Source organism: Urtica dioica, chromosome 6, assembly GCF_054948205.1.
Source record: "Urtica dioica subsp. dioica isolate 48M chromosome 6, U.dioica_male_clone48M_v1_H2, whole genome shotgun sequence".
In the NCBI taxonomy this organism is placed as follows: Eukaryota; Viridiplantae; Streptophyta; class Magnoliopsida; order Rosales; family Urticaceae; genus Urtica; species Urtica dioica.
The window spans coordinates 39,078,159-39,218,806 of NC_142761.1; the positions used below are offsets into that span (position 1 = coordinate 39,078,159).

Sequence of the window (140,648 nt, forward strand, 5' to 3'; positions counted from 1 at the left end):
TTTATAAGAGTCGTTTGTACTCGTTTTTTGAATTTTTACAAACCGGATTTGGATTTTAGAAACTGGATATCCATTTTATAAAACTGGATATTAAACTGGATCTGAAATTTTACAAACTGGATAACCGAATTTTAAAAATTGGATACTGAACTGAATACTGGATTTAAGAAACCAGATAACCGAATATTCGGATAACCGAATTTCGGTTTTAGACTAAATTGGACCGGATACTGGACCGAGTTTTTAAAAACCGAAAATTCGGATTCGGATACTAAAAATGTCAAAAACCGAACCGAACTGATCCAGTTTCACCCCTATAGTGCATTATAGCCACTTATAATGTAAAAAAAAAAATACTAATATACCCTTAATTATTTTAAAAATACTTAATTTAAGTGTTCAAAATTATAATGCACTGCACTTTTGGTATATACTAAATAGGTTCAAAAATTTTAATCATGCCTTCAAATTCCCTTAATTATTTTCAAAATACTTAATCTCGGCAACAAATGTTTGAAGACTCGTCATATGCAATGAGAAAGCAATGAAGTGTCAAAAAATTTAATCTTGCTTTATTTTTTAATCTACTCTTCGCTGAACCAGAAAAAAAAAAAGAAAAAAAAAAGAAGAAGATGAAGACGTTGATGGTGGTACGTGGTGATGACGATCGATGATGATATTGAGCACATAAATCGACGACAACGATCTAGAGACCATCAAGCAGTGGTAGACCCAGACTTTAGAAAAGAGAAAGGGCCAAAAAATAATTTAGGCTGCAAAAAAGTAGGCTAAAATTTTTTCAGCCCCAAAATTGGGCTTTGGGGGGGCCCATGCATCTTGAAGCTTCCACCTGGGTCCGCCCCTGCCGCCAACCCATAGCCCAGTCACGGCGATTTCGGCGAAATATTAGAGTTGCGCGTCGGAGAAGAAGATGAAGCACGAAGCTTCTGTCGAATGATGAGAAGGTCGGAGGAGTCACGTTCGACGGCGGCGAAGACTCTGGCGATGGAGGAGACGAGACCGAGGTAATGCTTCTTTGTTTGGTTACTGATTATTCGGTTTTTGAGCTCGCGGAGAGCTTTGAGCTTCACATCGCAGTCGGCAGGGCGAGGCGAGGAAGAAGGTCGCAGTGGCGGTGAACGACAGAGATACTCGCAGGAGAAACCAAGGGAGAAGTTGAGGTCGGCATAGCAGTCTCAGTGGAGCCAAAATCAATGGATTGTTGTCATGTGAAGAAGAAGAAGTAGAGAAAACTTCGCGCAATGGTATTTTTAGGGGTTTTAAAATTTTGGTTATTTTGCATCAATTGTATAAAGTTGAGCTATTTTACCAAACTCAAACTTAAAATGGCTAAAGAGCCGCAATATCCCCGATAAATATTCATAATTGTATCTTGGCAAACCGTATAAATAATAAGACATACATTATAAAATCATGGAAACCTAATGAATGTTGGTGATATTGGATTATATTGATGATAAGTGGTGGTGGATCGGATGACATGGATGAGTCCCTCGGGTCCTTGATAATTTAGAGCTAAAGCATTATGAAAACTACAAAAAAAAAAAAAAAAAAAAAAAAAAAAAAAAAAAAAAAAAAAACACACACACTAGTTGTTCGGTCTCTTCTCTTATTTGTTTGTTAAATTATTTTTTATTATTCATCCACTGACCATGAGACTCATATTTGTTTTCTCATTAAAATTTCTTCGTGCATAAAGAGATACGCTTAACTCTCTCTTGAATCTCAAGTTCAAGGCTTTTGTCTTTGATCTAGCTCGCTTAAGTTTGGACAGAAGAAGGATTAATGTGGAAAGGTCATAGACTTGCTATAATTATTCGGAAGGATTAATGTGGAAAGGTCATGGACATGCTATGGTTCTTTGGAAGGATTAACGTCGGTTTTAATGTGGAAAAATACCATTGCACTACACAACATGTGTTTTCCTGATTGTCTACTCCGTATCTCTTCTGTGGAACCTCAAGAAAAAATATTTCTACTTAATATCCACACTAAGTCTTCAGCTATGATTAGTTTCATTGATCTCAAAATTTGAATTGAAGTCATTTTAAAAAAGAAAACCACTCATGAAAAAAAAAAATGAGTGTGAACCCAAATTCACAATTATATTATTTATGTTTTCAATTTCTTTTTGTGTCGTAGAAATTTTCAAATACATGAAACAGTGCAGCAGTTAGTCTCTCCATTGTCTAATGAACAGTTTGATGTACTTCAAATATTATGTAAATTTGCCGTAAAAAAACCCCTAACACGCGGTTGTTTATTAGAAGATAAATAAAATGCCCAAGATCACATACACCAATCAACTTACAACAAGGAGAGTTAAGAGCTTAAGTCTTTAAAGATTCGGTACTAGAATCAGATTATAGCGCAACGTATGTTGGCTTAAAACTTCCGAGTGACGAAAGATGATGAGATACAATAAATAAATTAAGAGCAACTCAGAGACATGGTACAAAATTCCTCAAAGATTGATGGAGCAATCCAATCGACTAAGACTATTCACCTTGAGTAAGGACACCTAAGTACCTATACAGCAAAAATCATAAAAGATGAAACCCACAATTGTCTTGAGACGCTAACAGAGGCGACCACCGGTAAAACTAGACATTACCCCGAGATCTAACACAACATTCAAGATGGAGACACCTTGGTCCTTGTTGCGAATAACTCACACACGCAAGCGCACGTGTCACTCAAGTAATATAGTGTACACGAAATACGAGTATCGATTTATTTTAACAAATTATTTAGCTGGAAGCGAATTGATTTCAAGGTGAATCATAGATGGATTTAAACAACTAATGAAAAATTAATTGTAATAAATATAGCAACAAATAACATGAGTTTAAATCAAAGAAAAAATCAAGGCCACGATTTCCCCACGAACCGACTACGTTGACTATCTCTATATTGTTTATTGTTGCCTCGTTCCTATGTTACCAATCTCACTCTTTCTAACGTATTCACTAACCTTTCTCGAATGCTCTAGCAAGCCTATGCAATTGGGGGATTATTATCATCTCGTCCTTTAATTCTATTGAAACAATCACACGCATAAAGAACAAGAATTCAAATGATTGCACTATCGCCTAGGATTTTCTACTAACCTATGTCGATCATGACGATTAAAGCAAAAGCATGATAAATTCACTCTCTCTCGAGTAACAAAACGAATCCTATATAATAATTCAAAGGTAGCTAATCAATGAGCTAATATAAAGCATGCCTAATAATCAAGCAAACAAAAATAGAACGAGCAATAGACAAATATTAGAGCATCATCAATTTGATAATATCGGTTCGGGCTACATCGTAGTCTCATAAAAATCTAGTTGTTAAACGAATGCATAATCAAAGCTAAGCATAAAATAATAATCAAAAGCAATAAAATAAACATTGAAAATAAAAACGAATTAATATCAAATCAAAAGGCAAGGTTCAACAATAATCTAAAGAATTAACATAAATAAAAGAAAGGAAGAAAGAAGAACGAATTGATTTGAGTTCAAGAGACTCGTCGGAGGAGTCGATTCCAACGAAGAACACTTTTTCTCTGTTCAAAAAGCTCTCGAAAGTAGACAAACAAAAAATAAAAGCTCAAAACAAAGGCAAAGATGTGTTTTTGAGGTTACGAGGTCGAATATATAGGTTTAGGGGTGATTGCCTTTGGAAGAGGTCCAATGGCCCAAAAACATTAAAAAAAAAAACGGAAATAAAATCCGTCAATAATCGAGTAACCCCGCGGCGTGTAAGTGGAGGGTGTGCGGCGCGCGCTGGAGGTCTCGTGAGCCGTGCTGCGCACAGATGTCGCTGGATGCGCGCATTGTTTTTGAATTGGTCATATTTTCCTTCTTCGATGTCCGATTTTTGCAAATAAATATGCGTTGTAAAGCCAAGAGAAATGTCTATCCAATGGTGAAAAGAATTTATCCAGAATTGTCACTTTGAAATCTCAAATCATACAGAAGAAGACACATTTTTTCTTGATTAGCTCTGACTTGTCCGAAAAATCTTCAAAGCATCTCAAAATTGCTCCATTGCTCTAAAAGACATTTTTAGCTCATAAAATATCAAAAACTAAGAACTCGCTTCGATTCAAGCCTGCGAACGAGCGATTTGTACATATAAAACACGCTCATCAGTCATCACCCGCTAAAGTGACACCGCAGACACGAAACGGTAACTTGGTAAAAAAAAAATACAAATGAAGTTTTGAGGTTGAGGTTTGTCTATTGCGGAATCAGAATAAGGCATAAAGCGAAGAGGATGAAGAAAAACTAGGATTTTGATAAATTAGCAAGATGCTCGATAGTCAAAACGATTTTGTGCTCGTCGTTACTAGTGATGTTGTTATTTTTTATTTGCCATCTAGATATCTCATTTAGGTATTCCACCAATAGGTGAGTGGTGAGATTGATTCTTTTTTTGTTTTTATTTAATTGATGATGCTGAACCCAATGGAGATTACTTTAGTATATTCACTAATCATTATATTGATTACTGGAAGGTTTATTAGCGCCTACTGGTCTCTTGATTTTTTACTTTCGACTATAGAATTTCCCACGTTAAAGGTGGTTATGTTCATTTTGCTGGGATTTTTATTTTTTATTTTATTGCATTGGCTTATTTAGTCTGCGTTATATTAGATCTAATATCCGAAAATATGTAGACCACGTAACTTTAATTGTTTTGTTAAAACTTGAAGTTTTGACTGTTTTATCAATCAAATGATATTAAATTGTAATTTTATATAATTATTTTCAAAAGACAATGTGCTCGTATCTTATTGAAACAACCTATTGGTTATTATTATTATCATTTCTATACATTTTCAGTTCAATAATACTGATAATATCTCATCAACGATTTGTTTACATGCCATCCCATGATGTCATATACTAGTTGATCGTTCTAAAAAAAATATTATTATCGTCACATGACAAGATCATTTGTAATTGATCGTTTTAAATATATGTATATAATATATATATATATATATGTGTGTGTGTGTGTGTGTGTGTGTGTGTGTGTACACATATATAACGTGGATTGTGTCACAACTCACAAGTGCTCGATCCACGATCGATCGATTACGCATGGAATTTGTTAAGATTTTCGGATTAATAATATGATATCTAATGAAAGCTTGTTATAAATAATAATAAAAAAAACTAATAATACAGTTGTTGAGAACATTTTTTTTCGATGATGATCAACAACATATATATGAAGATCCACCTATCTGAAATTATTATTCATACGATCCAAGAAAAAAGATCCCAATTTTAACAATCTATCAAAATGATAAACATTTGTGTGTATTAGACTTTTCTTAAACACATTCATACCCTACCAAAGTCTATAAAACATTAGATTGACTAACGATCATGTGTGTCTCGCGTTTGTCCATTTCTTTGACTGCACTCTCACATTATTTCATCATTTTATTTAAGCTCAAATCTTAAATAATTGCTCCTACCATTTTAAGCGGGTATTTTTTCTTTTTAATAATTAATTTGCTTTAGGCATATGACAACAAAACTTTCCATAGTAGTTTTTTCCACCGACGCTAAGGATGGCAATTTGACCCGTTATCGGCGTTCCGGCCCGTTACCCGATTTAAACGGATAAACGAGTAATACCCGTTAAGGTTTTAACGGGTCCGGGTACGGGTAACAGAATAATCATCCAGTACTCGGTTACCCGGGACCCGACCCGTGAGCTTTTAAATATTTAAAAAGATAATAAATTTTTATATGTTGCAATGAATATGATAGCGTTGCAATAAAGATGACCAAATTTACAATGAAAGATGATCAATTTGCAATGAAGACTTCTTTTGTATTTTTTATTTATTTATTTTGAATTTTAATGTTCTTTATATTGTAGTAGTACTTTGATATTTTTCACCTAAATTTTATTATTTTTAAACTTTACATTGTTGATGGATTTTTATTTTATAAACGGGTCTACCCGACCCGCTACCTTTTTTTAAACCGGGTAACGGGTCCAATAATTTTAACCCGCTTACCCGACGGGTATCCCCGTTACCCGGCCTGTCTCAAAATCCGGGTAAACGAGTTCGGGTAACGGGTAACAAAATTATAGCGGGTACGAGTAACGGAATAGGTGTACCCGAATTTACCCGTACCCGTTGCCATTCCGACTCAACACTATATGCCTTGAATGTATATCCCTATAGTTAACTATTTTAATCAATCTAAGCTTCAATACTAATTTAAACAAAACAAAGCAATATTAGGAAGTCCTACATCGACTGGAGATGTATCATTTGTGTTCTTTATAAAGGTCATGGATTACTTCTTCTATTGCCAATTGATTTTAAGATGAAACCACATGATACTTTAATATGCTATCAGAGCGGGGCCCAATTTCGATTGTGAGACCACCCGTGATTGTTCATTCTCACAAATTTCACGCTCTAGTTGTCCATCCTGGACGTGAGGGAGGTGTATTAGAATGTCCCACATCGATTGGGTACTTGAGCAATGTGCTCATTATAAGTGTTTAATATCACTTCACTCTTGAGCTAGTTTTTTAGTGTGAGTTAGGCCCACACTTCTAATAATGTATAAGAGTCAAACTCATTCTCGATGGGGATGTATCATTTGTGCTCCTTATAAAAGTCATGATTTACTCCTCCTATTATCAATTAGTTTTAAGATGGAACTTCATGATACTTTAACAAGCAAACACCTAGAGTCGCTTTTTATGTACACGGAGACTCAACATTTAAGTCTAAACTAGTGGATCACTCTTGACTTAAAAATGCTATATTTTTTACTCTCTAAGTTTTCATTGATTTTTTGCCGAGTTTATTGGCAGTGAGAGATTATTGCTCCTCGCAATTGTTGTCAAGAGCTCATAGTCCTCTTCATTGGAGGTTTTGTTTTCTCATGTTTCACGTTTCAATAACCTAGTTATGTTTTTGTTCCATCGGATCTATGATCTGTGTAATTCTAGATCCATTTTTTATATATGAATTTAATATTAGAGTAATGATTTATTTTATTTTTATATGGATGTGGAACATAGTTAGAGAATGTCCCCAAAAGAAATATAATTTACAGCAGGTGAAAGTGTGTTACTTGAAAATTGATAAGACACAATTTTTGTTGTAATTATGACTTTTTTGTGATCTAATTTTCATCTTTTTTTTAATTTTATTTTGTATTTTAAATTTATTTGATTTTTATCGATATATTTTTGTTTGATGACTCAAAAGTCATTTATTACAACAAATGTATACCCCTATAGTTTATAGTAGAACTTTTGATGATAATTATACATATGATTTATAATTTCGGTTTTACCAAATCTTTAGATTCGGTTCTAAGTATTATTCTTTCCTTCCCTTGCACTAGTAAGAATGAAATTACGAGGAAAACAACGAATTCTTAATAATGTCCACAATTTCAATAAATTAAATATATATATATATATATATATATATATATATATATATATATATATATATATATATATATATATAGCCATAACTTAGACCGCATGTTGTGGAGGAATCCAAGGGTCTATTCAATCAATGCTTCCCAGCCTTTGGCAGCGTATTATGGAAAACATATGAATCTAATATATATTATTAGCTGACTCTGAAATTGACCCTAAAGTTTGTTGAGATACGTGAAGACTTCTGTTCAAATAAAGTAATAAACTATGCTCGTATAATTTTTATAAAATTATATTTTTTAATTTTACTTGAGAAATTATATCAATGTCAACTTCTTTGTGGTCGGTGGTGATTACTTGTTAGAGATTATATATATATATATATATAATAAGTATTTAATAGGTGGCTATGTGATGTAAAGGAGATGTATATAAAGTTATGAATATATGATATCCACGTAAGAAAATTGCAAGTGATTATTCTTATTCTCTAACGTTGAGCTAAAATGTGAAATGTCAATTCGTGTACATATTTGCTATACATGTTTAGTCATATTTGTCTCTCTTTTTTTATTATTATTATTTTGATAACCAGCATTATTCCTTCTCTTTGGTTGGGTTGGGATTGGGATCACAGTACAGAACTGTTGTTCTTCTAAGACTTTTTGCCCATATGAAATGAAAATGTATTAATCAAAATAAAACACGGGGTAAAAAGTTAAAAATAATTTACAATGTGGTGTCAGGAATGTGAAGTTTATTACACGAGCCATATTCGCTGTATTCCAGCTTGTTATAAGATAGTTCCAAACATATTGCATTATTAATTTATTATTGGGTTTGAGTTTGAAACTTTGAATTTAGATTCTAATACCGACATTTGTGTAGATATGTCAAACCATACACAATTGGTGATGAAATTTTTGTCAGTAAAGTGGAAATAGTGAACCTTATCATTTTTTTTATCACTGACATTAATTTTAAAAAATTATGGCCAGACTTGTAACAATTTATTCCCCTCTAATTATGTCCCTCCGGTGATTTTTAGACCAAATTTATATTTACTTTTGTTAATCAAGCTGGAGCCGGAGTAGTTTTAAGGGCATGGGAGGATCGGACAATGGATAGGCAACCGGGTAGAATAAATCAAGGGATTAAATCATTCCATCATAAGCTTTAATGCTTCTTTTTTTTATAAAAAATCATAAGTATATAAATGCATTTTTTTCAACCCAAGTATTTTTATATTTAAAATATTTGTTCATCATTTTTCTACATAAGGTTTTCTATCAAAATAAAGGTAAATAATAAGTTTTGGTGAAAAAAATTTATTTGATAAAAGAATACTAAAAATTAAAAAGATTAAAATAATAATCATATTAGACCTATGATTAATAATAATATTTTAAAAAAAAAAACTATACTAATTAGTCAAATACCTATCTTCCATTAAAATTATAGCGAAACTATTTAAATGATTAAAAAAATAGTTCAATTAATGTTTATGTCTTCATTATATGATGCATGCGTCATATTTTAGTTTTGTCTATATGTGGTAACTGTTTTTTTTTCTACTGGAAATTTTAAAAGTTCAACGATTATTGTTAATCAGTTCGTATGACTATTTTATATAATTTTTGTTAAAAAAAAGTAAAAACAACCTAAAAACACACCTAAACGCAGCCTATCTGCGATTAAAGTCAACTAAATCGGACAGAGTGTGTTTGACTTTTGTGAATGTCCAACATGAGCAAATTGCTAAAATTTTATTGATTTATGTGAATGACAGATGACGGAATCCTGACATTTTGTAGGTCTATAAGCAATATATTGACGCATATATTCAAATATTTTTTCACTTAAAATTTTGGACTGTGTACAATACACATCTCAATATGTACTTTGTTAGTCACTTAGATGAAAAAGGGGATCTTCTCCATCAAAAGTGGCTACCGTGTCGCTATGGAGATTGCCTCGACCATTTCGGCTTCTTGTTCTAGGCCCCAGGCAGTCGATGGCCGGCCTTATGGAAGATTAAGGTCTCCCTGAAGATCAAGATCTTCCTTTGGCGAGCTTGCAAAAACGTAATCCCCTCAAGGAGAAATCTAGAGAGACGCCATATTCCGGTGGATCCCAACTGTGCGTTCTGTGATCCACGACTCATAGGCTCATCTTTTGCCCACTCGTTGAGAAGGCTTGGCGAAACACCCCGTTCGAAGCCATCTTAGACCAAGATCAGTACTGCGACCTGTGGGACGCAATCAACAGGTTCAGGGCCCCTCCGTCCCTCTACAACATGTGGTTGATTGCTATCATGTTATGGGAGATTTGGTCATGTCGGAACAAATTGGTCCATGAGAAAAAGAATCTCGAATTCGCTTCCATCTTCAACAAGGTGGTCTCGCTCTTCGACGACTATGAGCTCTTCAACTCTTCTTCGCAGCGGCCCCCAGCCCCAACCGACCCCGCTACATGGTCCACGCCAACGATGAAGCCATGGAAAATTAATGTCGACACGGCCTTCAAACCCGACTCCATCTCCAGCGGTATTAGCGGGTGCATTCGTGACCCGGAAGGAGACTTTCAGTTTGCTTACTGCAAGCCGATCCCTCGGTCGTCCTCGGTGTTAGCGGCCGAGCTCCTCGCTATCCGGGAAGGCATCATTATGGCGGGCAGATATGGCTTCTCACCCTGCGAGTTGGAATTGGACTCGTTAAATGCGATTCACTTGCTGCAAAATCATACCAAAAACACCAAGGAAGAAGGGCTGATAGTTGAAGATATTTTTCACTTGAATTCATGTTGTAACTTCTCCTTCCATTTTTTCCGTAGGACTAGTAACTGTGTGGCTGATCGTCTAGCTTCGATGGGTTTAAATTCAGGTTTCTCTATAACCAGGATTGATATCCCTTCCCCTTGTATTTCAGATCCCCTGATTGCCGATTTGGCCTCTACTCTATAAGAGCTAATGAATCCAGTTTTTTCCTAAAAAAATGTATTCATTAAAGATCAAGTTTTGAAAGTTCAAAGTTGAATTCAGCTTAATTTTTATAAGATGGGACCCTAGAAATAAGAGAGACAAGTCAATAATGCGATAATATATGTATATATAATAAAAATAAAAATGAACTAATTATAAATTATAAAGAACTTAGAATTTCCCACTATATTAAATCAATTGGAGTGATTGCATAAAGTATCGCCTAAGGCTAACCGAGATCTAAGCGCAAAATTGAGCCTAATCGAAATTTGTCAAATGCATCTTTATATCTAGAAACCAAAGACAAATTCATAGTTAATATTTATGTAAGATTGAGCCTACATAAACATTAACTAATGATTGATTAAGTTTGCAATATTTTTTATATATAAAAGTAGCACAAGACTTTCTAATAAATAACGGATATAAAATTTAATATAACAAACATTTTACATCTCCTAACAAAGTAGAGTCAGACCTCAAGACAACAGTGATTCAAAACTAACTATAATGGGATGAAACCGCATTGTGTGGGAACTTCCTACCAACGGAATAAATACCACATTAAAATTCGAGCAACTCATCATTGACTTTTTTTAAAAAAATCTTCAAAACAGAATAGTTGAACCAAAGTATTCGAAGACTACCTAACATGCAGAAAAATGTTTGAGTGTTTACACCGTAAAAGCTAAACAAAAATCTCAAACTTAGAACCTGATAAATAACTAAGTCATCTTCGAAACACAAAAACCACGACCATACTATAGTGGATAAATAAATAAAGCTTAAACAAACTAAATCCAATATATAATTTAAGCTAGCTAAAACCCTTAACACAAATGGTAAAACACACAACTTCAATAAACAACAATTATTTCTAATCCTAAAACTAACATCCCCTCTAAAAAAAAGTCCATCGCTAACAACAAACATCATCAATGCACTAAAGATGAGGGTCGCAGAGGAATGGGCCACATAGGCGGGGAAGAGGATGACTCTGACAACGCCGCAAATATGGTCAGAGAGGGAGAAGTCGAAGGTGAGACCGGATTCGAGTGAGTGACCATCCAAAAGAGGCGGAGAGACTAGGGATCCACCATTAGAGCAAAGATTCGTCGCGGGATAGAGGAGGCAGGATCTGAAGGGATGAGAGTGGAAAAATCCAGCGAGGGTGACGTAAAATTCTCCACTAGCGTTGGTCTAGAGATGATGAAGAAAACACTCATCTCTAATGATAAAAATGGATAGGGTCTGAGTAGGACCGGGTCTTACAAAATTAGACCCTAGTCGCGAAGGAAATTTAAAATCATATCCCACTCAGTTAATGGGTCTCGGTAAATCGTAAAGGGTTCATGGTAAATTCATGGTTATTTTTTTATCCATTAAATATTGATTTGTTTTTTGTGAAACAAACAAATAAATCTTAAAAAATCTTAATTTAATAAAAACGTACGCCAAAAACTTTGATGATATATATTTAAAAATTTATAAATGTATAATTACTTTAAGATAGGCAGGATAAGATAAGATAATTAAAAATCATACTTTACATGTATCTATATAAATTTTAACAGATAATACTCATATTCTGCTTATAACCCATTTATTCAGACAATATTCTACTCATAACGAGTGGGTATAAATATACGGGTAAAATTATCTATCTTTTCCTCATTTTCCCCTATGTCATAGAGCAATGAGTAGCGGTGTAGAGAAGAACGATCGGTGAGAACCAAAAGAAACTTTCATAAAATTTGTAGAGAATAAAAACTAGAAGACGAGAGAGAAAAATAATATCAAGTTTATGTTTTAATTAGACTATAATTAGTTACAGAACCCTAAAAATGGCGCAATCAATATTCAATACGTAGCTAGGTATTTAATGACACAATGGATAATTCAATAAACGACAAAAAAAAGTACAACTAAACAGACACACATTCAATATGACAATATCCAAAAAAAAAAAAAAGGTTCCCCTAAAAAAAATGTATATCCAAAAAAAGGGAGTACAATTTCTTACCCTTGTTCCAATGAAATAAAAGAGAGCAAAAGAAAAGAGAAGAGATAATATCAAAAGAATTGGTCGTTAGTCATTTCACTATAACTAAAAGTGACAAATATGCAAAGCGACGAGGGACGCTAATTCAGAGGAAAATGACATTTTTTTCTTTTCATCTTCATCTTTTTCTTGCTTGTTTAATTATGAAGGAATATAGAAATGGACACTCTTTGTGGGACAAAGACTTAGCACCCACCATGTTCATTCAGAGCACCCACCACTATGAACATAGCTTTTTGGCCTTGTTGGGTCTCTCTCTCTCTCTCTCTGACCCCACAATCCAAAATAGTCATAGGCTATAACTAGACACTTGTTTTTCCTATTTGGGTTTCTATTGATTGGATATATTGGTACTCTTGTCTTACTACTACTACTTGGCCAATTAGAGGATATTATTATATCCATTCCTACTGATCACCGACACTAATTTTGTGAGATTAAAGAAAATAATTATAATTAAAGTGAAAAAGGAAAACATAGGATTTGCTTGACTTGGGGAGTGTGATCAACACGACCCTAGATTTCAAGCGGGATGTTGATATGTGTAAGCTAATAGATGTCACTTCTTAATTTCCATTTGTATTATTCAAATGATTATGATAATGTTTCCTAAAGTGTTTTCCACTGTTTGTATGTGATCTAGGTATCTCTTTTTGTGCGGGTACCGACTTCGTCTTTAATTTCTTAAATTTAATTATCAAATTTCATTTTTTATAAATAATTTTTTATTATATACTTTTAAAAATTATTGATCATATTGTAGTAGTTTTAGAACAAAATCAAACAGGCTAGCTAAGTTTTCAAGCACCGTATAAGTTTTCAATGTTGGTACCAAGTTTGTAAGAGTCATAGCAGTGTTTTGCGTGGTATTTTAAGAATTTATTTTGAACTAAGTAATCATCGCAAGCTTACAAAATTGTAAAGTAAACAATGTGTTTGTCTTCACTAATCTAGCTCTAATACATCTTTTCAATAGCCACCAATGTTTTTGGGAAGTTAATTAACCAATTGTTATGGGTAGTTTTCCCTTTGCAAGAAATGTGACGGCCCAATCCAAGAAGAGATGTACACAAAGCCCAGCCCAATGTGAATCCGGACAAGTCAAGACGCTACGTCATCAGTAGTGACTCATAGCTATGTCTCATGACCCATGAGTAAGTCTCATCAAACGGCCACGTCATCAGTATGTCTCATGACTCATGGGTACGCCTGATGACCCCTCAGCAGGTCCCGCGACTCGTGGATACGCCTCATAACCTATTAGCAAATCTCACGACTCATGGGTATGCAGCAGGTCTCGCAACTCATAGGTACGCATCTTGACCTGTTAGCAAGTCTCGCGACCCATGGATACGCCTCATGACCCATCAACAAGTCTCGTGACTCATGGGTACGCCCCATGACCCATCAGCAAGTCTTATGACTCATGGCAGGTCACGTGACTCGTGGGTATGTCACATGACCCATCGGTAGATCTCGTCCGTCCCTCCAACAAGACCGTCTAACAAACAAGACCGCCCCTCCAGCGACCACTTAAGGACGGGACTACCCCCGACTCTCATCACTTCACTCTAAGTACCTCACTCTCACAAAGGTGAAGTAAGTTTCTCTCAAATTAACAAAACTCCGCCTCTCTCTCACATCAAACATTCTCTCTCTAGAATTCTTAAGGGAGAACAAACGCCCCCCCCCCCCCCCCCCCCCGCCTCACATAACACTCAGACTAATGTTGAACATTGGAGTGCGTGTCGGAGGAACCCCCTATGTGCCCGTCTAGCTCATGTTTCTCTCTTTTTAAGGTGACAAGCCACCAGAAATTTTTTTCTGGCACGGCGGAGGCGTCAAATTTGGAGATATCTTCCCCGTTCGACCACCGCGAAGTCATAGGGTCCGGTCCTAGACCGAACCGCAGCTGGTTCAAGTGTTGATCCATCTTTTGACATTTACACCAATTATCATGCCGATGAAGCTTCAATGACTAAGGATATTTTGAAAGAGTAAGATATGTGCTCAATTTTTAGTGTCTACGTTTCTTCCTCTCGTTGGAAATATGCACAGAATAGTCGATTACTTGTACTTAATGTTGGATCTCGTTGTGCCTTGTATTTAGATACTCTACATTTATATTCGATGGATTTCTTCCATCTACCTAATAGAATGCTTCGTGTTTTTATTGGTGGAGCTTCATGCACGATGTACCTCCTTAAATCTATAAATTGATTCCTAAAATGTCTACCAAAAACTTGGAGAAGATTATTGGCATGATGTACTTGATCAATCGTCTTATTCCAATAATGCAGCTTTTACTTTTTTTCTGTTCTTTTATTTATCATCAAATGGCCACTAATGTGGAACTAGAACACACATTTGTTATTCTTTGCATTCTCTATAGCTAAAGGCAAATTGTTCATTCGATCACAAATCCATCAGTTTGTGCGGTACATGTTTTTTTTATTGGAATCCTATTTCTGAACATTGTAAAGTAAACCAAACAACCGAAAATGGCTTACTTTACAATAGTCAATTCTTGAATACTTTGAAAAAAAAAAAAAAATAAAAAAAAAACCCTACTAGGTCGTAATTTTCTACGCCGCACTGAATTATGAATAGAAATTGACTAATGAATTATCTGCGAGAATTTTTCTCCAAAACCTACTTCAAATCATTGAGCACACAAAATGGCTTAATTCTAATGCCACAACCACGTTCCTTCAAAGCTTTGACTGAACTGAGATCAAATAGGATTTAGCGAGCTGACTAAAACATATAAAATCACTAAATTAATTATTAGCTGACATGTATAATCTTCTCAACAGTTGAATGGATGAACATGGGCTGAAACACCGTTCCGACAAAAGCAGTGCTCAAGTTAATTCTCTTCTCAAATGTAAATCTCTAGCAACAGAGCGTTTAGAAGCTGGCAAACTTTACGCTGAGGTATCGCGAATCTACTATCTGAAAATGAGCAACAGTCACAATTACCACATAATTGTTAATAATAAAAAAAAGTAAAAGTTACTACTCTAGAAGATTGACTATGGCATATTCAAACCCGTGATTGTAAGTACCATGGGATTCTATCTCAAACCAATTGGGAATGATATTAGCAACTCTTGACCTTACATTTATTTTTAAAGTCTCTAAATGAAGGATCCTTAACATGTTACATAGTTATCAAGATAGCGGCTCCTTGAGCTCACTTAACTCGGCTCGGATCGGTGAGTCCCATTATTTTATAAGCTCACTCATCTCGGGTCACAACATTATTTTATGACCAATGATCGTTTGAACTTTGAGGGAGTGTTTGGAACCTGGAAAATACGAGGGAAAGGAAAATGGAATCCCTCTTATTTTCCTTGAGTTGTTTGGATTGAGGGAAAATGTATAAATAAAGAGGGGATTCCATTTCCATGGAAAATCAAGTGGGAAAGTAAAAACCATCTACATTTCTAGATAAGGGGCCCAACCCTTCTATTTCCCTCATATTATCTATTACGTCCAATAAAAACATAGAATTACGATTTTTCCTATCATTTTCCTTTACCCTAATATTTTCACTCTCCCTTTTTTATTAGGGTTCCAAACGGAACCTAAGGGCTCTTATATCATATTAAGTATCATGTGGTTTCATCTCAAATACACTTGGCAACGAGAGAATAAATCATGACCTTATATGTCTTGCAACCTTTACCCTAAATATATATATATATATTTTTTTTCCTTTTACCATTGACAAATATATTTTTCTACGCAAAAGTACATTCTCACCTGACCATCCATGCCAGACACCGCAGCACTAGCCGAACTTAAGTTGCTAAAGATAACAAAACCAAAGTTTCGCGGGACCCCAGTGTTTCTATCAACTGCAACCGACGCTGAAGACCAAGAAAACTCACATCAAAACAATTTGATGAACCATTAAAACCCAATTTCAATTAACCACGTGGTATTCGCAGAAAATCAAGAGATAAAACACGAAAGAGCAAAATATTAAAATACGAGCATGGAACGTTTCAAAGTTTTTATATTTAGTAAAGGATCATGCTCCAATTACTAAATGAAGATTTCATTGCCTGTCGCAAAAGTGCCTTCTGTTCTGATCACAATAAGTGAGGCACGATTGCATAACAAAATTAACACGGCGAGTTTGATTTATTAACATGTTGCACTTATTCACAAAGAAGCTAAAATAAACACAGATCTGAAGATACAAACCAGGTAACCTTTAGTAATTAGTATAACTGACATCCATTATTTATGAAACGTTAAACAGCTCAAAGAAGACACGAGTCAAATCTGGTTTCTTCGATTATTAGCAGATGAAGATTTGATGTAGCACGATTGCATATAAACTAATGTCCGATATCGTGATCTATACATAGATATGTTGTACAACACGCCCGTAAACTTACACACCAAAATTGAAAAGCTATATTGTTTACCAGTGAAATTTTATTTACTGAGAAAACACTTTGTATGAAGTTTTGATTACCAACTAAATTGAATCCTAAGTAATCAAAGTAAGAGAGTCGACAAGAAAACCAAAGCCAATTAATCACATAAAAAATTCAAAGATAATATATTTCTAAACGTAAAATTGAAGCTATTTTGCAAGCTTACCCTCTACAATATCGCCAAACTCGGAAAACAGGTTTCTGAGAACTTCGTCGGTATGGTGATCTTGAATCCCTAAAAATCCAAGGCAAACAATATATTTACATGTAAAGCGTATATATTTATACAAATAAAGCTCAATGTTTTCACTTTATGACTAATCATGACAAGAAATCAACCATACCTGCCACAAAAATCTTCGCCGGCGACGATCGGAAAATGGAACGAAGCCTATCTGTCTCCGATGGCGATTTCACGTTTCTCAGAAAATACGGCAACAGTCTGCGTGTCGCCATGGATTGAGCTCTCGTGAAACCCTAGAAAGAAGTTAATTTAATCACAAAATAGAAATCAATACCAGGTCGGAGATTCGCCGCAGCTAAAAAGCACGAACTCGAATAAACATAAAAAAAAGTTTGGAGAAAAACAAATTCCGATTCCGGTAACCTCTGTGAGAGAGAGAGAGAGAACTGACCTTTCCGAGGCTGGGAGAGCAAAGTCACGGCTTCGTCTGGGAGAGAGTCTGAGGGGCTTTAAAACACAGCTAGAGGCTTCCAATTTTTTTTTTTCTCACACTATACTATTTTATGGTTTTTTTTACTTACACTATATTATTGAGAGATTTGCACCAAAATTGCTTCTTATTAACAAAATTGCATCTATGTCAGCACAAAAAAACGTGTTACAAGTAAGTCACTCTTATTTAGTATTAGACTAAAATACTATTAAAGTATAATCATAGTTAAATATTTACAAAACAAAAATAGACTAGAAGAAGAATGTAGAACCATAGTTAAATATTTACACAACAAAAGTATACTAGAAGAAGAAAGTAGAACCATAGTTAAATATTTACAAAACAAAAGTAGACTAGAAGGTTGAATCTGTGATTCCGACGAGAGCTCCGGCGAGGATTACGGCGGCGGTGGCCTCGTCGGAGCGGCGATCGGCGCGGTAGTCGGAGCTTAAGCTAGAGAGATTAGGATTTGGGAGTGAATTTGATGAGAGATTAGGGTTTGGGTGTGGATATGAATTCTTGTCGAATATAAAGTAGAAGGGTAATTAAGACATTGTATAGGTGACAAATATGCAAAAAAAAAAAAAAAAAAAAAAAAACACGAATGCAATTTAGACTCATTTGTGATACAAATGAAATAATGTGATGTTGTTGTGACTTCAACAGTAAATTCCACTATATTATTTTATGTTATGTCCCCCCTATATCAAAATAGCAAAAGTTTTTTTTTTATAAAAAAAAATAAAAAAAAAAAAGAGCCAAAGTTTTACGTTGATTGAAATTAATAGATTTAAAAATAGTTCAAATTTATCTAGAAAATTCAAAATTTATAAAAATCTTCAAATAATAGCTATTAATCATTTGTTTAACATTGTGATCAAATTTTTTTTGAAGTATTAAATTATTAGTGCATAGCGTGTCTATACAAATTTAAGATAGTATAACTTTGATTATTTTGCTAAAATTTTAAAATATTGACTATTCAAGTGATTATTTTATTTGTATAGTTTTTCTTTTGATATACAAATTTATATATAAAGTAGCCGATGTTGACCTAATATTACTAAATAGTCATTAACTAATATAAACGGTCTATAAACGACAATTATGTCTTTACAATTAATAGTCTGGTAACTGATAAGCGCGTTATAAACGTGTTTGTTTGTACTTTCGGAAGTGAAAAGAAGTTAGTTCGAGAGCATTTTCATGTGTTTTGGAGTGTTTTTCTTATTTTTCAGAGTTTGGAAGTTCAAAATGACAAATAGAGCATCCGAGGACGACGGGGCAATCGCAAGGAGTTCAGAACATCTTTCTGATCTCAATTCCGACACCCGGAGCTCAAGATAGGTGGTTCAAGGTGAATCAAGCAATGCACAAACTTTCAGAGTCTTGTGCGTTTGTCCTGTGCGGCCCCTGTGCGGTGCACAGCCCTGTGCGTTGGGTGTGCGGTGCACAGGCTGTCCAGAAGACCTGTGCGGTGCACAGGAAGAGGTGTGCGGTGCACAAGCCCCGATTCCCACTTTTTTTTGTCACGTGTTTTAATTGTAATTCAAGCCGTTGGATGCGATCCGATGGCCTATATGAGCTCCGAAAAACCTAGGAAACCTACAAAAAAAACTTTAGTTTATTTAGAAATACATCTTTGCTTTTGCTTTTAGTTTTGTTTTCTCATTCGACCGTAAAAAATCCCGGGAGAGAAGAAGCATTCATAGAGGATCATCGTCGCCACAATCTCGTTTTCACCATTCACAGTTTTTATCTCTATTCTCCGAATCTTTGGAACTCCCGTTTTTATTAATATAATTCAGTTTTTAGTCATGATTGTTTTATATTCATCTCCGTTTATTTTCCGTTCAATCATGCACTAAATTCATTAAGGGCTATGGTGTAGCGAGTTAGGAATATGGTCATGGATTCAATCATGTCAAATTAATATTCATATGCTCTATCATGGTTGTTTATTTTAATTCCGTGTGTAATGCTTGAATTCGATTAGCTACCGTGTTCATGATATTAGGATTGCTTAATGCTCGGAATAGATTATGTTAGTCGTGCACAAGGATTAATTTACAGGGATACATTCCTAGGCTAGACATAGCTAGGCTGTTTCGGAGTCGTGTGAACGTTCTTGTTTTTAATGCTAACCGTTATTTTTAGGGGTTGAGATCGAGAGAAGATATCCCGGTATAGGTTTAGATTCTTAGATGTTCGAGAGAAATCTTAGATTACCATTATCGTGAGTGTGATTAGCAAACATAAGAGTGTGTGTTTTGTGCTTAATTTCCGAATCCAAACCATATGAATAACTTGTGAAGCCATAGTTCTTGCTTTCTCATTATCGTAATCTATCGTTTTTTAATTGTTTTTAATTTTCGTTCGTTTTGACAATCATCAAATCATTGGGTTCAATTCGTGCTAGTAATCTTGTCAATTTAATTAAACATTTTTCTCGTGGGATCGACTCATACGAACTTTACTACTTGAGCGACTACGTGCACTTGCGTACGAAAAAATCGCAACAGTAACCAATATAAATAAATCAATAAGAAAACAAATTCAATAGTTAACGTCTCCAAAAAAAAAATTGTTGTAACTATTTAAATGGCTACCTTCAATTAAAATTATAGTCTAATTATTTAAATATAAAATTGTCAAACTCATACCTACGTCTTCATAATATGATGTATGCGTCTTGCTTGAATTTGAGCTATTTTCTTAATTTTTAGAAACTTCGGCTTAAAATTTAACATAAGAGTTTAAATAGGTTATATGCCTAATTCTCCCTAACGTTTCTATCATTACTTTAAGTGCATTATTTCAAAAACTAATAACAAGTTCTCTATTTGTTTTTTTTTTAAATTACATTTGATTTTATTTTACTATTAATTCTATTAATTTGTTGTTTTTTTTTACTCGTGTACTCTTTTTCTTCTCATATTTTTCTTCAAAACATCATATTAATAAAAAACTAGAATAATTTTCTCTTTTATATGTTAATAATTATTTATAACAATTAAAATCAATATAAATCACCATGTAAATGAAAAAGAATCACTTAAAAAATTCAAACTCATGCGACTTAAATGAGGATATTTTGTTTTAAATTCAATAACTAACTAATGATTTTAAGGAGGAGAAAAAAAAACTATTTTGAAAATTTTCGATTATTTAACTTTTAACATAAGTTATGTAATTGCCACTTATATAATCTTGACTATTTATTTAAAATCAACACAAAATATATGAGTCTAGAAAAATTAATGTACCTGGCAGAATTACTAAAATAAAAAAAATAAAAAATAAAAAAACTATTATATTTATCAAACACATTCGATGAAAGGAAAACATGCAAGTTATGATCATACATTAATCAAAGCTTAAAATATCGCTTACAAATAATTCTATTTAACAGAAATGTCGACACTCTCTGAGCATATTGACATAAATTTTTAACATTTGTTTTAAAATTTTCACTAGGAATTTCTAAAATTTCGTCAGCTTGCCGAAAAAATATCATTACTTAGAATAAATAATTGTTAGAATTTTAAAATTTTCAGCCTATTCAATTTTTTATCAATCATGAACGATTTATTGCACATTTAGTAACAAAAATATCAACCATAAATCGCCAAAATTTTACTCAACACTGCCATAAATGGAGCAGAAAACAGTAAGTAATTGGAAATATTAGATGATTCATCCATAACATAGATAATAAGTATCTACTCTCCTCAAACTTTTATCCACACACTGTCACGTGGCAATCCTTTGCCCACATCCTTGAGCGCCACGTGGCGAAATTTTTTTTACTCTCTTCGTGAATCTCTTAGTGACACGTGGTCATCTTCTCAGCTTGATTTTCTTCTTGTCTTCTCCCCTTCTTCGCCCAAAACGTCCATGGTTCTTCAAAAAAAAAAAAAAAAAAACCGAAGGAAATTAAGAGGGTTGCGGCAAAGAGAAAGCTTCAAATCACACTCTGGTCATCTTCTCAGCTTGATTTTCTTCTCCTGTCTTCTCCCCTTCTTCGACCTAACGTTCATGGTTCTTTAAAAAAAATGAACCTAACGTATTTTGTTCACCTTCTGGCTGTTGGCTTTTGCTTCGCTGTTATTTATTGACAAAAGCTTCTTTTTGGGTTCATTCTCCGAGAAGAACGAGTCGTTTGTGCCATGTTTACTCTGCGTCCACCACATGTTCGATAAAATGGCTCTCTGAAATTATCAAACCAAAGACCTGAATTCCCTCAAGCTTGTAAGTTTTTCTTCTACTTTTCGTCATAAGCAATCCAATTACCGTGTTGTTCGATGTAAGATTTGAGCTTGGTGTCTTCTTCAGGTGACCATGGTCCTCTCTTCACGTTGGCTTTGTCACAACAAGGTGCTCTTCCCATGGCTGAAATTCTGTACACCCTAGAACATACATGTCAAGTTGATCAACTAACATCTTTATATGTGATATATAAACAGACTAACATCTTTATCGCTTTTAATTAAATGATTTCATTCCTAAACTCCCTTTTTATGGTCAACGTTCCTAAAAACATGTATGTCAGCCAATTTGATCAACCACATCACTTCTCTGTGACGTTCGTCTCAACTAAAAAAAAGGCTGAAAATTTTAGCACTAGAAAATATGGCACTGGGAACTTGGTACGAAGATTTAAGGTGTGAGTATGAACTTAATGACTAGAAAGTTATTATTTAAAGTTACAAGCTAGCTAGATTTCAGGGAAGGTATAAAACTATCAGTATTTTGTTGTAGCTATTAAAAAGCATACCGTTATATAGCACCAGCTGTTTTAAGCTGCAAAATATTTGTTCCACAAATTCACATATAAACACAAAATGAGTGGCCAAATACTTTTGACTTGTAAATATTCATGTCATATATATATATATATATATATATATATTAATATAGATTAACACTCATGTTAAAAGCCCTCTCCTAGGTGAGTTTTTTTTTTTTTTTTGTTATTCATGAGTATAGATAATAAGAGAACCCGGTTCTTAATCGACGGTAATTTTTTCATTACAATTTCCTCGTAGGACTCCGACGAACGAAGCACCGACGCAACTCCCAGTCTGGTACTTCTTTTCTTTTCCATTATATATATATATATATATATATATATATATATATATATTTATATTAAATAGTTGCTGTTAATTTATAGATATCGATGCTATATGCCTCTATCAATTACCGACCACATGTTTGTTGAATTAACTCTGAAAGTTTGGAATGCTATTGAGATTAAGATAGTAAAAAACACGAGAATGTCATTTGTCTGCTGTGTATTTGTTGAATTGATTGTGAGGAGTTTTGATTTTGGGCTTGCTGTTGTTATCGACCATATGTTGGTTGAATTAACTCTGAAAGTTTGGAATGCTATTGAGATTAAGATAGTAAAAAAACATGAATATCATTTGCCTGCCGTGTGTTTGTTGAATTGATTGTGAGGAGTTTTGATTTTAGGCTTGCTGTTGTTTCACTATGGTATGGACTATGATATGGATCATTGATGTTTTCTTTGATCCCTATATCGATTTTGTGGTCATCACAAAGGCAATAAATTTTTTGTTATGAAATTAAGTGATATGACATTAGTGTGAGAAGTATCCGAATCTTGGCAACCCATTTAGTAATCTGCTAAAAAAAATTTACGAGATCTTTGCATTGCTTGTTGTTCTTGTTGGTTTATATGTGAGGTGGTATTCTCTCTTTTTAACTCATTTATTGCCGATGTTTCTTATTCTTTTGTGCAGATAATCCTGTTGGCCTTGGATTTCATTCAAAATCACTGAAATTCAACAACTCTTTGCGCTGGAATGTGGTAGATGAGATATCTTATGTTTACAGTGTTTGACGTTACTTCTTCCCTTTTTTCCCGCACACTTTAAGCTAAATGTAGAAGAATTCAGGCTGTCTGAGGATGCACGGAAAATGAAGACAAAAAGTGGATCGAAAGATCATTCAATTATTAATGCTTGTGCTATTCCAATTGTTACTACGTCTACTACATATAACATTAATACTACATGTCCTACCACTGAAATGATTGGTTGTCGTGACTTACCTTATTCAGCCGACGGGGTTTCGCAAAAACCTGGAAAAGGTGGTCATGCCGCTGCCGCACGGCATGCAAGGGCGTTGTTATTACGTGAAAAGAGAAATAGAAAACGTCAGCTTGACTTACATCGTCCGTCTGACTCGGGTATGGTTATCTAATACATCATTTATTTACTGATCCATATTAAAATCTATTACATATAACATTAATACTACATGTCCTACCACTGAAATGATTGGCTATCGTGACTTATTATCTTCTATAAGGATTTGCATTAGCCTAGGATGTGAATGATTTTATAAAACTGTAGTGGAGGAACTTTTTTTTTTTTTTAGAAGAAACAGAAATTTACATATAAAACCTGAGCCCTCCAGAAAGGAAGGACAACAGAAACAACGCCCCTACACCCCAAAGCCAAGACCAAACGCCATAAGAGCATGCGAGCCTGTAAAACCTAAGAAATGGGCGAACTAGAACATTACAGAAAATAAAAGAAATAGGAAAAAACCAGGCCTACAAATAATGTTTTATGGTGGTGCATATAAAGAACTGGTATGACATTAGTACCTTGTGCCATTCTCTGAGCTTGAAGTTCAACCAAAAGCCTGCAAAGTTAAATTGAAGAAATGTCGGCTTTCTTCTTCTATACTTGGGGTTAAAAAGCCTAAAAACACGATTCAGCTCTTAAATTGACTGCAAAAAAATAGTCTAGACACAGCTTTTGACATGGATTCCAAACTTGGTTATTGATCTTTGGATATTGTTTGACTTGGTAATATTAATTTCCTTTCTCTGTTTTTTATGAATGGGAATTTTAAATTGACAGATCACACCGTTAACGACACTCGCTATGGTTCTACTTGGTTTATCTCCATGTCTTATAAAAACTTGGAGGAATCCACAGCCGAGGATGATCAGCAGATGGGTAGCGTATGCTTACATGTGTGGGTTCTTATTTGGATGGCATGTACACGAAAAGGCATCGCTTCATTTTGTTATCCCACTTGCCATCGTTGCAGTGCAGAGCATAGACGATGCCAGGCATTTCTTCATCATATCTATAGGTACTGTGGAGAAATATTAGGGTTTTTTTTTTTTTACTTCCAAGAACACACTGTTGGAATTGATCTAGGGTTTAAGAAAAAGATTAAACGCTTCGGGAAGCGGCGGAATTTTAAAAAAGTTTCTTTTCAAGTAAAAACAGTTTTTACTAACCTAGACAAAGAGCAAGCACATGTAAATAAAAACTATTATGAGCATAGAAGTTTACTAACCTTTCTTGAAGCTTGAACTTTGAGAAGCTTTTAGAAAGTTGCAACGCTCGTCTCCCTCGCAGCACGTCTCTCTTCCTTTCCTCGGCACCTCGAGCAACCACGAAAGTTTCTATCACTAAATCACTCGAAATAAAAGGAATTAGTGAGTGGGCACTTTTAAACACGACGACTCGAGAACAAGTCTCAGAGTCGAAGAGCTAAAACCACTAGGTCAAATGAGGACCTAGGTGCCAAAACAAAAACCGAAAATAACTAGAGGGAGAGAGAGAGGATCGGCCACAAGGTCTAGAGAGAGAAGCTATCAATCTCTAACTTATGTGGGATGACTAGAATGAGAGGAATGAGGCCTCTATTTATAGGGGAGGCATGAGCAAATCTTATTTCCTCTTTTCTACCCATGTTGGACGTTCATGACATGCCATGCAAGTCCTTGGATTTGTTTCCTCATTTGTTCTGTCTTAGTTGGCCGAAAATGCACTTTCCTTCTAAAGGAAATTTGTTTCCTCTTTTTCTTTTGGCAAGTATCTTCATACATCAATGCACAAAATAAACTCTCTTTTCCACTATGGCATGAACGAAATTCAGCCTTATTTTCCTTGGGTTGGACGAAATTTGAGCTTCTAGAAGGAGCTTCTAGATGTTTCTTCAATTGTTCATGACAACATAAGAAAATCCCATTAAGAATTTTCAAGTAAAATTCTATGAAACGAAATTAATCCTCAAGGCCTAATTACACTAATATGGCTGAGTAATATTTATTTCATTTGTCATCATATGACAATGTCAAAAATAATTTATTGACATTCATTTCGTCCTATGTCCAAAAGGACTAAAATACCCTTTTGACAATTTTCGTAAAACTTGTCTCGTTTTTGTTTTGACTTAGCTTCTAGTTTAACTATTCCTACTCGATGTGATTCGTGACAGTGACCTCATGGATCCAAATGAACAAAGCTTGAGCTAAACACTTGGACTCAAAAGTTCACAAACCTTTTCCAAGTTTAGCTTAATGCCAACTGACTCCACTAAAGAGTTGACACTGAAAATCTCTCGGTTCAAATGAATTTATTTTCTACTCAAGAATTCAACCAAATTATGATGAGCTGATCCACTGAATATTATCTATGTTTACCCTTCATGAATGTCATCAGCTAGTCGGGATTTACTAAATTACCATTTTACCCTTCTAGCTGTTATTTCCTCAACTCCTTTGTCGCTTGTGAATAAGTTAGAAACAATGTATTGACGAGGAGCTAACAAGTCACATTGTTTCATCCAAAAGAGTCAGGACTCAATTTGGACACTGGCCAGTTCATTTATTCACACTCCAAGGAACAAAGCATGAGGTGACATACATTGCATTTCAGCAATCTTGTACATGAATTCCATATCTATGAGAACTTCACAAAGTTACTCATGACAGACTCACAACTTAGTACTTCACCAATAGGCCTTGTTCGGAATCACATAGTGAGTCCGAACTTTGACTTTCTCAAATGAGAATACTAAGGTGTGAAATGGCATGTCTCATTTCAGGATTAAGGTAAGCATGATGCAATTCATACATAGTGACTTCGAGACATAAGAGGTTAAATGGTTTGTTCTTATATTGTCTCTAGAAGTGCACTGGTCAATTCAGTACCTTCGGAAGATACCTAGAAGAACTATAGAGTCTCCAACTCTCAATGCCTCATAACCAGACATCATAGATTCTTCTAACAATCATACTGAGGTCAATATTCCTTTGACCCTTAGATTGCGAATATATCGTTTTAAGCAAACTACGAAGAGTTTGTTCATGCAAATCTACATTTGTCTCTTCGTAAGTTGTTAAGTTTGTTTATGGACTAAAAGACTAAGGTTTTATCATAAAGCTTCAAACAAAGAAAGAATGAATGAACGTTTCAACTTTATTAATGAATAGATAGGCAATTACAAGCAAGAGTCTTCATGAGACTTTATTACATCAAATGTACAAAATAAAGACTACAACTCTTCTTGTGGGCACCATTGACAACACACACAATTAGAGAAAAACCATCATTGTTACTTGATTCATATGATTAAGTGAAAAATGTTTATAATAAAATGCCCATGCTGGTGAACAATTCTGTGATGTTTTCATAGCACATTATCAATATGCTTATCACTCTCTGTATCTTACCGAACCAAAGAAATTGTAGACGAACTTGGCTTCTAATGAACTAATTAAATTTAAATTTAAATTTAGTCTCATCACAGTTCATTTCATTTGAATAAAGTGTATCTGAAAATTGATTCCGTGGAATTTTCGATTAGGCGGAAAAGTGAATGAAGTTCCAGTTATACGGATCTACGGTTCCACTGTGGCTGGTCCGAAGTTCAATTATTTATGAATTGTCGAGCAAAAAAAATAATAATAATTGATGAATTGAAGTTCATTTGATTTTTTTTCATATTTTTCCATCTCATTTTTAGTCGTCGTTGAACTTCTCAGCTTTGGTGTATGGTATGTAGCATCCTACAGATTTCAGTGTCCATTGTGTTACAAGAGTTTGGTTGTTGTTCTCTTTTGGGTTAATTTAAGGCTGATTATTGACTTTATTTTTTGGGGTATAGGTTTTACCGTATTTGTGCGTGCCATGTGCTGATCTACCTATTCAATCTCAATACAAAGATATAGGTTCGGTGGAATACGTTTGGATTAGTGATATATATATATATATATATATATATATATATATATATATATATATTTAAAACTTTTTTCTAAATATATGTTTTTTCCCTGTGATTGCCAACTATTTTGATGAATATTAACTCAATTTCTCAAGTAGTATTTTATTTCATACTGCTTTGTTTCTCAGGCGATGCATACACACACAAGATATCTCTAGCTGTAGAGAAAGCCTTACAGGTAATGCTAAAGGCTATCAATTTGTGTTCTCTGCTAGAGACTTGTATCTTTCTATCGATTTCTCACACGTGTTGTACTGGGTGTTTGTATACTATGTTCAATACATTCCATCATAAAAGTAAAGCCTCATCAAAGCGGCAGTATCTTCATCGTTGCATCCTTGTCCGGGGAAAAAATTTTTACGGTTATCATTCGTCAGAGGAACTATTTGTGCAGATATATCTGTATCCTTTTTTTTTGTTGTTATTTTTTCTTGCCCATGGCAATGGTTTAGTGGCAAGGAAATGGAACTAATGTGGTTTCAATTAGGAAATAGGTTTTCTGGTCCATTTTTTAAGATATCAAGTTAGTTTAAAATATTTTAGTTGCAAGTCAACTTGATTAATAATCATGTCAGCTTAATCTTATCTCATGTCACTTCATCAATTAAAATAAGAAGAGACACCTAATAGAATACCAACAGCCAGCCTCTACAACTTTTGCTATGGTGTGGACTATAAATTAGTGTACCTTAATCTGAGTACTTCATATATGTCACCTAAAATACTATATTTTCTTTTGCTCTCTCGGCTCTCTACGTGATGGCTTCAAGGTTAGTTTACATGGTGTTAGAAAAGTATCCCTTTTTCTCCAGATTTTTTTTTACATTCTATTCAATCTTCTTTGTGATTGTACGTGTGTCAACAGTTCTGAGATTACCTCAAACAAATATAAGTTGATACCTGAAATACAAAAAGATGAACTGGGCTGGACATCGAAAGTCGTTATTGCTTAAAAGACAACACCCCGTTCTTCAACTCGAAGCCCTGTCAAATACCAATCGTTGATCTTAGTAGACTCGGAGGTTTTTCATCTTTCTTAAGAAATGTTATCAACGAATATTCTCTGCTATATTTACCTTTGTTGTTGATTTTGTCACAGGGAAACAAAATACGGGCAGTGATGTTTGATTCAGCGATTACAGCTTTCCAAAACAAACTCCAACCGACTAAAACATATCTCATCTCAAATGCATCTGTTAAGGAAGCAAAGGCAGAGTACAAATAGCGCCATGACGAACTGTAATGGACTCTAAATTCGCGAACAACGATTCAAGAAGTAGAAGAAAACCATGCAACCTTATTGGAATCGACTTACAGCTTCACGCCTTTCTCAGATCTTCAACTTCATATGGACAAAATGTCACACATTAGTAATACATGCTTACAACATGTGGTTCTTTTCTTGTTCACTTTCTAAAATCTGTGTCACTACAACATAATTGACAAAATACATGTGCAGATATCCTCGCTGCTGCTATAGACATACGTCCAAAGAGGAAAATCCAGACGAGATCCTCTACTGCAAGCTTAAACTTGATAAATGAGTTAAAATATATTTATTTTCATTAAATAAAACTTTAGTATGATTCTTAATTATAGAGGTATTAAAGGGGGTCTGTTTTAAAAAAATTCATCTTGGTTCACCATTTGTAGTCGATTCAACAAATCCAAGCCACAAAATAGAGCATCTATTCGATTCCTCTAACTAAGTCAGCACCTGTTATTATTCTGTGACAATATCAATAAATTAACAAGATAGGAAAGGCATTTTTCATATTCAATTCTGCACGTAAAATCTGCTATCTATTTAATAGCATATATTATTTTATATATCAACTTTTTTTTCATAAAAAGTTTCTTAATATTATTCCTTATTTTATGCCTGGTATTGATTCATACTCCAGAATATTTGTTTCTATTTACAATGATGACATGACTCTTTTGCTATTTCATTACCGAAGGTTTCAAACCATGACGTTAACGATGTGGGATTCTTCCACTACAAATGAATGCGAAACACTCTCAAACATTATTCATAGAAGGCCAATTATTGCTGCCATTCAATTACAAGTTGTTTCTCACAATGGTTAGTTCACCAACAATAACATCCTTATTTGTATGTATCTAAAATAGAAATGCGAAATTTACAATGTTTATATGTGTTTTTTTATTTTATTTTCAGGAGCTGTTAGTGTTCAGACGAAACCTACGACATGCTTCGTCATTGAACCTGAATTCGACACCGCAAAGCAACTTCGCGGATGGTCTAATTTCTTACACAACACACATGCCAAAAATTTTAAATCTATTTTTTCTTTAAGTTCATGTTCTGTTTATTATTTTTATCTCATCTCTTCCCATTGACTTTTAACAGGATCATCGACAACTCTAAAAAAATTGCTGATCTGATCGACGACAAAAGCTATGAAGCTTTATCCATTCCACTTCGTCCTCCTCCTGGTGATCAAATTATTCCAATCAGCCATGTGCATGATATGGCTCTGATGGTATGAATGCTTAGACATGTTTGTCATATCTTTTTTTATTTACATTTACATATATTAGACATGTTTCCCTTTATCTACAGAGATCGGCATTTTGGGTGAAGGGCAAGTTGAAAGTCACAGACTTTAAACAACCATTTTGGTACGTTTCTTGCGGAAGATGTCACAGAGCAACTGGATCAGTTTTACAAACCGTGTTCGAATGTCTTTTCTGTGATACTCCACAAGCAAGAGCTATTCCCTGGTTCGACCAACTAACTTTCGTATTTCCTGTATACAAATAACGAACACTTCTTGACTCTCTACGGTAGTAAACAAATAACAAATTATTCTACCATGTTCTAGGCCTAGAATTGAAGTGGATATAGAAGACTCAACAGGGCTCATATCAGCTACTCTCTTTGGAAAAACTGCTGAAAACATATTCTCATGTCTAGCAACGGACATCGTTGATGCAACATCGATGGTAAGTTACAAAGTTGATCAAACTTCATATTCTTTTACTACAGCTTTACGACTTATTCATGTTCGTATTTCGTAATTAGGCTCCTAATCAAGCGCCTCCACAGTCCTTTTTTGAGCTGTCACACAAGAACAACTTCCTTGTGTTATCAAAGCTCCAAAAAATGATATGCCTACTGCCATGAGAACAAAGTTCACGGTTGTTTTTGCTGCTGAAGAAACTAAAGACATTGGACATGACACTCTACCCAATATCTCAACATATGTTGCACTCATCGAACATGAGTCTGAAAAGCAAGATGACCCAGTCATTATTCCAACTCAGACAAAAGACATAGAATCGAATGAACTTTCGGTTCAAAAATCCGTTGAGAAATATAAACTCATATCTACACCATCCCAACCCGAGGCACAACAAAGTGACGGTCACTCCTCTAAGGTCAGCGCTTCTAACCGTGAAGATCTCAACACCAAGCTCAAGAAGAAGCCAAAAATCGAAAAAAAAAAACAAAACAAAACAAAACAAAACAAACTAAAGTGTTACTTTTGTTGAAATCAAACTATGGTTTTTGATGACTTGCCCTTGAATCACTCTTTGCGATTGTAGCTATATTATGTGGGCTGTTTTTGAAGTTTTTTTTATTGGATATTGTATTATCTGAATGTTTCTCTTATCAATCTAAATTTTCCAGCCATGTCAAAATCAACTGTTGCATGTATTTTGAACAACATTTTCAACTTCAAAATGACAAGTATATATTTATCTTATGATTCCAGGTATTTAAAGTCTCATTTACTTTATTGTTTCTCACTTATATATAAGTACAATTTTGTTCAATTAACTGGTAAATGCATACTTTTACCAAAATTTTCATCAACGATTTGAATTTCTTCGAACTTGCTTGTTTTCGTTTTACGATCATTCGCGCGTAGCGCGTACCCATTACTAGTTTTAATAAGAAACAATGTTGCTTACAGCGCTATCAACGTAGTGTTGACGTGAGTGATGTACTAAAATATATATGGACCCCACGAAACACATAACTAAAATATAAAGGTGACACATCATCGTTGATAACGCTGTTGCGTTTATGAAAATCAATTATCTTCGAAACTAATCACACAATTTATATCCTCAAATTGGTAACACACGTAAACACAAATGTCGAGAAACTAGACAAGTAAATCAAAATTAGGCCATTAATAGTACATATGACATTTCAAATCTCAATCATATTTATATTTAGTTATTGAGAAACACCTCGTTTCATCTCCCTCAAACCCCATATCAACTAAAACTATATATATTTAAAAAAAAAAAAAAAAAAAACATCGGGACTTTATTCAACGCGGCAAAGCCGAAATACAAAAATAATAGAGTTCAGAAAGCCAAAACGAAAACATAAACTCGGATGCAACAATTACAAACTAAAACTTGATATATTTAAGAAAGGATCGATTAAGTATTTAGCCAACTTAAACGTTTGTTTTTGCACAATAGCCAACGTTTCGTAAATCTTAGATAAATAGCTACTGTATTTTATTTACGCTTATTTATTACAAGCGTATATTTATAAAAATACCCTTAAATACCCAAAAAAAAATTGAACTTATTTATGAGTATTTTTGTAAAAATACACTTGTAAATAAAATGCAGTGGTTATTTACCTAAAATTTACGAAACGCTTGCTATTTTGCTAATTTTTTGTTTAAGAAAGGGGTCGTTGAAATTACGAGTACACAACAAAATTGTATCCGAGCAAATCTCAATAGTCTCTGCCATAATTACCACCACTAACACTGGTACGAGGAGCACGTTGCGTGGCATAACTCACCCGCACAGTTCGCCCTTGCAATTCCTGAGAGAGTTGTCAGGCGTAAAAGGCCGAAATTGTAATATGTCCGGTTCTATATTACCTCACAAGATAAAACAATTACAAATACACTCTTTTAGCTTCGAATTCGTACCTTTCCATCCATGGCAGACATTGCGGAGCTAGCAGATTCCTCGTCCGTGTAGTTGATGAAACCGAAGCCCCTCGACCTCCCGGTATCTTTGTCAACTATCCCCCTAGTTGAATATTTGATACATTATGTGACGTGGGATTAAAGCAAGAAAAGAAAAATATCAATGGAGTAATTCAAATTTGAGAGCAGCAATGGGGAATTATTTTATTGAAAACTGTAAATTTTACCCCAAAATATTCTCAATTTTATATTTTTAGCCTAAAATTATGATTTTTTTTTTTTACTCAGCCAGACTGCAATTCCTAGCACCACTAATGGTTGTAGAATTAACTTTCTATGTTATGATGAAACCGGAGTCAGAACAGTTTTACAGAATCCATAGGCCATATCAGAACCCCAACACACAAGAAAATTCAATAAATTACAGCCACGCTAAAAAGATCAGATTTGATTCAGAAACCCCACACACTAAAAAGATTAAACTCAAAATTATAGCGACCTTAAACGTAAATTATGGCAGTGTATAATATAATATAACACATATTTTTTAGTCGCGGGTCTTAAGTGTCACCTAAATGCTAGCTCATAGGTGAAGGATTTCCAATCACTTACAAAAAGCACATTTGCCTCGATATCAAACCAATGTCGGAAGTTCTAATACATCTAAAAGATGGACTGAGTCCATATAGAGACGATCTTAAAAAAAAAACTCACATTCAACCACTTCGCCGAAGCCGGAAAATGCGTCTTTAAGGGAATTATCGTCGGCAGTGACGGAGCCAGGTGGGGGCCAGGGTGGGCCAATCCCCCCCTCAATTTTTGAAAATTATTTTTTTAATCCCAAATTTTTATACTTTTTTTATAATTTTACCCCTAAATTTTACTAATAATTATGTTTTTGACCCAAATTTGTAAGTTTTTTTTCAATAATGCCCCTCCTAAAAAATATTTCTCAAATTTGCCCCCCTTGATTGAAATCCTGGCTCCGTCACTGATCGTCGGTTCCAAATGAGAGGCCTTAAGAATCCACCGGTAACACTATTAATGAGTAAATATAACAAAAAAAGTGTTTTCCGTATCGACTTTTGTTTATGATAAATACCTCCAACAAAAATCTTGTTTGAGGACATGGTGCGAATAGAATTGAGCATCGACGTCATCGGTGTCTGAACACTCCGAGGAGAAACGCTCTGTCTCAAGGCTCCGCCGAGTTTACTACAAAATGACATCTTTGTGCTAGGTTATGGATAATCTGAAAGTCTTCAGATAAAAATGAAAAACAAAAAACACATTACGTTCCACCACTTCGAAGTCAATAAGAGTACAAAATTCTTTGAATATTATTAGCAATTTAATTTAATTTTTTTCCCTTCTTGCAAAGTGATATACAAATACACACAAAGCGTTTCTCGATTCACATTTTAAGTTTACAAATCATAAAATTATAAATACAGAATAGAAGTTGTCTACTAATTAAATTGCTAAAGAACTGGAAATTGTACAAAAAAAAACACGGTTTTATAGAAATGAAATCCCAACGGAGTATTTCCAAACTGTTTCGCGGTGCCAAAAACTGAGTATAATAGAAGAACACTGGTCATTTTAGAATATAAAGTAAAATAACGATATTAAACACCAAAGTATAAAAACATGGGATCCTCAATCGAAAAAAACATAGCATCACTGTTTAACTTGAGAAACTAAGACTAGGGTTTCGAATTTGGAGAAAGAAGAAGACTAGGGTTTATGTGTTTATCGAAAATATCTTGGGGGTTTGAGCGAGTCTGCAAGAAAAATAAAACGGTTATGACATGAATGCAAGTGTTTTTTTTTATTATTATTATTATTAAAATGGTATATATACTATATAATCCGATAAGGAAACAAAAATCTTAAATTACCAAAAATATCATTCTCATGAAAACATATAATGTGTGTTACTCCCAAAATTCGCACTAGGTATCTAGCTATGCCTAAGGTACCCAATTAAATCTGAAGTACAGAGCTACTAGTACCGAAAACATTATGAATTCAGCAATAAACCCGAGTCAAATAGACCCGAGAAACATATAAAATAAGGAGCCACCCGTTTTAAGGTAAGAACGAACCCAATCGAACAAAACTTCGAAGAAAAGAGAAGTTGATAGGTTAAAGATTAGTCAAACTAAGAAAACAGGTGATCACATCATAGTTCAAATAATAACTGTCCGAGAACACGTGCTCAGCGGTTACCTCAATAAAAATAACTAATGAACGGTTATGCGAAATAACCACCCACTCGCATGAAATAATGAGAAGTTACAAAGTAACTACCACATCATGGGTCTGATCACCCCATGATCTCCGTATTCACAAGAACACACTAGAAGTCTCAGCTATCACGAAGCACCCTCAATTTATTTTCTCTTTTATATTAGATTTGTCTATATTTATAGACAATCCTACATGGAAATTTTTATGTGCTCGGCACCTTGTAGCTCGGTGCCTAATGCTCTTCGCAGGACAATTGTTGTAACATTTTTGCATGTCAACAATGTGTATCATACAAACACAATTACAAGAGATTGTTTAGTTACAAGTTTCTCTTTTCTTTTCATGTAACACAAATTTCCTAAAAAAAAAAAACTTGTACATTCACCGATTGCACTTTACATTTTTAGGGGCTTTTGTTCTCGGGGTCTATCCGCATGAGATCCACTGTTGTATAAAACAAATCATTATTAAAACCTAAAGATTAAAAATAAAATCACACGGATCAAAGAACCAACGTGTTATGTCGTCATTTTTCTTGCTAAAAAATGACTCCTACTAAAAAACGACATCAAAAACTCAAAACGTGGAAAAAAAAATGCCCGAACTCAAAATCCCCGTGCCACGCTCACCCGTGCCAGACCCTCTCGCGCCAAGTCCTCGTGAAGCACGCTTGCTCGAGGCCTCGCGCCCAACAGTTGGGTGGGAAGGCTTCATTTGCATACCTTGTGATTAGGCGGGCAAGCCCCCCTCAAACGCCTGACGCCCAAGCGAGAAAGTTCCCTCGTGCCCAACGTCCGAGCGGGAAGGTCTCCTCGTGCCTATTGTACAGGCAAGCCTGCCTCCTCGCCCTTGAGCATATCTCTTCGCCCAAGGCATCTCCAGACTCACTTTAATCCCTCCAAAACTCTATAAATATTGAATGGGTTCTCTCTATATATAGCCATATGAAAACTCACGTTTTGCCATATAGACAATATTCGGTAAATTTTAAATAAATACCCACGAGATTTTACTAATAATGCAAAAAATACATTAATAGTTGTAAATAGTTGTTAATAATTGTAAATAACCATCGAACTCCAAGGGCATAAATGAAATGCTAAAAACGTCCAAACAATGCTGCATCACTGTAATGACTATTTACTTAAAATTACAAAAAGTTGGCTATTTGGCGATTCTCCAAATTTCGGTGGCTTAGTTACTCAATTAATTAATTGATATCAAATAACTCATCCACCTAAGAGGAAAGTTAAGTCATTCTTCACAAGGCAAATGAGTGTTGCTGCAGATGTGGCAAAGTCTGACTCGAGGCTTGCCCGGCAATGGAAACAGCGTTGCAGAGCCTGTGGCTACAATGTTGGCCAAGTTTAGAAATTGCATACGAGTCATTATAGAGGGTAATAACATGAGCATTATGGATAGTTTGAGATGTGCAAAGGAGTGTCCATCTTGGCCTCTGTTACCCTTGTTAAGAGTCCATTTTAGCTGCTTTTGATAATCGGATGACTTCAGTGGCGGTCTCATCGGTGTCGCTTTTAGTCGCTTCATTTTTGTATGTGAAACTGAAAATCACTCGCCAACATAAAAAAAATAAAAATAAAAATAAACTTTTATGCTATTTTAAATTTTAAATTATATTAGCCCCCACCCACAGCCTTGATCCAAATGATTTACTGAGCTGGTTTGGGTAAAAATGATTTACTCGTAGAGACGAAATTTCAAACCATGACTGCTCCATTTAGTCGGAGGTCCCCACTTAATTGCGCATTAAAAATTGAACGCCGTGTTTTGGAATTTGATGCACAAAATTAATTACTCATCATCTCAAGTCTCAACTGAAAAAAACTACGATGACCAACCTCAATTTCCATGACGTCATCCGATCAAAATTACTACAAAACAACGAAAAAAAAAAAAGAAAAGAAAAGGAACTAGACTTAAAAACAGGGTGGTTTGACTTTTACTATTTCACTCGGCTGTGCAGGAGATGAATATCTCCAAAATAGAAACTCACGGCACATGTCAGAGCAACAAGCAAACTAGCGGATTACACATGAAAAATGGAGCTAAAAGCTTTGAACTTTTTCTTCTTAAAATAAAAAAATAAAACGTCTAATTAAGCAAATGAATTCCAAGCTGGGCTTAGAAATCATCGCCGCCGCGGCCACCGCCTCCATAACCACCACCGCCGCCTCCGTAACCACCACCACCGCCACCGTAACCACCACCACCGCCTCCGTATCCGCCGCTACGAGGAACACGCTCGGTAGCATAGCTCACTCGGACCATTCGTCCGTGCAAATCCTGAGATTTAGAGTACCAGAATTTCATCAATATTTCAGGAATGCAATTATTTGGGAAAATAACTACAATCCCGTTATACCTTTCCATCCATGGCTGACATTGCAGAGCCAGCAGCTTCCTCGTCAGTATAGCTCACGAAACCGAAACCCCTGGACCTCCCAGTCTCTCTGTCAACTATGACCCTAGCTGAAAATCAGAAACACATTATTGTAAAAATAGTTTGAAGCAAAGAAACCAGAGCCAGAAGGAGCGTAAGTCTTTTTTATTAACCCCTCTTTAAAACAATGAAACCAGATCCAAAAGGAAAGGAGCATAACAATTTAAAAATGAACACCATTTACATCATCCAAATATTAAACCACATGCGTATCAACGGATAATTTTACAAACAGATCCAGAAGCTTAATACCCATTTCCTAATGAAATGTGCAACACTTAATAGCGAAGAAATAGCACATGAGCATCATTTTGAAAACGAACACCTTTTACATCATCCACTATTAATCGCTCCGAGCATATAACAGATCAGTTTAGACTATCATGAACAGAACCGCAAACCTAATACCATTTGCTAATCAACCTGAGAAAAAGTACCCACCATCACATACAACTGATCACATGTCTCCACAAAACTACTGCAGTAAATAGGCAAAAAAATGTTCATACTAAATTCATTACAAATATGTACGAAATCTTAAAAAAACAAATATGTTAACTCACATTCAACCACTTCACCAAAGCCGGAGAAAGCGTCTTTAAGAGAATTGTCATCAGTGTCAAACGAGAGACCTACACATCCAAAGTTCAAAGTTAGTATATATTGAATTAAGATCAGTGAAGACATTGATTTGGGATAGTCTTTCTTTAATACCTCCAATGAAAAGCTTCGAAGATGACATGGAGCGAATCGAATTGAGCATAGATGTCATGGGTGATTGCACACTCCGAGAAAGGCTCTGTTTCAAGGCTCCACCAAGTTTACTGCAGAACGCCATCTTTGTGGTGGATTACCTTTAAAAATCTACAATAAAAAATAATCAGTAAAATTAGATTCTACAAGAACAAGATAACTCAAATAATACAGAGTACTAAACGGCAACTAAATGAATTCTGTTAAATCAAATAAGTTTTCTTCTCTACCAAAATCTCAAACATCCTCTGTTTCTTATTTTTACTTCACTCTATTACGGACTTGAAACGATAATATATCTCCTACCTAAATCACTCAGAATATAGTATCCACTGAAATATAACCTTAAACCACTCAGACAAAACCTAAAACCAAGTTTTCACAAATTCTAAAACCAAAATCATTTCTAGGTCTTCCAAGTAAATAACAAACAAAGAAAATAGAACGAAACCCGTTTTTTCCACAGAATTTCATTTTCAAAAAATAAAAATAAATTAAAAAAAACTACAAAATCGCATGTCTATATCCATTTCTTCCAAGCTAAATCCGTAACATGATCAATCGTATACGAGGACAAAAAAAACCTCTAATTCAAAATAAAAATTGAAAAATGATTACGAACGCCGAAATGAAAGCATGAGATCGTTAATCAGAAAACATAACCAACTACGTATGTGTAACTTGAGAAGCTAAAACTAGGATCTTGAGCTAGGGAAAAACAAAAACTAGGGTTTCATAAGGGGTTTACCTGAAGAACGCAGAGAGAAGAGAGAGAAATGGTTGGAAATGAAGAGAAAGATTTAGGGTTTATGTATTTATAGTGGTATAGTCGTGGCAGTATCGAAAATATCTAGGGTCGAGAGTGTTCTTCCACGGAGAGGTCTATTGTACAAGCGTGTGATCTCTCACGTGTTTGGCCTTTAATTTTTTTTTTTTCAAGCCAATATTTGGAGTGTGATTGTCTGCTTGGAAACGAACTCGCTACTTTGTTTGTAGATTATTTAACTCTCATGCTCATCTAAAACATATATTTACAAAAAAAAAAGTTAATGACAACAAGTACCTAAAATTTTATGTTTGATACACTTAACTACTCATTCTTTTTTTCAGCAGGTAAAATATCCAATGTTAATTTTTAATTCCACCATTACTACTTGATTCAAATCAACGGCTCATATTTAACAGTTATTTTTATTTTATTTTTTTTCTGATACATAAATAGATAAAATAAAAAATAGAAAATGACTTTCTCTCTTGGCCAAACTCTGACCATGCTCCATGGCCATAACCCTTGGCCATAATCACTTCGCCGTCGTGACAACTCTTCACTGCAATCATAGATACTCTCTCTCTCTCTCTCTCTCTCTCTCTCTCTCTCTCTCTCTATGTTTATCAGCTTCTCCGGCGCTCTCTGCCTCGTCGGTCCGCCGTTGAGCCTTCGCCGCACCTCCGGAGTCCTGGCCAAAGCTGCACTTCACGGCCACCCTCGTCCTGTTGTGGATATCTGAGAGCAAAATTATCAGCCCCGACCGAGATTCGACACTAGAGATTCGTTGATTGTCTGTTCCGTGACTCGACTGTTTGGGTTCCGTCCTCTGAAAACCGCCACCAACTGTCCCAGCTCGACTGTTACGCTGACCCTTCCTCGCGATTTTTTGGTGTTGACAATAGAAGTGAATTTCTCAGGGGTTCTAATTCGGTTTTGATATTTGATATGCTTTTTTATTTTTGATTTCTTATATAGTCTGGAGTTTGTTTGTGTTTTAGTATATACGTGTGTTTGGGTATATGTGTGCGCGCACGTTTATGTGTTGTATTTTTTTCATTTTAAAATGTATTTTTTATTATTTAATTTATTCAATATTTTTTTTAAATCAGATAATCACAAGATTGCGACACGTGGATTTTTGTTAAACATAACGGTCAAAATAGTAACGGTGCAACAAAAAACTAACATTAGGTATTTTATCCGCCGAAAAAAAAAGAATGAGTAGTTAATTGTATCAAATATAAAACTTTGGGTATTTTTGTCGCCATTAACTCTTAAAAAATATAAATTTCAAGGTGTGCATGTGATAATATAGTAAATCTTGTTTCTTTTGTGCAAAATTGAAAATATTCTAAAATTATGCGCAATTTTCATCGTATTATTTTAAAAACTAATACAAATCTCATCTCACTCCTTGAAAAAAAAAAAAAAAAAAAACCAACAACAACAACAACACTACACGAAGTATCATTTGTGTATTGAGGTGTCATCATGATTTTTTTTTTAATTATTTTATGGATAACTTTGTAAAAAAAAAAAAAAAAAAATTGAGGATATGTAACCTTTATAGCACCCAATTTGACATATTATTATAAACATATATTGAAATTTCCATTACAAAAGCATAGCATTAAGATAAAGCTACATTTATCAAACAAGGATCAGGTCGAACCGAGGTTAGGCTTAGGGCATAAGCTCTCGGGGGTGTTCATACGATAGACTCTATACACCATGAGGTAGTCATAGACTTATATATATTATATATATATATATATATATATATATATATATATCATAGTATTAGGCTCTTTGAATTACTAATTAACAACTAATCGGACTTAAATATTTATGATTGGGAGTTCAAAATAGGATCATTGCATAATGTGATTAACGTATATGAGATACAATTCTCCTAAAAGATATTCAATCTTTGCCTATCTAATAGTTGATAACATAATCGATATACTGCACGCAGTTTTGTAATATGATGCTGAAAGAATGTTTTGTTGGGGAATCTATTTTATCAGGGCTTATACATGACCGGAAGAGTATGACGGAAAAATACACTCATATCTTCATTGAGAAACCTTAGGAATTGTGAACACAACCTCCTCACCAAGGCACGTCAAACCTTAGGTTTGCTCAAAATAAAATACAGTGTCCAACTAATAGACATGAGTGACCATCAACTGCGATAACACTTTGATTGGTGCAGCAAGAAAATCCGCACTGCAACTTTATGCTCCTACAATAGCCGGCTCTTAAATGTCAATGAGACAAAAAAAAAATCCATATTCCACATACACATGATCAGATGAGCACCGTAAAACACAAATAAGTGAAGTTGATAACATCATGCTTTGTTTTTAATTATACAAGTAGGCAGGGACGAAGCCAGGATTTTCATTTAGCGGGGGCTAATTTGTAAAAAAAAATTCAGGGGGGGCTAATTTGTAAATTTATGGGTAAAAAATTGTAAAAAAAAATGAAAAGTGGGTAAAAAATGCAAAAAAAAAAAAATTTGAGAGGGGGCTAAAACCCCTCCCCCCCCCCCCCCCCCCCCCCCCCCCTCAATTAGAGCTGGCTTCGTGCCTGCAAGTAGGTATATCGAAAAAATAGAAAAATTCAACTACACATTTATTCAAATTAGAATTAAAAATGCACATGACCAAAGGTCGTAGTAGTAATTGTTTATAGTAGCCGTTTTTTGTATTTTATCACAAGAATTGCGTGCTTAAAGTTTTTCCTACGAAAATAGCATTTTTAAGTTGTAGATAGTCATTTTTCTTGATGTTTATATTTTTTAAATTTGTTTTACTATTTTGAGCTCTATTTAATTTTAGTTACGATAAACAATTTCATTTATAAGAAAAATAATTGTTTACGATTTGATAAAACTCAACGTTTTAAAAGATTTAATTAGACGTTATTTTGAAAAATGCTATACCCTAGAAGCGCTATTTTCGTAATTGTATACTTATCATCGATACAAAATATTGAACAATTACAATTATTGCGTAGATTATAAAAATAAAAAAGCCATCAATAATCCAAACTAAATATACCAAAATCCTCAATGAAATCTTTACCCAAAATCAATCAGAAAACTAAGAATACGAATTTCAACCAAAAATTTATTGTGAAACTTGAAGATAAAACCTAACGATTTAGTAAAGATGATTTAAGGCTCTCGTACCACATATTAATCCTCAATGAAATTAATAAAATACTCAATGAAATCTTCACCCAAAATTAATCAGAAAACTAGAGTACGGAGTACGAATTTCAACCAAAATTTTTATTGTGAAACTTGAAGATAAAACCTAATTATTTAATAAAGATGATTTAAGGTTCTCGTACCACATATTAGATTGAATAAAAGATCAAAATATCAAGAGAAGATGACATATATATATATATATATATATATAGTAGGGGTAGAGTTCGACCCTTTATAATAAAACAACATTGGCCCGTTAAACCCGATAATAAGAAGAAGCCCATTCTACAAAGCGACACATAATTTTTGTCGTTTGTTATTCATTGACGCAAAGATTTATAGAAATATTTGGGACTGGCCCAAATCCTCTTATGAACTCGGAGTACCTTCCTGAAGTATCACAAAAAGTCGAAGTCGGCGCATGAGACGCGATCTCGCCTTGAAACCCGGAGAGTTGACGACTTCTATTGAGCCAATTCAAATAAAGAAGAGACGTGGCAGAAAGAGAGGCAATGAAGGACGAAGTCTCCAGCACGTATCTCCAGAGATAGTGCATCTTGTCGTATTATAATTTCTCTCTATTCTGAGAATATTTGTACGTTCTTTTTCCCTATTATCGCTCATATATTTTTTTTTCTCTTTCTCCCAATTGTATTTATGAGTTTGTCAGTTGTATTCATATTGATTGAGCTTGACCCGTGTAGTTGAGATCGGATATATTATTATTTAATTTTTGCATATATTATTACAAGCTAGCAGCATTCATTTCTATACGACGTCCTTTTAAGATCCACATGAAATAAATAAACATAATCAAACACTTTTTAACCCTTTTATTTTCTTCGTGATTGTAAGGCTCGGAAACGACATCAACATGTACTGCGAATTTAAGTAATGATGCGTTTATACATTTGATTTTTCAGAATGTCGTGTTTGTACCTTCAGTTTTATAAAAATGAAGAAATTATACCATTGCCTCAACTATTTAATATTTTAAAGAAAGATTAAAAGGAAAAATTTAAAAGAAAAACGAAAATCTCTCTCTCTCTCTCTCTCTCTCTGCCTCTGCCGAGGCCTCAAAGACCGCCACTTATAAAATCTGCCACATTTCCTTCTTCACTCAGCCATGAGAGGTTTCGTATGTGGAGGAGCTTTTCATATTTGAGAAGCATGGCCAAAAGGTTTTGAAGCGGGAACGTCTACGTTGTTGGGTGTTCTCTCGGACATGGACTCGGTCGCGTAAAAAGTCTACACCACGGACACTCACATATTCGCGGGGTCAATAGACCTCTTTGTTGATCGCATTACAAGATACCTATCACATTACAAAAATTATAGATTAAACCTAGGTTCATCGCATCAAGCGTGAGCGGCAGGGGCGACCCATGTGTAACCCTCAATGGGCAAAGCGTCCAAATTTTTGGGCTATTTTTTTCAGCTTAAATTATTTGTTGGCCCCCTCTTCTAAACTCTGGGTCCGCCACTGGACTGAGCGGATGCATATTGACTAATGATACCATGTCTTCCTCAACCGCATCTCCCTAAATCGAATGTGTTCTCTTATATAGGATTTAAAATGACTACTTTTTTATGTTGTATACTAGGGACTATAATTGTTTTATACTTTTGACCAAAATATGTCAAAGTATAGTTTTGGACACTTCTAGTAGTAAATCTAATGTGCAATATCAATTTTACCCTTAAATTTATTTTTTTTCTTTTTTTTTCTTTTTTCCCTCAATTTTTTTCTTTTTTCTTTTTTCTTTTCTCTCTTTGTTCTCTTTCCCTCTCTTCTCTCGTCTTCGATCCCACCTCCCTCAGCCTCCTCTTTTTTTTCCATTTAAATTTTTTTCTCTTTAAGATGTTTCATATGAGAATGATTTTTTTATACTTGAATTGAATGAATTTTTTTTCCAGCTCGTATTATCAATCGTATGTCTACAATTTTATGTTATTGTAGACATGTATTATAAATTTCAAAAATTTGTAGACATATAAGATTAAAATATTACCGAGTTTTAAAAAAAATTCTAGACGATTATGTCTACAGTTTCGATAATTATAGACATGTATATCTATAATTTCTGTAACGATATTCATATTAGGAATTTGTAGATATATATGGCTATAATTTTCGCAATTATAAACGTAGGTGTCTACAATTATCGACATTGTAGTTGTACATGTCTACAATTATCGAAATTACAGACAAAAAACCATAACAAGAGCAGGATAGTAATGCTTCATGCCGTACGAAATTCCAAGATGAACCAAATCAGGGTATTAGTCTTCGAGAAAATCAAGCTCAATAAAGTTGATTTCAAATTACTCAATAAGAGGTAACATAACCAGCAATATCGCAAACAAGGAACAAAAACTTGAAAGTAATAATAAGCATTCTATGCAAAACACAAAAGCTATTAAGAAAGCCAAGCAATACAATGCCAAGCAAGCCAACTTCGACAATTTATTAGTCGTCAACAACTCAGCTGCAAGGATAAATCAAATGATAAATACTCCAGCATAGCATTTTCTCCTCCACTAAATGCAAGCAAATACGAAATGGATATAATGCAAATGCATATTACAATTATCGTTCTTGCCCCTTCACTTTCTCATATTACAAATAAACTTACCTAACTGATGTATATTATACTTTTAAGCAAGCAACCCCAAACCATCCTTACTTTGTTGTTCTTCAAACTTAGATATTCATAGCCATAATATACATGTCTACATTGCCTTAAAGCCTAGTGCTCAGACTTGTAAATGCAAATAGACCATCAAAGTTATCCATTTTTTGCTATCTATGGTCATATTGAACTCGTCAATTGCCTTTCACTGAACATTAAAAAATCATCAACATGGCTAAAACGAACAACTAATCTCACCAATGCTCTTGTTCCCCAAATTTTTTTTTGGCATCACAACAAGCCAATTCGGCACAGAGAAGGCAACATCACCGACCTACAAAACTAGAAACAATTTTCCTAAAATCAAAATCATAAATTTTATAAAGAAAATGACAAAAAAGAGTAAAAACTACCTCAAGATCTTCGCTCGCTGCAACACAGAGAATCAATCGTTGATTCTCGTCGTACGAAGGGCTTTCCATGAGCATGACCTTACACGGAGGCAATGTATGCAAGTCCTCGAACTCGTCGTCGCTCTTCTTTTCGGCGATGCCATTGGACTTCACGACCAAGGTCTCCGAGCTTGATGCGGCGCAGATGTGCGTCCGACGAAGCGGCATCGGACGATTCGTGGCGGCGAGGCTGTGAGTCCTCTGGTAGAAAGACAGAGCGCTAGGACAAGGCGAGAGAGATCGAATCGGCAACCAAACTCAAACGGTCGTGAAGATGACCGACGACTTCCATGGATGGAGTGACAATGGTTGAGGAATAAGAGGCGTTGAGCGACAACAGAGGAAATGGAGCCAAATGAGGAGGTCATTGTTGTCAATGGTGCCCACAAGAAGAGTTGTAGTCTTTATTTTGTACATTTGATATAATAAAATCTCATGAAGACTCTTGCTTGTAATTGCTTATTCATTAATAAAAGTTGAAACGTTCATTCATTCTTCCTTGTCTGTTTGAAGCTTTATGATAAAACATTAGTCTTTAGTCCATAAACAAACTTAACAACTTACGAAGAGACAAATGTAGATTTGCATGAACAAACTCTTCGTAGTTTGCTTAAAACGATATATTCGCAATCTAAAGGTCAAAGGACTATTGACCTCAGTACGATTGTTAGGAGAATGTCTGGTTATGGGGCATTGAGAGTTGGTGACTCTATAGTTCTTCTAGGTATCTTCCGAAGGTACTGAATTGACCAGTGCACTTCTAGAGACAAAATAAGAACAAACCATTTAACCTCTTATGTCTCGAAGTCATTACGTATGAATTGCATCGTGCTTACCTTAATCCTAAAATGAGACATGCCATTTCACAGCTTCTGTATTCTCATTTGAGAAAGTCAGAGTTCGGACTCACTATGTGATTCCGAACAGGACCTATTAGTGAAGTACTAAGTTATGAAGATGTCATGAGTAACTTTGTGAAGTTCTCATAGATATGGAATTCATGTACAAGATTGCTGAAATGCAATGTATATCACCTCATGCTTTGTTCCTTGGAGTGTGAATAAATGAACTGGCCAGTGTCCAAATTGAGTCTCGACTCTTTTGGATGAAACAATGTGACTTGTTAGCTCCTCGTCAATACATTGTTTTTAACTTATTCACAAGCGACAAAGGAGTTGAGGAAATAACAGCTAGAAGGGTAAAATGGTAATTTTGTAAATCCTGACTAGCTGATGATATTCATGAAGGGTAGACATAGATAATATTCAGTGGATCAGCTCATCATAATTTGGTTGAATTCTTGAGTAGAAAATAAATTCATTTGAACCGAGAGATTTTCAGTGTCAACTCTTTAGTGGAGTCAGTTGACATTAAGCTAAACTTGGAAAAAGGTTTGTGAACTTTTGAGTCCAAGTGTTTAGCTCAAGCTTTGTTCATTTGGATCCATGAGGTCACTGTCACAAATCACATCGAGTAGGAATAGTTAAACTAGAAGCTAAGTCAAAACAAGAACGAGACGATTTTTATGTAAATTGTCAAAAGGGTAATTTTGTCTTTTTGGACATAGGATGAAATGAATGTCAATAAATTTTTTGACAATGTCATTTGATGACTCAATATCACTCGGCCAAGTTGGTTTAATTGGGCCTTGTGGATTAATTTCATTTCATACGAATTTTATTGAAAATTCTTAATGGGCCTTTTTCATGTTGTCATGAACATATGAAGAAGCTTCTTTTTCATGTTGTCATGAACATATGAAGAAGCTTCTTGAAGCTCCTTCTAGAGATACCTTGGGCGCCCAACCCTAAGCAAGAAAGAGAGAATATTTTGTGCATAAATGTATCAAGATACTTTCCAAAAGAAAAAGAGGAAACAAATTTCCTATGCATGCCATAAGGAAATTCGGCCAAGGCATAAGAGAAGCAAAAAAGGAAACAAATCCAAGGCTTCTAGAAGCCTTGTTGGCCGCCCAAATGAAAGAAGAAATAAGGCAATATTTGCTCATGAATATGTGATATTCTGTAGAAGAGGAAACTACCTTATTGAAGGTAAAGTCTCTCCTATAAATAGGAGCCCCATTCTTCACTTTTGATTCATCCCAAGTTTTAGAGATTTGAGAGCTTCTCTCTCTAGCTTGGCCGACTCCCCTTTCTCTATCTCTCTAGTCAATTTCGTTTTTTTTGTTTTGGCACCTAGGTCCACATTTGACCTGGTGTTTTAGCTCTTCGACTCTAAGACTTGTTCTTGAGTCGTCGTGTTTAAAAGTGCCCACATACTAATTCCTTTTTCTCTCGAGTGATTTAGTGATAGAAACTTTCGTGGTTGCTCGAGTTGCCGAGGAAGGAAGAGAGACGTGCTGCGAGGGGAGACGAACGTTGAAACCTTTTTCCAAAAGCTTCTCAACGTTCAAGCTTCTAAAAAGGTTAGTAATCTTTAATGCTCATATGAGTTTTTATTTACATGTGCTTGCTCTTTGTCTAGGTTAGTAAAAACGTTTTACTTATCAAAAGAAAATTTTTAAAATTCCGCCTCTTACCGAAGCGTTAAACTTTTTCTTAAACCCTAGATCAATTCCAACAGTCATGGCGGTCCGGCGGGAAATCTCGCGGCGACACCCATTTTGGCTGTGGTCAAGGTGGTTCTGAGAGAGAGAGAGAGAGAGAGAGAGAGAGAGAGAGAGAGAGAGAGAGAGAGAGAGAATTTATGAGCAGATTAAAGTAATGAGGAAAGGAGAAAAAAAACACAAGGGTAAGAAAGACAATTTATGTTGGTTGTGCTACTAAAAATGTCCAAAATTATACTTTGATTTATTTTGGTCAAAAGTACCGAACTTACTACTACTTAAGGCCATTTTCCTTGCTCCAAATCGGGTGCCCATATAATTCTAAAAGGCCCGATAAGAAAGGTTTATACATATTTGACTCATATTCCATTTAGTAGTCTATATGATTTAGAATGACTAGTTTTAAGATTGTATACTAGAGACTATAACTGTTTTATACATTGATCCAAATCGGGTGCCCATATAATTCTAAAAGTCCCATTAAGAAAGGTTTCTACATATTTGACTAATCTTCCATTCAATAGTCAATTTGTGCTATAAAATAAGATCACCTAATTTGACCCATTAATTATAAACTAATATAATTAGAATTAAGAATATTAAATCCATAATTAATTATTAAAATTTTGCATATTTAATTCCAACATCGAGGCTCTCAAAATCCGCTCTTACAGATTTTTAAAAAATCGACAATTAGTGGTGGACAATTTTATACCTTGTTTGAAGATGTTAATTCCCTAAGTTTGTTGAATTTTCAAATATTTAATAGGGTAAATGGTGACAAAATACTCAATGTTTAAACAAAACACTTATTTATATACTCATTCTTTTTTTTCTTGGGCAAAAATACTCAAAGTTTAAAATTTAGTTACATGTAAATACTTTGCCGTTAAAATTTCTGTTTGAACTTAAGAGTCCGAGTAGTAACGGACCCAGTATAACGTAACATATGATATTTTTGCCAAAGAAAAAAACTTTGAGTATATAATTAGTATTTTGACCAAACATTGAGTATTATTGCCACTATTTCTCCTATTTAATAAATACCTCAATTTTTTTTTTTATAATTTTAAGAAGATTTCGCCATCATTCTAAATGAAATTGTAAAATCAAAGAAAAAGTTAATTATTTTTCTTCGTAAACAGTAAAAAAAAAATTCAAATAAATCTTAAACAACAATGAAAAAAATATAAAAAAAAGTATTCTCAAAATAAAAAATGAAGTAACGTCTTTTTTATTAATAAAAAAATTACGTAGCTCGGATAATTTATAGGGTCGGTTAGGTATCTAGCCCAAATTAGTCACCTCTTTTAAAATTCTAGCCAAACTATTACTTAAATTAGGTAACTAGCCCAATCCACTACCAAACAATATTATATTCCTATCTTACCCCTCATCAAATACACACCAAAATTTTCGCATTCGACTCCAAATCCTTCAATCTTCCGATATTGCCTCCGAACTCTCCGTCGATTTTGAATCCTTCAATCCTTTGATATTGTGTCCGACCTTATTTTCCGTCACCAATTTTCTGATTTCGCTACTTCCGAAGCCGACGAAGTGTCTCCGTTTTCAAACTTGGAAAAAATGGTAAGTAAATATGATTTCCAATTCGATTAACCCATAGAACACCATAATCGAAACCCTACCCCGCATCTCCGATCAATTATGTGTTAGATTAACTATAAAATATGGTTAATAATATTTCCAATTCGATTAACCCATAGAACACCATAACCGAAACTCTAGAACTTTAATGGTAAATAATATTTACAGTCGGGTCATTCGATAGTAAATATTATTTACCATTCGAAAAAGCAAAATATTTGTTTCCGATTTGGCGAACGATTCCATGATTCAAATCTGATGATGAATAACTGGAAAATTTTTTGGAATTGACAAACAAATAAGAACGAAGTTTTAGGAAACCAAAGAACCTAAACACCTACACTAGACAAACATAAACTAAGAATGATTAAATGACTAACCTAGACGAACATATAATATAAGAACTATAGAAGAACATCTACGAAATCGACGATCCTAAGCATCTATTCCAAATGTGTCGTCGAATATCCTGGTTGCAAATCTAGGATAATTTTAATGGTAAATAATATTTACTGTCGGACCATTCGATAGTAAATATTATTTACCATTCGAAAAAACAAAATACATGTCTCCGATTTGACAAACGATTCCATGATTCAAATTCGATGATGAATAATTGAAAAAAATCTGGAATTAACAAACACATAAGAACGAAATTTTATGAAACCAAGGGCAATTTTAGAAGTATGAGAAATATAAGTTATTTCCTTAAATAAATAGATAGTTAAGCTATAATTTATAAGTCCCCTCTATAAGTAGGCTAGTTGTTTATAAATATCTAATTTATACTCTAAAATTCTTTTGATTTAAGAAAAAAAACTCTAAATTAAGATATCCCCCAAAATGCTTCTTGAAATTCCCTTTCTTTCACTTTTGCACTTTACCATACACTTTAATGTAGAGGCTCGGGTGATTGCAGCTCCTCAAATAATATCGGGCATATAATAACATCTATTTATTCTTCCCATATCAATAGATTCTTTAACGTAGATACTTCCTCATAGCGCATAGTTACTTGATGGGGAATTAAAAAAGAAAAGAAAAATCTAACTTAATCAATTCCCATAAATTTTGGTGACACACAAACAATATATCCATTAATAATAACGATCATTTACTTGACGTAGAAAGATCAATCAAATTTAACCAAAAATAGAACACGATGCAGAAAGAAAGAAAAAAAGAAAAGAAAAAAAAGAAAGAGAATTTCACTACAAAACCATGTGGTCGAGAGAGTATTTGTAACAAGACGGCTATCAAGTGCGTGGCACTTATATCTCTCTCCTCTTACCTCATCATCACTATATATATCTAAATAATTAATAACAGTTAATAAAATCCTTATTATGTCGATTTTGTTTTTATTTTATTTCCATTCTCGCGTCTTAGGCTATAGCTTCCGAACCCAAACATCCCTAAATAAAATAATAAGAATAATAATTTAATAAGGGAGAAAAGAGAAAAAAGAGAAGAGGTTTCATTCATTTCATTCTCTTCTCACTTTTCTTCTCATTTCATTTCATTTCATTTGGAAATTACTAGGACAAACAAACTGAGAGACTCTCTCACAGAAACCACATAGACCAATCAATCAACAAACAAACCCTTCAAAATCCAAATTAAAAACCTACAAATTCACTTCAGCGACAACAACACAACTCAGTAGCTTCTTCGAGATTGCCATTTTTTTTTTGTTCCTTTCCATTAATTTATATGATTTGGCTCTCTTTTTTGTCGTTGTTGCTTATGAAGAAATAGAGATCTCTCTTGTCCTTCTACAATGCCCTCTTTGTAGCGGACAAGGTAAATTATCTCTCTCAATTTCGATACTTGAGCTTATACCGATCGATTCTTCGGAATGGATAACGAATTGAAGTGATAATGAAATCGAGTAGTTTTGATTTTCGATTTTATTTTTGGAGAACTAGCTGAGTTTGTGATTTTCTGTGTGTTGGTGATTCTTCTAGGGTTTCGGCGGATCATTAGTTCTTCGACTTTTGGGTTTCGGCGAATTTTTTTTTCGCGATTTCGGAACAGTTAGGGTTTCGATCGAAGTTGGGAGAAACAATCATCAGCTTTGAATGGGCATGAGGTTTCGATCTCTCTTTTCAGGCTTGCGGATTTCGACATTGCTTGTGTCTCTGCTCTCTCTAAGCTCTCGAGCTTGATCGTGATTTGCTTATTAAAGATAACGGAAAGTGGAGATTGGATTAAAAAAGTGTGATCGTCAATAAATTAAAAAGGAAAACAATAAAGGTTTTCTCTTTGGGTTCCAAAGGGAATGAATTTAGTGTTGCTGGTTGGTTATAGGGAAGAACTGAATCTGATGATTATGAGTTGGACGAGAAGGCGAGACTGGGGATCGGATTGAGGGACACCATTTTTGTTTCTGAAAAAGCCGTTTGGGTTTATATAATCGATCATACACAGAGAGTTCTTGGTGTGTTAAGTTTAGTCTCGGTAACTTAGTATTGTTGCTCAAGTGGGTTTAGCCTTAGTGTTTAAAAATAGTATTTTTGATAGAGTGGTGTTGCTTTCGTGTGTGTTCTTTCTTTAAAGTAGTCGAAGTGAATTTTAGTGGTATTCCATTCCTGCCTGTGTGCAGAGTTTTCTAGGAGTTAGTGGGAACGAGGGTGGTTTAGCTCCAAAGTGTTTGGTGTCGGTCTGGGATCGCTCATGGAGATTTATTGATGCTGGAAATGAGCTCGGGGACATGGTGCATGGACAGGAGCATAGTTTTTGGTTCGTTCCCGTTCCGGAACTGAGATCGGAATTTTCTTCTGTGGAAGGGACTCGTGTTGTTTTTCGCGGGATTCTGTGCAATGTCTCGCTGCTTTCCGTTCCCGCCACCAGGATATGAAAGGAAGGCAAGGAACGATGACGGGGATTTGCTAGAGAAGGTTAAACTCTACTTCCCTTGTGTGTTGACTTATGTTTTTCATGCTGTTGTATAAAAACAAAAATGAAAAAGAAAAACTAGTGCTTTCCATGCTTGGCATCATCAAATTCACTGAACATGTCTGTGCCTTATTTGTTATTGGAAATATTTTATTTTCTGTTAAAATTCTTATTGAGTGTTACCATTAAAAAAGTTCTACCAGTTTATGGTGTCAGTTAGCTCTCTGGAAAGTAAATAATTTTGACCATCAAGTGTAGGTCTTTGGAGGATGATAGTGAGTGACAAAAGGTTTTAGTGATTTTTTTACTCTGAGTACCGATTTTGTGTTTGATTTGGACTACTTTTGCCTAGAATTGATCATCATGTAGTTTTTTTTATAGTTAGGTGACAGAAGTTGGTACTAACTGTTGTCCTAGTTTGGAAGCAGTTAATGATGCCAATTTGTGTCAGACACTGAGAGTTTTGTGTTAGGTTGAACTGTACTTGTCTATCATGTTCAATATGTTCAAAATTTTGCTTCTTAGATTTAGAGAAAACGAGGGAACAAATAGATAGCAAAATGGTGTAGTTTTCTACTTTGGATATTAATTGATGGTACTGGTTTGTAACTGACATTGTGTCTCGCATTGATTGCGACACTGAAACTTTTGATTTGAATTTCACAACTTGTACTCAGCTTGTATGTTGTCCTTTTCGTTCTGTGTTGAAACATAAAATTGATTAGCAGGAGAGATTTGACTAAAAATGTTGTTAAAATTTGTAGGAGAGAGTATTATATCTTGCTTTTCGACATGAATTTTTGGGACTCCACTATTTATATTTAGAATTAAATTATTTTTTATAAATGAAAAGGCTTACATCAGATTGATACATAGCAAATTGATATTTCTAGTCTGTTAGATACTATAGATGGTTAAATAATTAAACTGAGCAATAGCTGTTGCTGAAAATGTTGTATGTTTCTGAAGAAACTTTCTAAGAAAACTGTTTTGTGGGTCAAGTTTACTTTCTAGATAAGAAACAGGCAATTACTACTCTACGTCAAATATCTATCTCTTAGTTGGATTTCTTCTGCTTGACACCAGCTCAAACGACTGATGTAGACTACACAATTTGATTATTCATCGGCCATCAGTTGGTTATTGCATTTCACCCTGGTACTTGTAATTATTATATTTAGGTTTTTTTTTTTTTTTTTTTTTTTTTCGGGGGGGGGGGGGTTTGATAGTTTGGTAATCTCAAAACTCTGCTGAATACTGGGAATCGGTGTCTCTAGGGCAAGTTCATTATTTGATTCTAATAAACTTGTTTATTCTTGTGCCAAGATTTGTTAAATTAGGGTTAATTTGTTAATAAAGTAGAAGGTAAGTCTGCCTCTATTAAGGTTTAAAAGACATAATGGCCATTTTAAAACTGTGTTTTACTTGTAATGGGTTCTGTGATATATAACCAAGGGCTTAAGAGTATTAGTTAGGTTCACTGGATATTAACTTAATCGGTAATAATACATGTATCAGAATAAGCAGGTTCTAGTTAGATCCTTGCAACCGTCCTCTTCATCTTTTTACCAGTCTTCTCGTTCGATCTTCTTGTGTATGCTTTACTTGTTAAGCTTCTTTCAGCAAATCGTAATGTAAGATCAGTTAACCTCAGCCTTTTCACTTCCAATAGTTCGCGAATTAATGATTGGAGTTGCACAAACGTTTACCATCTTAATATGTTTAGGCTTTGGTAAAGCTAGAACTTACTTTTCAGTTTCTTTATATACAGAGAGATCTTTCATATCGGACAAATAAGTACCTTGAATTGGACGTAAATATCTCATTTTTAGATGGTTTTTTCCATGCGGGTGCATTAAATTTGGAGAAACTAGAGTTAAAACAATACAATTTGGGGTGTGTGTCGTAACTTCAGTTTTACCTTAGTGCCACGAGCTTTATAAATTGCATTTATTGAAGCTACTTCACCGCCCACGTCCCATTAAAAAATCTATCTTTGTATACAACCTTGAAAATTTCAGTGTAAAGCAATGCTTCTGTTTTGCTTTGACTCAAATCCCCTTTCCTCAATTTTAGCAATGTCTTCAGTTATCACAGGTTTAGGTTCATTAGATACTGATATCCAAACATCACAAAAGGGGATAGACTTGTAAGGCTCACTCTTTAGAGGCTTAAGATTTTGAGAGGCTAATTGACCCTCGTTATTTGTTCTCTAGCTTGGTATGGGTCTTGTTCTTGCATATCTTTATTATCAAGTTAAGATTTTGAGATGTTAATTGACCCTCGTTATTGATTCACTCCGGTTTGAGACCTGCTGCTAACTGCTCAGTTCTACTTGCATGTTCGGGAAAAGTCTGAGAGTGTATTTGTTGCTTGCTATATGGTCTCGTGTCTATTATCTGATAGCTTAAGTCTACTTTTTTGGTTTGATTTATATTCTTTATTTTTTTTTGTCTCTAATTCTTCAAGTATTATGGTTAGGGATATGGATTTTGAGGATTGGCCAAGATGGATGTCATTTTTGTTTCGGTCCACATGCTTTTCAGCATTGTTATCCGAATATCTGTTACAGAGTGGCTAGTATGTATAGTTCTAGTGTAAACTAAACTAGCAGCAGTGATACTGATACATAAAGCATATGCTGGTTAAGTTTTCAATCATATAGTTAATTATGCTCCTTGAAAGGAAAAAAAGCATCCTTGATTGCTATAGTTGGCCTTTTGAGTGGTCACAATGATAATTTAGATTTCTGTATTTTATCATCTTTTTGTTTATTTTATTTTAGTTTTTGGTAACCTTAAAGAGAAGAAACTACATCATTCAATCTTTGATACAAGGACTCGAATTATAATATTGTGTATCATTGCTTTTTGTTTCTTTGTATCATTTTCCTGTTGAATTTATTTGGGTTACTGGAATTAGTTTGTGGAGCTGTTTTTATTTTATTTATTTAATTATTTATGGTAATTGAAAACTTATCTTATTTGCTCGCTATATTGGTTTCATGCAATGGTGTTTGAGTAGTCCATTTGGAAGCTTCGGAATAAATGTATTTTTGAAGAAGCTATTGTTTGCTTCGACAGTTTTTGGGACCATCTTTTCCGGTCTATAGGTTTTTGGCTCGCGACACTGGACCCCGAATTTAGCTCTTTTAGCCTCTCTGATCTTTCCAGAGATCGGCCTAGCGTTTTCTAGTTTGTATTTTGCTTCTTCGTAGTAGAAACTTTCTTTTTCCTCTTTTTTTTGTTTTTTTTTTATTTCTTTTCGAGTTTCTTTAAAAAAAAAAATATATCTTGCTATAAGTTATAGTGAACTGCTTTCTTTCCATTCATAATTGAGATAGAAATGACTATGCTAAGATAATTGTTATGAAATCTTTTGTGACGCGAGGATGAGGAAAAATATTAAAAAAATGCAAAGGCTGATTGCATAATGTGTTTTGGCTGGATTATTTATAAACTTTGGCTGCATACAGTTAATGTACTGATTCAAGCAAAATTGTGAAGCTTCTCAAGGCAAGAGGGTCATCCTCTCTGCTCCAAAATCTGTCTCTAAACCTGTTGGTTAATTGTGAAAAATCCCATATAAGACCAAATTTGGTATTCAATTTGCTGGAATATAAAATCGAATATTCTGTTGGTGTTTATGGCTCACCATATTCTGGATTATCATTTTCAGATAAAGTTTACTAATTTTTTCTTTGACAAAATGACTTCATAAAGTGATATTTTGAACTGTATGCATACACAATTTACGTATTCGTGCATCATGTAGTTCTTAATTTTACATATTGCGTTGGAAGTTGTTATGAAAAGCTGTTTGGCATGTATGTTGCTTAATATACAGGAGAAGCACCGAGATAAGAAGCCAAAGAAGGATAAGAAGGACAAAGATAAAAGAGAAGGTAAGGAAAAAAGAGACAAGGACAGAAGTGATGGAAAACATAGAGAAAAGAAAGACAAAAAGGAAAAGCACAGAGACAAAGACAGGGACAAAGATAAAGACAGAGACAAGAAGAGAGATAAGGAGAAGGAAGCTGATAAGGCCAGAGATAAAAGCAAAGCCCCTGATGAGAAGAGACTCCCGGGGCTACCCGAACCACTTGGTGGAGAGAAACTTGGTCAGAAAGAAAGCAGGGAAAAGAGTAACAGTGTTGACAAGAAAGTTCCTGGGCAATTTGGAGGTCATAAAGTGGAGAAGCTCAGTCAGAACAGTAATCTGGTTGACGAGTCTAAATTTGTCAAGGATTTCGGTAGGAGGATCAAAGATGATGCGGCAAGTACTGGGAACCATGTGGATAGTTTCTCTCATGTGGACCGAAGAAAAGATGAAGGGTTGCTCCGGTTGGTGTCCAAGAATACTACCACTTTTGCTGCTATCAAAGAGACAGACAAGAGAGCTGAGATTAAGCCAACAGAATGGAAAAATACCACCAGGGACGGCACTAGACCCGGAGGCAATGCTATGGTCCAGAGCACCGCTGGAACGATTCAAACTAAATTCGAAGGGCTTCCCAGATTGTTGGATAAGAGTGTCGAGAGGAAGATGGAGGGAAACGAAATCCCGAAAGACAAAGACAATGACGATAAACGAGGGGTTAAAAGCCAAGAGAAAGACAAAGAGAAGAAGAGATTTGGGAAGGATAAGGATAGGGATAGAGAGAAGAAAAAAGAGGACAGGGATAAGAAAAAGGAGGATCGGGAGAAGAGGAAGGCGGATAAGCAGAAGAAGAAAGACGAGAAGCAGAGGAAGAAGGAAGATAAAGAGAGGAAAAGGGAAGCGAAGGAGAAGGAGAAAAGTCAAGTTCAGAACGCTGAGCTGAATAAAGTAAAAGGAAGCAACCAACATGACACGGATAACCACGCAGTCAAACCCACCGAGGCAAATCCGAAGAAGAGGAAGGACTTCGAGACCAATGGAACTGTACATGGTGAGTCTCGCATGTAACTTATGCAACAAGTTTATTTAAACCAAGTTCCGCTTTTTGACATGGTTTTACATGCTTGTACAGTACTTAAAAAAATAGGGTTATCTTTGGATACATATTTGTTATACATGATACACAAACTAGCTTGTTTAACGTTGCCTATTTTTCTTTCTTCTCGAGATCTTACAGCCCAAGATGTGCTGCCTAATAAGTTGCCGAGGCCGTCCACATCATCTTCTCACCCTCCTCCATTAGAAAACGGAAGAGTATTGGAACACTCCCAAACTTCTGTCCCGACACCAGAGAAAAAGGTGGTTCCCAACAACACGAAGACGGAGAACAAGGAACGCAAGGTAAACGGCGTATCCGAAGCTCAGCCTCTGTCGGTCTCGCCCATGAAAGCCAAGCCCGCGACCGATCAAACGCCTAAACCCTCGGTGAGACCGCCTCATCCCGATGCTAAGTACCTCAGCCAGATCTACTCAGTCCCGAAAATCGAGGATTTCCTCGGTTACGAAGACGACAACGAAGAAGATTGGCTGTTCGGCTGCGTTTCAAAGAAGCCGAAGGTTGAGCTGTCGAAATCCGAGGAGGAGATGCCTCTGGTGTGGGCCGAGGCTCGCCAGATTGAGTCGGCTGATATTTTTGCTTTGCCGTACGTTGTTCCTTATTGATTCCTTTTTTTGGTCCGGCCCGAATGAGAAGACGGGCCTATAACTCATTCGAGGGAGGATCGGGCTGACCCTCCTCCGTGTAGGCCCCGCTCGAAAGGAAAGGTATCGATTCATGCACAACGAGGCCCTTGGAGATGGATTTGCTGATTTCTATGTGCTTTCTTTTTTGTTCAACCACTCTGTCTCAGCGAGCACAGTTTGGTTGATCGGTCGGTTATCGAGGCGTATTTTTTTACGAGGAAAAAGAAAAAAAAGAAAGAAAGAAATCAACATTTGGATCTCACGTCACGGGAGCTAAGGATCTGGGTCGGAAGGTGGGTTCTCGGCGAGTGGTATTTTTGCCTCTAATTCATTCAACATGGGAAAGAAAATTCATAAAAGGCCAAGGCAGCTGATTGAGAGTTGCTTGGGCGAGCAATAAGAGGGAGAGATGGATAAAGCGTTGTACAATTTTTATTTGATTTACATAAGAGCTTTTTTGGGCTCTTCCTAATTGAGAAGATATATATGTGAGACTAGATGTGGTATTTGCAACTCCACCACAAATTTTGATTTGTAACATAGAACACTCTTATTTATAAGGAATGTTAGATAGGGGGCGCTAAAAAGAAGTAAAGCAGTCTGCATTCATTTATTCATGGTTTTTTTTTTTTTTTTTTTTTTTGGGGGTCCAAAATTCCATTAGAAAAGCAAGTCATGATGATAATAACTATTGTAGTGTAATTATTACTAGATTATTGTAAAACTCTATTATAAGTTTTCTGGGATAGTTGGATAGGAGGCGTTTGGTTTTGTTCCTTGTAACTTAGTTTTCAGTTCTTACTGTTGGGACAGTTGGATAAGGTTATTAATTGGCTTTAGTTAGTTTATTTATTTTTATTTTTATTTTTTTCCTGGTATCAAGTATCGATTCATATTTTTACTCCACACTCTTGTAAAGAAAAATAATTAATTGAGACTTGGTTTTGTGAGAAAGAAACCCATAAAATGTACTCTATTACATTCTATTTGTGATATCGGCAATTCAATATGGAGACAATGATTAGTGGTTACTCTATAATACAGTTTCATAAATATTCACCAATGTTCTTTTTTATTATATATATATATATATATTTTTTTTTTTCATATTCACCAATGTTCTATTTTAGCCTCTCAAGACTTTTCATGCCAATGAAAACGAACCGCCAAATTTATATACACATGGACATGGTGTTATCCGTTTAAACTTTAAAGAATAATCTCTCTCTTTCTCTCTGTGCCACTATGGCTTCAAGTCTTTCCTTGAGCAGCTTAACCAAAGTTTCCTCTGCGCAACAAGGTCTCTTTCTCTTCTTCTTCTTTGCTATATTTCTTGTGTTATTATCAAGTCTAATTATACGCCATGGTTTCGTTGCAGTGAATCTTCAAAGAGTGAAGAGCCTCATCAAAACCATGGGAATCCCTTCAAACGCTTCTTCTCCTCTCAATTCCCTTCAAAATGGCAACTGGGTCAAGCTCATCTGCGGTGCAAGCTTCGAGGTTTCCTTTTTTTTTTTTTTTCATAATTAACCATACTTTTTATTTTATTTTATTAGAAGTCACATACTTGACCACCAGTGCTTTTCCACATGTGCCATTTCTCTAGGATTTGGCTGATATCAGAAACCTCTCTCTTGTTTACACTCTCGCTGGAGGTAATTGATGAATATGGGTATTCTAGCTAATTACTTTATTGAATTTGCAAAATACCCAAGTTTTCTTTTTTTTTTTCACTTTTTTTTTTCCTTCTCTATGAAGTGTTTTGTTAATTTATTTATACAGTGGTAATGTGGTTGTTGCAGTGGATTGCATAGACTGTGCAGCTGAAGCTTCAGTGGTGAGTGCTGTGAATGAGGGAATTGAAGCAGCCAGAGATATTTACTCTCTTCCAAGGCCTTGGGTCATGATCAGTGTCAACGATGATCAAGATCTTCACTTTCGCAAAGCTGGTATGTAAATTATATACACTATTCCTTTACCATCATAAAACAAAGGAAAATGATGTTCATCAGCGCGGTGATGAATAAAAATGCTCTAAAACAAAAGGGTTTCGGTTAAAAAGAAAAAACAAGGTAAAAAGATATAAGCTTTGTGTGATTTTAGAAAGAAATCATCTAAACAGAATTCGACCCGGAGGAATGTCCGATCGACTGTTCAAAGCCGTGTCAGGCGATTTGTCCTGCAAATGCCATATCGCTGGATGATAGAAGATCAACATCACAACCATCCCGCGAACCCAACGGAATCGGTGGATTCGAGGTCATTTGTCTTTTTGTGTCATTACCATAAAAACAATATTAGAATCTGTCACATTTCATCGATTTTTTTTTTATATATTAAAATTTCGATTGACAAATTTCAGGGTGGTGTTCTCACCGAACGCTGCTACGGATGTGGCCGTTGCTCTCCGATTTGCCCGTACGATAAAATAAGTTAGTATTGCGCAACGAATTCACACCCCTTCACAAGTTTCTTCTCTTCTTTTTCACATTGTTACTATTTTCATTCTTTTTTTATTTTTTATTCAGACATGGTCACATACATAAGAGACACTGCGGCGACAGCCGAGCTTATTAGAAGAGATGACGTCGATGCTCTAGAGATACATACAAGTGGAAGGTAAGGGTGGCAAATTTGATAAAAGATAATTATTTTTAAATTTTGTGTAAGAAAAATCAAAATGATCTCGGAGGACATGTATGAGAAAATTAAAAAAATTTAGGCTAAAAATGCAAAAAATTGGTAAACATATGTCCACCACTACGGTGTCCATGATCACAAGTTTCCGATTATGAAATTATATGACTATATCATCCATATATATAAATATAAGTATAACCACTGTGTTCAGGGAAACTTCTGCTTTCAAAGAACTGTGGGATGGTTTGCAAGGTTCAGTAAGACATCTCAAACTATTGGCTGTAAGTTTCGAAACGTTGCCACTTTCGAGTAAATGTCTCACCGGTGTGATTGATTAGTGAAGCTCGTGTTTTTTTTCAGGTAAGCTTACCTGATATCGGAGGCAAAACAATTGATTCGATGAATTTGATGCACTCTATTATGGAACCTCATCTACAATATTGCTTAAATCTGTGGCAGGTGTTATCTTTTATTTTTAATTTATTTTAATTTATAAATGATGATCCTAATTTAGATTAATGGTTGAAGCTTAGTTGGATGGGCGTCCGATGAGTGGAGATATCGGCCGAGGTGCCACGAGGGCATCGATCGCATTTGCTTTACGCTTAGCCGCGACTCGACAAAGGCCCAACGGTGACATTTTCTATATAGATCTTCTCTTTTATGTATTCATTTTTATTTATATATTTAAATCTTTTTGGCATTGCAGGATTTCTTCAATTGGCTGGTGGGACCAACGCTCACACGGTTGACGGATTGAAAAAAGTGGGCCTTTTTCAGAACCCATCGCTCGTCACTCCTTTGCATGCTTCGATCGCCGGTGTCGCTTATGGCGGCTATGCACGGAAGGTGATTTTCTCTCTTGAGAGTTTTTTATTTATCTATATTTATATGAAAAATAAAAACAGTTTGGCAAACTTTGTTTCAGATTGTTGGAAGGGTTTTAAGTAGAATGCAGAGTCGGCAAGGCAGCGCTGCTCGGATTGAAGAACACTCGGAGGATCTTCTTCAAGCTCTTAGAGAAGCTCTTGGCTTAGTGGGAACAATCAAGTGTTATGATCAATCTCTATTACGACTTCAATGATTTCGTCATGGGGGGATAATCCTTTCATGTATATTTGAAGAAAGATGTTCATGAGATTGATTTGGGGACAGGTTTTTTCATACTAATTGTGTTGTAAATTGAATAGTGCTATCGATGAATTACATGAAAGTTACGGATCGACCATGATGATTTAGAGCATCTCCAACCGAAAAAATCAATTTTTAGTACACCATTCAAGAGTAAATTTTAACTCATCTCCAACCGAACTCTATTTTTAACTTTTGCTTTCAATAGGAATATTCTAGACATATCATTTTTATCGCTTATTTATATTCAAGCACCACATATTTATTTATTTCACAATTACATCACTCATAATTATTTTTTCACATATTTCTTTTGATATGTTGTTGTCTTTTAAATTATTTAAAATAGTTTGAGTAAATAAATTAACATATAAACTTTTAAATTTTTTTAAAAAAAAGTTAAAACAATTTTTTGAGGGCAAATATTGAATTATTTTAATGTAAATGGCAAATTATGTAATATGGAAAATTTTAAAAGACCAAAATGCATCACTTGTCATCAACTCCTCAAAACGTTATTTAGCTTGAATTTTAGAGTTAATGTACTTTGATTTTATGTGTGAAACATCTTTAGTTGATGCATGGTTTGTAGTGTTTTGACTACACATAAAAATATGTTTTTATTAATTTATCTCATGCTATGTTCTATCAGCATGTCAATTTTGTTCTTATTAATTAATATTATAATTTATGTAAACTTTTCTTTATTTTTAAAATTTTTTGTCTTGAAAAAACTTACATTTACATTACACACGCTTTTTTCTTGTTTGTTTTTCTTCTCTTTTTGATAACATACATACAAAATTTACACGTATAATCTTAAATTTAAAATTTATTGTCGTGATTCTAATTTTATTTTGTTTCTTGTGTTTTTTTTTATTAGAGCACGATGATTCTGAAGACAAAGTTTTCATAAAAATCGAAGACTAGTTTGAAATTATAATAATTTATTAATTAAAGAATTAAAGGATCCCAACATTTAATTAGAAATGTAAAAATTGACATGTTTCATTGTCAATTTTTTTTTTTGAAAGCTGCAAATTAGGTTTTAAATTTGGTTGGAGATGATCTTGTGCTGACTAGAAGCCTCAATTTATAATTTTATATAACCATTGTCTGGTTCTGTTAATGTTATTCGGCTATGTGGGACAGCTATTATTATTAGAATAAATGTTACTTTTGCCCCCTGAATTATGGTGGTTCTGAAATTTTCCCCCCCTAAACTTTTAAAACTCGATTTTTTCCCCTTAATATGTGTGATTCAATTTCATTTAGTGTCCTTCCGTCAAATATTTTGTGAGTTATGGGTAATATTCCGTCAAATTTAATAATAATAATAATAATAATGAAAAACAGTATTTTTTTTTTAATTTCTATTGCCTCCTCAGTTTCCGCTCTGTATTCAGTTCTCACTTCTCACACACCGCCATGGAAGCTCGAAAGAAAACCATCCTCAACAACCAAAGACGCACGTGACTCATCCGTTTCAGATTGAGTTTCTTCGCTGTCGCCGACAACCACAACCTCGAAAATCGGTCGGGTGTCTGAGCTCGACGACGACCTACAGCTGAAGTAGAACACTGCGCTCATCATCGAATCGATGAGAACGAGAAACGAGTTCATCAGGACAAGAAGCGGTCCTTCCCAAAGTCTCGACGAGCCATCGCCGTAGCTCAGAGTCTTGACCCTGTGCTGAAACAAGCCCTCCACGAACGCAGTCCCGATCGTGGACCCCAAGAAGATGAGCAGTCCCATGTGAGTCTGCCCACAGATGATCACCCCCGACCTCACCATCGCCTCAGGCCCCGAAACCTCTTCCAGAAGCCGAGATCGCCCCGAAACCTCTTCCAGAACCGAGATCGCCCCGAAACCCCACGTGAGTCTGCCCACGGATGATCACCCCGAGGGAAGCCATGGCGTTGGTTATGACGGCCAAAGCTAGGAAGAACAGTGTCAGAACGCCTACGATCACCATTGAGGAACAGAGATAGGTTGACAAGACTCTCTTCCAGATCTTGGTTGCCATGGCGGAGAATTTGGAGGAGTCGAATTGCTTTCTTGAGTAGCTGCAATCGACGGCGTGGACCACGGCGGACTTGGCGACGAGAGAGAGCGTTGCGTAGAGAGGGAAACACATCGCCGACGAAATCGACATCTCCGCGAATCGCTGGCAGGATTGTCTGACGTAGGGGATTAGAGGAAGTCCGATCGATCTCGCGATCAGAGACAGTCGAATCGATAGTCTTCGGATGAGAGATTGATCGACGAGGACGTTTGAAAGTACCACCGCGGAGACTGGACAGATCAGGAGTGCCGTGACAGCCATGAACGCCGTCGCGTTGTAGCGGAGGATTCGGACCGTCTCTCTCAGGATCTCAAGAGCGCTCATCGAGCGAAACTCCTTGCTTCTCGTACCGCCGTGTGTGTGATCGTAAGGCTCGAGCTCGAACCCTAGCCCCTCTCTCCTCAGGTGATCAAGCCTCAACATTCTCGTGGAATCCGTATCTGATGTCTCCATTTTTTTTTCTTCGTTCAATCGGTTATTATTATTATTATTAAATTTGACGGAATATTACCCATAACTCACAGAATATTTGACGGAAAGACACTAAATGAAATTGAATCACACATTAAGGGAAAAAAATCGAGTTTTAAAAGTTTGGGGGGGGGGGGGGGGGGGGGAGAATTTCAGGACCACCATAATTCAGAGGGCAAAAGTAACATTTATTCTTATTATTACTTCTCTCTTTCTTTCTGATAAAATAAAAATAAATAAATATATGCTATATTATTTTATTATTCAACACTCTTTTCGTTCCTCTCAATTAATATGAGTAATAATAATAATAATACTAATAATAATAATGATGAGGGTATAGAGCTCAATGTAGTGGATTTAAGTCTAACCAACTATAATTATAAGTGCTGGTGGGTCATAGAGAGTCCATACAACAAGCAATTTATATATCAGGACCGTCATTTAAAAGCAGACAGCTAAGAAGATGGGCATTTATCTACTCACTCATATCGCGTCAAACCTTAAATAGATTTACAATTACATGAAGCAACCACGTGTCACCTAAATTATCATATCACCAGGTATTATACATCATTGATAATTTGTAATTTTTTTTTTTTTTTTTTAGTAGAGGCACTATCGGCCAGGATTATATATTAACAGTGCAAAGCGCAGGTGGCACTATCGGCCAAAATTACATAGTAGGTGACACTATTGGCCAAGATTACATAACTTTTAGAATAAATCATAGGGGACATGCATTTCTGCATCCCATGAGGGCTTGAACCCATGACCTCTCCGTCGAGGTGTGTGTGGGATTACCGCTAGACCAAGCTAGCTACCACGATAATTTGTAATTTGTTTGTTTGTTTGTTTGTTTTTAATTCATCGCAAGAGTAGCGAGTTTAAGTTATAAATAATTTTTTTTTTATATTTATAGATTTCAAATTTATTTATTGTTATAGGCTCTATTTAATTTTATTTAATGCTTACAATTTCATTTATATAAAAAAAATTATTGTTACCGTGTGAAAAACTCTATTTTGTAAATATTATACTCTAAGAATGATGTTTTCGTAATTTTTCCATTCATAATTGAATTGTAAATGCCAAGCGAGCTTGTAGCCTTTTATTTAGATCAGCTAACTAAGAGAAAAATAATTAATAAAATAATAAAAGACTACAAGGAAAGTAACAAAAATTCAATTAAATAACCAAGTACAAAAAAAAAAAAAAAAAAAAAAAAATTTCCCTTTTGTTGGTTGATGCTGATTTTGGGTGGTGGAGTTTTTAATGCCAATCTGGATTTTCTAAACCGCTTTTTTCCACTCAATCAATAAATGAAAACCACACACGTAGTTTGTTTTCATTTATATCTCCCACCTGCCCCAAAAACACTCTTATGTTTCCTCTATATATATAATCTAAACCAACACATCATTTAGTGAATTACAACTATACACCCACAAAAAAAAAAAAGAAAAAAAAACTTTACACACAAAACTATAATACTATATTGTTTTACAATGGTTGCTAGTGAAGAAGGAGATTTGGTCTATGACGTAAGACTCTCGTCCGTTGGGCCGGGTCGGGCCACGGGGAACGACTCGGCCCATTTCCCGGGCGGAGTTGACTTGGCGATGAAGTTACATTACCTTAGAGGGGTCTATTTCCTTGGTGGCCAAGCAATCGAAGGGATGAGCAACATGAAGGTGAAAGAGTCAATGTTCTATTGGCTCATCGAGTATTTCCACACTTGTGGGCGGTTCAGGCGGTCCGAATCGGGCCGGGCCCACATAAAGTGCAATGACTGTGGGGTCCGCTTCATCGAGGCCAGGTGTCGCAAGACCGTCGCGGAGTGGTTGGAGATGGACGGTTGGGATTCGCTTCAGGATTTGCTTCTTCCGGACCAAGTCATTGGACCTGAGCTCTCTTACTCTCCTCTTGTTCTCGTACAAGTATGTTTTTTTTTCTGTTTATACACAACCTTTTCATATAATTGTGAGAATATATACATTAGATAAGCTAGTGATCTGAGCATTGTTAGTAGATTGATGATTTAGTAGCTGCATTGATGAATTTGACGTTAGATTTGGTTTTTATTAAATTATGTAGAAGCTTACAAATTTTACTACTTATTTAAATGCCATAAAAGATTCCAATACATCTGGAATTTGGACTAATTTGTTAAAGAAGATGGGATCTCTGCTACTATCATGATGGATGATAATCGTTATCTCACGTGTAAACCGTGAAATGAGAATAAATCGACGAGTATTCAGGAAAAAAATACCAAGTAAGATTTAATATATATGAAATTACAATTAAAGATATATCATATATTACTTGAAGAATTGTTTTTGTGCACACAGATACATATACTAGATCTTCTACATATTAATTGGCCCATTACGAAAATAGTTAAATTAAACGCTTGACATTACTAAATAACCAATGTTTGATAAATCTTATATAAATAGCCATTTTCATACGTAAATTTTATTTAAATAGCCACTTTTAAACGTAAATTTTGGTAAATAGTCACTTTTCATATATCAAACGTTGATTTACTTTAGATTTACGTCTGAAAATGGCTATCTACTTGAGGATTTACCAAACGTTGACTATTTAGCAATATCAAACGTTTAAATTGACTATTTTCCTAATTTTTTGTTAAATATTGGTATAACTTTTTTATTTATGTGTACAAATATATTTGTGATTATAATTCCGTACAAAGTTTATTTTTTTCCATACAGATTTGGCAATTAATGCTATTTTGTACAAGGTTGTTTTTGTCATATATAATATCATGTGCTCATCTTTTGTTTTGTTTTATCTTATTTATTCTCGAATACAATATAATTAAATAGCATAATGATAATAATTTCCAAAATCAAAATCTGGCAAGAATGTTATTAGAGGACATATATTGAATAATAATTAAGAAGTCTCAATATTTGACCCCAACTACTAATTTAGAAAATGTGCTCACAAGGCTAATATTCCCGACAAATTTCTAGACTCTTACAAAAAATATTATTTATATGCTTATGTCACATAATTTTTTTTTTAATTGAAATGCGTTTTATTTGTATCAGTTTTTTTTTTTTTTTTGGTGCGTGAACACGTATTTTTTTTTTTTTAATCTAGAGCTCGCTATAGTGTTTGGACGAAAAATTTAAATTGAGATCTTATGGTTATATTATAGAAGGATAACTTTAGGTTAGGATATTATCAAGGCCGGTCTTGACCTAAAGCATGCAAGGCTTGTGCCTTGAGCCCCCAATTGGATTGGGCCCAAAAAAAATTTATTTTACACTTTTTACTTATTTTTAAGAAGATTTACATTTTTTACTCTAAAAATTTACCCTTTTGACCTATTTTCTAATAAATTTATATTTTTTACCCTGAAAATTTAAATTTTTATTAGTATTATAGGACCCCAAAATATTGAATCGCCTAAAGTACCCGGTGAGTTTGGGCCAGCCCTGGATATTATATATCATATTAGTTATATATAATCATAATTAGCTATAATAATATACTTTTAGAATAATATTTTAATTTATTTAAGATTTTCAATGAAGTCCATGAGATTATTTGCGGTGTATAGCGATAGTTTGCGATTATCAACAACTATTTGCGATCATAAGTAACATTGTTATAATTAAATTTTTCTAGATTAATTATTACAGTTTTAAATATGCTTCAAGCGGTTTAAGTTCGAAAATCTTATTTTGAAAATAAGCTGATGATTATTTAAGTATTATACGCCAAAAAGTCTAAACTATATATCTACCACGCATTTTTTTTTTCCTTCCTTAAAAACAATTTTTATCAGGTAATTTAACTTGTGGAATAATAAAACGATTCAAATTGTATCACTCTCATGAGGTAATTTTTGTCATCCATGTTTTTTCTAATGAGGTCCCCCCTAAATAATAGTTGCCAGTTGTTCAGTGTACTTGTCCATAAATTCACAACAGTATTATTTAGTCTCCCATTTATTTAAACATCATCACAATCCACTTCACTAGTAATTAACACAGTACTTATAATTCTATAAATAATATTTTACGTGTCTGCATGGTCTGACCTATTTGAACAAGAGACCGCAAAGCAAACCATCTCACCCACGGTCTCAAATCGATCTCTAGCTCGATTAATGGTTTAAACAATTTCAAAAAAAAAAAAATGGATTAAACAAAAAAAATTGAAGTAGGACTAAATTATTTTAGACCAATTTAAAGTATTTTAGAGCAAACTATTTTCAGTTCAAAATATAAAGTCTAAATGCACAAGTAAAAAAATCTAAAATAAAAGTTTAGAATTTATATGGTTTGTTCTAAATTGTCGTTTCAATATTTGAAATTGTATCGGATAATTTTAGAATGATTTTAAAAAAAATCAGACTCGACCAAACTAAAAAACAGAATTGTTTTAAGTTGAATAAACGATTTAAATAAACATATCATCTGATTGGTCATATGGAACCTAGGAAATGGGATCCTCTGATCCCGTCACATATTTTGCGAGAAATGAAACTCCCGAAATCGTAAAAATGGTACCGCAAAATCCCGAAACCATTTTTCATGGTACCGGAAATTCACGGTGCCATATTTCGCGGTTCTGAGATTCTCAAATTTCTCATATTTATTTTTTTTTCATTTTATTTTAATCATGAATGCAATTAAAAAAAAAATTCCTACATTTTCAATTAAAAAATACAATAATTAAAAATATGGTACTCAATGATCGTTCTGGGACAAAAGTCCCGGTATCACATTTCATAATACGGTTTTTTTTTCGTTTATCTTATGGTATCATTTTATTTTAATCATGAATGCATTTTTAAAAAAAAAATTCCTACATTTTCAACTAAAAAATACAATAATTAAAAATATGGTACTCAATGATCGTTCTGGGGCAAAAGTCCCGATATCACATTTCATAATACGGTTTTTTTTTCGTTTATCTTAGAGTCTCGCGGGATCCCATATGACCAACTTTAATTCTGATTCAGTGTACGATTTTTTTTTTTTTTTTTTTTTTTACACCAATGCTTAATTAGTGCCTCCATGTGAGCATATTAATGAAGCAATAGATGTATTGTATAAACAATTCAAAGTTATCTTCTTGTTGTGGCCATGTGGTCCGACAATTAAATCTTATTCAATATCCAGTTAATCTATTGACTAGCTGTTTCTTGATTGAGAATGGACATGGAACATAAATATTTATTGAGGCTACGTATTGGGAGGTTCCAATTTACAGCTCCAAAATATTTATTCAGGGTTATATGATCTGTTTTTTTCGTTCAAGTGAAACTCTTCGCTTATACAATCCCTACTATAACCGGTTTAAATGTAACACGTGTATCGGTTTAAATGTAACACGTGTATAAACATTTACTTTGAACTTCGAAGTTCGAACCCAATAAAAAAAGAAAAAAAGAAAAAAAAAAGGTCTAATCCTAAAATTTAATAAATGTAATAAACGCTACTAGACCAAATGAGAAAAAAAGAAAGAAAGAAAAAACACTTCAAATATCATCCGCAAATTGATTTGAACTATTGCGCTTTAAAGCTGTTACTACAAAATTGGCTCTTTTAGTCAATGCTCATTTAATTTTAATTTGTTTGCTTATGATAATTATTAAAGTAAGCTGAATACGGGTATGACTTGTGAGTTTCTTTTATTCATTATGTATAGTTAAATCGGTTTGTGTGTCTTTTATTGATACATTTTTTCTTCTAGATAACACACTTCAAATGTGGAGGAATTTCATTGGGCTTCAGTTTGGCCCATATACTTGGAGACGCATTTTCAGTTGCGGATTACATAAATAGATGGGCCCAAATTGCAACAGCCATTCAGTCCAATGGGCCACCAGAGGTAAAACCTATAGTTCCAAACGCTATCAAGGATTCCCAAAATCTTGAAGTTCCACAACCACTTCCCAAACTACCTCATTCCTTAAAACGGGTCGACCCGGTTGGTGACCATTGGATATCCACCACCAAGACCCAAATGGGAATATTTTCATTCCAAATCACACCTTCCCAAATTGCCCACTTGAAGAATAAGACGTTGGGACCGATTTTCGAGTCCCTATGTGCCATAATTTGGCAATCCATAGCCAAAGTGAGACAAGAACGTGAGCCCAAAATTGTGTCCCTTTTGAAGATAAATCCAAAGAGAACCAAAGGGACGATGGCTAATAGCCAAATCATAAGCACAATTGAAGCAGACTTGTCGCCGAAGGAATCGGATCCACAAACCCTGGCTTCATTACTTGCAGAACAAGCAAGAGATGAAACAGACGAAATTGAGGAAGCGGTATTGAGCGATCAAGAGGAGTCGGATTTCATAGTGTACGGAGCGAATTTGACCTTTGTGGATTGGCAAGAGGGAAATTTCTACGGGTTCGAGTTGCAAGGACAAAAACCAAACTTCGTGTGGTTTAGTGTTCAAGGCGTTGGAGACAATGGCGTTGTTTTTGTTCTTCCGGGCTCCAAGGACTTTGGTAAGCCCAAAAAAAGAGGAAGATGGGTGAGTGTGATCACGCCTTTAAGTGAGATTAGTGAGCTCAAGTGTGAACTAAAAAAGAATGAGTTATTGTTTGAGAGTAGTATTGAGTGATCAGGGCGAGGGTCATTAGCAGTTCTACTATGTCTTTGTTTATGGACCTAGTAATTTAACAGTTTTTTAGTTATTTCAATATGTGTTTGAATATTTCATTTCAAGTCATAATATAAATGGGGTGTAACTCCTAAAGAGTGTACTTAGGGACATGAGTTACAATAAAGTGAGTGGTAATTGAGGTGTGTGACTAGTCATTCAAAATTATAAATACTTAAAACCTCTGAGATTGCAAAATAAAAAATGTTTGATTTTTCTAGCAAATAGCCAATCTGTATTACGTAACAATTAAATCAATTTTTCAATCTTGTTTTAAACCTTGCCATGTATTTACTTCTAGTTTTTTTTTAATTTTTTTTTATAACTTTATATCCATGCTTATCTCTTTGTTTCTCTCTTCATTTACACTTTCTTTTTCACTTTTAGATTCCACGACTCTCTCTCTCTCTCTCTCTCTCTCTCTCTCTCTCTCTCTCTTAAAAATCCAACATCTATTTTCAGCAAGGATTGAAATCTCGCGTGAGATAATTATATGATATTTCGCGCGAGTTCTTGTTTCCCGTAGAGGCACGGGAGTGAGATGTTTATAACTTATGGTTTGTCTTACTTCTCGCGACGTTTCCCACGAGGCTTGATTTATGTTCGAAAACCCTAAAAAATCACAGTTTACCCGCAAATCTTGACTAGAACTTTGCCTGCTCAGATCCTACTTCTACCTTGCTTCGTGTTAAAAAATTAGTTTTTTTTTCTTCTAATTTTAACTATTAGCCATTAAAGTATGTAAAATCTCAAAACGAGTGAGATGGTGAAGAAGAAGAGTATGACCCACTTTTGAAGTAGGTATTGTCAGAATGTTTTGAAAGAAAAATATATTATTAGAAATAAATTTATTCATGTATTTGTATGGGAAAGCAGGAGTCCCATCTATTATAAAAACAAACAAATGTCCAAATAAACCAAATATACATTCTGTTTATATATAATATAATGTAATATACCCCAATAATTTATTTATTCAATTTATTTATTTTTATCATCTATCATTCCATGATACAAAAAAATTGTATATTATATATAGTAAAAATAAAATTGAAAGAAAGAAAAAAAAGTGATGGTTTACATATATATATATATATATATATATATTTGTATATATACATTATTTTGCCACATTAATTTCAATACTTTGTTTTGGATGCATAAAAATTGAAATATAGTTTATTTATATTTATTTATTGTTGAATTACTCCAAAAGGTACCTTTTTTTTTTACGGTATACCTTACGAAATGCGGTTTAACACACAATACGAAATACCTCGAACGTTTGTCAAATACGCGAAATACTTTGGTATAAACCTGGGCAACCGAAATGGCAGAAGACCGGATTTCCGGTCCCTTCTGGTCGCGAGAGAGCCGCGGAAGGCTTCCTTCCGGTCGTGATGCCCCGCGGAAGGAAATGCTTCTGTCGCTGCTGTGGAAGACGATGGAAGCGCACAGAATGGCTTCCTTCCGGTGCTTCCGTCGTTTTCAAATGTTCTCTGTTTTTTTTTTTAATTTTTGGCCGTTGGATTTTTGGCCGTTGCAAATCCAACGGCCAGAAATGAGTCAGACGAAATGAGAGACTTTTGTAAACGTTATACAGTGTAAATGTGTAGTGTAACGTTAAGAAATTGTAACGTTGGTTTAGTTTTTTTTATTTTATTTAATTTTTAACCCCTCTTTTTCATTCTCCTATAAATATCACCCTCATTCATAACATTTTTTCACACATCACAATACAATCTTCTCATACTCTCTTCTACTACTCAAAATCTTATAAAATCTTCTCAAATATTTATAGTATATATTTTTCACATGTATTTCTCATAAATATTTTTCATATGTATTTTTCTTAATATATAGTTTTAATTTGAAAAAAAATGTCCGAATCTCATTGAGCAAGTTCTTCTCGTCGAAGTTCCTCACGAGCAAGTTCTTCAAATACACAACCCCCTCCGAAGATCCACAACCAACTCACGAGTCTCCCGTGAATCAATTTCAATACCCTCAAAATTGGCTCGGTTTATCACAATTTCCGAATTACGAAAACACCGAGTACAACCCAACCCAGGTACCATCAACTTCTTACATACCTCCAAGTTACCATCAAACCGAAAGTCAGTTCGACCCAATATCTCCATATGTTCCGAATAATCCACCACCATATTATCCATTTACCTATTATACACAACCTCACCATCCACCTCAACCTCAACCTTATTATCCACAACAACAATCTTTTCATTCTGAACACCGACCACAATATCAAGATGCATACCAAGTGTACCAAGAGCAATTACAAAATTATGAAAATCAAATCGACGAAGATGAGGTGGAGGAGGAGGAACACTCACCACCACCACCACCACCACCACCGCCGCCGCCACCACTACCACCATCACCAACGCCACCACAACATGAAGAGGAAGAAGACCTACCTCCTCAACATGAAGGAGGCCCGCCACCCCCCCCAAAAAAAAAGATCGAGATCTAAGATGTGGAAATACTTTGAAGAAATTGGTGACGGGGAGGATAAAATCGGGAAATGTGGAAAATTAGTGAAAGCTGGCAACAACAAACACGGGACGTCATCATTAATACACCACTACAAAAAGTGCATTTCATCCGAAGTTCACCAGGTAACTTCTCACGACCCCGTCGAGTTTAGGAGAGAACTTGTTAATTACATTGTTTCTACAGACCAATCATTTAGTCATGTAGAATCCGAGGAATTTCTTAGATTCATATATTATTTAGTCCATGGTATTCAAATGATTAAGAGGACTCAATTACGAAGAGACATACTTAAATTTTTTCGTGAAGAAACTAAAAAAATGAAAGCCATATTTATGTTGGGAACATTTAGTGTAGCTTTAACCTCAGACATATGGCCGGGCAATAGTAAGATGGATTTCATGAGTGTGGTAGTTCACAACATAGACGACTCGTGGAATTTATGCAAAAGAATCATAGCTTTAAGGAGAATTGAGGGAGGCCACACGGCCGATAGCATTCTACAAATCCTACTTCGAGTGATGGAAGAATGGCGTATACGTGATAGAATAATATCCATAACTTTAGACAATGCCACAAGTAACAACGCCATGGTTAGGGTCTTAAGACGAGAGATACCTTGTGAGGACAACCTTCTACATCAAAGGTGTGCAACCCATATTATAAACCTCATAGTCAAAGCCGGTTCCGAAACCTATGACTCGTGCATTGCCAAAATTAGGGACGCCATTGCCTGGGTCAATAATTCAAACCCTAGAGTAGATGAGTTGAAGAGACGTTTTTTTACTAAATGGCCTAAATGAGAGGACTTTCCATCTTGACAATAGAATTAGATGGAATTCAACGTACTTTAAGGAACTTTTTCTCTCCGGGTTATTACGAGATCATAGTACAATTTGTGAACCATACGGGTAATGCAAACATAACCGAGGACGACATTGCTATGGCTAAAGTTTTTTTGTGAGTTCCTTCACCTTTTCTATGATGAAACTTGTGCATTATCTGTTGTGTATACACCTACTTCACATTTAGCAATTCATAGCATAACAAAAATAGCACAACATCTTCATGATGTAAACCATTTTCCACTTTTTCAACCAATGCATTAGAGCAATGAAAGAAAAGTATAACAAATATTGGGGTCCAGGCAAAATTCCTTTTCTATACGGGTTTGGGTGCATTTTAGACCCACGAATCAAATTTGAAAGATATAGGGACTTTTTGCAATATTTAGTGGATATGACTGGTGAAAATTACATTTTAAGCGATCATGCCAGAGTCGTGGAAGGTTTTTATTCTCTGTCCAGGACCTATCAAACTAGGACTGGACCACAACCCGAGCCGAGTCCACCACGCAACCAATCCACAAGCACAGACATGTTTCAACAACTATATCAACATGTACGAGGTGCTCATAGATCTCCAAGTCCATTGCCATCTTCCTCAAGAACATCTCAAGATTCGGCCAGCAACGAGGAGATCGCACTATACAACACGTCGCGATTTGTTTCCATGCAACAAGATACACTTGACGTCCTAGCGTGGTGAAGGCAACGCGAAAACATGTTTCCCATCTTGTCAAGAATAGCTCGTGATGTACTCTCGATACCTGTCTTGACTGTTTCATCCGAGGCCGCATTCAGTAGCTCCGGTCGCATTATCGATGATAGAAGATATAGTCTAGCTCTCGAAATGGTTGAAGCATCAACTATTGGAAAAGATTGGCTTCTACATGATAGACGAGCTCAAGAGACTTTTGTTAACTTCGATCTCGTGGATGATTTCGATTTCGATCTTTCAAGTTTGAATATTGATGATTAGATTTATATTTGTAACTTTAAATAATTATGAATATAAATAAAGGTACTCTTTCCTCTACCGACCCTCGGAGAGGTTTTAAGGATGCCGTTTTCAATACATTTTTTTAATCACTTTAACATTTTAGTCTTTATTTTTAAAAATACTACATTTTAATCCTTTGAAATTGTATTGATTTTAATTATGTTTTTTAAATGTATGGAAGTGGAAATTTCCGGGTATGAAATGAAAATTTCCGTACCACTACCAGTGGAATTCCAATCAACACTGGAAGGAATAATTCCTTCCAGTCAAAACTGGAATTCCGTGCCCAGTGGTAGTGGATTTCCACTTACTTTCGGTTGCCCAGATTTACTTTGGTACGAGACGATATACCTCAAAATCAGAAAGTGTGGTAGATTTTGAAAGTGTGGTAGGATTGCTAGACGAGATTTTAATTATTGATTCTATATACATGTCAGAGATCTCCTGGATATATATATATATATATATATATATATATATATATATATATATATATATATATATATATATATATATATAACGTATGGATAGGTGAGAGTATGTGGCGATACGTAAGAAATGTGATCTTGGAGTGGATAAGATTCCTGAGAAAGAACCTGTAGACAAATAAGAGTAGAGTCACGACTCCAAAAGATCATTCATTGATTTTTTCATATATAAATAATTTAAAAAATTATTTTTACATACAGAGACAATGAATGTGTCAATTAAAGGTACTTAAAGTTAAAATCATTTTTTTAACTGATTCCAAATAAATCTCCATAGATTTCATTAAAAAAAAATTGGTAAAAAATTAGCAAGGTTGCATTTGATAAGAAAAAAAATCTTAACTAAAATTAACCAAAAGATATACATACATATAGATCAAGGTTTGAAATTCCGGAAAAACCGGACGGAAGAAACCGTTTTGTTCAAAGTTCTGGTACCGGTATGTACAAAACTGAAATTTTTCTTAGATTCCGAGAAAACTGTTTCGGTTTCCGGTGTTTTTCGGGGGATCCGTACACTTTTCAGTTGTCTTTAGGCAAATTTTCACGCATTCCGACAGAAACTTACCGGTAAGTGGTCAAATACCGACAATTCTTAAAATCTGATGATATTTAGTGTTCTTCACGAAATTTATCGTTAGTTTTTTATGATTTAGTTCAAATTCTTAGCTTCTAACTCTATAATTGTATTTAATTGGTGTTTGTATCCAATTTTTTTTATTACATTAAAAAAATAGGGTTTAGATTTATATGTGTTTTTTACTTTTTTTTTTTTTGTTAAATTAGTTGTAGAATATGAAATTTTATGTATAATTAGTTGATTTTTAACATGAATATCATCATTATTTTGATTTTATACTTTGTATTGAACTATGTCATTAAGTTTGCGTTGGATTTTGGTTGAACTATTATTGTAGATTTTTTTTTTCATTTTTATCTTATATTATATATGAATTTTTTAAAAATATTTATTCACTACATTCCTCTCTGTAAGTACGGTATTTGATGGTATTCCTCGACGGTAATGGTATTATAATCGGTACAGTTTTCTTTTCTTTTTAAAATTTTTTTTTTCTCATGAATTTCACGGTATTCCTCTGGCTTATCTTCGGATATCAGTAAAATCCGAGTCCCAGAACGGTAACGATATTTCAATCATTGATATAGATACATATTTTTTTCACTTTCTTGAAAATTTTGCTATAAAATAAATCCTGTTACTGTCAAAGAACAAAATATCTAAGAGACCTGTCTTGTATCTATAGTCCATACAGAAGTTCAAGGGCCTACAACAAGAAAGAGAAACACCTAAGCCTAGCTCAATACCTAAGAACAAACATCACCGAATAACATTAAAAATAAATCCATTGGAGAAGCTGATAATCATAGAGACCACTCAAGATTAAAATAAACTGCGGTCGCTAAAGAAATTTAACTGGTCGAAAACACGAACTTAATTCTTACCATTTTGTAACCATAATGACCGATGCTCACACACTAACAAAAAAAAAAAAAAAAAAAAAAATCTTGCCATGAACAACCTTCACAATAATTCATCTTTAGCAGATCTTAATATATTTTTAGTGAAAGTTCAATCTAAGTCTACGAAGTTCATTAAGTTCTGCAATAAATAATTGTTATAACTAACATTTTATTTTATTTTTTTTAATCAAAAGCCTCAGCTAATATGTACCAAAAATTTACGATTAAAAGGTTTTAGTAACTAAAATTAACATTTTCCCTACTTCTAAGTGTCCTAAGCAATTCTGGTCATAATTCACTATGATGAAAAGAAAAGAAAAAAAAAAGATTAAACTGCGAGATAAATCTAGACTTGGTTAAATATGTGCATTTTTACCACTTAAATTAACTGATCGGTTAATTTAATCGGTGTTTTCTATTAAAATTAACCAAATGGTTAATTTTAACATACATCCAAAAGTTAACCAATTTAACCTTTCACCGTTCAAATGGTTAGCCGTTAACCAGCTAATCATTTTGCCCACAATTACCCTTGGCCATCCAAATCACATGTTAGTATCTTAGCACAATGATTTGATATGAGATTGAATCCAATTTTCGCTTGAAGCACATTCCTAAGCTATAAGGTATACCTTTTACTCTATATCTTAAATATAAGATTATAGAGCATCAAAGTTAGTCTAATCATGATTAATAATAATAAAAAAGAATTTAATCAACATCAACTCAAACTATTTTCGTACTGATTAATTATGATTAACCTATTGATCAATCTTTAAAATATATATATTGTTATGCCGTCATTTTCACAAGATAAAAATGATACCCCGAGAACAAAAACGACAGGAATCGGCAAAGGGAAGAATCCTTGAACTATCGGCGGCCATACCATTGGCAAAGTTCGAGATCAAACTATCGGCGACATAAAGCTTTTGGAAAAGCAAGACTATCGGCGAAGTTCAAGACCAAACTATCGGCGTCCTAAAATCTTCGGCAAAGTAAGACTATCGGCAAAGACAAGAATCTTTGAACTATCGGTGGAAAACACTATCGAAACAAAACAATCGGCGTTAGACCATCGGCGAACTTCATGGCCGAGACTTTCGGCATAAAACTATCGGCGACCTTCATGGCCGAGACTATCGGCATGAAACTATCGGCGAGCTTCATGGCCGAGACTATCGGCATGAAACTATCGGCATAGAACTATCGGCGTGGAACTATCGGCATCCAAGGAACACCACGGCCAAAAACGACCTCCAAGGCTCAATTGCCTCCAAAACCAACTCAAACTCCAATATGAAAAACTATAAATACCCCCCTCTTCATCCACTCTCAAGGTAAGTCTTTCTCGACTTAGAAAATCTCTGTTTCACTCCCGACTCACTATATTTTTCTCTCTCGACACTTGAGACGAAAGATAAGCCCCCAACCTCAACTAATGTTGAGCGTCGGAGCGCGCGCCAGGGAAAACCCCTCCGCGTCTCTCTAGTTCACGTTTCTTGTCTTTTCAGGCGAAGAACACGAAGAACCCGAAGAATGCGAAGAACCCGAAGAACACGACTAACTAGAAGGACTCGTCGAATCCGAAGAACGTGAAGAACCCGACGAACACGAAGGTGAACTAATCACGGAGTGACGGGAAACCGGAAACCTCTTTCTGGTCCGGCAAAGACGACGAGAAGAGAAGAGTTCATCACACCCAACCTACGTGCGGTTATAGGGTCCGGTCCTAGACCGAACCACGGACGGTTCTAAGTGTTGACCCAAAAACGCGGTTAACATTTTGGCGCTAGAAGGAGGGGGTACTCGAAAACAACCACGAGTGCCCACCGGCAGATTCACTTCCTTCTTGGAAGATCACAAAACTCACGAACGACAAATGGCTAGGCACCTAGCCATCTCTGAGGGCGGCGCACCTCCGGCAGGAAGTATCGCACTCCACACTCGGGCCCGAGCCCGCCAAGCTCAAGAGAACAACGCCCCTCGAGATGAGGCTCAACCCATGCCCATTCGTGACGACCGAGATGCACGAATGGAGCGAATTGAGACAAGCCTCTTTCAACTTGCTGACATTGTTGGAAGGATCGGGGGCCGGAACACTATCGTTGAAGACATCTTCAACGATCAAGACGAGCGAGACGCGTCGGAGTATATCCCACTGGGACCTGAGATACAAGATTCAGAGCAAGGTCCCAACGACAACCCCAATCCTGAAGACGAAGACCTCAAGCTCCGCCAAGAGGTTAGCGATGACGCTCCTGATCCGAGTATTCGTGACATCAGGCGCATTATTCCCGATGTGGCGAGAGAGAACCGTGAACGTCACCAACGTCACGAGGCTCGCCGAGCAGTGGTTGATCCAAGGCCATGAAATCGCCAAGCAACCTCGCGAAGCTCCCACTATTTATCCGAGGCGAGAACGGGACGTTCACGTCCATCCGCCTTCGATCGCATAAGCCACGAAGAAGACATGGCAGATAGCGGCGATGCTCGGAGATTCACGCCACCTAGGCGTGTCCTCAATCCGACATCCGCTCCATTCCATGATGAAGACTTGAGACAACAACTGAATGCACGTTGGGAGATTCCACGAAATCTCCTACCTCCTGAACCAGAAAACCCCCAAGCAGGGACGGGGCTGATCCCGGCTAACCCAACTCCACCACACATCGCACCCCTCGATCAAGCATCGAACGAGATGGGGCGCACGACAAGACTTGCCCCTACAACAACTCCCGCTGACAACGCGGACATGATGACCCTTTTCCAAGAATTGATGGACGAAGTGCGAGGTCTACGAGCTGCCCAGATCTTGACGCCAGACATCCGCAACATGATGGAGGACGTCGCCTCACCTTTCACTACAGAAATCCTAGCAGAAGACTTCGCGCGTGACTTTCGCCTCCCGACCACATCAACATATGATGGGAAGACCGATCCCTTTTCTCACATCCAGCATTACCAGATGTGGATGAAGGTGGGAAGACACTCGCAGGCGATCATGTGCTAGGCATTCTACCTCACTCTGAGCGGCCCCGCCTATCAATGGTTTCTCAAGCTGAGGCCCGGCACCATTCACTCATTCGAAGAGCTACAACAAAGCTTCCTTTCCCGTTTCAGCGGCTCCAGAGAACGGAAGCTGGGAAAGAATCATCTCCGCACAATCAAGCAGAGAAAGAATGAGTCTCTGCATGAATACCTGTCGTGATTCACAGAGGAATCAAACAAGGTTGACAGATTTGAGGATGGCGACGCCATCTCGGCGATACTCGATGGACTCCAACTTGGAGGGTTCCTTGACTCTATTATAAAAAAAAGAGCCAAGTACAATGACTGAACTTGCCGTTCGGGCCGGAAAGTACATAGCCCTCGAGGAATTTGTCCATGAACGGAGAGTCAACGACCAAACGAGCCGAAGAAGGGATGAGGATGAATTCGATAAGCTACGAAGGAAGAAGGCAAGATCCGACACCAGTGGTCGCCCCCCGACGGACCAAAAGCGCAGTTTAGTGAACAAGTTCCAAGAACAGGTCAACTTCATCCCGCTAAACACTAGACCCGAGAGAATCTTGGCCCTAGCTCGTGAATTTCAACGCTCCTGAGCCAATGAGATGCGAGTCGGAAAGGCAGAACAAAACAAAGTATTATGAATTTCACAAAGACCATGGACACCTGACCTCTGAATGCTACCAGCTGAAAAGACAAATCGAGGCTCTCATCCAAGGCGGAGACCTGAAGGAGTTTGTTCTTGCGATGATCAACAACACCGGAGCCTCGACAAGCAGACAAACTACCGCCACCAACAGAGAAGCCCGCGGCAACGAAACCCGAGGAAACACTCATCTTTGCATCGTAGAATAGAGGGCCGCCCCGTAAGTTGGAGATCCGTGCGATAGACCGGACACCCAAGACTAAGACACGTATCCCCATTTTGCGATCTACCTGTTGTAATCCACCACGTGGAATATTTTATTTTTATTTCCTTTTTGTAAATCCGTTAGAGGGATTGACTTTTGTAACTCGCTTTCGTGAAAACTCTGAATTAATGAAAGAATTCTCCTTTTTTGCTCTACTTAGAATATTAGTAAAGCATTAAATAACAAAATCTTCCAAGGCTCTTGCCTTCCTAGGCACGATCTTCCGAGATTGAAGTCTTTCGAGACTCGTGCCTTCCGAGGCAAGATCTTTCGAGATCGAAGTCTTCCGAGACTCGCGCCTTCCGAGGCAAGATCGTCCGAGATCAAAGTCTTCCGAGACTCGCACCTTCCGAGGGAAGATCTTCCGAGATCGAAGTCTTTTGAGACTCGTGCCTTCCGAGGTACGATCTTCCGAGATCAAAGTCTTCCGAGACTCTTGCCTTCATAGGCACAATCTTCCGAGATCGAAGTCTTCCGAGACTCGCCCCTTCCTAGGTACGATCTTCCGAGATCAAAGTCTTCCGAGACTCTTGCCTTCATAGGCACGATCTTCCGAGATCGAAGTCTTCCGAGACTCGCGCCTTCCTAGGTATGATCTTCCGAGACTCACGCATTTCGAGGCACAATCTTTCGAGATCAAAGTCTTCCGAGACCCACGCCTTCCGAGGCACGATCTTCCGAGATCAAAGTCTTCCGAGACTCACGCCTGAGATCAAAGTCTTCCGAGACTCACGTCTTTCGAGGCACGATCTTCCGATAACAAAGTCTTCCGAGACTCATGCCTTCTGAGGCACGACTTTATGAGATCAAAGTCTTTCGTGACTTACTTATTACGATACCCAACCCCGTGGGGTCAATATTTTACATATCCGCACCCCACCCCACGAGGCGCGCCAGTATGAGATATGTCTCCAAGTCACAAGATCAAAAGACGTCGACAACAAAGCTCTCAAGGAACACAAGACAAGTTTCTCGCACGACAAATCGCACAAGAAACTGGGGGGTTAATGTTATGCCGTCATTTTCACAAGATAAAAATGATACCCCGAGAGCAAAAACGACAGGAATCGGCAAAGGGAAGAATCCTTGAACTATCGGCGGCCATACCATCGGCAAAGTTCGAGATCAAACTATCGGCGACATAAAGCTTTTGGAAAAGCAAGACTATCGGCGAAGTTCAAGACCAAACTATCGGCGAAGTTCAAGACCAAACTATCGGCGTCCTAAAATCTTCGGCAAAGTAAGACTATCGGCAAAGACAACAATCTTTGAACTATCATCGAAAAAGACTATCGAAACAAAACAATCGGCGTTAGACCATCGGCGAACTTCATGGCCGAGACTTTCGGCTTAAAATTATCGGCGACCTTCATGGCCGAGACTATCGGCATGAAACTATCGGCATAGAACTATCGGCGTGGAACTATCGGCATCCAAGGAACACCACGGCCAAAAACGACCTCCAAGGCTCAATTGCCTCCAAAACCAACTCAAACTCCAATATGAAAAACTATAAATACCCCATCATCATCCACTCTCGACTTAGAAAATCTCTGTTTCACTCCCGACTCACTATATTTTTCTCTCTCGACACTTGAGACGAAAGATAAGCCCCCCACCTCAACTAATGTTGAGCGTCGGAGCGCGCGCCAGGGAAAACCCCTCCGCGTCCCTCTAGTTCACGTTTCTTGTCTTTTCAGGCGAAGAACACGAAGAACCCGAAGAATGCGAAGAACCCGAAGAACACGACTAACTAGAAGGACTCGTCGAATCCGAAGAACGTGAAGAACCCGACGAACACGAAGGTGAACTAATCACAGAGTGACGGGAAACCGGAAACCTCTTTCTGGTCCGGCAAAGACGACGAGAAGAGAAGAGTTCATCACACCCAACCTACGTGCGGTTATAGGGTCCGGTCCTAGACCGAACCACAGACGGTTCTAAGTGTTGACCCAAAAACGCGGTTAACATATACATATATATATATGTGTCGTTATATATATATAACGACATAAAAAAACCTATGTGTTACACACGAAGGCAATAAATCAAATTGATTTTTCTAAAAAAAAAAATCAAATTGACTAATAAAGAATCTCGAAAAGTTATTAAAAGTTGCAAATTTATGTATTACCAATGTGAGAACCGGCTTCTATGTAGGGGTGACAATTCGAGTTACGTGTCGTATTCGTGTCGTGTCTTATTCGTTTTTATGTATTTTTTTTACAGACTCAGACACGACCCATTTATTAATCGTGTCTAGGAGCAAAATCCAAACACGACCCACTATTTTTTTTGTCAAACCCAGACCCAACTCACTAAGACCCATTTATTAATCGTCTCTCAATGGACCATGTAACCCACAAACTCACTTAGACCCACAAACCCATTTAGACCACTAAACCCATTTGAACACGCGAATCAGTTTAGGCCCTTAGACATGTTTACTTCAAAATATTGAAATTCTCTAAATTAAATTAAATAACAAATTAGTCATAATAAGTAATTAATAAAAATACTCCATATAATCAACTAAGCCACCAACATAATATTTTTACTACAATAGAGAAGTTCAAACACAATCCATTGGGTCATTACGGGTCTTTATCGTGTTTACCCATTAACAACCCATTTAATATTCGTGTCTAATTGAGTCCCAATGGGTTGTCGTGTTCGTGTCGTGTTCACCCGTTATTTAACCGTGTTATTCGTGTCCGACACGGATGGACCCAGATCCATTTTAGGCCGACTGAAACCCATTTACACCGTGTCGTGTCTCGTGTACGGCCCCAAATTGCCACCCCTACTTGTATGTATCGAATATTAAGCGCCTAAGCATAATGATGACATCCCAAGAATCCAAAGGGAAGTGGAAAGACCAATGGTCTAATTTTAGTTATTTTTATTGTTGTTGTCTTTTGGGTTGTTTTTTATTTATTAAAGTATGCACGTGTGTGTAACCTCATGCCTAGTAGCCATTTACTTTGGGGGGTTTGATAATTTGAGGATTTATGTTCTTTAATTTTTGGTTATGGGTTTTATTATTTCAATTTGGTGTTATGACAATTGAATTGAAACATGTATGAGTTGTTTTAACTAAGGTTATCTTCACTATATATATATATATATATATATATATATATATATATATATAATATAATAAGTCAGAATGATAAGTTTACTATTCATAGACTATTCATTTTGTTTTAACCCAATCATAATTCGACACGTCATATCTTCCTCTCTCTCTTCCGTTTTTATTCTCTCTTACTACCTTCCTTCTTCTTCGCCGCTCCTCATCTTCCTCTCTCTCTCTTCCGTTTTTTTCCCCTGAGTCTCTTCCGTTTTTATTCTCTCTTACTACCTTCCTTCTTCTTCGCCGCTCCTCATCTTCCTCTCTCTCTGTCTTCCGTTTTTCCCCTGAGTCTCTTACTATCTTTCAAACGAAAATAGAAGAAGGTAAAGAAAGTAAAATAAAAAGACAACGCAAACATCTCCGAGTCCTAATTGTGCGACCAGATCTGAAGCGAAAATGGCCATGGCAGCTCTAAAACGCGAAGGGAAGCGATGCTTCTGTCCATTCCCGTCTCTCCGATCATCTCTCGTAGCCGAGTATGGAACTCCTCTCCGCTTCAATTTGAGTATATAAAACAAATTTAGTGTGGTCATTCAATTTGAAAATAAAAACATTTAGGCTTACATTTAGGTTTTCAGATCGCATCTTGCATATCCTTTGAAATCGTTCACCGTCGCCATCGGTGAGCTCTTCATCGGCATAGCCTCTCGGATCGTCAAGACCACGTCGCTCGTCCCTAAATTTTGAACTTTGCATATGAGATTAGGGATTCTTTATAATTATAGGGTTTGTTGTTTATTGATGGAATTCGTTTAAAAAAAAGGTTTCCTTTCAATTTTGTTTGGGTAAGAAAAATTGTGATTTGGGAGGGAGTTCCAGTAAACAATTCAAGCCCGCCAACCGCGTACGCCACCGTCCAAGTTCGCCGAGGTATGCCTCATCTTTTTTCTCTCTATAATTTCCAGCTTCGCTTAGAAAAAGTTATGTTTTTTTTTAATAAGACAGGCGACCTAATCGATTGGCTGGTAGGTGTTTGAAGAAAGTCCTCTCAGAGAAAATCCTCTTATTTGTGTAATTTTTTTTTCCTTAAGTCATCTTTTCTTTTGTTCTTTTTATATGTTGGCGGGTGTGCACGATCAGTCCAACGACGAGCGGGTTTGAGGAGCTGGACGCGTCGACGGATGAACATAAAGAGGATCAACATGTGCCACAGCGACATGAAGGTAATAGTTTTTTTTTATGACTGTCACCTGTTTGGTGAATTTCCTGAACGAACTTCTTAATTTTTTTGGTTATGCTGTATGATTATTTGGTTGGGACTTTTGCTTCAGGCAGTTTGGGTTTTGATTATGCTTCACGCTATGAAACATATCAAAGTCCATCCTTGTAAACAACTTAAACCACAAAATAACCCCTCATTTCCCTTCCTTTTTCGAGACATAACCATTTAGAGTTGCACTGAGATGAGTAAATTTACAAATATGTTTTGCTACTGTTATATTGCCTTTTATTTACCACAAGTTTATATTATGATATTTCTTTATTTATACATTGGGATTAATTTAATTCCAGTATTTTTTTTTTGTTGCCCTGGTTATTGTTTTTGTTTTTTTTACCAAATTGATATGATGTGACTGATTTTGATCATAATTTCATTTCTCATACATAGTTTCCAATCATATTAGGTAACTGGTCTTTTTTTTTCAAGGTTTTCTATTCGGCCTGATTGAAATTTGGTTATTTTTTTAGGAATATGACCACAATATCCGTTGTGTGGTCCAAAGTTTGGGACTTGGAAATTTCTGCCGCGAATCACTTATGAGCAGTCGATCAGTCTTTCCGGCTCCGCAGTGAAGATGAAGCCATCCGTGAGACCAAGATTTAGCTCCTCTATTTCTCTGTAATTTCTTAAGGCAAGTCTCACTTTTTATCTGTGTATGTATGAATATGTGTATATTTGGTTTTTTTCTCTTTTCATTTTTTGTTGTGCTCAATAAATTGAACTCTCATCTTCTTCAATCACATTTTTGCCTCGGAATGTGTCGGATAATCCCAACGTTTTGTATATAGTATATAATCTAATTATTATTTTTTGAATTTTAGCCTTTTTATTTGGGAGTTCTGACTCTGAGTTTGAATAATTTGTCTCAACTTTGAACGTTACGTATTGAAACGCAGATGGGGCGAGGAGGAGGAGAAGACGATTCAGAGCAAGAGGAGTACTTGTTCAAGATCACGCTTTTCTTCATTAGTTCCATTTATCTATATTTTCAGTTCATTCTATTAATTGTGAAGCTGAATGTTTTTGTGATTATTGTGAATATTTGTTGCTGATACTGAGTCATATCTATTGAAATTTTCTATGGCTCGGTCATCATTTGGTATGTGTTTCTTTCGCTACCCTATTTTTAGAGTTTTTTTAATTTTTTTTTAATTTTTTATATAAGCTTGTGATCTAGATTAAGTTTATTCTCAAATTTATAACCTTAAGAAGTGGTTCGTCGATTACATTTGTTGGTTTCAGCGGCCAAAGGCAAAGCGTTGACGACACATGGTTTGTTCTTCATGGAAACCTCGGCTCTCAATTCGTCCAACGTGGCAGTGGCATTGAGACAAAAAATTTGGGGCTTGCTCAAACGCACAAAAATTGTACTCTCCTTCCCACTTCTGCGATCGACATCTCGCTACAATTCTAAGGTAAGCTCTTTTCTGATCAAATATCCTTCATATCTTATATTTGATGGCAATTTTGTCGCAGGCTCAGACATGACATGATTACCGTTCTGTCTCTTTTGGATCTTGTGAATGTCGTACTGCAATTGCTAATACATGTGCTCTCCCTGAAATAATTGATTCTCGTTCCTTGACTTCGTTTACTATAGGGTGTGCATTAGATTTAGAAAGAAGCTGCGGAAAAAAACAGCCTTGGCTGTTGAATGAAAAAAAGACCAAACGTATTTTCCGTACGGTTTTTTTAATTCGTTTTTTTTTGTTCTTGCTTCTGTTTAACTTCTGCAGCCCTCATTGGCAACTTAAGAGATTTCCCCTCGAGTCTTTCTACAAATTCTCAGAATGGTACTAATCGTTTACTTATATTTTTTCAGAGTATATAATATTACAAATTCTTTTATATATGTATTTTATTATTAAAACTTGGCTTGCTATATTGCTGCTAGAGTGCCCTTAACAAACTATTTAGCTTACCCTTGAGTTCCCTTCTTTTTCTTGCTATATTTCTTCATCTTATGTTGTAGATACAATCAATGATGATACCAATTGCAGAGTTGTCGCTTATGGGTTCATGCAGATTCATCTAATGGAAACAATGTTCATTATGTTCTTGTTTCGACTCGTACTAAGAAAAATTATAGAATATATTATTTTTTTAGATGGTATGATCCTCTTAAGTATACTTTAGTGTAGAACCGAGGCTTGAGTAAAGCTCAACGAAGGAGGAACTGAACCAACGACGCTCATTTACCTCTCACTCGTGTGAATGAATGGATTCAATTGACGAGCTAATAATGAATGAGACAACATGTATAATTTATAATTATATATATATATATATATATATATATATATATATATATTTGCATATTCAACTTTTCCAACTTGCGCTCAACAATATTGATTCAAAATGCCCACAAATATGGTCTCCGAAGATAAAAATCAAGAGAAAAATAATATCTACCGTGAAGTCTAACTTTTGGCATTTTTAATCTATCTGTATTATTCAGTATAATTAGCTCTAAATAATTTTTTTTCTTCTTTGTTTGCCAATGCGCATATATTTAAATAATATTTCTCAAGAACAATGTCTCATAAAAATAAAATGAATGTATGTCTTCTATTTTTTGTTGAAATAATCTAATTTACAAAGTCTCCACAATTATTTTTCTGTTTGATTTGAATTTTTTGTTCCACAACACAGTAATTTATATTAGCCAAATGATCTTTATTAATTTAAATTGTACATTCTAAGAAGCCTTATTAACCACATCCAAATCTAATGCTTGTTATTTTTCTCCATATAATACATCCTTGGATTCTCAGGATTTATCGTAATGTGACACGTTATTATCTTATCTTAGAACGATGAAAATGAACCTATTATTTGATAGCATTCATGTACTATAATAAAGAGCAACTATTCTCCTGCTTGTGATCTTCCCATTTCTGTCGTTTAAATTTTCTAAAAAAAATCAAGGGATAACAATTTTATCGTAATGTGATCCACATCCCTTCGATTTGAATGTGACAAAGGTCAGAGAATGCTGGCATAAAAATATGGAACTTTTGGCTTTTTATTTAATTACGTCAATTTTTTTTTAAAGTATGTCATTGACTATAGATTTCCTTGAAATGTTTGCAATTATTATGAGAGTCTCTCAAAAATTAAACTGTCTAAGTATTATGTATGGTTGAAATATATTCATATTTGATATCTTAATATTCATTTATAACTTCATGCTTTGAAGAAAAACTTGGTAAATTAAATTATACATATTTTAATTATTTACTGATTACAACTACAAATATCACGTGCGAAGCACGTGTTTCAGACTAGTATATATATATATATATATATATATATATATATATATATATATATATATATATATATAGTGAAGATAACCTTAGTTAAAACAACTCATACATATATGTTTGTAAGCTCTAGTTTTTTGGCAGATTTAAAAGAAATAAAAAGTGTGTATGTTTGTGCGCTTAGAGAGGATTCTCTTAGCTCTAGAACTTAATCAACAATTTATGCTCGAAATTCTTGCGACGTTCGTCTGATTCATCTTAATTCGAAGGCTTCGAGCTCGAAAAGTTCGTCTATATTCTAACTTTCCGATAGACGGTCTGTCCAAAATTGAACTCCGACGAACTCTTTCCGACGAGTTCAAATCACTTGGGGTTTTTTTTTCCTACACTGCGGCCGAGCTTGCCAAAAGTTAACTCACGATGTGAGTGATTGTGGAAAGTAAATAGTAGATGTGGCTAGAGCTATAGGAGAACTTCCGGTTCATGGATTCAAATTGGCTCCCCTCTATTTGGTTTTACATTATTCAGTGGTATTGGACACAGATAAACTATACATATATACAAGGACCTATATATATATATATATATATATATATAAAATATATAAGTGTTAAGTTTATTCCTAAATTTCATCGGCTTCCTCGTCCCTCCGGCGGCGCATCCTTGCTCCCCATGAATTGTTGCCATTCTTGTTCATGCCTCGCCTTTTCAGCTCCGATAGCTGAGATTGCCATTGGCTTCTCCACTCACGCTTCTCTTCCATTCCCTGAGCCAAAAAAAAAAAAAAAAAGTGAATAACTTTTGCTGTCTAAGAACTGAAATTCAGTCTTCAAGCTTTAGACAAACAAAAAAGAAAAAAAGAAAGTAAAAGGCACTATATATATTGGTAACATGAATTCAAAGATAGACACTTTTAACACTTCGTTTCTATTTATCCCAAAGCTAGATGCTTAGGTGTTAATAGTTGCTTGTGAGGTCTCCTATGGGTTCAATCACTAGAAATTACGAGCTGTCTTCATTATTTGAAGTTTAAAGAATTTATTTATAATCGGAGCTTAAAAATATCTCATATAAATATGTGAAATTGTGAATGTATGAATGAAAAATAGTTAAAACTTTGTTTCTATTTTTCAATGGCTTAATCTGAGTGGCAATTTGAGAGTTCAAACCTCATGTACAGACACCATAAGAAAAAAAACATTGTAATAAAGTATTATCCACTATATGGGAACATATGAACAAAAAAATAGTAAAAAAAAAACACTTTGTTTCTATTTTCAATGGCTTAATCTGAGTGGCAATATGAGAGTTCAAACCTCATGTACTACAAAGAACCATAAAAAAAACTATTTTGGACGACTCATGACAATAATTTAGTGCAAAGATATAAAAGGAAACAAAACCAGATATTTCTTCGTGGCACAATTAATCCCTTTTAAGCGTGTTTTACTTTCCGACACATTCAAGATAGACAACTGAAGATAAAAAGAGCTTTATATAAACCAGGATTTGACTTGTTCCCTCCTATTAGATTTTTGTCCTCGGTTTTAAAAAGTAAGCCAACTAATCAGAAATTTACTGTGACTTCTAATAAATATTTGTGAAAAGACCCACCACCACCACCTATATATATATACAAAGCTATTGGTTTTAGAAGTCGGGATAATTATTAAATAGAAAGAAAAGATATACAAGGAAACTGAGTCTGAAACCCATTTGATCTCAAAGAGAAGACAAAATAGCCACATGTTTCTTGAATAATATAAAATTAAAATTAAAATTAAAAGCGAATTGCAACGACAAACAATTTATGCCGAACCATCAAACTTTTTTTTGTTTCAGCCAAGTTTTTCGAGAAAAGTGTAATTATTTATTTTGATAAAACAAGAGAAAAAAAAAAGTCCGGATATAGGATATCTTTCTCTTTTTTTTTTTTTTTTTTTTTTTTTTTTTTGGCTCTGAAAGAAAGAAACGGATATCTTTCCGAACCTGAAGAATATCTCACCAAACTTCGCATAGAAATCTAACCGTCCATTAATAAATAAAAACATACTCACTCACACATCAAAGGATATAACAAAATAAGTTTATACGAACTCGATTCCAATAAACCCATAAGCCGGAATATTTAATCTCTTCAATAAAAGTGAGAAATTAAAACAGAAGCCATGAGTCATGAGTCATGACCCACAAAGCACAGAGATTGAAATAACTTGATATTAATATCTCTCACAAAAACTAAAACGACTCTGTACTTATATAAGAATTTACAACATTTTATTATTATTATTATTATTAGTATTATATAAAATATGTTAATATCAACTCGTTTCCGATTAAACCAAACAAAAAATTTAATCTTATCAATAAAGCTGAAAAAAAAAAATGAAAACCATAACGCACAAAGAAAACAGAGACAAGGAAAATAAATAATTAAATAAAAAGAGAAACGCGATATCAATCAAACACCAGTTTCTAATAAATTTACATTAAAAAAATCCAAAAAAAAAATTAAAAATTTACCTGGTCATGATTGTATCGCCTTCTTGCGGAGAAAGCTAAGTGAAGTCCTTTAGCCATATCTCGATCGTAGAGCTCTCTCATCGTCGGATCGGACAAGGTCTCGTACGCCTCTTGGACCCGAATAAACCTCTGTGTGTATTCATCGACCCTTCCCGGCGGCGAAACATCCGGATGGTACTTCCTCGCGAGCTGTTTGTACGCTTGCTTTATCTCCACAGTCGAACCAGACTCCGAGATCCCCAGAAGCTCGTAGAAGCTCATCTCCGACGCGGCGGTGGAGATTTCCCCGGCGTCTACCGCGGCGGCTCTCGGCCGGAGCCGGGACCGGATCCGGGATCGGAAGCCGTGGCGTGTGAAAGAGACGGACGAGCTAGGGTTAGGGTTTGGGTTTGAAGGGAATAAGAGGAACCGTGAAGCTTCGGTTCCTGAGATTGTTGATGTTATTCCGTTGCATTGCATTTTTTTTTTTTTTACTCTTGAGATTTTTGCTTTTTCCTTTCTCTAAATATAGACCTTTCTTTTTTAATTTTGGTATATTATTTTTCGTGGTTTTAAATATGGAAAGGGAAATTCAGGAGAAGAAGGAGATGGAAAGGAGGGAGAGAGTGAGTGATGATGGAATTTGAGGTGGTTTCGGAATTGGTTGGAGATAGATATTGAAGAAAAAATTGATGATTGTGTTATATATAGGGACGTTTTTGTTTTCTATATATGTGTTTTTAATTCATTTTATTTATTTGGTGATTGGGCTTCCAGATGGCTGGAGGCTCATGGTTTTGTATTGTGGCATTATAGTAATTTGAATTGGTAAGAATGTGTTGATTAAAATGGACTTTGACTAATGTTTGACGAATATGGTTTCAATTTATTTGTATTACTTTTTTTATTTTTAAGAATTAAGAAATATTTACAAAACCCAAAGAGTTTTGCTTGTTTTGCCGGAACGCGAAACTCCACGGAGTATCAAAACCGTGTTGGCATCAACATTCAATTTAGTACTCAGCCGCGTTGTTCCGCTTGTTAATCATATCGGGTGGGTTGAACTTGTTTTCGTAAGTTTTGAACTCGTGTATGAGATTTTTTGACAATGTTATTTAGAAATCCTCCTTTTTTCACTACTCACTTTTTCGTATCCGATTATTCTCGTCTCATACGAGCCAACAAATTAGCGCAAAAAGCTCTATGTGGGAGTACATTTGGATGGAAAAAACACACTTTAACAAAATGGTTGGTAACAAATTTTTTCACCAAATAATGATGATGAAAGATGTCTCAAAAGACTTTGAGCTCTTTACATTCAAATAACGTGTGTGAGGTTAGTTCAACCAACTACATTTTTTGTCCATCGTCAAACTGTGTGGACCATGTACATCTTTGATGAAAAAGCTTTGTGAAATGCTTACCGCGCGTAAATATATTTTCATTTTGTTGGGATGTCGAAGAACCAAAGTTGCTTTCAACAAGAGTACTTACTAAAGTTGTTTGTTGTGTGAGCTTGGCTTCCTCAAAAACGATTTGATAAATAGATTTCAATGAAAAAAAAGACATGATACGTTAAAAGATCAAACATGTATTTTGGTTTGGTGTCACACTAAGAGGAATTTTAATTGTTTTGGCAACGTCAAAATAAAGAGCAACGATTAAGGCGTTGGCCGTCCCAATGCCATTTTTGAGGATGAAGTCCTCAACAATCCAGTTGTATGTTCAATGGCGTGGTTGCGAGGATTGATTTGAAGCTCAATGGTGGTTGCAATGTCCTAAGGGTCGTGAATTGATTTTATTTTGTAGTCGTTTCCTACTCACCGTCGGATTTATATTACCTTTTTCAGATATTTGAGAAATTTTGTTGAATCGACGCTTCCAATAAAGAGAGGTTGCAAAAAAAAAAAAAAAAAAACTTGCCACGCAAGACCCTACTAAACAAAAACTCTAAATTTATTTTTGTGGATTTTCCATCTTTGTTTGGTGACCATAACTTGATTGAAACACCGGAAGTTGTAGAAACCCAAACCAGATTTTTATTTGGGTAGTAGATATAGAGGGTGTCCTATATTATGAAATGAACTATTATGAGTGATCTTAATTAACAATTGCTCTAAAGAAAATGAATGATTTTTTAGGAGTATTGCTTAAAGAAATGTATTATGGCGACCTTTCAGAGTCTTATCTATAAAATAAATTGATATTTTTTTTGAAAGATAGTTTTGTTGTCGGTGGGCAATGGGCATTGAACCCACAACCGCCACTTTGGAGATGGTGTGAAATTATCAAGGTACCACAATAAGTTGAAATTCAATAGATACGTCATTTCAAAGCAAGATATAGTAATATTCTATGTACTCTTAGCCCTATTTAGTAACTAGATTAGGTATTTTTGACATTTCAGGCGTGGTTGCTAGGTTGGAGGCCTGAATTATGTCGTCAATATTAAATAATAGGTATATAAATATATAAACACAAAAAACATTAGGTATTTATACTGTCATTTTCTCTTTTTTTATATAAAATTATAATTTTTTTAATTTTATGTTAAATCTGAGCCATCTGTTCTTTTCAAAGTTAACGATATTACAGTTACGATGCAATTAAAAGTTGACATTTAGTATATATACATGCATATATATAATTACGAAAAATTAAAATATTTATGCCCTCATTACATCTTTATTTTGTGATTATTTAGGGTGATTTTCGTTGTCCACCTTTGAAATTAAATTATATTCATTTTAAAAAAGGAACAAAAACTGTTTTGGGCCACTTTCTCTTGTTCGTTTAGCCTCGTGTAAATATGCGTAAATTGATCTCAAAAGTCGACGAATTTCACAAGATATCAAATGTATCACGTATGGCATATGTTACATTTACAAACAGCTTAAAATACATGCACCAAATCATGTTGGTTGGACACTGGCTTTACTCAAAATAAATAAACAAACTTAGTATATTAGCCTCGTGTTAAGCACCTAAACGTTTATTCTTTTTTAACACAGCACCAAACTTAGTTTTTTGCCATTAATACACTTCGTGTCAGGACTAAAGTAATCTCAGAACTCAGAAGTCTAAAATATTCACAACAAGACATCGAATAAAGCATGTATGGCATATTTAAAATTTACACGGATCTTTAAATCAAAATGGAACATTTTCTTTATTCAAAAGAAGTTCAAAAAACCAAAACAATTAACCTATTTCCCCATCACTTTAAGTTTAACCAGCTACTTGAATTTCCATTTAACAAAGCACGTACTACTTTTAAGCTTTAACAACGCATTTCCTGATTTGAAGTATTCATTCAATAGGGTCTGTGGTGACGTCATTAGAGAATGAATCCAAGGCACAAAAATAGTCTTTTTTTTAGTTAGTTTGTCTATGGAAAAAAATTGTACAGTTGAATGCTTACTCGGATTATAATTATTCAAATATTAAGAACTAACTCAACTTGTGCTTATATCTTACATAGTATAGTATGATCAGTGGCGGAATTAGAATTTGTAGTGAGGGGGGCGAATTTGATTAAACTTTTTTTTTTCCTTCTAAATTCTCAAAAGGGCGTGTAAAGAAAAAAAAATTCAAGAGGGGTAAATATGAAAAATTATATAATTTTAGACTAAAAATACAAAAGTTTGGGGTAAAAGTTTTAAATTTATAAAGAGCGTGTAAAAAAAAAAAATATATTCAACAGGCACAAATATAAAAAAAAAATTATATAGTTTTGGATTAAAATTATATAATACTAAGGCAACAAATTTAGGAGTAAAAATTTAAATTTTAAAAGTTTGATGGGGCACTGACCCATTTTAGACCTAAACTGCCTCCGTGCTCGGTATATATTTTTAGAGTGATCATATTCTTAACCCTCCCTAAATATTGTGAAGCTAATTCATAGTTATTAGTTTATACAATATTTATAAGCACAACTTAAATATAAAAAATTTGTTGATGCAACTAGCTTTAAATAAACGAATTTCCTCTTGTAAATTCGTATCCCATCCATGTATTCGAAACACAAATGTCGAATGACACTATTGGTTATTAGTGATATAAAAGTATATATTTTAGTTAACATTCATGATTTCTTTTAATCCATAGGAAAATAACACATATATACTTTGTGTTGTGGTTTAGTGAAATGTCGAGTTTAATCTTTGTTTTTTTTTTTTTTTTAAATATCGAGTTCATAACTTCTGTTTAACTAAAATAACGAAATTATACTCTGAAATGGATAACAGTGTCACAAATCTCATTTCATTGATATTAACTTTTATATAAGAAAAATCAAATCAAATCCAAACCAGTACCCCAACTTCCAAATTCTCAATTTTGGAAAAAAATATCATTACGTTGAAATTAAATAATAAAACTCATATCTCCCAAGAGATGACTTCAATCCGTGTTCGAATTGAAACTCTGAATCTTAGATTCTCTATTCGAATCTATGATTTTGATTACTATCAACTGTCGATTTTTACCCCTTTGTCTCTTTCTGTGTTATTCCGATTTAGAGACCGTTGTTTATTTTCTAATTTTTAAATAAATTACAGATATGGCGCAAATGAATAAAGATAATTGGTGTTTACATATAAATATTATAACCAACGTCAATGAAAAGTCAATAAAAATCCAATAAAAAGAAGATTTGTAGCACTGTTGTCTATTTCATGGTATAATTTCGTCATTTTAGTTAAACAGATGGTATAAACTCGACAATTTACTAAACGACAATATATATGTGTCATTTTTCCTTAATCAGCAAATTTTTTATTATTTTCTCTCACAATAATTCAAGTATCAATACCACAAAAATCAAATGAAGAACAAGCTACGTGATATCAAAATTGGTAACAAAAAGGACAAAATCCCATGTTAATCGATTTTCCCATATACTAAATCAAACAACTTAAAAGGAAATTGAGGGTCTGCTTCCCAAGTAAAGTGAAATTCAGAGCCACCTCATTTAAAAAAAAAAATTTGGCTAGAGAATACCTCTTTTTGAATGGTGATCATATGTCAATTTTATTTTAAAGATACAACATTTCACAAAACTAATGTAATCAAGAGAGCTATTTCCCCCAAATAAAAATTGAGTTGGTTTACAGCTTCATTTTAAAAATTATCATTTAAATTCTTTGAAAATTTGAGCCAAAATTCATCATCTTCAAAAGAGATATCTTCAAGCGAGATATCTATGAAATTTCCCCCAAATAAACCAACTCAATTTTCGAACAATTGTCTCATCATCTTCAAACGAGATATCTTCAAGCGATGTATGTATGAAACCAACTCAATTTGAAATAACAACGTTTCGTTAATTTTTTGTAATTAGCCATGTAAATCTAACAACGCTATTAAAATAACAAAAAACGCAAAGTAAATTTTTAGTAAATATGGATACGAGCGAAACATCTACAATTTTCTTTTACTATTTACGAAAAATTTATAAAATGTTAGTTAAAACGCAAACCGCTTATGTTTATGTGATTTGCATCGCTAAATTTTTGTTACAAAAATCATATTGAGAGAGAGAGAGGGAGAGAGAGGAAAAATTCAAACACATCTAGATTGACCTTGAAACTGCGAATCAAATTGAACAAGACCGTCTAGATAGCTTCATGTTAGATATATCATATAGCCTCTAGATCTCGGGCCTAGTGAAAATATGAACTACAAATTTGTAATTCCTACGCGATGATTGTCGGCAAAGATCTCGACCACCCTTGCTTCAACTTTGTGTCCTCCCTCTACACAACAAAAGCCCTGCCAGACCACACCCACGCCGAAGCTCATGACGTGGCAGGAGTGTGGGAAATCCATCGAAATCGGCATGGTCTTGTGTGGTTCTTGTTCTTGAAGCTGAGTGAGGTTTGAGAGGGAAGGTAATTTTTTTCTTTAGAAGCTTTTTAAAAAAACAGGGTAGTCCCATTTTCCCAGTAGAGAGAGAGAGAGAGAGAGAGAGAGAGAGAGAGAGAGAGAGAGAGAGAGAGTTCTGATTTTTCATTTTGAAGAGTTTTTGCAAGTCAACACACAAGACCAACAAATTGTCAATAAAGGGATCAATATTAAACAATTAGTACAACATTATGTTAATTTTAACAAAAAAATAAAATAGTAAACTGTTGGGATGTACAATCGACCTCTTACTCGTACAAGTGCTCTCGTTAATATTCAGCAATACACAGATTTATGTATGTATTAATCATCTTTTTAGTGACAAATAGCAAAATGAGATTAGCCAGATTAAATTAATCAATATAGAACCATCGTACATTTCATACCTTCGTCCAAGACTAAAAAAATAAACATAAATCTAAGCTTTTGTTCAAAATAAAAGATGTCTATTCTATTCAATCGTACATAAAACGAAATCAACCTCCGCATTGGACGCCAAACCAACTCTGACTTGATATATTATAACTGCACAAAACTATGCCCTAAATGCACATCTAGACTACCAAAACTCTCTAAAAAACGCCGCTTCATTAGAGGAAGGAATGAAGTGAACTTAAAATGCAATGGCACGAATGGAAGTTGGGAAGAAAAAAATAATTCACCAAGTGAAATACCCGACTGCATAAAAACCGCATCTTTCAACTTTTCATTCAACACCCTATAAAGAAAATCAAACGCATGTATAAAAAAATAAAAAATAAAAACCCAGCAAGGAAAAAAGAAGGAAATTTGTAACCAAGAAGCATGATTTGAATTTACCAAACAGAATACCAGACAACCTTTTTATTTTCCCCTTGTCCTCCTGAACTATTTATAGACTAACTTTAAGTCAGCATGTCTCTTAGGTCTTAGCTATAAAGAAGTTTTCATTAGATAAAAGAATTGGAGAGATTGATTTTTTTTTTTCCATATGGAAAATGACCAGGCAATCATTCATGTCACAAAAGGAACTAAGCTAACCAAATTACCTGTTTGAAATCTATTCAACCGGTATTCAAGAAAAAGAACAAAAATGTGCTTCACTGTGTCCGCTCAAACTCATCATGCTGGAATTCCAATGCACTCCTTCCAAGCAAAACCCGACATTAACCTGACCAACGCAGGTCTTTTGGCAAGGAAAAAAGGGAAAAAAAGAAAAAGAAAAAAAAACTTGGAACAAAAAACCCAAAGAAAAAAAGGGGTAAAAGAGAGAAAAGATGGGGCTTGTAAGGCAACAATCTATGATGTACAAAGATATTGCAACCTCCCAACTCCCGCAATTCTTTTATGTCATTGATATAAAGGAATTTTGATATTCAACCTCCGATTAAAACTACTACTGTGTACCTTCTTTCGTATCACAAAAAAAATCAAGTCTGCCAAAATGAACATCACAAAGCTCCAAAGTAATCACCGTGTATAGAACCTGCATGTGGTCGGGGCAGAACTGACCCAACACTCCAATAAAGAGAAAAGGAGAGAGGAAAAAAAAAGGAAAAAAAAAAAGAAGAAAAAAAGAAAGAAAAAAAAAGAGAGGACCAAATATCAACAATTTTAAAGAAAGGGCTATAGTAACATCAGATGGCTATAGTAACATCAGATATTATTGAGCAAAAAAAAGGTAACATCAGATATTCACCCCAAAACAAATAGATGCCATATGGAAAACGAAACAAACAAAACAGTAGATACGCAATAACAAAATTATAAGGGGGTGAAAATAAGACCTACATCCATGTTCATGCTTAAACCCTAAGTTTGGTTATTTAAAAATTTCACCATCAACTTGCTTATAAACTAGAAGAAGAAGAAGATGTTCATCCACGAAAAAAGTCTTAAAAAAAATTCATTAAATCCATGTCATAATAATTAAGGTGGTAGTCAAACATACATCACAGAATGATGAGTACAAACAATGCATTGGGTTGTGGCAGGTGAAAGCAGAACACCCTTCAATTACATAAACCATATCCAGCTCAGAGACACTAATCCAGTGTGTTCCTCAAGGTCCTGCAAAAGATAAAACAAAAAGAAAGCAATTTCATGAAGAGTGCGGACCAATAGACAAATTAAGAAGTCTTCCAAGGAAACCGCCGTTCTTTAGTTAGAATGGTCATTTCATATCTCGAATTCTTGACGATCTCTCAACATTCTGTTATGCATTATTCAGAATGGAAATCTTGAACTCAAGCAACCCATCTTCCAGATTCATTCATTCTTCTTCACTGCGGTCAGCAGAATGATCTGCATCATCATCACGATGCCTCGTCTTTTCCAAGCCGTTCTGATCTTCTGCTTCTGTAAAACCACAAAAACATTAAAATTCAAAAACTCAAAATCAGGTTTTCCTTTCCTATAGTCAGAGGAGAGATGTAACGGGTATGTTAGGCTTACCAGCTTTTCCGAGATCCGTTTCATCTTCTATTGATGCTTTACTTTTGCTTCTTTCCCCTGCATTGTAGAAAAATCGATTAGTGTGCACCAAAATAAATTTTCCGCTATTTTTTCCCCACACACGCATCATATTAAATCTTATTTATATTTCAGCCACTATATTCCTTGAAATATTTATAAATTTCTCTAATACTTTCACCAGACGCATTTCTGTGGAACCTGGGTCCATGGTGTCTTTCTCTCTCTTTTCTTTTCTTCTCAATCAGGTATTTTCGTAAAGATGTGTACCTCCAGAATCTGACTTTGACTTTTTATTTCTTGACTCGCTATCATCTGAATCACTATGGAATCTATCTCCTTGGAGTTCTGTTGAGTTCGACCTGGACCTTCTTCGAATTTTTGACTTTACCACCTTTCTTTCAGTTATTTCGGAGTAGTCTCTTCCCTCAGCAGACTTAGACCTGGAACGCCTTCTATCTTTCGGTTTGTTTTCATCACGACTTCTCGAGGATAATCCACTTCCTCTGTGATGCTTAGCCTCAACAGAAACCGACCTGGATCGGCGTCTATCACGGTGCTTTGGTTTCTTATCCCTGCTATCTTTCTCTTTTAAATAACTCGTGCTGTCAGAAGACCTGGACCTAGAACGCCTCCTACCATGATGTTTTGATTTCTCTTCTCTTTCCTCTTCCATGTTATCTTCAGACTGAATCTTATCATCCAAAGATTCTGACCTAGCCCGCCTTCTGTCATCAGGGATAGTATCATCAGTTACGGCTTCCTTGACTTTATCATCTGAGACATGCTTGCTTTCTAAAGATCTCGACCTGCCGCGCCTTCTCTCACGATGCTTTGATTTTTCATCTTTCTTAACATCCTTCTCACCAGACCGGCGCTTACCTTCTGCAGATTTAGAACGAGACCGCCGCCTATGCTTAGATTTTTTTTCATCCAGAGTTCTTGGGGAAGACCTTCTACGATGCTTATCATCTGCAGAAGCCGATCTGGACCGCCTTCTTTCACGGTGCTTTGACCTTTCGCGGCGGGTTTCGTCTCGTCTGCTATCAGGAGATTTTGAGCGCTTTCTGTGTTTTAGCTTGTGTTCATCATCAACTCTTGGAGATGACGACCTTGAATCGGCTCGCCCTTCTCTGCGTGAAGATCTTTCTTGGTTGCGTTTCGGTGAGACAGAACTAGCTCGGTGTGATCTTCTTGCTCTAGGACTAACACTTCGACTCCGATTCTTTCTCGAATAAGAGGAATGCTGATCCCGAGATCTACCCGAATCCCTTCTTCTATATCCATCATCATTATCCCTAATGTCCCTATATTTTCGTCGCTCACTCTCATAACTTGAATAATGGCGAGATCTCAATGGTGATCTGGATCTCCGATCTCTGAGACGGCGGGGTGGAGGGGAGTAGGTAGGAGACCTTCGCCTTCTCTGATAGCTGATTGGTGATCTAGACTTCGACCTTGATTTCTGGCGAGAAGGTGAAGGTGACCTGTACATAGCTCGTATTAGTTTGGGTACCAATGTCTCAGAGCCTTAATACAGTGATGAAGTAGCTACTTATAGTCCACCTTATCATGTATTAGCAAACAACTACTATATTGGTAACTACATAAATCAATTCAGTCATTAATTACTAGATACAAGAGCTACAAATATCTACACTAAACACGTTAGCAAAGGCAAGATGTACAGAATAGTTCACATAATTAAAGTATCAAGTAATAGTTAGATATCATACATGAAAACAAAAATGGTAATAGACATTATTTCTAGGCAAGTTTCATCGAAGGGCTTTGAGTATGTTGTGTTTCCTTCCTTTTTAAACAAATTAGTACAAGAAAGGTAAATCAAAGCTGATTTCACATCTAAAATTCGAAATTCTCCCATGTCATATACTATTTTCCAGGTAACTAACAAGATTAAACAACAATACTTAATTGATATACACTGCCTTTGAGTCAAAATGGATATCAATGTTTAAGGGTTAAGAGAGCAATTCATACAAACAAATGGGTAATCTAATTGGAAATCGTCTACTTAATCATTCTGCACTGGTTACACTACACATGTGTGTGTGTGTGTGTGTGTGTGTGTGTGTATATATATATATATATATATATATAGAGAGAGAGAGAGAGAGAGAGAGAGAGTGATATATATGTACCTAAGTTTGTGCTTTGCTTCCTTATCTTCTTTCTCTTCCTTTTCTTCACTTACAAAACCATCAGCCTTCAACTTCCTACTTATTTCTGCAGCTCTTGCTGCAGCCAATTCTGTTGCAGACTTCATTGTCGCAGCTCGATTAGCTGCTTGCTGTGCAGTCAAAGTCTGCTGCATAAGCAAAGCCTGTTGGAATTGCATCTGTTGCATTGCAACAGCTTGTTGCATCATCAAAGGTAGAGAAGAAGAAGCCATCTGGGAATTGGAAGAAGATGGCTTCTGGGGCAACGATTTCGCCATTTCAACGTTCATAGGCCGTCCCCCAACATCCATATTATTCAATGCCAAAGCAGCTTTTGCTTCATCGGGTTTGGAGTATTCAATATAAGCAAAATGCTTTGAATCGGTGATCGTACATTCAACAACTGTTCCGCAGAAGCTAAAAAGTTGTTTCAGTTGCTCTACCGTGAGAAGCGGACTAAGGTTGCTAACTTGAAGCGTTTTCTTCAGTGCATCAGCCTTCCCAGCAATGTCTAAAGAATCTGATTACAACAGCAAATCCAATCAAATCAGGGCCACCAAAACAAGGAAAGCATTCAAATTTATAAATCACTAAAAAAAGGGCTTCTCTAGATTTATAGCCATATGAAAACTAAAGTTTTTCCATATAGCCAACCTTGGGTAAATTTTAAGTAAATAGCCACGAGATTTTATTAACAAAGCCAAAAAGACATTAATAGCTGTAAATAGTCGTTAATAATTGTAAATAACCATCAGACTCCAAGGGGCATAAATGGAATGAAAAAAAACGTCCAAACAATGCCACATCATCTATTTACTTAAAATTTACAAAATGTTGGCTATTTAACAGATCTTTAAATTTTGGTGGCTTAGTTGCTCAATTAATTGTTTAAAAAAAGCTTTAGGACTAAAAGCAATGAAGTGAGAGGTGGTGACAAGGTACGAAATATTTACAATAGTTTTTGGCTATTTACGAAAAATTTACAACATGTTGGCTAAAACGCAAACGCTGATGTCTATGTGGCTTATATCGCTAAATTTTTGTAAATTAATACCTGTCGAGTCTTTCACAAATTGAGCTTGTGCTTGAAACTGTGCAGCATGGGCTTGAAGTGCTTGTGCGGCAACAATGGCCTGAGCAGCAGCCATTGCAGCGGCAGAAGGAGCCATGGGAACTTGGCTTACAGTGCCCATGCTTGTGGTCGCAGCCAATGCGGTCATTAGAAGGTTGTGAGGCGGGTGGTTCAACTTGCAATCGGTCTTGGCACAGCGACCATTCAGGTACTCTCGACAGACTTCGCCAAGAGATGCTCCGATTCCAGGAAGAATAGCCCCGCCCAAAGACCCGGTAGTAATGCCAGGAATCATACCCAGTAACCCAGGAAACGCCGCGGAAACAGAGCCTGTATAATTTGGCATGTTGGGCATCGTTTGGTTGACTAGATGCGGGAACGAAGATGTTGGACCTAGGCCTAGAAGCCCGCCATTAGTATTAGTTGCGGGTGTAGTTGACCCTGATGAACAAAAAAGATCAATATAATCAAATTACCATCGTTGATATTAGGCTAGCCATCTTTAATGTAACAATTTAAAAGAAGATAGACTACATAGATCACAACATTATTACATATAAAAATAGTACATTTCCAGATACAAAATTAGCGCATTTGGCATTGGCAGCGTAAACAACAACATTAGTCTCCAATACGTTAATCAAAACAGCAAGTAATATGTTAATCAAACAATTATTATAATAAAGCCATCGACACGCAATTATGCTTAAGAGTTCACTGGTTCCAACTTTCGCAATCAGAAATCGAATGCGCGGCCATAAATCACTACCTCCATGTGCCGAAACAAATCAAAACTAACACGAAACTGTATTAGATTGTTCACTATAACACAGAAAAAAGACATCATAACCCATACATGCCTGCATCAAACAATACATTGGTATATTCAACAGATTGTTCACTATATGTTCATCGTAGAACAATGCCATATATTCAACAGATTGTTCACTATATGTTCATCGTAGAACAATGCCACACAACACACAAGAAAGCTATATAACATAAAAAAATAAAAAAAATCAATACCTGCACTGAAGAACACAGGGAAAGGACTGCCCATCATAGTCTTCCCATTAATTTCAATACTGACCATATAATTCCCTCTCTTCGGCACAACATAGGTCACCGTATAAGTCCCATCTCCCATATCCTTAACAATCCCTTCCTGCTCCGAACCCCCAACCCCGACCCCGGGCGCAACCTTCACCGTAATTTCCGCTCCGCCGCCGGGGCATTTCCGTCCGTCGGAGTCTTTCGCCGTCAAAACGAACGACGACGGCGCGCACGCCGTGCCTCCGGCGATTCCGGCACCCGCAGCCGTGCACTTGGCCGGGTCCGGCGGTCCGACTGGCTTCTTCGCGAGGTTCTCCTCCTCGTCGTCTTCGTCACTGTCGCTCGCCGGATCCGCCGCCTCCGTCTCCGTCGCCGCCGTCAGCGCCAGCTGGCTGTCCACACCCTTGAAAGTGGCCTCGAAGGCGGCTTTCGCGGCGGCGGTCTTCTCGGCCTCGCTCTTAATCTTCGCTTCCTCGGCCTGCTTCATCCATATCGGCTTCGCCACGGCGGAGCCACGATCGGCCATGGATACCGAAACCCTAGCTTGCTTTCTCTCTGCTAAAACGCCGAACCCTAAATCCACTCTCTATAGAGAAAGCGGAAAAGATAAAATTGAGGTTGATTTGTAGGAATTAATTACTTAGTCGGTTGTTTCTTTCTTGAAACGAATATTGTTTTGAGAGGAAGTGAGGACAATCTTCTTCTAAAAAAAAGTTTTGTCGAACAAGGGAATAAAATGCTTTTTTTTTTCCCTGAGAAAGATGAAATGCTATTTTTATCATACAAAATATTAAATAGAAAAATGTCCCAAAATTGTAGGCTATTTTTTTTCTTGAAATTTTTATTACAAAATGGTTAATGACACAAAAAGGGATACGAATAACAATCTTATTGAGGCACAATACAAAATCTATATGATATTAAATTACGTAGTTTGTTCAATTTATTATTATTATTATTATTATTATTATTATTATTATTATTATTATTACTGCACATGTTATCGTAACTAAAGAATAGAATATTAACATCAATCTTTCAAAAGAGAAAAAACAAATTATATCAATAGAAGTAATAACAGTCCGACGAAAATATCATTTATGGATCGTAATATTACGACCAATAATTTAGAGAAATGTGAAGTGGTGTTCGATTAGAAAAATACTACCAGGGTTAGATTCTCTTTTATAGTAGTCAACACAATTTGGACGATTTTTATAACCATATACACGTATGAAATATTTAGAGATGATTGAGACTATGAGATCTTAATCTTTTGTGGTGAAAAACTTGAGATTGGCGAGATCGAAAACGTGCAGGTTGTCGAAATGGAAGCGCATTTGACGAGCAAGAAATGGATCGATGAGCTGTGTTTAGTTTGCATCTTCGTACAAGGGATTGAACAAACTCGAAATAAAAAAATTGATACACGAAAAGCGTCCGTATTGGATAACGCAACGTTCCTTTGTCAACATGGCTGAGATGTCTCTCTACAGTCTCATAAATTTTCTCGGTTAACCTGCGGTGGCTTTGAACACAAATTACTATCATTCTCGATTACACTACTCTACTACTAGTAACGAAAATAAAACAATAAACTCGACAACTCTTCTCATAAACCAAATGACTAGTTATAATCACTTATTCATTACCAAAACATAATTAAAATAAACTACTAAATCACCATTTAGGATCTAACATTATGTTACCAATTAAACTAGTTAAAATCAAGAATAAGAAACACATGGGTCACATTGAGAGAGATTTATTAAGAGGCCCTTAATTGCAAATCTCCGAAGGGCTTAATCGTCACAAAATAGCTGACCTCCGAGCACTTCACATATTCACGAGCTCCGTTCTCCTGCGGACCCCGCGAGCTCAGATGAAGTGCCACGTCACGTCCTCCGAGCCGCTGTCCAAAGCCGAGCAACTCAACGAGCCCATCATCGTCTCATCCTCGATATCTCACCGAGATCGATCATTGCCAACTTGTTTTTGAAGTATTATTGGCTTCCTCGCTCGTTTTTTTTCTTTTTTTCTTTTTCCTCTTATTATATACATGTCAAACTGTACATGTACATGTACATGATGATTCTCCTCAAGCTTCATCCCTATCCTCTTGAAGGAACTCCAAAGCAAAATCTTCGTTGTTTTTCGCAAGCATGTCTTTCAGAGTAAAGTCTATGTTTCTTTGCTTAAGGATCAAGTATCTCGGCTTTATCTTTCCCTCTAACGAATAGCTGAGGAATCTCGGATAGTCCACAACGTCTCTGATCGGCTTCTCCATCGTGTGAACAAGAAACTCGAGCTTCGGTCTGAGAACCTCGTCGATGCTGTACCCAAGTAACGGAGAGAATCTTCGGATCATGAACGCGATTTCTGTCCTCGACAGCCCCGATTTCATCAAGTACTTGATCCTGAGTTTACGGATTTCAAATCCCATGTCAGTTTTTTTTAATTTTTTTATTTATTTTAACAATTTACGTATGACTGCAGAAATAGGACTTACCGGGGAAGAATAGTTGTGTCGACATCGGATACGAGGAGCTCTGGATATTTTTTAATGACCCGAGGAAGGTGAGATTTCGAAATGCCAATGGAAGCGAGGAATTTTAACTTTCGGTCGAGAGTCTTTTCGATATTTGTCGCGAACATTTCGGGGCAGCGACAGAGAAGCTTTCCAACTGTTTCTTCGTCGAATCCTATGCCTTTGAAAAATGAAACCATCTGGGCAATATTGCCTTACCCTAAATTAGTAATGAAGTTTGTACGGAATAAAATAAACACGAATGGATATCCATTAAATAAATGTTGAAAACTTCGATGTTACTCTCACTCTTTTTCGTAGAACATAATGTAGAGCAATTCAGTTCATCGGATTCCAGACATAGTTATGCATAACCTCTACTATTTATATGTTAGGGTCTCAAGTAGATGATTAGAGGTTAAAGTATAGAATAAATTGAAATTATATTAGTCTATAAATAAGAGGGATTATGAGAGATGTGAGGGATGAAAATTGTATGAGAGGAAGGAAGAGATTTCACAGACCTTCCATAACTACTATTGTTAATTTTTTTTTTCCTTTTACAATTTCTCTTCAAATACAATTTTTTAGTCTGTATCATTATACCATGTGACTCTGTATTTCATCAGGTCCAAGACCATAAACCTACTCAAAATACGCAATAATGTAAAAAAAAAAAAAAATTAATAATAATAAAAATTCAACACACATAATTGCAAGAAAAATATATCATTAGCCTAACATAAGGAAGAAAAAAAAAAGAACTAATTATCGTAATTAACATAAAAGAACCTACTATATTGGCCTTTATGTGGTTATATATAAATTTTAGTGTAACATCCAAATTTATATATGCACCATTACTAGTTTTGACAACAAAAGAGAACTAACTAATCACATTTTCTTATTGATTTTTAGTTTGAATAACACAAATATGATTTTTAAAAATAAAGTATTTCAAACCCACCTTGGCAAAGTCTTGAGGTTTCTGCAGTAGAATTTGAGGGCTCTTGCGTATAACTTGACCCAACTTTTTGTTTCTAACGCCAAGCTTCGCAATCTCTTCAACAATCAACCTAATTTTGCTGCTTGAACAACCCAATAAATGAGGCCAGCTTTTGATTGCATCGTCAACGTTTTCTTTCGGCACCTGCGGTCACAACTAGTCTTGTAAAAGTTTCCCTATAAAAATTAATCATCATTTTTTTTTGAAGGCAGCTTTGCTGCAGTGAGGATTGAACCCACGACCTCCACACAGGAGGTGGTGTGGAATTACCACTAGGCTATCCTAGGTACCACTATAAAAATCAATCATCATTCCGTAAGGTCTTTTAAAAAAAAAAAATTAAAAAAAAAAAATCAATACATATAAATGCAAGAAGATATCATCAGGCTATGAAGGTTTTTTTAATGAATTATTTTTTCCATATGCTTTTACAAGTAGTCAAGTAAAAGCTTCCCTACAATTTAGTCATCATTCTGTAGAGTCTTCAATGTAAAAAAAATCAAGACACATAAATGCAAGAACAAGATATCATCAGGCTAACATAAGAAAACATTTTCACATATGAAGATTCCCTATAAATTTAGTCGTCCTTTTGTAACGTCTTTTGATGAAAGTGAAACGGGGAAAGGCTGCGAATTGGGTTTAACAAAATACCTTGACTGTATCAAAGAAAAATAGAATCCCTTTATAATTATGTTGAATAGCCGTGGAAAGCACCCACGGATATTTCACAAGCAACTTTCCGATGTCCTTTTCCTCTACGCCGAGCTGAAAAGTGAATATTTAATATCAGGAGACTTGCATCTCAGAATCACCTATGTATGAATTTATTTAATATACAAAAAAAAAAAAAAATGGTACGTAAAAAATCGACAAACCTCCTTAAAAAACCGAGTTCTTGTTTTGATGACCTCGATATCATAAAACATAATAGGCGGGAACAGAAGAAGTATGTTCCTCATCGATCCCCCTGATACTCCAATTTGTTCGAGAAATTCCCTGAGTGTGTTCATTCGAGATTCCATGGGCAACAAAAGAATACGAGGGAAAGATTCCACAAGATAAACGAAAGATGTATCTTTGGAGCCCAACATGTCCAAACCCCCGCGTTTTGCTTCAATCTATATTATAAAGTCACAAGAAAAGTGTCAATGAACACAGACAAGCTTTTTTTTTTTTGTGCATGAAAGAACTAACAGCAAGAAATTCTAGACCTTTTCGAAAAACGACAAGATCTTCTGAACATCTTCATCGACTTGAATCGACAAGTTCATAGTCATACGCCGAGCGTTTTTCCCGATGATTCGTTCATCATCGCTGCCAGAGAAGAATATTTCCTTCATGTACTTCACCTATATAATAATAACCAAACGCCACGATTAGCAGAGAGATTCTACAACACCATGAGAGATATAACCCCTTTCATATTCCTTGACACGAAAAAACTACATACAACGTTGCTATAAAGATACTTGATAACAAAACTTCATACGCTAATAACCTGACATTTTATCTTTGCTCAGAACTTCCGTTGAGAAAAAAGACTCGCTGTTTTTTTGGGTGATCGATTGTCAAACTCACGGGAAATGAGTAGCAAATTTTCAGGTTATTCAGTGTACAATGCCAGATGAAATCCTAATTCTCCAACTATATACATGAGTATGTTTTGGAACCTGCAAAATCCAAGGGAAAAAAAAAAGAAAGAGAATCCATTGTCTTTTTTTCCCTCTCAAAATTTCATCAACTTCCAAACAAAAATAGAGAATTTTGATGTTCCCTCCAATTTTCCTTCAAAACTCCAGTTTCCTTCAAATTTCCACTATCCATAGCTAAATTGGGGTTCCCAAAATCAGTATATACATATATATATATATATATATATATAGAGAGAGAGAGAGAGAGAGAGAGAGAGAGTTGTAGGAGTGACCTTAGCAATGAGACTGGGAACGTGCTCGGAGGAGAGATACCTAGCGACGTTCATGGCGGAGGAGAGAGTCAATCCGACGAAGCTCTCCAAGAAGGCGAGCTTTCCATGGTCACCTTTCTCCTTGGCCATGAGAACAACCTTGTCCTTGAACCCCTTCGAATCCCCTTCTTCTTCCTCGTCCTCTTCCCACAGCCCAGCCTCGTCCAGCTCTCTCACCCCCTCCGCCACCATGCGCACGTACCGGGGCGACCCCGCCGATATCGCCGCCGCGTCCTCCGCCGACACCCCCAGCTCCTCCCGGAGGTGCTCCGACAAGGCCTCCCGGGCTTGCCCCAGAAGCTCCTCCGCCGAGTCTCCGCCGCCGCCGCGAGAGGCCGCGAGAAGGAGAGCTCGGCGGCGGTGGGGTTTGAGAGGAAGAAGCCGGTTTTTGGTGGGGTTTGGGAAGAGATTGTTTGGTCGGAGAGTGAAGAGTATTGTTGGTATTGTTGTTGTTCTTGTCATTGTCATTGTTGGCGACTCATTCTCTCTCTCTCTCTCTCTCTCTCTCTCTCTCTATGCTCTTGTGTTGCTTGGTTGTTCTGTGTCTTCTTTTCTCTGTGCTGTGCTTGCTCGACAAACCCTTTCGGACATTTTGGAATGGAGGTTTTTGCTAAGCTAAAGAGAGTAAAACCCTCTAAAACCCCCCATATCTTACGAGGGTAGTGATGGAAGAACTTATTGGGACTTTTGTAGTGATGGAATAACTTTCTGGGACTTTGCCGCTTTTTGGACCTAAAAGGGTATAGATGGAAATTACTCTTATCGATTAGAAACCTGAGTTTTTCAGGTTGTTAATTTTAAAAAAATATTATATAAAATTGTCCATTAAAAGCAGTTAATTACCGAAATAGATATTTCAAGACTGTTAGCAAATGCCCAAAGTTTTTTTTAAAATCAAATCAAGTAAAATAACTAAAGTTGACATCGTCAATAACGATATTAACACATGTACATAAGGTATTTAGCGAGAAATAAGCATAAAAATTAAAAAATGGGAAATTGCCTCATCTACTACCAAATCACTAATTTTTTCCAATTTCCCACTAAAGTCATAATTTGGCCACAAATGTCACTAACTCAAATGTACAACTACCATTTTACCCTCCACTTAAATTTTTCTTACAACCCACACCAACTCTCTATATCCCGCTCATATCTCACATTAATCCTTGACTCTCTCTCTCTCTCTCTCTCTCTCTCTCTCTCTCTCTCTCTCTCTCTCTCTCTCTAAAACCCTCGGCGTCTCTACACCCACGACACCCAAAAGTTCGTGGTTCAAAAAGTTCAAGTTCTAGTATGAAATCGTGGTTCAAATTTCTTCAAAAAGGCCAGCTTGCACACAAGGTTTGTCTCGCATTTCTTCATTTCCCATAAATTTCGTGGTTCAAAAAGTTCAAGTTCTATGTCGTTTTGATAGTTTAAAGAGATTCAAATGTTCTGTTTGGTCTGGGTATGTTCACCTGTTAGTATGAAATCGTCAACAGAGTTCATCAATTGTTGACTTCAGATGTCAACAGTGGACGTCAATTGTTGACATCTTAAGTCAACAAATAATGATTTTGTTGACTTCAGATGTCAACAATGGACGTCAACTGTTGACATCTGAAGTCAAAAAATAATTAATAACTCTGCCTATGCTTTTTGTACGCAGTGATGACGGCTATTTATTTATTATTCAAGCACAGTGAAACTTGGGTTGAACCTGGTTGTTATCATGAGAATGGATCTTTCGGAATCATGGTGTTGCATACGTGATGGCTGGTGCCATGGAACCTATTGAGATAACCAACGACGCTACGTTAGAAGGTTATTTATATTTGAGGAAGAGGAGAGAAGATGACACGGAGAAATTACACTTGATATTGGAAATAAATGAAATTCCATCCGGGCTCGATTCTCCAGGGGTTGGATCCACTCACAATAGCCGTGATAGTGGTTGCATTGGAAACCCGCCTAGAAGAGTTTCCGACATGCCATCCATACCCGAGGAAGGGTGTGGTTCGGTTCCAACTCCTGATTCGGTAATTCGTGGTACATTCGGATTGGATGACATTAGGTTGTCAGACTATGAGACACAACGACAACGACAATGCTCTCCACCACGAAACTCCCCTCCACCTATAAATTCTCGATCCCCTCCTCCACCACGAAACTCTCCTCCTCCACCACGCAACTCCCCTCCGTCACCACGATCCCCTCCACCACGCAACTCCCCTCCGTCGCCACGATCCCCTCCACCACGCAACTCCCCTCATCCATCACGATCCCCTCCTCCACCCTCACAAAACTCCCGTCCTTCATCACCGTCTCCACCGAATTCACAGAGCGTCCCAAGTTCATCTACTAGGAAAGGCGCAAACATGGATGAGACTATTATTTTAGATGGTCATTCCCCCGTACTTATTGAGCGACATGCATTATACAAGGATAAAAAGACTTTACAGAAACACTTGATGTTGTTCGCCATAAACAACAACTTCACGTATAAGACAAAGAACTCGGACAAAAACACATTGCATGTTGTTTGTCTGGGAGAGCATTGTAATTAGGCTGTCCGGGCCGTGAGAAAGGCTAACACGCCCATTTTCCAAATTAGAAGGTAAACTCTCTTTGTTGAATTATATATGAAATTGAAATAGTGTGATTAGATCTCTGTTTTTTGACATCTACTGTCAATTGTTGACATTAGATGTCAGTTGTTGACATCTGATGTCAATTGTTGACATCTGGTGTCAATTGTTGACATTTGATGTCAACAATTGACATTAATGTTGAAACTAAGTTTGTTGTAATTTTCATGTTTTAGGTTCGACAACGACCACAGTTGTGCCCTGAACGTAAGACAAGGACGTCACCCGCAAGCAACGAGTACTTTAATAGGAGAGGTTGTGAAGCATAAGTGTATTGATCCAAGCGTGGGTATGTGCAAACCGAAAGAGATAATGAACTACATGCAAATAGATTACGGTTTGTCTATGTCTTACAAAAAAGCTTGGCGTTTCAGAGAGCAGGCTCTAAAGTCCCTCTACGGCAATTCCATAGAGTCGTACGCATTCATACCTAAGCTAAGGTACATGATCGAGACTAAGAATCCAGGTTCTTTATTTGACCTCGTCACTGGTGAGGGCGGCGTATTTATTAGTTTTTTCATATCAGTCGGCCCATGGAGAACGGGGTAGAAGTACGTAAGACCCGTGATTATCGTCGATGGTACTCATTTGAAGAACTATTACAAAGGAACGTTGTATATGGCGTATGGGATGGACGGAAACAAACAAATTTTTCCACTAGCCTACTGTATTGGTCCTTCAGAGTCTAACGAAACTTGGATTTACTTCTTCGCCAAATTGAAGGATGCAATTGGGGAATGAGAAGAGCAAGTATTTGTATTTGATAGGCACGCTGGCATAATCAATGGCATCAAGATGGTATTTTCGAACTGTGATCATGGTTTTTGCATGTACCATCTTCACGGTAATTTGAAGACTACTTTCAAGGGGATTACGAAGAAAGTGAAGTGGAAATTTTATGGTGCCTCGAAGGCATACACTCATCGGGAATTTGAAAGTTTCATGGTCATGTTGGACGCTGAAAATCCTGAAATACGACGATACTTAGCTAATGATGTCGGGTATCAAAGGTGGGCACGATGCATGTTCAGGAGAAAGAGGTACGGTATCACGACCAACAACAACGCGGAAGCATTGAATGCATTAAATGTAAAAGTCAGACAATTTCCAGTTTCGAAGTTGATGGATTGGCTGAGAGAGAGAAGTATGAAATGGTTTTATGAACGTCGAGACGCTGCGGCAAAAACAAACACGCTCCTGACAAAAGTATACCAAGCCAAAACAGACAAGTACATTGCATACGCTGTTCGAATAGAGGTAAATGGTTTCCGACTTGTTTATTTCATACGCTAATTGTGATTTCAGACTTGTATTGACATGTATTGTTGCACAGCGTATGGTCAACAACAGATATCAACAGTTGACGAGTTTTGTTGACTTCAGATGTCAACAATTGACATCTATTGTTGACATGTAAAGTCTACAATTGTTGTATGTTTCATGTTTTGTACAAGATTTTGATGAAATTATGTTTTCTACTAGGTGAGGCCATCTTCAGTCGACGAGTTTGAGGTCGTAGACAGAGAGGGGATTGTATATGCTGTTAATTTAGAAGAGAGGACATGCTCATGTCGGCGATGACAGGATCATAATTTTATTTGTCCACACGTAATCGCATCACGTCGAGTACGTAACCGTCAAGTTGAGAACTACATTTTTGAGTTCTACTCTACGGAGTATTTGCGGGCAACCTACGCAGGTGTGCATCATCCTCATGGTGACATTTCGAGTTGGAATATTCCCCCAGAGGTGGAGAATATCAAAGTTCTTCCGCCTCAACACAAAGCACGTGCTGCCGGTAGGCCCAAAAAGAGAAGAATATCCCCCCCAAGGTGAGGGCATTATTAGGCGCAAGTGTACGCGTTGCGGGCAAATTGGCCACAATCGTCAAACATGCAATAGTGCTACTCCTTTGTCCATGCAATAATTTCAGACTTCTTTGTGATTTCCACCATTTCAGTAGTGACTCTTGTTGATTTCTTAGTTTATTGAGAAATTTATTTGTAATCTCCGGCTTGTATGCAGATTTTAGACATCTAAAGTCAACAATTGACGGTAACTGTTGACATCAGATGTCAACAATTGTTTGTGATTTCTTATTGTTCTCCATTAGTTGTGAGGGAACTAAACAATTGATGTCAATTGTTGACATTAGATGTCAACGTTGACATCTAGTGGATGAATTTAAATTTAGTTCTTCACTTAGGCATGCAATTCACAACATTACACATATATATAACATAGTGTAAATAGACATATTAAGCAGTTTCAAGCATTCAAGTCATACAAAAACCCATACACAAATATAAATATTACAAAGTTTAGACCAATGATGTGGGGAATTCGTCGTCAGAGTCATTTCTTGTTGATCCTCATCCTCCTATAGTAGATGAGTTACTCTCTCTGGATTTTCAGCATAAACAATCGCGTCCCCTTGGGCACGACTTCCATAAAATCTTCTTTTTTCTTCAACTGAGTCTCCCAGTCGTCTCCGAAGATTTCTTTCATAACACTTTCGAGACACATGATCGGACCCGATTCAGTCTCACTACAAAAAGTATCCAAGTACCATATGTACTCAGCCTTGCCTCATTTGAAACTCCGTGAGTTGTGCATCACCGAGTTCCGATCCGCTTGCCTTATTAAAATCAATTGACTACAATTTTAGTAATTGTCTACAATTATAGGTATGAATGTCTACAATCATAAAAAATAATAACCAAAAATCAGCTTTGCTTGGCATCAAAATGTACCTCATTTTTAGAACATTTTCTCTTTTGGGGCTCGAAGTCGTCATAGCTTGTCACCGGAGATTCAATGGAGTGTTTTTCTAACATTTCTGCATTTTTTTTTACAATATTAGAGTCAACAACGTTCATCAGTTGTTGACATTAGATGTCAACAATGGAAGTCAACTGTTGACATTTGATGTCAACAACTGAGGAGAGAAATTGACTTCTAAACTCTACAGAGTTCATTAGTTGTTGACATTAGATGTCAACAATTGACGTCCATTGTTGACATCTAATGTCAACAACTGATGAACTATGTAGAGTTTGGAGGTCAATTTCTCTCCTCAGTTGTTGACATCAGATGTCAACAGTTGACGTCCATTGTTGACATCTAATGTCAACAACTGATGAACTCTGTAAAGTTTAGATGTCAATTTCTCTCATAAGTTGTTGACATTAGATGTCAACAATTGACGTCCATTGTTGACATCTAATGTCAACAACTGATGAACTCTGTAGAGTTTCGAAGTCAATTTCTCTCATCAGTTGTTGACATTAGATGTCAACAGTTGACGTCCATTGTTGACATCTAATGTCAACAACTGATGAACTCTGAAGTTTCTTAACATACCCAAACAATATCCTAAAATTTTAACCACAAAATTTAGGGAAAAAGCGAAACAAATGCCTATAAAAATCAAATCTAAATAAAATAGCTAAAGTTGACATCGTCAATAACGATATTAACACATGTACATAAGGTATTTGGGCAAGAAGCAAGCATAAAAATTTTTAAAAAAAATTGGTGAGATTTCGGATGGAATGATAGTAACACATGTACATCACGAAGAATGGTATCACAACTTAATTGAACAGATTTAATAACAGTGGCAAGAGAACGATAATGATTGTTGAACCGATTTCTCGACCCAACAATCTACACTGGATTATTTCGAGTTATCTAGTATATTTATTTATATAAATAGAGGGTCTCAGAATCCGTTTATGAAGACTGAACTAGAATCCGAAAGAAATTAATAAACGATATAAATAAAAGTATAAATAGGGCGAAATGATGTTCCTTTTTTATTGATAATCGAATAAAGCTCTATAAGAATAAGAAAAATTTGAATGGAAATGAACAGAAAATAAGCTTCAGAAAATAATATCACAATCTCTCTCTTCCTCCCAAAATTCGTCCTTCTGAACGAGGATGGAATGAGCTTTTATAGTCACTTTGCTGATTTTCCTTCGTCTTCAGATCGATGCACATGTACGTGCAGAACTGGTCTTCGATCCTTTATTCTTGCGCACATCTCCACTCTTCTAGGCGATTTGACCGTTTCTTTGATGACTTCGAACTTCAAATTCCTCGGCGGGACCGTCTAGGAACATCTACGGGCCTGGGTCGAGCTTAGACTTCTTCGAAATAATGTTTTGGACCGCTCTTGCGCGTACCCAGGTTTATCAGGTTGAACTGGGCTTTGGGTCTTTCTGACGATCATCCTCTTTTGGGCCGAACTCGCTGTGGGCCCGGCCGATCCGATTCGCTAGATGGAGGGGGGAGATATTTACTCCCACAATCAGTCCCCCAGTATCATCTATATTATAAGATAATATATAGAATATACTTTGGCGAACCGAGATTTTTCGGAATCCGGTTGAAATTTAACGAAATATTCGGGTATTTCTACCTCTTGGTTGCTTTTAAACAGACGCCAGGGACACGTGTCGCCACGGCCATGTCTCGATAACTCAAAGATTTTTTTTTATCATGACGATCTTCTCAGGATTCTCAACCGTCGATTTGACGCTTAAATAAAGCCGCGACCCTTCGATTTTTATCGTTAATATCAGTTCATTCGCATCCCAGAGGTAAAAATCGTAACTTTCCCTTCTTCTTCTTTCTTTTTTGCGTTTCTTGAATTCCTTTATTTCTGCCATTTTTTGCTGTGACAATTTTAGAAATCCCTTCTGTTATATTAGCCGGTGTCGGGCTTTCTAGGTTTAGTCGATTCCAAGTCCTTGCCTTTTCTTTTTCGGAACCAGTCTTTGAGAAAAATGTCGGCACCCGACAAGAAGGGCGATGATCCTAATCGTGAGTTGTCGTCGCCGTCGTTGCTGACGAAGCACGACCTTAACGATATGGAGGAGCGATACAACTTCCCCGATGGGCTCCGGGTGAAGTTAGGAGGCAGGTCCGCCGATCGAATCATCCCTGGATATGTTTGTGCCTACCAGGTATTTTTCGAGGAGTGCGGACTTCGTTTTCCTATTCCCCGTCTGCTCATCGAGTTCTGTGACCGCTTGGGACTTCAATTCGCCCAAATGTGTCCGAATTTCGTTCGCCAGGTGATGGCTTTGTTGCTATTGTCTAAAGAGGCCGAGGTTTTTTTAGACGTCAATGATCTCGGCCGTCTGTTGGTTGCGAAGTGTAATTCTAAGCACCATCCGGTGTGCTTTTATTTGGCGAACCGACCTCACCAAGGTATAGTTACCGACCTCACTGGTAAGGACAAGAACTGGGGTTCGAAATACTTCTATTTCGAAATCTGCGAGAAGATGTTCGAGGTGGTGAAGGATTGTTTGTCCGTTTCGTGGAAGACGGACTGTGGTAATGGGGGGGGATTTTCGGGCGATCTGCGAGCTAGTTGTTACATGCCTGGAGCGAACTGACGTTTTGTTGTCTTCGTCTTTGCAGAGAAGCTCGTTGTGTTTCCGTCGGACATGTTCGATCTATAAGTCCAGAAGCTGCGCGCTTGCGAAGTCTCCTGGAAATCTTTTTCCGAAGCTCGGTTCGTAGCAGCCGATCTTTGGCCCGCTGCTTCTTTAGGTCGGTCTTTATTTCCGAATCCTTATTTTGCTTCGTTGCTTTATTATTTTTATTTATTTTCACGTATTTTCCTAGACGATACTTCAGACGACCTCTCTTCCTCGCCCGAGATGAACGACGAGGACGTCGACTGGCGGGCTAAGAGGCGGGCTAAGAAGAAGGCCCTCAGAGCGGCCAGTGAGTCCGGAACCTCTTCCGGATCGACTGAGAAAACCATCCCGCCCGCTTCGGCGGCACCCATCTCCACTCCTGGCTTTGAGGAGCTTTCGGTTTTGGTGCCTCCGGCCACGCTGCTCATCGAGCTCGACGGTGAGCCCGAGACCGCAGAGACCGTCCAGGCTGCCAAAGCCGCCGAGGCTATTTCTGCCAAGGCTACGTCCGCCGAGGTTGCGAAGGCCTTGGCAACCGCGGCCAAATTCTCATCGGCTCTGTCTTCTCAAGCTAAGAGGAAAGAGGTAGAAGGTGTTTAGCCGGGCGACTCGAAGAGGGGACGAACTGAGGACCGAGGAAAGGCCGTGAAGGGCTCTGGTCAGCCGCAGGGATCTCAGCCGGGCTCCTACAAGCTGGCGTTTAACTACAATCTCGACAAGCCGATCTGCGACGATCCGGCGGCGGCGGCGTGCCTCATGCGCCAATTTAACTACCCCGAGTATCGGCTCCCAGTGGTTTCGAGGATGCACGGGGCGACATTTTATCGCTCGATTAGCGCGGCGGGCTCTCGGGTAGGTTCTTGATTTCTGTTTAGTTTATGTTATTCCTGAGGCTAACTTTTAGTTCTTGCAGTTCATGGCCGAGCTGAACAAGGGCATCCTTGATTATGAGGTGATGTACGACCGCATAAACCAAGAGATGCGAGCTAAGTTGAAGGCCTCTGAAGACGAGCTCGTGAAGTGTCAGGGCTCTCTTGGTCAAATGGACCATCTCATCGCCGAGGCGAATGAGTACGCCCGTCGCGTGAAGGATCTCGAAGATCGTCTTCAAGACTCTGAGATGACGCGGGTTACTATGAAGAAGGAGCTCGACCTGGCTGAGGCCTCGCATCGTAACCTTGGGTCCGAGCTGGACCGGGTGAAGGCCGAGCTGGCGAAGGAGAATGTGGGGTATCGTTCCTTGTATCGAGCCTACCGTTCGGCTAAGGACGACGACATTCATTCGGGAAGGAAGGCCGCTGGGACGAAGTATAGAGGGGCGCTGGTGGCTTATCGTCAATTCGTCGCGGCTGGGAAGAAGATGACGACCATCCTGCGGAACCTCGACCAAGCCAAGGCGGCGTCGTCGATCTTCCACGAGGTCGTCAACAAGGAGATTGCCGATGCTCCCGCTGAGCTACAGGAGGCCAAGGACGAGCCGGCGAAGCTTCAAGCTGAGCTCGATAGCGTTCCCCTTCCCTCTCTTGCCGGGGCCGAAGATCTCGAGTTCACCCCTTACGATGATCGATCGCCTCCCGATGCGCCTGCGCTTGGGACTTCCGAGGTCGCGAATCAGTTCGGCTCGATGCTTGACAGCTCGGGGGCCTTGCTCGCGTCGATTGATGAGACCGGGGAGAGCTCGAAGGACGCCAAGCTCGCCAAGGACACGCCGGCCTAGACCTGCCTCGTCTCTCCCATTTTCTTTCTAGCTCGTCTGAATAATTAATTTGTTTTCTTGGGCCCCTGCGTGGGCATATTTCATTTTGGGCCCGATGTCTGGGAAAGGTTGTTGAACTTCTTTATTATCGTTATTTTCTTTTATTTTTATTTGTGTCGAACATATTTCATGAATTTTGTTAAATGTTATTTATTTCGTATTTTTCCTCCGTTTTTATTCCAATGATGGTCTTGACCGACAATGCATAGTTGTCCTTGTATTTGAACGAACGCACTAATTGACTACGTCGTTTATTTGTTAACTTATTTGCATGATGTATGTCGGCCATCGTCAGTCGAACCCCTAGTTGTGTCGAGATTACGTATACGGCACGTCACCAGGTCATGCCTTATACGTGATTTGTCTTTCCCGAACTCAAACTCTAAGTCTTTCTTTGCTCTCGAGTTAGGTTTGTAGTAATTTATCGTACACTACGCATGAACGGAGCCTTAGGCACGTTCATTTGCGGGTGTAGGTCAAATTCGTCGCGTTTGGCGAATTGATCTGAATCGAACTTGTTTGTTTCAAGTTTCTCTCGTTTATGTGAGGTGGGGGCTGAACCTTGTCTCAAGGCTGCCTACGTACCCATGTTTGGGATCAAGCCTTACGTAGTTCGATTGTTATGATATTACTTTTTAACAGTAATATTTCTTTAGGTTCATGATATTCCAATATCTGAGTACTGGGATACCGTCGAGCGTTTCAAGCTTGTAGACGCCCGTTCGTGGGATTTTTGAGATTCGGTACGGTCCTTCCCAGTTTTCTCCCAATTTTCCTTCATTTTCTTCGGCCCTGTTTTGATACACTTTCCTCAATACGAGATCTCCAGTATGAAATTCTCGGAAATTGACTCTTTTATTGTAGTATCGAGCGATTGATCGTTGGTACAAATTCATGCGCGTTAGGGCTCGATTTCTTCTTTCGTCTGTCAAATCGAGGGAGTCGCATAGCATTTTATTGTTAGTTTCCTCGTGATCGTTCGCGTACATGGTGCGAATTGTTTGGACTTCGTGTTCAATGGGCAATATTGCTTCGACACCATAGACCAGAGAGTACGGGGTTTCCCCGGTGGGCCTTCGCGGACTCGAGCGGTAGGCCCAAAGTACTCCGGGGAGTTCATCAGCCCATCGCCCTTTCCTGGCTAGAAGTTTCTTTTTCAGGTTACTAACGATTGTTTTGTTGGTAGCCTCAGCGTGTCCGTTCCCTTGTGGGTATCGGGGTGTCGAGAATCGTAAAGTGATTCCTTCTGCTGCGCAGAATCGTCGGAATTCTTTTGATATGAATTGTGCGCCGTTATCAGTGATTATTTCTTGTGGCGCTCCATGTCGACAAATTATATTTTTCCAAATAAATTTTTTTACGTCCACGTCCCTTATTGAGGTGAATGCTTCGGCTTCAACCCATTTGGAAAAATAGTCTGTTGTTATAAGGATGAATTTTAGCCCCCGAGTGCTTTGGCTAGGGGGCCGACGATATCCATAGACCATTTTAGAAATGGGTATGGAGCAGATATGGAAGATAGTTCTTCGGCTGGTTGTTTGATATTTGGGGCGTGCTTTTGGCATTGGTCGCATTTCCGCGAATGTTGTTCGCAGTCGGCGACCATGGTTGGCCAAAAGTACCCTTGATTTTTTATTTTGATGGCTAGGGCTCTTCCGGCCGCGTGGTTCCCATATTCTCCTTCGTGTATTACGGAGAAGATGCGTTTGGACTCTTCTTTTCCTATACATCGCAGGTATACTCCGAAGAAACTTCTTTTGAAAAGCACTCCGTCTATTATGGAGAATCTTGCGCTTTGGCTGATTAGCTTTCGGCGCAATTGTTTATCTGTCGGGGTGTGGCCTTCGGAGATATATCTGATTATATCCCTTCTCCAGTCCCCCTCTTCTATTATTACCATTATGCTCGTTATTTTGGTAGTGATGGAAGATTGTTTTATTGCTTCGACCGGTATGATTCGGCTTATTGCGGGGTCTGATGTTGAAGCTAAGGCGGCGAGGGCATCAGCTATGGTATTTTCTCCTCTAGGAATTCGGGTTAATTCGAATTTTTCGAATTGTTTCGTCATCTCTTTTACTAATTGTGCGTATGCCTCCATATGCTCGTCTCTTGTTTCGAATTCTTCACTGATTTGATTTGCGACGAGTTGCGAGTCGCAGAAGGCGGATACGGATTTTGCTCCTACAGCTTTCACCAGGCGTAATCCCGCGATTAGTGCCTCGTACTCGGCTTCGTTGTTTGAGGCGGTGAAATCCAGGCGGAAGGATTGTTCGATTACTTCTTCATGTGGCGATGCCAAATGTATCCCGATCCCGGCCCCTTGTTTTGTGGAGGAACCGTCGACTTTAAGGGTCCAGCATCCGGCGCTTGCCGTGGTTTCGCTTTCGTTTGCGGGGAGCTCGATGAGGAAGTCGGCTAGAACTTGTGATTTTGCGCCTGTCCTAATGCGATATTCGATGTCGTATTCGCTTAACTCGACGGCCCATTTGGTTAATCTTCCTGATTGATTGGGGCTGTGTAGGAATGATCGTAAGGGTTGAGTGGTCATTACGACTATCGAGTGGGATTGAAAATATGGTCGTAGCTTTCGGGCTGCTGTGACGACGGCCAAGGCTAATTTTTCCATTGCCGAATATCTTGTTTCTACGTCAACGAGTGATCTGCTGATGTAAAATACAGGTTTTTGGTCTCCTCGCTCTTCCCTGACGAGTACTCCGCTGACCGTGGTGTGCGATACGGCAACATACAAGTAGAGTGGTTCCCGTACTTTTGGTTTGGCTAGGATTGGGGGTTTGGCTAGGTATTGTTTTAGTTGTTCGAACGCTTCTTTGCATTTTTCTATCCATTCGAACTTCTTGTTTCCTCTTAGGAGTTTATAGAAAGGAAGACATTTATCGGTCGACCGAGAGATGAATCGGCTAAGGGCTGCCACTCGCACGGTTAGCCTCTGGATCTCTCTTTTGTTTCGGGGGGAAGGTAAATTTCGGAGCGCTTGTATTTGGTTCGGGTTGGCTTCAATTCCCCTCTGAGTTACCATGTATCCGAGGAATTTTCCAGAAGATACCCCGAAGGTACATTTGGACGGGTTCAACTTCATTTGGTAACTGTTTAGGACTTTGAAACATTCTTCTAAATGTGTGACGTGGTCTGTTTCTTGTAGTGACTTTACTAACATGTCGTCGATGTAGACTTCCATCGTTATTCCTATCTTGTCGGCGAACATTTTGTTCACTAGGCGTTGATATGTGGCTCCTGCGTTTTTGAGCCCGAAGGGCATCACCTTATAGCAATAGATGCCTTTGTCGGTTGTGAAAGCGGTTTTTTTCCTGATCATTGGGATGCATCCGGATTTGATTGTATCCTGAAAATGCATCCATGAACGACAGGACTTTATGGCCGGCTGTGGCTTCCACCAAGCGCTCTATGTGTGGTAGGGGAAAGCTGTCTTTAGGGCAAGCTTTATTAAGATCGGTATAATCGACGCATACGCGCCATTTGCCATTCTTTTTCTTGACGACGACGGTGTTGGCGAGCCAATCGGGGTATTTTACTTCGCGTATTAAACAGGATTTTAAGAGGCGGTCTACTTCTTCGTTGACCACTTTAGCCCTTTCTGGGCCGAGTTTCCTACGCTTCTGTTTCACAGGTTTGTAACTGGGGTCGATGTTGAGTTGATGCGCGGCGATTTCGAGGTCTATGCCTGGCATGTCCTCTATCGTCCACGCAAATGTTCCCTTGTTCTTCTTCAGGAACGCTATTAGTTCTCGGCGGACGCTTCCTTTCAACTTGGCTCCGATGCCTACACATCTCTCGGGGTCGGTTCCGTCTATTTGAATCTGTGTTACTGACTCCGTATTAGGCTCATCCTTTTCCTCTGAACTTTCCTTCGGAGGCGAGAAGGTGATTTCGTCCCCGATGGTCATTAATTGCTATTGGCCCTCGTTGGCTTCTTTGCTAGTTGGATCCTCCGAATCGTTTTCTTCTGGGCGGTGCTTTTCGATGATCCTTTTGTGATTATTCATATAACAAATTCGGGATGCCTCTTGGCTCCCTCTGATCTCTTGTATCCCGTTGGGGGTCGGAAATCGCACGCACAGGTGGTAAGTTGATGGTACCGCCCTCATTCCATGTATCCAAGGTCTCCCTAGGATAGCGTTGAACGGGGACGGGCAGTCGAGAACGGTAAACTCGACCATTCGGTTTACGTCTCTAGCCCGTACAGGGAGTTCGATGATTCCTAGAGAAGGTGTGACTTCCCCATTGAATCCTGACAGCTGGTTGGGCTTGTGCTCGATTTCGGCCTCCTCGATGTTCATTCTATCCAAAGTGGTTTTGAATATAACATCTACGGAGCTTCCTCCGTCAACCAAGATTCTGGCTACTACGCAGTTACCCACTTCGAGTTCGATGATTAAAGCGTCGTCATGGGGTCCGTATAGCCTTTTGGTATCGCTTTCACTGAATGAGATCGCGGTGTCTTCTTCCTTTCGGCACCCAGGTGACCTCGGTGTACCTTTAAGTTGACGTTGGTGTGCCTTAATCGAGTTTATGCTATCCCTGCAAAATTTTGAACCTCCCATGATGTAGTCGATCCGGGGTTTTGCTTGGGGGACGTCGTTGTCGTCCTCATTTGCTCTTCCCCTTTTCGAGGAGGGATTTCCTCGGGTTCTGTTATTGTTAAGCTCTTTCTTCTGGGGCGGTGGTCCTAAGTCGACATTTTTTAGTTCTCCGTTTTTATACTTTTCAATAAGTACTTTTCGGGCTACGACGCAATCCAGAGTGTCGTGCCCGTAGTTTTTGTGGAAGTCGCAGTATTTTTTCTTGTCACGTGGCCATTTCGGGGTGCTTCCTTCGGGGACTCCCTCATTGTTCACGTTAAAGGCGTGTTCCGGGATGTTCGCAGACTTCTTCCATTCATTGTTTCGGTGGGGTCTCGTCCCAGGTGTCCTGGTCATGGCTGGAATAGGTGTCATAGAAGGGCTTTTTCTTAGGTTATGCTTCTTCGATAGGAGGGCCCTTTCTTCCTCCGCTTTCGCGTAGTTCGAAGCGCGATGAATTGCGTCCTCGATGGTGGGTGGTCTGTTTACAGTCATTTCCTCTCGGAACCTGGATTCGTGCCATAGTCCATTTTTTAGAGCGTTTAGAGCCGACTCCCCCTCTACGGAAGGGATTTTTGACATGACGGTTTTGAACCTTGCCATGAAGCTTTTCAAGGTCTCGTCTCTGGCCTGTTGAGTGTTCCATAGATCCGCCATGGTCGCCTCATCTTCCACCAGCATTGAGTAGTGTTTGATGAACGCGGCCGACAGCTGTTGAAAAGAACTTATGGATCCTTCTTCGAGACGTGAGAACCAGTCCAAGGCGGTTCCTGACAGGTTTTCGGCAAATAACTGGCAAAACCCTGCTTCTCGCTCGTTATCTCGCAGACATGCTCGCCCCATCGCGATGCGAAAGGCTGTTACGTATGTTTTTGGGTTAGAAGTACCGGAGTACTTGGGGAGCCTGACCTTCCCGGTGTCCCCAATCCTGACCTGGGTGATGCACGGAGCAAAAGGAGTTCGACCGGTGTCTGCCACCAACCGGTCGATCTCAGGGGCCGAACTCGTGGCATAGTGCATTCGGGAATCGACAGCCCGGAACTTCTCCTCCACCATCTGGCGGAAGGCATTGAACGCGGGGTGATCGTCCCTCGGGGTTCCTTCGGCGAACTTCTCTCCCCCAGTTCGGATTTCTCCTCTTTGATGGTTTCCTTCATTCGGGCGAGCTATCGGCTCAAAATAATTCGGTTCCTCAGGAACTCCTCCCTCGTGAGGGAGGTCAACGACTTGGGGAACATATCCAGGAGGAGGGCCTCCTGGAGGTGGGGGTGGCAGGTCGCCTTGAGTCGGTCGAGCTTGCCAAACACCGGCCTCAACCTGCCCATCAAACTGACCAACTCCGGCTGTATTGCTAGGGCCGGCCGTGTCGGGTGACATGTGGATCCCAGAGAAGCTTAGTCGCCTTCCTGGCGGGACGAACCTTCGTCCGTTCGCGGTAGACGGACCGGTCGAACTCAGCAGAATAGCTCGTTCAGCGTCGAGCTGCTCTTGAAGCGAAGATTGCGCAGCGGTCAAGCTATCGAGCTGGGATCGGGTTGACCTTTGGAATTCGGCGGTGGTTTCCACGAGTTTCAGCAGGAGAGCCCGCGTCTCTGGATCAGCTCCAGAGATCGGGATTTCGTGCTCGCTGTTAGAAGACATTCTTTCAGATCCGATCTGTGTTCTTCGGCGTTAGGTTTCCGATAAGTTTCCCACAGACGGCGCCAAATTGTTGAACCTATTTCTCGACCCAACAATCTACACTGGATTATTTCGAGTTATCTAGTATATTTATTTATATAAATAGAGGGTCTCAGAATCCGTTTATGAAGACTGAACTAGAATCCGAAAGAAATTAATAAACGATATAAATAAAAGTATAAATAGGGCGAAAGGATGTTCCTTTTTTTATTGATAATCGAATAAAGCTCTATAAGAATAAGAAAAATTCGAATGGAAATGAACAGAAAATAAGCTTCAGAAAATAATATCACAATCTCTCTCTTCCTCCCAAAATCCGTCCTTCTGAACGAGGATAGAATGAGCTTTTATAGTCACTTTGCTGACTTTCCTTCGTCTTCAGATCGATGCACGTGTACGTGCAGAACTGGTCTTCGATCCTTTATTCTTGCGCACATCTCCACTCTTCTAGGCGATTTGACCGTTTCTTTGATGACTTCGAACTTCAAATTCCTCGGCGGGACCGTCTAGGAACATCTACGGGCCTGGGTCGAGCTTAGACTTCTTCGAAATAATGTTTTGGACCGCTCTTGCGCGTACCCAGGTTTATCAGGTTGAACTGGGCTTTGGGTCTTTCTGACGATCATCCTCTTTTGGGCCGAACTTGCTGTGGGCTCGGCCGATCCAATTCGCTAGATGGAGGGGGGAGATATTTACTCCCACCATGATCAGCCAAGATTACCATGTCATGTCTGGAATGATGACTCAAAGATATAAAAACAAAAGGAAGCGAGTGCTTGTCATATATTTGGAAGCTCCAAAATCAATTGTTCAAGATTCACTAGCAAAATCTAGTGAAGATTGAACTAGCGAATGTGTTTTCACCACGAGCCATCAAGGAGTTGACCGTTTTGGTTAATTTGTGCCTTTGAGAGCAATTTGATAGCTACTTCTAGTTATCTAGTTTATGGCTATTGGACTGGTTCCGAGGGTCAGAGGCACGTTGACTGCAAGAGGATTAGTGGGTTTTCCATGTAGTTTCCGACACATGGCTTTGGTACGGTGAGGCCGATTGCAATGTTTGCACCAAATAGTTGTTTTGCACGGCTCGCGAGAATCTGAATTATGAGCAACCATAGCATATATATTTGATGACGGTATGATTGAAGTGTTTGAGGGCTTGAGCATAACTTTTTAAATGTGTTCTTCACGAAGAATCTCAACAAACGTAACATTGATCACCTATAGTTGTTTTAGACTGAGACGCGTCCACAAACATCATCTAGAGATGGATGCAAACTTGCAAGAAAATAATTAAAACGATCTTTGGAAAGCATATTCATGTAAACATCCGCATCAGATGGGTCTTTTCAATTAAGTTGGTTAAACAAATCCGCATGCCATAGCTTAGTGAGATAAATAAAATAATGGGTGACAATGTTCTCCCCCTTTTCAGATGCATAGATCGAGTTTGAATGTCGAACATTTGAGAAGAATTCTCGCTATCTAGATATGCTAGTGCAACAACCTCTCAGATGGATCGCGCAACATCAATCTCGGCTATGCTTTCTTAGTAATCGAAGGAAGGATGAGCAACATGAGGCTGAGGAATGGATCCATCGATGATGCCGAATTTACCTTTTCCTCAGATGACAAGTTGAATCGAGATGGATCAATGAAAGTAATTTGGGCCAATGAGTTGAACCGAGCAACATGAGGTTGAGGAATGGATCCATCGATGAGGCCGAATTTTCCTTTTCCCCATATGACAAATTGAACCGAGCGGGATCAATGAAAGTAATTTGGGCCAATGAGTTTGAATCTAATGATCAGTAGGGAGAAGGAATTTTGTAAGCAGTGGGTAAAATTTTAAAGATAGAAAACGAAGTTTCCAAATGAATCTTTGAACCATCTTTACTTGAACCATTAATTTTCATCAGATAAAACTAGAAATATTTGAAAAATTACCTTTAAACTCTAATATTATAAAAGCAATTACATCATATATATCTATATCTATATAATATAATAAGTGAGAATGTTAAGTGGCTATTCACTTTCGTCGTAACTATTTGTAAATCAATAAGATTACGACACGTCGGAGTTTTTTTTTTTTTTTTTTCTTTTGTTTCTTGTTTTGGTTTTTAATTAACTGCTTTGCGCTGATACCCACACATATTCTCTTGCTTTGGACGCTTTTTTTCTTTATTAACTGCTTTTTATTTTTGTTGGCTTTTTTATTTGGCGTCTCTCCACGCGTTTTTATTCTTCGTCTCTTACTGGTACTGTTTGACATAGCTTTGTTTTAAAAAAAAAGCGCTTTTAGGTTTTTTTTTTAACTTACAGATGTTTGGTAAAGTGTTTATAACAAAAGCTGATTTTGCGTTTGGTAAAATAAATATATTATAGTAAAAAGATTAAAATAGACATGTTTTTAAAAATTAAATAATAATTATTAATAGAGATTTGTAAGTAACTAGCCTCTTTATTTGGGGAAGCTTAAAATAATAACCTAACTATTTAATTATTTAGGAAAATAGCCCACACTAATTAGAGTTTCCAAAATTGCCCTTTTCCCCAATTCAACACTAAATCGATTAAATCTGGCGATGAAGAAGAGAAACGACGGAGAAACTCAGGCGAGCTCGAGCTTCCGAAACTTTTGGAGAGAGTTCTGGCTATGGTGGAGAGCCACAAGGAACGAAGCTCGATCTCGCTCGTTTGCAGAGACTGGTACAACGAAGATCCGCGTTGACCAGCTCGAAGCTGTCGGATGAGATTCTTCCGAGATCGCCGCTCGACGCCAACATCGTTCGAATACTTGGCAAAGATATCGATCGCCGGTTGGAATTCGATCCTCCGCACGAGGTTCGTCCTTTTTCTTTCTTGAAGAATCTGTTTCCGTGCAGAGAAAGTTCAAAATTTCATTCGATGGAAAAAAGAAAATTTTGAAACACTGATTAAGCTTGAATATAACTCTGATCGTGTTTCGGATGTTAACTAAAATCAAATATCCTGAATTTCCATGTTAGTTGTGTAAAAATATCTGATTTTCAATTTTTTTTTCTTTTAAGTTTTTGCCTTTTGTTAATAATCGATTCACACCGAAATTCGTATAGCATGCTGTGAAGTATAAATCATTCACTGTACAAGACCGGTATGGAGAGAAATGCATTACGATGAGCAGAAAGTTTGGAGATAATGAGAATATCAAGATCAGGGCTACGATGTTCGACGGTTATGCTCGTGATCCAAAGGACATAGGCAATAAGACCCTTCACATTAGCTTGTTCGCCGATATCTCGAAAGGAAGCGATTCAGAAACTTGGCAGTTTGCGTGTTCGGTTTGGCCTGGACGTTTAGAAGTTCAGTGGGTTTCTCCGCTTCGTTCCAACACAGAGTTCGCTAGACCTTACTTCGGAGGGGAAGGAGATGGTGAGAACGTCGGTTGCAAGATTGGGGATGGAATGAGCAGAGAAAGAGAGGCAAACAAGCAACCATGTTTGCCGTACAGTGTTTTGGGGTTAAAAGAAGTTTTAACTGTGAAATATTAATAGTTAATATTATTTACATTGACACTTAATATTATTAACCGTCAATGTAAATAATATTTACAACGAAAAAATACTATTAACTTGCAAATGAAACTCAAAGAATTTGAAACACTTAATACTATTAACTGTCAATGGTTAATATGACTTATTGTCGGATTTACTGTCCTCGATTGTTCACGGAAATAATTAGTAAATCGTATTTACTGTTAGATTAACTAATCATCATCTCTGATACTTTTACTGTTATATTTATTGTCCTCGATTGTTCACGGAAATAATTAGTGAATCGTATTTACAGTTAGATTCACTAATTCTCATCTCTGATACTTTCCCTGTTACGATAAATAAGATTTATTGCCGTTCTTGTTACGGTAAATAAGATTTACTTTTGTTTTTGTTACGGTAAATAAGATTTACTATTGTTCTTGTTACGGTAAATAAGATTTACTGTCGTTCTTGTTACGGCAAATAAGATTTACTGTAGTTTTTGTTATTGTTAATTAGATTTACTAATTTTTTTGTTATGGACGGTATTATTTACTATGATAGTTAATAATATTAACCTAAGGGTAGTATTGGAATATTGGAATGTTGTCATGATAAATTGGCTATTTTCCTAAATATATATTAATAGTTAGGCTATAATTTTAAAGTAGGGTTGTTGTTTTGGCTAGTTGTTTAGCCGACCCTTATTAATATGATGATTTATATACATATATATGAATTATAATAATAAATTAGATATATATATGGACAACAAAAAATTATTTTATTTTTATTATAAAGTTTTTTAATTATTAACAAAAAAAATTTAATAAAGTTTTTTAATATTTTTTTTTAATATAAATTAGATATTTTTTATTTTTTTTAATATAAATTAGATAAAGTTTTTTTATGAGATAATTTCGAGATTTCACAAAAAAATGAGGATATTAAAGTAATTGTATATCAAGATACATAAACGCTTTTTCCAAAAGTTAGGATTCCTAACTTTTCCGTTTTATGTACAATTTCTAAAATTGCGTTTGAAATTTTTTCTAAAAACTGTTTTACCAAACGCAAACAAGCGGTTTAAATTTTTTTTTTTAAAGACTAAAACATAGATGAATAAGCTATGCTAAACGGGACCACTATCTTCCATTCTTCTTCGCCGCTCCTCGCCTCCAGCGATTCCTCACCATTGCCACAAAAAAATGAACGCTCTCTGACCAGAAGCCCTAGCTCTCTCTCTCTCTCTCTGCAATCGATTCTATAGCCCCCAAAAAACTCAGCGACTATGAGATCAAAAGGCTCGTGAACATCCGCCGCTACACTGAAATGATGGCTTCTCTCAAGATTCACTGCATCGTCGCCGATATCTCTCACGATAACAAGCGTACAAGGTCTCTTTCTCTCCCCCCCCCTCTCTCTCTCTCTCTCTCTCTCTCTCTCTCTCTCTCTATATATATATATATATATGTTCGTTCAATTGAAGTCAATAATACAATTTTTTTTTTCAATTGCACTGCATAATACAATTTTTTTTCTTCTTCTTTCTAATTTTGCTTTTATTGTGGGCCTACTCATTTGTTCTTCTAGCTATGACGACACCGTTGGTATACTTTATGGGGCTGACTTTGAGAAGAAGTCAATGATCAAACATCACAGTTAGACGATGGATACCTTCTTTCAAGTATGGGTCTTCTGGTCGTAAGTGTCTACAACCAATTTTCTTTGATCTGTGACTCATATCTGTGTCAAATTGATGCTTGGCAAGGATCATTGTGTTATTGTGAATTAAAAATAAGCAGGTTCAGATAGCATTGTTCAATGTACCTTGCTCTGATTGTATTAACAAAATGTTCTATTGCTCTCAGGGCAATATGGGGCTGGACCGATTCGCAACTCTTCATCTGAAACATAACAAAGGAGTGGATATTATTTCCCCTGATCAAAAGAAAACCATATTCTCTTCACTTGTTTTTTTCTTCTTTGAAGTTTGTTATCTTCGGTTGTATCTCCGGTATTCTATGTCTCCGCCCTTAATTAACTCTCTTATATCTCTCTATGTCTATCTCCCTCTATGTTCGTTTCTTTTTTCATTATCAGATCTTTACTATGTAATCTCTCTAATAGATGTAGTTCCCATAGGGTGTTTGTGTTGGTGGATCGAGCGTGCATCGGACACGAACGATCGCTCCGATGCGCCTCTTTTGAGATGATTCCACCATATAACCATATTAATGCGGAAAAAATAATTAATTACGCTGATCATAAGCTAATTAAATTATGATTATAATTAACAAGATCTAGTTATGTTTAATTAATTTAATTCACGAGAGCATATAAGTCAAGCAACCGATATAGAGCGAAAAACGAATACTTACAGTTTTTGGCTCACGAACTGAAAGCTTTCACAATCCGTCTTCGTCTTGAGTCGTCTTGATGACTCGAGGATGACACCTTAGTCTTCCGAAACGTAATCTCCGAGACGAATAAGAAAGATGAGTGGGCACAGTCTTTATCTCACTAGATCACGAAACTACGTGTTTCGAGATTTCGCTCTTATTTTACTAAGAATGGAAACGAATTTTCCGAGGGGAAGAGAAGTGATTTGCTCGGCCAAGGTAGGCTAGAGAGCACGAAATTTTCACCAAAAATTGCTTCAAAAAATTGCTTATTTTTGCCTTCTCATGAACCCCTATTTATAGTAGTAAAAGGAGATATTCATGGAATCTTCCAGAATATTTTATTTCCTTTTATTGTGTTCACACTAGAGGATTTAATCTAGGCCCTTGGATCTCAACAAGTGAATCCTACTTTTTCTATCATCCATCAGATCAATATCTATGAGATATTATTCTTTTATTTAAATAGAGAATAATTTATTTAGTGAGATAATAAAGAAGAATATATTATTCTCCTAAATTTTCTCCTAAATATTCTCCTAAATACTCTCCTTTAAATAATGAGAAAATATAGGAAAATATCTTATATTATTCTCTCTCCTTTATTTAAACAACTAAAGAGAAAATATTGGTAAATACCAATTATGAAAATTTCGAACTTGATGGCACACGGCCAAGGGGATTTGCGCAAATTCCTAGTGCCAAAAACCCTAATTCGAATTTTTCATGTGTGCAAGGCCCAATTGCTTAAAACCCAATTAATCATTTATTTACTTGGTCCAACAATAAACAAATAATTAATAATTGTTTATTTACTTGATCAAACAATAAATAAACAACTCTACCATAAATATTTATTTAATTATGCGAATACCCGTTTTCCAGAATTAATGCTGTCAATCACAATTACAGCAAGTGAGATTTAATAATGATAAACATTATTATACGAAAGTTCTTATCCGCCTTTATCAGAGCCGAATCGGGGACTATGGACCTAGTAATAGAAGCTTAACAAAATCCGATGAAAAAGACGAAATAGTCTTTTCTCTTTTGTCCATCGATTCGTCTAATCTTGGTCAAATACTCCACCTTGTAAGCCAAGACTGAACTCTCCTTTATACTAGAATTATATTTACTCATCGTGACGAGTGTCCACTGATATAGTCAGTTTGTGATCAAGATCCTCCAGGTTCAACCCGTGTCAAGAGAAGTCAATTTTTCCGTTATACTTCTCTTGATACATATCAGCCCTAAGCATTGTTGCTTCCCCAGCGAAAGATTCTTTCGAATGTTACTTACTTCGAAAGTGCTAGCAATCTATCGGTTCTGGAATCAACCCTTAGGTGAGTGAACATTAACCTTCTCTCAGGATGGCTGGATTCCGTATCTGTAAATCACTTCCCACTCGAATCATGCTCTGAGAAAACTCCCAAGACATAAGCTGTGATTAACATGAATAGCCTTTTAGCGAATGAGTCAAAGAGCCCAGTAACATAACCCAGTGTCCATGATCACTTCAGGATTTAGATCAAGTCTCACTGTGACCATCATAGTGGCCTCGGTTAGTGTGTCGTAACGGTCCTTAAACGACACATCTACACCAAGACCTGTCCAGGTCGTACAGTTACCACAAGTGTAGAATGCTCCAACATAGTGATCAGCCTTCACTCATGTGTTCCACATATATGACTTTAGATATAGCTTTCCAGGCGTATATCAGTCATCGACCATGTTTTAGCACACCGCCCGAACTCAGGTGCCCAACACGTGACTCAGTTAGATACGGAGGCTATGGAAGATAGTTGTTATTGATTCTAATTGTTTAGAACTCAACCCACTAATCATATAATGCTAATAAAGTAATCTTATTATCGAATTTAGTAATCATTTATTCATTATCTTCAAGTGGGCAATATTCCTAACAATCTCCCACTTTGACCAGAGAAGATAAGTTTCCTTTAGCCAATTTAATTCTTTGCCATCATTATAGACGGTTTAGACTTTGACCCATGATTGAGATTCCCATCATATGGATTCCCACTTTTATCTATACTCTATCATTTTTTGTCGATCTAACATATGTCCCATTTTCATATTATTCTAGTTCATGCATTTTTGCAAGTGTTCTTTGACTTACCATTTAAGGTCAAATCAATTTGTTCACAGTAAATAAATTTACTTTAGAACAAATTAACACTTCGCATACCTTTAGATTATACACCAGACTTTATATCTAAAGATAACAAGTCTCCCTATCAAGGTGTACATCCCTTTGGTGCCAAAACAGGTTGCACCATTGCATGGTTTGATCTCATCACCACTTACTATAGTGTGATTTATTGAACGTGTTTAAATAAGAACTTTATTGACCTATTTCCATTACTTGGTTATTTATAGTTCATCCTTGTTTGTCGTGTTCATATTCAATATATACACAGGACTTTAAGGATCTACTATATTTAAATAACTAAGTATCTCACTATTTCCAGAAATTACAGTGTTTACAACACATGTAGTTATTCTCGGAAATACGACATTGTCTAAGGTCTAATTATTAGTCCTTTTAAAGACAATGTCAATAGCCTCAACATTGAGCTCATACCTTATATCAATAAGTATGTTTGAGACATAATGGAACGAGCATGTCGTTTCTAAATTTAATTTTAGAAACAGTTAGCTCAGTCAATTTACTTGTGTCATAATGAGGTCTAGAACTTAAATAGTAATGACTTTATTCATGACACTTGTTTAGGAGCTATACTTATCGATCATTCTCAAAATATCGATTATAACAAACATCCATGTACAATCATGACTAGTTTGTTAAGTACTTAGGATCTACCTTTCATATTTCAAAAGGTTTAGTAGTATAACTACTTCGATCCATGTCTTTATGTTATTGGAACTTCATCCTCAAAGGACAGTTCATCTTCAATTTTGAAGATCCCTAATGAAGTGGTTTGTGGTATCAGAAAGAAGAGTATCATTTATGATAATGTCTCTCCTTAAGGGCTCAATCCCTTACCTTATAGCTTATAAAGCTTAAACCATTTCATTAATCCTTTTATAGACCTCTCTATTCCTTTAAGCTAATAGCTTAACAGGTAGATCTATTAAATATGGGCTAATAACTTTCAGACAAGTTAGTATGATCGAGAGTGATATCTCAAGATCATGTCTTTCCATTTAAGGAAAGTTTATTGTTGATGAGAGTGACAAGGATCCATTCTAGGATGCTCCCACTAGGTTATTGATTTTAACGACAAGATAATTCAAAATTATCCTTCCTTTTAATTCATTGATTTATGTGGCAAGATAATCATTGATTACTCTTCCACTTTAATTATTGAACAATAGCATATACATTCCGGTTAAGGATGCCATCTTCAATGATGGATTTAATCCTATGAAGGATGTTTGCTATTTATCGAACAACAAGTGGCTGGATTTCATTAAAGAAAGCTCCCACTCTTTTATTGAACAATAGTGACTAGAATCCAATTAAGGATGCTCCCACTCAATAATATTGGTTATTTAGTGGCTAGGTTCCATTTATGGATGCTCCCACTAAGTCAATGAATAAGAGTAGCTAGGTTCCAGCTAAGGATGCTCCTACTCGATTATTGAATTTTAGACTGGCTAGGTTCCAATTAAGGATGCTCCCACTCAATCAATGAATCTAGAGTGACTAGGTTCCATTCAAGGATGCGAATACCCGTTTTACTTGATCCAACAATAAACAAATAATTAATAATTGTTTATTTACTTGATCAAACAATAAATAAACAACTCTACCATAAATATTTATTTAATTATGCGAATACCCGTTTTCCAGAATTAATGCTGTCAATCACAATTACAGCAAGTGAGATTTAATAATGATAAACATTATTATACGAAAGTTCTTATCTGCCTTTATCATAGCTGAATCGGGGACTATGGACCTAGTAATAGAAGCTTAACAAAATCCGATGAAAAAGACGAAATAGTCCTTTCTCTTTTGTCCATCGATTCGTCTAATCTTGGTCAAATACTCCACCTTGTAAGCCAAGACTGAACTCTCCTTTATACTAGAATTATATTTACTCATCGTGACGAGTGTCCACAGATATAGTCAGTTCGTGATCAAGATCCTCCAGGTTCAACCCGTGTCAAGAGAAGTCAATTTTTCCGTTATACTTCTCTTGATACATATCAGCCCTAAGCATTGTTGCTTCCCCAGCGAAAGATTCTTTCGAACGTTACTTACTTCGAAAGTGCTAGCAATCTATCGGTTCTGGAATCAACCCTTAGGTGAGTGAACATTAACCTTCTCTCAGGAAGGCTGGATTCCGTATCTGTAAATCACTTCCCACTCGAATCATGCTCTGAGAAAACTCCCAAGACATAAGCTGTGATTAGCATGAATAGCCTTTTAGCGAATGAGTCAAAGAGCCCAGTAACATAACCCAGTGTCCATGATCACTTCAGGATTTAGATCAAGTCTCACTGTGACCATCATAGTGGCCTCGGTTAGTGTGTCGTAACGGTCCTTAAACGACACATCTACACCAAGACCTGTCCAGGTCGTACACTTACCACAAGTGTAGAATGCTCCCACATAGTGATCAGCCTTCACCCATGTGTTCCACATATATGACTTTAGATATAGCTTTCCAGGCGTATATCAGTCATCGACCATGTTTTAGCACACCGCCCGAACTCAGGTGCCCAGCACGTGACTCAGTTAGATACGGAGGCTATGGAAGATAGTTGTTATTGATTCTAATTGTTTAGAACTCAACCCACTAATCATATAATGCTAATAAAGTAATCTTATTATCGAATTTAGTAATCATTTATTCATTATCTTCAAGTGGGCAATATTCCTAACAGTTTGATGTTTTGTGTGTCTAAGAATTTTGTGGTGAATTTGTTGGTGATTATTGCACCTTAAATAACCAATTAAATGCGGAAAAGAATAATTACACTAACAAGAGCTAATTATTAACATGGTTATTAAACAAGATCTATATTACTTAATTAATTAATCATAAGAAACTTTATCAAGCAACCATATCAGTAAAAGACGAGTTTAAGAAAACTTACAGTTTTTGGCTCACGAACCAAAATCTTTCACAATCCGTCTTTGTCTTGAACGTACAAGCCTCTACACGATCAGATCTGGAACTCCTCCTTCAAGGACTCGATTATGATGACACAAAAGTCTTCCGAAACGTAATCTTCAAGGAAGATAAGACAAACTAGTGGGCTTCGTTATATCTCACTAGATCTGGAAACAGGGTGTTTCCGATCTTTTTATCTTATTTCTAAGAATAAAATTGAAGCAATTCTGAGGGGTAGGAGTAGAGGAATTAGGTCGGCACACTCATGGGAGAGAGGCCACGAAATTCCTTGGCAATTAGGTTAAATTTTGATTCACATCAGCCCTCTATTTATAACAGTTTAAAATGTATCTTTATAAAATATTCCAGAATATTCTAAAAGATATTATTTCATTTTATTGTGTTCACACTAGTGAATTAAATCTCAACCATTGGATATCAACATGTGAATCCTATTTTTTCTCTCATCTGTCGGATCAGTATCTACGATTTTATTTTATACAACATAATAAAATATTTTGCTGTTGAGAAAATCTAGGAAAATATACTCTCGTAGATTTTCTCCTAAATATCCTCCTAATATTTAGCCTAAATAATAGGGGAGAATATAGGAAAATATATCTCCTATTTATTCTCCTATATTTCAAGAACAGAAAAAATACTGGTTACCACACAATTGCAAAAAAAACGTCCAACACCGTAGGGGGATAGGCGATTTTTTGCTTTTACAAGGCCCAATAGATTTAAGCCCATTAAACACTTATTTACTTGTTCAACAATAAATAATAAGTTTATTTACTTGATTTAGCAGTAAATAAATAGCTTTACTATAAATTATTTATTTAATTCCCAAAATACCTTTTTTGGAATTAATGCTGTCAATCACTATTACCGCAAGTGAGATTATAATAATAATACATACCATTATATTAACGTTCTTATCCGCCTTTATCGAAGCCGAATCAGGGACGATGGATCTAGTAGTAGAAGCTTAACAATCTCGATAAAAGACAAAATATTCTTTTTTCTTTTTCTAATCGAATTGTCTAGTCCCTTTCAATACTTCACCGTGTAATCCAGGACTGAACCCAACTTTGATACTAGAATTATATTTACTCATCGTAACGAGTGTCCACTGATTTAGTCAGTACGTGATCATGACCCTCAAGGTTCTGCCCGTATCGAGATAGGTCAATTTGTTCCGTTATACGTTTCTCGTTACATATAAGCCCTACGCATCGTTGTTTTCCCAACGAAAGATTCAACCGAACGTAAGAAAACTTCGGAAGTGTGCACAATCAATCGACTCTGGAATCAACCCTTAGGTGAGAGAACGTTAACCTTCTTTCAGGAAGGCTGGATTCCGTATCTGTAAAACACTTTCTTCTACAATCATGTCCTGACTTCCTAAGACACCTATTTGATCAGTGTATAACTAGCCTTTAACGTGGTGAGTCAAAGAAGCCGGTAACATGATCTAGAAGTCCATGATTACTTCAGGATATTAGATCAAGCGTCATTGTGACCATCATAAGCGGCCTCGGCTAGTGCATCGTAACGAGTCCTTAAACGACGCATCTACCCAAACCAAAACATGTCCAGGTCGTACACCTTCTGCAAGTGTATAATGCTCCCACTGAGTGATCAACCCTCACTCATGTTCCACATATATGACTTTAGATAAGGCTTTCCAGACGCATATCAGTCATCGACCAAGTTTTAGTTCACCACCCGATCTCGGATGCCCAACATGCGATTCAGTTTGATACGGAGACTATGGATGATAGTTGTTATTGATTCTGAATGTTATCAGACCTCAATCCACTAATCATATGATGCTAATAAAGTAACTTCCTATCTTATTTAGTAATCATCATCTTCTAGTGGGCAATATTCCTAATAGAATTTTTGTTTTGTGGTGTGTCTCCATTTAAATAGAATCATATTAGTGTTTTGATGAGACATATATCTCATGTGTGTATTTTGTTGTGGAATTTTTTTAGGTTCAAATGGTGGTTTAGTGATTCAAGGAGTCTTTAAATTTGGTTTGTTATATTCTTTAGTTTGGATTTTTGAACTTAGGATTTGGATTTCTAATGGTCCACATTAACTAATTTCTTATTGGATTCTATTGTAGTCACTCTCTGTCCAATGCAGCACGCCTGCCACACCGACTCTTCCTCATTTTCTCATTGGCGTTGAGGGCCACGTCGGATTGATTCTTTCTGGTGGTCGCCACTGCCTCACTCATCACCCTATGTGACTTGCTTTGATTCCACAACCTGAGGTACGAGATATGATATGGTTATTGAAATTTTTTATTAGTAATTGAAGACGTTGATATTAACAAAAATATGTGGTACGATGAAATGGAATTGAATGAGAAAAGTAGTTTTTTTTTCCTGTGGAAACTAGGAAAAATGATTCAACTTGTGCTCCTTACCATTGTTGGTTTTTTTTTGTGTGCAATTGTTGGTGATTTATCTTGCTTTAAGAATCAAACTTATCTTATGCTTTTGTACATATATGTATGTCCTGTCTCATGAACCTGTACCAATACTCGCAGAGGGTTTCTCAATGATATTCAGGCAGGGTTTATTTTATTTAACTTTAAACTTTGGTAGAGTATTTGTGTGGGGAGGGGAGTGAGCGAGTTAGAGTGACTCGGAAAACATATTCCATGTCTTTATTTATTTTAGGTAAAGCTACTTCTCAGCGACGCTCAATCTTTTCTTTATCCCATAAATTTTTGGAAAATTTCCTCCGTGACATTTATGGTCTTGTACCTCTCTACGAGCTCATTCTTTTCTCTAATTCCACAAACTTCCGCAAAAAATTTCACATTTCCCTTTTCTATCACATATTACCTCTCTCACTGTGCTCGTATGTTTTCATGTTTTTCTCGGAGAAGCTTTAAGTGAAATTTATGGTCCTTTGGCTTTGGAGAAGCTGGTGGTTTTTAGTTCTTGTATTTCATTTCTTTGCTTTCCCTTCTTTGATTTCATTGCTTAAGCTCAATCTATGGCTCTTATTTCTTTTCCAGCTCAATTCAATTTGTTGTAATAGTTCACGGGAAAGTGTTCTGGAAGCATCATATCCATACCCAGACATCGAGCTTCACATTGTGGCAACCAGCAGTGAGAATTTTGCACCTTTTTTCCACTTCATTATTTCAAATAATATTGTTCTTCAAATTCAAGGTTGAATTTTAGTTGTGTATAATCGAATTGGTTCATATAATTTTATGATTGGTTAACTCATTTCTTAGTACCTTATAAAACATATGAATTTGTAATGCTGTTATTCAGATTATCTGCCAATTTTTTTAGAAATATGTGATCTTCTATAAAAGAAGATACCAGCTTTGCCGATTCTTTTTTTATTCTTTCGTTACTAATACAAAGATGTGATTTATTTCTTCTCTCTTTCTTACTCTTATATTTTATCTAATTTTTATAATATAGTGACTCAAAAGTACCAATTATTTTCCACTGTCATATTCCATTTTACTTTTATTGTTTCATTTTCAGTTTTAAAAAAAATACGAAAAACTTTCAAGTAGTAAGCTACTATAAAACAAAGAAGTAGTTGGTTATAATTTCGATTTCAGAAGTTTCTAATCTGCGTTCGTTTATATGTTTATTTTTGTGGCAGATGCTGGAGTCGAAGTGAAAGATTGCATTAAGATTTACTTGGATATGTTTACAAACTTCGTGTCATCTTTTTGTTTATTTCTCTTTTGCGATTAATATTTTTAGTGTTATTTGAATTTAGTTGTGTATAAATATAAGTGTAAATTGGCTCTTTAGAACCACTTCATTTCGCTGTTTACCTTTGGCATTTCTTTGAGAAATTCGTTAGTTTTGGAATTCTAAACTCAGTTGATATCGAGTGTCACATTGGTGAAGCTGTTAGCGTTTTACGAGTTTAGTGTGTTGTCTTAAAGTAAAGTGTATAGGCAAATTGTGTTTAGGGTTTTTTTTTCCTTCTGTTTCAGGTGCTAATTATATGAGAGAAACTTGCGGAGTTGTACGAGTCTGAGCAGCGGTGGTCAAAACTAGCTCAGATGCTCAGTGGAATGAGGTCTGAGAGTAAGATCTTTTAATAAGTTTTGTATTTTCAACTTATTCTCTAACGTGAGTTGTTCAGTTTTTGGAG

At 36.6% G+C, this 140,648-nt stretch overlaps 11 protein-coding genes and 1 pseudogene across 20 annotated transcripts; 5 read left to right on the forward strand and 7 right to left on the reverse strand.

The window, feature by feature from the left end:
- Nucleotides 1–14,845: 14,845 nt before the first annotated feature.
- LOC149394025 (glycine-rich RNA-binding protein 2, mitochondrial-like) lies at nucleotides 14,846–17,683 on the reverse strand. The gene is made up of 5 exons (XM_089616587.1): nucleotides 17,584–17,683; nucleotides 17,293–17,425; nucleotides 17,115–17,183; nucleotides 16,263–16,369; nucleotides 14,846–15,449 (listed from the first exon to the last, which is right to left on the reverse strand). Exons 2-5 carry the CDS (start codon nucleotides 17,402–17,404, stop codon nucleotides 15,405–15,407), a joined length of 333 nt encoding a protein of 110 aa, XP_089472713.1. The 5' UTR covers nucleotides 17,405–17,425; nucleotides 17,584–17,683; the 3' UTR covers nucleotides 14,846–15,404.
- Nucleotides 17,684–29,673: 11,990 nt separating this feature from the next.
- Nucleotides 29,674–30,841, forward strand: LOC149394026 (replication protein A 70 kDa DNA-binding subunit B-like). Its single transcript, XM_089618241.1, has 6 exons — nucleotides 29,674–29,776; nucleotides 29,873–29,954; nucleotides 30,065–30,197; nucleotides 30,278–30,438; nucleotides 30,540–30,660; nucleotides 30,740–30,841. Exons 1-6 carry the CDS (start codon nucleotides 29,674–29,676, stop codon nucleotides 30,839–30,841), a joined length of 702 nt encoding a protein of 233 aa, XP_089474367.1.
- A 1,581-nt stretch (nucleotides 30,842–32,422) lies between these two features.
- On the reverse strand, nucleotides 32,423–33,853 carry LOC149394027 (glycine-rich RNA-binding protein 2, mitochondrial-like). The gene is made up of 5 exons (XM_089618242.1): nucleotides 33,727–33,853; nucleotides 33,616–33,641; nucleotides 33,335–33,381; nucleotides 32,625–32,727; nucleotides 32,423–32,515 (listed from the first exon to the last, which is right to left on the reverse strand). Exons 1-5 carry the CDS (start codon nucleotides 33,851–33,853, stop codon nucleotides 32,423–32,425), a joined length of 396 nt encoding a protein of 131 aa, XP_089474368.1.
- Nucleotides 33,854–36,809: 2,956 nt separating this feature from the next.
- LOC149394028 (glycine-rich RNA-binding protein 4, mitochondrial-like) lies at nucleotides 36,810–38,923 on the reverse strand. The gene is made up of 5 exons (XM_089617718.1): nucleotides 38,840–38,923; nucleotides 38,053–38,202; nucleotides 37,902–37,970; nucleotides 37,261–37,367; nucleotides 36,810–37,181 (listed from the first exon to the last, which is right to left on the reverse strand). Exons 2-5 carry the CDS (start codon nucleotides 38,174–38,176, stop codon nucleotides 37,020–37,022), a joined length of 462 nt encoding a protein of 153 aa, XP_089473844.1. The 5' UTR covers nucleotides 38,177–38,202; nucleotides 38,840–38,923; the 3' UTR covers nucleotides 36,810–37,019.
- Nucleotides 38,924–50,807: 11,884 nt separating this feature from the next.
- LOC149394029 (myb-like protein X) lies at nucleotides 50,808–58,472 on the forward strand. 2 transcript variants are annotated; one of them, XM_089616700.1, is made up of 4 exons: nucleotides 50,808–51,142; nucleotides 51,307–52,239; nucleotides 56,084–57,167; nucleotides 57,345–58,472. In XM_089616700.1, exons 2-4 carry the CDS (start codon nucleotides 52,162–52,164, stop codon nucleotides 57,836–57,838), a joined length of 1,656 nt encoding a protein of 551 aa, XP_089472826.1. In that variant the 5' UTR covers nucleotides 50,808–51,142; nucleotides 51,307–52,161; the 3' UTR covers nucleotides 57,839–58,472. The 2 variants fall into 2 exon arrangements, with proteins under 2 accessions (XP_089472826.1, XP_089472827.1); XM_089616701.1 differs by having other exon boundaries at nucleotides 50,812–51,142; nucleotides 57,354–58,472.
- A 613-nt stretch (nucleotides 58,473–59,085) lies between these two features.
- LOC149394030 (uncharacterized) lies at nucleotides 59,086–61,800 on the forward strand. Of its 2 annotated transcripts, XM_089617382.1 has the most exons (12): nucleotides 59,086–59,159; nucleotides 59,238–59,359; nucleotides 59,466–59,514; nucleotides 59,662–59,808; nucleotides 59,982–60,118; nucleotides 60,222–60,291; nucleotides 60,388–60,478; nucleotides 60,711–60,780; nucleotides 60,860–60,958; nucleotides 61,033–61,132; nucleotides 61,209–61,348; nucleotides 61,428–61,800. In XM_089617382.1, the coding sequence occupies exons 1-12, from the start codon at nucleotides 59,105–59,107 to the stop codon at nucleotides 61,581–61,583; spliced, it is 1,236 nt and encodes a 411-aa protein (XP_089473508.1). In that variant the 5' UTR covers nucleotides 59,086–59,104; the 3' UTR covers nucleotides 61,584–61,800. The 2 variants fall into 2 exon arrangements, 1 of the variants encoding a protein (XP_089473508.1); XR_016299787.1 differs by lacking the exon at nucleotides 61,428–61,800 and having other exon boundaries at nucleotides 61,028–61,132; nucleotides 61,209–61,345.
- A 1,246-nt stretch (nucleotides 61,801–63,046) lies between these two features.
- LOC149394031 (uncharacterized) lies at nucleotides 63,047–64,162 on the reverse strand (annotated as a pseudogene).
- Nucleotides 64,163–65,600: 1,438 nt separating this feature from the next.
- Nucleotides 65,601–70,983, forward strand: LOC149394032 (HXXXD-type acyl-transferase family protein). Its single transcript, XM_089618418.1, has 2 exons — nucleotides 65,601–66,106; nucleotides 69,909–70,983. Exons 1-2 carry the CDS (start codon nucleotides 65,675–65,677, stop codon nucleotides 70,791–70,793), a joined length of 1,317 nt encoding a protein of 438 aa, XP_089474544.1. The 5' UTR covers nucleotides 65,601–65,674; the 3' UTR covers nucleotides 70,794–70,983.
- A 17,922-nt stretch (nucleotides 70,984–88,905) lies between these two features.
- J20 (DNAJ-like 20) lies at nucleotides 88,906–91,725 on the reverse strand. Its single transcript, XM_089618352.1, has 2 exons — nucleotides 91,226–91,725; nucleotides 88,906–89,468 (listed from the first exon to the last, which is right to left on the reverse strand). The coding sequence occupies exons 1-2, from the start codon at nucleotides 91,682–91,684 to the stop codon at nucleotides 89,325–89,327; spliced, it is 603 nt and encodes a 200-aa protein (XP_089474478.1). The 5' UTR covers nucleotides 91,685–91,725; the 3' UTR covers nucleotides 88,906–89,324.
- A 5,032-nt stretch (nucleotides 91,726–96,757) lies between these two features.
- LOC149394034 (RNA recognition motif (RRM)-containing protein) lies at nucleotides 96,758–104,612 on the reverse strand. Of its 8 annotated transcripts, none has more exons than XR_016299692.1 (8): nucleotides 103,841–104,612; nucleotides 102,797–103,255; nucleotides 101,725–102,262; nucleotides 99,833–101,049; nucleotides 99,545–99,601; nucleotides 99,042–99,448; nucleotides 98,498–98,576; nucleotides 96,763–98,261 (listed from the first exon to the last, which is right to left on the reverse strand). XR_016299692.1 is itself a non-coding variant. In XM_089616601.1 (6 exons), exons 1-6 carry the CDS (start codon nucleotides 104,391–104,393, stop codon nucleotides 99,363–99,365), a joined length of 2,910 nt encoding a protein of 969 aa, XP_089472727.1. In that variant the 5' UTR covers nucleotides 104,394–104,612; the 3' UTR covers nucleotides 98,996–99,362. The 8 variants fall into 8 exon arrangements, 1 of the variants encoding a protein (XP_089472727.1); XR_016299691.1 differs by having other exon boundaries at nucleotides 96,763–98,276; nucleotides 98,498–98,597; XR_016299689.1 differs by having other exon boundaries at nucleotides 98,498–98,608.
- An 841-nt stretch (nucleotides 104,613–105,453) lies between these two features.
- On the reverse strand, nucleotides 105,454–110,073 carry LOC149394035 (Mitochondrial transcription termination factor family protein). The gene is made up of 7 exons (XM_089616323.1): nucleotides 109,328–110,073; nucleotides 108,615–108,752; nucleotides 108,279–108,521; nucleotides 108,055–108,168; nucleotides 107,362–107,544; nucleotides 106,377–106,594; nucleotides 105,454–106,284 (listed from the first exon to the last, which is right to left on the reverse strand). Exons 1-7 carry the CDS (start codon nucleotides 109,832–109,834, stop codon nucleotides 105,966–105,968), a joined length of 1,722 nt encoding a protein of 573 aa, XP_089472449.1. The 5' UTR covers nucleotides 109,835–110,073; the 3' UTR covers nucleotides 105,454–105,965.
- Nucleotides 110,074–128,053: 17,980 nt separating this feature from the next.
- Nucleotides 128,054–128,998, forward strand: LOC149394036 (uncharacterized). Its single transcript, XM_089618243.1, has 3 exons — nucleotides 128,054–128,083; nucleotides 128,172–128,312; nucleotides 128,564–128,998. The coding sequence occupies exons 1-3, from the start codon at nucleotides 128,054–128,056 to the stop codon at nucleotides 128,996–128,998; spliced, it is 606 nt and encodes a 201-aa protein (XP_089474369.1).
- Nucleotides 128,999–140,648: the final 11,650 nt, after the last annotated feature.

Bases quoted from the DNA above. Each gene is read 5' to 3' on its own strand.
- LOC149394025 (XM_089616587.1), bottom strand. From the start codon at position 17,404: ATGGCGACACGCAGACTGTTGCCGTATTTTCTGAGAAACGTGAAATCG. The intron at 16,370-17,114 runs GTAAGCTTGCAA...CTTGGTCTTCAG, and splicing joins GTTTGGCGATATTGTAGAGG to CGTCGGTTGCAGTTGATAGA. The intron at 15,450-16,262 runs GTGAGAATGTAC...GCTCATTTTCAG, and splicing joins TGTCTGGCATGGATGGTCAG to ATAGTAGATTCGCGATACCT.
- LOC149394027 (XM_089618242.1), bottom strand. From the start codon at position 33,853: ATGTCATTTTGTAGTAAACTCGGCGGAGCCTTGAGACAGAGCGTTTCT. The intron at 33,382-33,615 runs TGACGGAGCCAG...GCCGACGATAAT, and splicing joins CATTTGGAACCGACGATCAG to TCCCTTAAAGACGCATTTTC. The intron at 32,728-33,334 runs GTTTTTTTTTTA...ATATTCAACTAG, and splicing joins GGCGAAGTGGTTGAATGTGA to GGGGATAGTTGACAAAGATA.
- LOC149394035 (XM_089616323.1), bottom strand. From the start codon at position 109,834: ATGACAATGACAAGAACAACAACAATACCAACAATACTCTTCACTCTC. The intron at 108,169-108,278 runs GTTTGTCGATTT...TTCACTTTTCAG, and splicing joins GAACTCGGTTTTTTAAGGAG to CTCGGCGTAGAGGAAAAGGA. The intron at 106,595-107,361 runs GTGGGTTTGAAA...AATATTGCCCAG, and splicing joins AACCTCAAGACTTTGCCAAG to ATGGTTTCATTTTTCAAAGG.
- LOC149394034 (XM_089616601.1), bottom strand. From the start codon at position 104,393: ATGGCCGATCGTGGCTCCGCCGTGGCGAAGCCGATATGGATGAAGCAG. The intron at 99,602-99,832 runs GTACACATCTTT...TCTACAATGCAG, and splicing joins GTCAAAGTCAGATTCTGGAG to GGGAAAGAAGCAAAAGTAAA. The intron at 99,449-99,544 runs GTAAGCCTAACA...GTGGTTTTACAG, and splicing joins AACGGATCTCGGAAAAGCTG to AAGCAGAAGATCAGAACGGC.
- J20 (XM_089618352.1), bottom strand. From the start codon at position 91,684: ATGCAATGCAACGGAATAACATCAACAATCTCAGGAACCGAAGCTTCA. The intron at 89,469-91,225 runs GTAAATTTTTAA...TTTTTGGCTCAG, and splicing joins GGCGATACAATCATGACCAG to GGAATGGAAGAGAAGCGTGA.
- LOC149394028 (XM_089617718.1), bottom strand. From the start codon at position 38,176: ATGGCGTTCTGCAGTAAACTTGGTGGAGCCTTGAAACAGAGCCTTTCT. The intron at 37,368-37,901 runs GTGAGTTAACAT...TCTGATTTTCAG, and splicing joins CTTTGGTGAAGTGGTTGAAT to CTAGGGTCATAGTTGACAGA. The intron at 37,182-37,260 runs GTATAACGGGAT...TCTAAATCTCAG, and splicing joins TGTCAGCCATGGATGGAAAG to GATTTGCACGGACGAATGGT.
- LOC149394029 (XM_089616700.1), top strand. From the start codon at position 52,162: ATGTCTCGCTGCTTTCCGTTCCCGCCACCAGGATATGAAAGGAAGGCA. The intron at 52,240-56,083 runs GTTAAACTCTAC...CTTAATATACAG, and splicing joins ACGGGGATTTGCTAGAGAAG to GAGAAGCACCGAGATAAGAA. The intron at 57,168-57,344 runs GTGAGTCTCGCA...TTTCTTCTCGAG, and splicing joins GACCAATGGAACTGTACATG to ATCTTACAGCCCAAGATGTG.
- LOC149394030 (XM_089617382.1), top strand. From the start codon at position 59,105: ATGGCTTCAAGTCTTTCCTTGAGCAGCTTAACCAAAGTTTCCTCTGCG. The intron at 60,292-60,387 runs GTTAGTATTGCG...TTTTTTATTCAG, and splicing joins TTGCCCGTACGATAAAATAA to ACATGGTCACATACATAAGA. The intron at 60,781-60,859 runs GTAAGTTTCGAA...GTTTTTTTTCAG, and splicing joins GACATCTCAAACTATTGGCT to GTAAGCTTACCTGATATCGG.
- LOC149394026 (XM_089618241.1), top strand. From the start codon at position 29,674: ATGTGGGATTCTTCCACTACAAATGAATGCGAAACACTCTCAAACATT. The intron at 30,439-30,539 runs GTTCGACCAACT...ACCATGTTCTAG, and splicing joins CAAGCAAGAGCTATTCCCTG to GCCTAGAATTGAAGTGGATA. The intron at 30,661-30,739 runs GTAAGTTACAAA...TTTCGTAATTAG, and splicing joins TCGTTGATGCAACATCGATG to GCTCCTAATCAAGCGCCTCC.
- LOC149394036 (XM_089618243.1), top strand. From the start codon at position 128,054: ATGAAGAAGAGAAACGACGGAGAAACTCAG. The intron at 128,084-128,171 runs GCGAGCTCGAGC...GCTCGTTTGCAG, and splicing joins GAAACGACGGAGAAACTCAG to AGACTGGTACAACGAAGATC. The intron at 128,313-128,563 runs GTTCGTCCTTTT...AAATTCGTATAG, and splicing joins AATTCGATCCTCCGCACGAG to CATGCTGTGAAGTATAAATC.
- LOC149394032 (XM_089618418.1), top strand. From the start codon at position 65,675: ATGGTTGCTAGTGAAGAAGGAGATTTGGTCTATGACGTAAGACTCTCG. The intron at 66,107-69,908 runs GTATGTTTTTTT...TTTTTCTTCTAG, and splicing joins CTCCTCTTGTTCTCGTACAA to ATAACACACTTCAAATGTGG.